Source organism: Lytechinus pictus, chromosome 1 (assembly GCF_037042905.1).
Source record: "Lytechinus pictus isolate F3 Inbred chromosome 1, Lp3.0, whole genome shotgun sequence".
NCBI lineage: Eukaryota > Metazoa > Echinodermata > Echinoidea > Temnopleuroida > Toxopneustidae > Lytechinus > Lytechinus pictus.
Window position 1 is genome coordinate 3,601,463 of NC_087245.1, and position 144,179 is coordinate 3,745,641.

A 144,179-nucleotide genomic window follows, 5' to 3' on the forward strand; every position below is an offset into this window, starting at 1 on the left:
TAGAGATGATATAAGTTACTACATAAATATTTCCCTTTTCAGCTAAGAGTGTAAGATGAGAATCCAAGGCAATTAATTGCAATTTATTTTCAAGTTTGCCTCCTTTATTGCATGTTGCTTATTTTGTTAAATAATGGTTTTGTGAAATTAAGCAACATTTTGAAATGCAATAATCTTTTTATCTTTTTTATTTTATCCTTGTCTAATTGGAATCATTTTTTTCTTCAGAATAATGCGTTGTTGAAGTGGACTTAACCTTCAAAGACCACCTCCCCCTCCCCTCTAAATACATGTAGGGGAGCTATATGAATACCTGAAAAAAAAATTTTTCAAGTTATAATAAATATTAAATTAACACAATGTGCATTTCAAGTAGTGTCTCTAAGTTCAAAAGAAACCATGAAAATTGCCCCCTTTCAGTCAAAATTCAAAATATTCAAAACTATTTTCAACCATTGATGTACAAACTTTAAACCAACATTTCCTTGCTACAGCTGTGACAATTGTTATTATTGCATATTAATGCTTGAGCTTGCCATACTTGAACTGTGTGACATTCCTGATTACAGACATGTCTACTATCTATCATACAGACAGATAATATGTGTAGGCCTAGACCTTGCAGGGATGTAGATAGTCACAGACTTCTTCCTTTCATGTGGCAAGTTTAAAGGAGTTCAGTAGGGGGTACAGACAACAGATGTTCCTTCCTCAGACCTGCTTTCTATGTCCACTTGGTATGGAGGTTATCTATTGATTGGCTCAAATCAGCCATGACATCTGGCCGCCAAGCAATCTCTTCAACCCTCCCTCATCAATTTATATGGTGTCTGGATTGCTTAGAGATCGGTCACTATGGACAACAGATACCAGCAGTGTTTGGAAGAGAAGGTGGGAAGAAGGGATGGGGAAAGAGTAGAGATGGATAGATTAAAGGATGCGTGAGAAATAGGACAGGTATTGATTTGACGGGATCTAGAATGTAAATGAACATTTGGTATGATATGCTTTAACCTGTTGATGATCGCATATCACTATAGACATCTAATACAGTACTTTAAAGAAATTTGCCAAGAAAATGCACACACAGATACACTAATGATAAATTATTCAGGTAGGATATTAGTGTGATGCAAAGACACTTCTGAAGAATATAATTTCAACTTTGCTCATTTCGAATAGGGCCTATGTGGATTACAAAGAATGTCAACTTTGATAAAAGACAAACTTTTTAAATTTATTATTGTGAAAATGTCTTAAGATCTAGAAAACATTTAATTGGACAATCAAAAACCTTTCTAAAATTTTAATTCTCAAATGAGCTTAATTTGGAAAAAAAGTAAGCTGAATATAATTAGATTGAATACCATTTTCAAAGTTTATCCTTCAAGTTGTTCAGATCTACATATTTCATTTCCCAGTCTTTCCTATTATTAATCAGTGAATTTTTTTTTCTATTATGTATTTCCTTTAAAACCGTCTTTGTTTCGGTCACAGCCATGTTATTGCCCGAGGGTCTACTTACCAAGAAAAAAAAACCGAGACTGGGGAGAAGGAGTCAAGGAAATGTAACTTGTAAACTTCGTCTTTTTCAATTTGTTTTGATTTTGTTAAGGAATAAAAATTGGACAATTTTCATTTCCTTCAGGTCAAATTCACTCCCAATAAAAGCCAGATGACATGAATTACTTTTGGTCTTTGGGATATGGGTGTATTTTAACTTTTGGGGAGAAGATGTAGGTCAGAGTTTTACTGGGATTATTGTACACAATAATTTGAACATACAGATGATAAAACTTTTGTAAAATCATGTTTAAAAAAAAAGAAGAAATATCTTTTGTACACCAAGTACAAGCTTTTCTAAAGTTTATCAAAATTTAAGATCTTTATGTGTAATTTTGGTCCTAAAGCAAATGGTCTTGAAAATTACATTTACAAATTAGGATTTTTGCATAACACACACTGTGCTACTTGGTTTTTCGATTCTTTTATACACATATTAAGTTTTGTTGAAATAAACAAAATGTAATAAACCCATAACTACCTTATCTTAAATTCTTGGAGGCTCATAATTTTTTGGAAATACTTTGTTTCTTCCTTCTATATATAACTCCCAAATTAATAAATCTTAGGCATAGTGTTACCTTATTGTGCTCATTGGTTTTCAGTCATTGAATGTATGAAGTACTTATATAGAAGTTTATTTTTCCTTACGCAGTGTAATACTGTGGGGAAAATCACATTTATTTGGGATAATGATGAGGAATCATTGATTAATGATTGATTGGAGAATGCCCGTTTTTTCAACCATGTGTATTTATTGAACCAAAACACATAGTAAATTTCATCAATAGTCAGGCTAGATCCTCCATTATGCTTTTCACATTGCATTTCCTTAACCCCATACTATCCTTAACCCCATACTATCCTTAACCCCGGACTATCCTTAACCCCATACTTTCTTTTTTTGGATTCACACTGTCTTTCTTAACCCCATACTATCTGCTTAGCCGGGGTTAACGCCTTAACCCCGGACTATCCCACAGCTCATGAATATTGATGACTTTACCATACAGAGCGTGAATAACATGCAATTTCGACTTCTGTGATTGGCTATTGCTTAGCCCCACTTTTCCTTGGCCCAGTTTCGTTTCACACTGCATCTCTTAACACCGCAATTGTGGTGCTAGTACCACAATAAGCCAGCTAACCCTGCTTTTTTGCAGGGCCAGATAGTACCGTACTATTTACCGTGCAAGCCCACTTTGCTAAAACGTAGTGTGAAAACGAAGTGGGCTAAGCTTAATCCCGGGAAATTGGTGGGGCTAAGGCCCCCCCCCTTAGCCCCACCAATTTGGAAAAAAAGTACAGTGTGAAAAGCATATAAGTCAACAGGGATTGTATGCAAGCTAGAACTTCTGTTTGGTTTCTGATCTCAATTGCTTCCAGTCATACATGAGAAATATTTTCTTTAGCCAACATTCTTCAATTTAGTGACTATTTGCTAAGATACCACCTTACAGAATAAGAACACTATCCCTCAGAGCAAAGTCCTTTCTTTATGATATAATGCATTGGAGATGTCTTGAAGAATTGAACAGCACTTGAAATAGAAGTACCAGTGATTGTGTCACCCTGTTTACAAAGCTCTTCAAATCAGGCCAATCCATTGACATAGATCAAACAGACAAGTCTTTATTGTCCAGTTATCATTTCCTCTCATCCGTTTTAACTTCACACACAATACATCGGATACAATGAATCTCCACTGAGATCAGAACTATGTATCTCAAAGACATTTATACCTCGGGCACATTTACTCTACGGCGGCTGTACGGTGAGTCGAAAACAGCCGTTTTTACATTTTTTGTACCAGCTATACATAGGTGGTTTGAATAAAAGTGATTAAAACGGCTGTTTTCGACTCGCCGTACGGCCGCCGTAGAGCAAATGTGACCAAGGTATTAGAAACATGCTATCTGACCCTTTAATCTTATTTTGATATCAGAACATCTAAGAAAAGATGTGATTATCAGGCTGTACAGATAAATTCATTAAGTTTTTGTTTATATCAAGTCAGTACATTGGAGCATACAGTGTATAGGGCTATCTATATGTTCTTGATCAAGCTAATTAGAAACTCAGTATTATCACATACCTTCTACTCTGAATAACATAATTTCTTGGCTCATCTGTCACCTTCAGAATAGGTCAGTGAACATGTATTAAGTTATATCAGTCATCATGAGGGGCCCATATTGAGCAAATCACACAAATGTCCAGCTAAGATTTAAAATCCTTTAATATGTTATATAACCATATAATTTTACTTGTTGCATAATCATTTTGAGTCATGACCCTCCTGCTGGTCAATGATATCTGTAGATGGATGGATGACTAATCACTATGATGTCCAATATGACCAATCAAAGCAGATGTAGATTTAAGATTGACTACAGGCTGAAGATGACTTGAATAATTTGAGTAAAATTGAACAAGAGAATACTGAACTTTAAATAAATCGGATAGAAATAACAAAGTGATTGGTTATAGAGTTTGCATTATTATTAGTGAAACCATGGAGCTTCCGCTAGTAGCTCCATAGTGAAACAGTTGCATACATGGTGACTATGCAATAATTGAAATGTCTCAATTAAAAAAAATAGCTTTTCATCCTGACTCTAGCACCATGATTATATGGAATCTCAGTTATAACATTGTGTTTATAAACATATCTCTCTCATAATAAAATAATTTAGAGCAGTGATCATTTTAAACCAGTAGTCAATTTTAGTTTTACATTCTTGGAAATTGAAATTTGATTGTTATTTCTCATTATATATGAAAGAAAAAGCGAGAAGTCAGCTTGCTTATGTTGTTGATGATGACATGCATTTAACAGTTTCACAAAAATATACTATATGATCAAGTATGCTATATTATTTTTTTTATCTGATTTTGATAAAATTTCAGTGTTTTTCTATTTCACTTTGCAGTATTTATTCAAATCATATTATTTTGGGGTTTGAGCATCTCTTTAATGGCATGCACTGATGTGCATATTCTACTCTCATCTCTTTGAAAGTTAAAGCAATTGTTTGATGATAATTTAGTAACTTGAAAGAATTTGAAGTATGTTACAAGTTGTTACATACCTCTGTGATTTTTGTCAAAATGTTTAACTTTTGCAAAAAAATGTGCATGTTAATTCATTCACTGTAAACAGTGTAATCAAAGATTGATACCTTTATCTTGCTTATGCTAATGTGAAATTACATAAATGTTGACTTTCCTTTTTTGTTTATATTGTACATGATTTCAAAACTAAATAATCATTTATTGTTTACTTCCCTCATATAATGAAGCTGTATTGTAAATTGGTACAGGGGGAGGGGGAATGGGGTGATTTTGCCCTTGAAATGCTGAAAAGAGCCCTGGGAATTAAAATAAGGGAGCTCTGAGAAATCCCCATTCATTGTCATTTTAAAGTTTATCCATTGATGCAGATTTAGGCAGTAGGCTGTGGAAAGTAGCCCTCAAAAATGAAAACTTTTTTTTTTGCCTGAGTAGTATATTGAGTATAGGAAAACCATTACAAGATATTAGAAGGAAAATTCAATACTCCTGAATTCATACGTCATATGAAGACATTTGAATATGTTAGAGCAGATATGAATAGAGCAATATATCTGTTTTCTTGTTGCTTTATTTTGTTATATATGACATTTCTTGTAATAACCATTATACTGACGAATTTCATTGGTGTAGTACCCCAAGTGAAGAATGGTCTATATTCTATATAACTAATTTCTTTGTGTGTACTTCCTTTCATCTGCCATGATTATAACTGCACTATACTAGTTGTAAAGTGTGTTTGTGTCAAACTATGATGGTCTAACATTAGCTTGTTTCATATTTTCTAATCTTTATTTCCCTTGATCCTCTCTACCTTTACTCTTTCTCCCTGCATAGTCTTGGATGAAGGCAAGTTGTTTGGGGAAGTCCCTGAAGCACCTGTTGGCTTCTCTGCCACACCCTACTCCACCCAAATATCCCTCCGTTGGGATCCTCCTGCTAATGGCTCCACCCCTATCTCCCATTATCTCCTCATGTACGGAGAGGGGAGAGCTTCTGAGACCATGATCATAAATTCGGACATAATGCAGTATACCTTGTCTGATCTCAGACCTGGAACAGACTACGTCCTCTCACTCAGGGCTGCCAACGAGTTTGGATCCAGCAACGTGTCGCTATACTTGGTGGTCTACACTAAAAATCCCAGTGACCCATCCAGTAAGTCCTTCTTGCACGGATACCACCTATCCCAGCATGCCTTGTTGTCTATGAAAACCAGATTGCATCGTCTTTTGTTTTCATCTAGCCTCATTTCAGCATGATCTTTGTTCCAGTATCTTCAGATTTAACTTCATTTTTCATCCAAGTTTTCATTCATTAACACCTTGTACATTTCTGTCCTAACAGGTTTTAATATTTCATCTCAGCTCTGGAGTTTTTGTGTCATACAGCATCCTTTTTTTTAATCTAAAACCATTTGTTTCTTAAATTTTGTCCACTGTTTGTTCAAATTGTAATGGTTTACAATCCATTTGTTTTAGAATTCTCAAGTGAATATGATTATCATAAATGCATGGTATTTATGAACGTTTATCTTCTGATGAAAGGTTGATTTCATATATTATTGTTTTGTAGTTTAACAAGTCAGACAACATAACCCTAACACACCATCAGCTCTGCTGTTACAGAGCCAAACTAATCTGTTTCATACAGCAAAGCCTTGTGACCCAACTAATTTAATGTTTCCCCTTTCTAACTAGTAACTAATGATAAAGCTCCAGAAATATTGCATGATTGTTTAGATTTTTCTTATTAATTCTGTTTCTCTGTTGTTGGTTTTTTTCATGTAGTTTGCATCATCCTAAAAAATTGTTATATGTCTTGTTATGCAAAATATTCATTCAAAAATTGCATTGTTACAGGTTTGCCATGTTCATTGAGGTAATTTAAGATAACTTGTATCTTTTGTCAGAGAGAAAGATAGGAATTGTATGGAAATTTGAAGAAACATCAGGGCATGTATTAGTTCATCCCTTACATTATAATTACTCTACTGCAGATTAAGCTGAGGTTATGAAATATTTATGCCTATTCACATATTTCCAAAGCAGCACTTGAAAATATCTCTCATACATAGGCCTACTATATACGTACATGTAGGGACTTTATATTCTTATTGAGTATTTTGTGTATTTTTCTCCACTCAGTTCATGTAGTATAATGAAAGGGTTTTGTTGTGAGAGTGGTCTATAAGAAATAGGAGGAACCACATCAAAGGTTCTATTGGCAAATCATGAGAACATGTATGGAGAACACTGAGAAACAAATTTTATTAAATAGGCTAGCTTTAATTTGTAAAGGATGTGTGCATTGTACATGTAGGTCTACAGTCTTTAATACTAAAATCAAATGATAATAAAGTCCTATAAAATCTATAAAGGCCAACAAAGAAACATGTTGCCACAAAGGCTCTAATTTATTAATCATTGTTGCATGCACATGGGGGGGGGGGGGGGGTGGTCATGTCCTCCCCCTCTGGCACTGTTTTACTGGAATATTAGTGATTTTTTGTGTGTGTGATCACATGAAGAAATAATTTGTGAGTAGATAATGATTGAAAGAGAAGTACATTTCATATTTAAGTTTAAAAGAAACACTTGAATTCTGAGTAAGGGAGATCTGACAAAAGGAATAAACCATTAAGGATCTAGATCAGGGGTCCGTTGCAGAAAGAGTTACGTTTAAACGCAAGTCAAAAAATCAATCGCAAGTCCCAAATGCGCGCTGCTGATTGGTTGAAAATCAAGTTGTGCATGATTTTTAGAGTTGCAATTGATTGCAACTCTTTCTGCAACGGGCCCCAGTTGGTATTGAGATTTTCATATCACTCAGTAACCAAAAGCAAGGAGGAAGTATTTGAAAGATAATGAAGGTGTATTATTTTTCTCGAAATTGTAAATTTAAATAATGTGTAGTGTAGGAGATGACATATTCAGCAAGATTTAGTGTAAGGTTTATTAGTGTTTTTTTCTTTTTTCATTGAACAGAAAAATGTAACAAATCTGGAAGGTAAGCCCCATCCCTCCAGCCATTTCCTCAGCTTGATAATAAATCAGATTATTTCTCCTTTAGTGCTTGTCCTTACCTCAGGTCATAGGTCATTTCTAGGGTCAGACTCAGTCACAATCATTTTTATCAGACCCTTGATGGTTATCATCTGTAGATCATAAGAGAGATTTATCAGTTGTTTAGACTTGGAAGTGATCTGTGCAGATTCTTGGTCTCTCATGTATGGCAAATATCTGCGTTTTGCTGCAAATGGAGATACTTCAAGATACTCTCTCTAGTTTGAATTAGTAAAGGGAGCTTACGGAAGATAAAGATGTTGTCACTGAATGGTCAGATGAGCCGTGACGGTGTTGGTAGAAATCTTCCTGAAATTTAGTTGAGTTTTACCACTTCCTTTTACAATAGGCGGTTTCAAACCGCCTCGATCACAAGAATCCCCGTTAAATTACGAGAACATTTTTAGGCTAAAAAATACCCATTAATTATTCCTGCATTCACACCGCCCCGAAACATACCCTTCGGGATAAATTCCTGAAGTTAGGAGCATGCGCAGTATGGTCTAATAAGCAGGCAAGGCGCGAGATTCAAAACCACTAGCCCAGCAGCCACCCACGGCGCCCGCGCCCAACGACACGCTGGGCTAAAAGTTCCCGTAAATTGCTTTCACATTGCCAAAATACCTGCGACCTTGGAAAAATCCCCGCGAAAGTCCTCGTAATTTCACCAAGTACCTACTATTTAGCGGGTATTTTCTTTCGGGGAAATTACGCGTAGTTTGCTTTCACATTACCAAAATACCTGGTATTTTCTGATCGGGGTAAATTTCCCGATCAGAGAATACCTGGAACTGACGAACTTCGAGGCGGTCTGAAACCATCTAATGATGGAAGTGGATATTAATACGACACTATGAGAAAATCTCACTGTCACATATAAGGAACTTTCAAAACACACTAACCATTTGTGTAATTCTGATTTCCAATTATATTTTTAATAGTAATCTTCAAAATTTGTACTTTCTAGAGGAAATTCAACAGTAGGTCCTGACAATAGAAGGTCAAGGGGTTCGCAAAACCAGCTTTCCTTGTATTTTTATAATTTCATTTAGATTGATGTGTGTTCTCTTTTATTCATTTATTGGGGGGGGGGTCAGTTTCCCAAATTGCCCTTGAAAGAAAAGAATTAATTGTACAGTAGGAGTTTTGTATTCTAGTCTGATTCCCTAGTTTTTTTTTCACTCTAACTCTGACAACTTCAGCTGTTTGGAGGCATTTTAGCCAAAAAGTTGGCCAGTTTGATATTACCATAGATTCATATATTACCATTACCAATTCATCTTACATCCTGGTACCACCGATAACATCGTTTGAAATAAACCGGATAAGAGTTCTTGATTCATGTCGAAACCAGCCCCAGGCAATGGAATACTCAAGATATATGAAAATATGTCGGATGGGATTTCAAGAGATTTCCTCCTGGTAAGGTAATCCCTAAACATTCTAAAGATGCATCTCCAAACTGACATTTCAAAAGGTGGTTTCAGACCGCCTCGAAGTTCGCCAGTTCCAGGTATTCTCTGATCGGGAAATTTACCCCGATCAGAAAATACCAGGTATTTTGGCGGTGTGAAAGCAAACTACGCGTAATATCCCCGAAAGAAAATACCGGATAAATAGTAGGTACTTGGCGAAATTACGAGAACTTTCGCGGGGATTTTTCCAAGGTCGTGGGTATTTTGGCGGTCTGAAAGCAAATTACGGGATCTTTTAGCCCAGCGTGTCGTTGGGTGCGGCGCCGTGCATGGGTTGCTGCTGGGCTAGTGATTTTGAATTTCGCGCCTTGCTGCTTATCAGACCATACTGCGCATGCTCGTAACTTCAGGAACTTATCCCGAAGGGTATGTTTCAGGGCGGTGTGAATGCAGGAATAATTAATGGGTATTTTTCAGCCTAAAAAAGTTCTCGTAATTTAACGGGGATTCTTGTGATCGAGGCGGTTTGAAACCACCTAAAGAGTAGTACTTTCAATATCTCTTGGTGCCATCATACACACTCAATCACAAGAATACTTGTAAATTAGGAGAACTTTATTCAGGACTAAAAATACCATATTCATATTTCTGGTAATTTGCTATTCCTGTGAAAGCTCTTGTAATTATGAAAGTACCTACTAACTTATAAGTATTTTCCTTATTGAAAATAACTTGCTTTCACACAGGCAAAGTACCAGGTTTATCAGGAGTCAGTATAATTCCTAGTCATAAAGAGTACATAACATTTTGATAAACAGGACATGTTTCAAGGGGTGTGTTTATGCTTTCATTGCATAGACAGAATCAGCGTTTTTAAACGTCGTTTCAGAATGCCAATCAAAACGTGGTGCTGGGAGTGCTGTTTATGCTTAAATTTTCAGAGGCGAAATCACTATCTCCAGCTGGATTCGCATTGTAATTTTCTTTGAACAGGAAAGTGAGATCGAATTCAGCGTGCCCTTTTTTGAAAGTTTATTTTTTCCACGTATTGTTTTGGTCGACTATTATTTAAACATAGAACAATTTCCAATATTTTAGTAATTGCATGGAGCTACTTGACATAGCCATAGAATTTCTACCATGGTGATGATAATAGTAAGACAAAATAAAGAATATTAAAGTATACATAAGGAAATAAGACATCTATTTGTTTATGCTACTGGGGCTTCTATCTTAGCGATGTCTCCTCATCGTAACTCATGTTCCGGGTTTATTGTGAATCCCTCAACATTCATCGTGATGACAAATTAGAACAGTATAGTTATAGTACTTAAATCACACATGCAAATGTACATTGGTCATTATTAGAACCAGGGAAATGAGAGGTAATTCCGGGGGGGGGGGGGGGTAAGTCCCTCTTAGAACAATGTGACTGTATTCGCCCGCGGATTTTCCACCTCACCGGAAGCATGTACCAAATTACGTAATTTAAACACGTTTACGATCGTGGTTCTGTTTATACTTCCCCAGAAACCCTGATTCTGTTCAAACAACATTTTGAAATGTACCTTTTTATGAGTTTACGATCGGCGTTCTGAAACGTCATTTAAATGAAAGTAAGCATGGACGCAACCGTGTTTTGGACTATTCACGTATGGAAACGCTGATTCTGGCCTGAAAAGTGGCAGCATAAACACGCCCAAAGTAATCACACCTCATCCTCATCCTGAAAATCATAAACAGAGTCAATGGTATTTATACACTTTGGATATGAGGAAAACTTGAATTACATGAGATTACAAAGATATGTGACAGGATAAATTCATTTTAAAAGAAATAGTGAAAAAAACACAATAACCCTGTTCTATTTACAGTCCTAAAACTAGTTGAGTGGAAACGAGTGTAGTGGAAACTCGTTTAACATGTAATGGGAACGCTCAAATGGGTCTTGGACACCGTTCTCATTACGCTTTCTAAAACTAATTTACTGGAATCCGATTCAGGAAACCAGTTTGGAAGATCGCTTTGCTAGCGTTCCCAATTGATCACACGAAAGTGGTTTTTAAAATCACTTCATGTAAAGTGGTCTTGTTGCTATGGAAACACTCTCAGTGGGGTGACATTTTTCGTGCAAAATTCGAAACCACAGCGTAGGCATTCTACACCTGTCGTGTGCAGTAGGGCGCTCAAAATGTGCGAAGATCGCTTCCCGAAGAACGGTTGTGTCCTCCCTTACGCTAAAACCAGTTTAACAAGGCAAAGCGATCTTGAAAACTACATTGCGAGGTGGTTTTCCAAACTGGTTTGGAAGATCGCTTCCAAGACCGCTTCGACCGTTCTCACTACGCGTCAAACTAGTTTCCACTAAACTAGTGACAGATAAAATGTCCTACAAGTCCTTTCATGAAATGCTCCCCTTATCAGAAAGGGGTGGGGTGGATTTAATAGATAGCAGTCAGCTAAACAGAAACAATTTCTTGTGAAATAAAAAAGTGTGTAGAATAAAAAGTTTGTTCCACTTTGTGAAGATATTAACACAGTTTGATGAGTCTTCAAACCACATAAATACCAATGCCCCTGCTATCAGTCTGATTATTTCCTATTCCCATTAGATATCAGGAATTGTTTACTGATTGGTGTAATTCAGGTAACAGGTGGATTTCTCATTATTACCTGGTAATATCATGACATTGTTGGTTAACCTTGTAAACTATTTGTTTCCTAATTCTAGAAATAGTTATCACAGCTTCAAAATGCTGCAGCTCAAATTGTAAAATTGTGAAACAAATTCTCACATATAACCCCAATTCTGAATTCGCTGCAATGGCTCCCTATCAAGAATTGGATAACTGTTATTGCATTCATGGATCTGCTCCCAAATACTATGGTGGCCCTGAAGGGACATCGCAAATAGACCAAATCGAGAATTATTCACGACGTCGCCAATTTGAATATTGACGACGAAATTCACGATGTCGTGAATTTCGTCGTCAATATTCAAATTGGCGACGTCGTGAATTTCGTCGTGAGTAATTCGCGATTTGGTCTATTTGCGATGTCCCTTCAGGGCCACCATTTAATACAATCTTTCTTTTATCAATTACATACCCACTTGGTCTCTTCAACATCTCGTTTGCTTGTGGTTACAAAAGTTTCAAAAACTTGGGGGAAAGATCCTTTGCTCATGCGTGCCCCATACTAAGGAACAGACTTTTTGAAGACATCAAAAATTGTATCTCTGTTAAGTCTTTCAAATTTTTTCTTAAAACCTTTCATTTTACTTCTTAATTTCTTTATGTGGCTTGAATACTCTACAGAGTGGATTTGGCGCTTTATAAGTCATATGTATTATTATTATTATCATTATTATGATAGATAAGCATTTAAAATGACAAATTTGTTTCACCGTTGTTACACCCATGTTTATAATTGTTAAATTGATCTGAAAGAAATATTCACAGAAAATGCTTATACATGTAAAATACAGGAATTGGCTGTATATTTTTAATCAACACAAATGAATGAATTTTAGCATAAAATTTGACCATGTCGTAGTAACACCATCAATTCAATGTAGCAACCAACAATTTTTGTCTGTACAGAATTTGATCATTTCAAATGTAAATAGTAATAATGAAAAAAATGTATTAATGTCAATTTTAGAGCTGTGTGTTGTCAGGGCCCTGTATACATCATGTCTTGAGATACTATGAGATATAATAGGCAGGCAGGGAGTCCTGTTATAGGCATTCAAAGAAAATATACCTGTCGGAAAAGCCTATTAGTGGAAAATTCATTTGACAAATTCCATGCAAATTTTAAGCTGCACTTCATAATCTTTAGAGACAAAATTCCCTACAAAGCTTGTATGCTAGATTAGTCATATATGCAAGTCAACTGTGAAATTGAGTAGGTTAAAACTGGTAGGATTGAAGATAAACTTCCATTATGAGTGACTTAAGGAGGAACCTACCTCAATGATTGGAAATATACAATGGACTGAAGAATTATTAGTGTCGGCCTCTACTGTAAGATTTAGAAGTCGCATAAATGAAAAGAAGACCGAAGGTCATCTGCTGAGAGTTACATGCTCTGCAATACCGCATTTAAAAATGTATAAATACACACAATCTTATTGTATGTTTCAGCTGCTTTGTGGGGTCATGGCTTTCATGTGAGGACATCAAGAAGCAAGCATTTGCTTCATGGCATTGGACATTTATACTTGTTCTTTTTCCTTGGTTCTTTCTTCCTTTATATCATTAGACTTTCAGTCAGTGTTGTATGATAAAGAAAAAAATATTGCCAAATAACATGTTAACATGAACTATTTCTGCTAAGGTCAAAATATTTTAAAGCATTGTCTGAGATGAAAAACCCTAATGTGTTGAGTCGTTTGCAATACACAGAGCATGATGATCAGTTTGTTAATGGGAGAAGATAATATCAGAGATTGTTGATTTCTCCAAGTGCTCCAGTCAGTAGTTGGTGAAAGTGTTAAGTGAGGAAAACTAGTTTTGAAGCAATGTGCATTCTAGGGACATTATATATTATTTTAGTTTCCTGTTTTTGAAGAAGTAGAAGTACTTCTTTGATGAATCATCACCATGAACCTTACCCATTAAAGATTTAATAGGACTAAGGAGTTCCTTGATGGGGACCAGACAACAATGTGGTAATATTCCTGACCAATAACAAACACTTCCATTGTCCTGTTTTCCTGCCATAGACTTCCAGGCCAGACATGTTTATTTTGATTCAATTTCTTATGTGGTTCACTACTCTCAATCCCTGTCAAAAAGCTTATCCAAGTTTACCAAAAGTTTGTTTTCACAATGTTCACACCTGAGGAAGTCTAATGCTTCCTTCAGATTTTGTGGGATGGGGTATAAAATAGGAAATATCAAATATTAAAAAAGCTTTGAAATGGTGTAGGCCTATTTATTTCACCTGTTTAAATTACAAGTAATCAGATAATGATAGTTGTAAATCATGAAGACTTGTAGGTTTCCCTTTTAAAACTTACAATTTCCCTTCAATTGTTTTAAAAAAATAGTTACATTATTTCTTACATACATATTTTTAAATGAAAATGAGCTTAAAAGTCAGAGTTGGAAGAAAATACACACATCGGCCAAAATTTTGCCAAATTTTTTCAAAATTTTCAAAAGGTACCGGGGCATTATTCAATCAGAATGTTTCTGAGTACTGCTTTGCAGCAAACTATTCTACTGTTTTTTTATGACCATTTAAAAAAAAGTCGAACCATACTGCATACAATTTTTTGTTCCATGATCATTCATCTAGGTGTAAAAACAACTCTTGGCCACCCTGTAATAAAGGTTACTAGGTCAGTGTTTATTATTGGACCAAACAGAGAAAGTGGGAAGGAAAAGATAGCTGTGAAATATTTGTTGATACTTCTGGAAGTTTTTTGTACCTACTTTTAGACCCAATCACCCATCTAGCAAGACAGCGCTGGTTCTCATAAAGCAGTAAATCTTGTTTCAATCTTCTACGTGATTCCCTTTCATTTATCAGTTTTCTGCAGCAGCTTTCATTTTAGCACCTTCTATCAAGATTCTCCCGAGTAAATTGATTATGGTGAAAGGTGTGATGTTATCAGTATGTACAAATACAGGAAGAAATGGTATTAAATGGTGTCTGCTTCACATCCCCATTCTTGATATATAGAAAAGACCCCAAAAGAAGACAGACTCTACATTCATTGATGTTTAAATTTCAACAGAAAAGAAAATGTTTCCATGTCTCTTTCTAGAACGTGTTCCAAACATGAAAACAAAAAAGCAGACAGAGAAAGAGAGATTAAACATAAATGCCAATTATGGTAACCATCTCAACATGAGTTTGAACAGAATCCATTAAAATGACCACCCAAGTGTCTTTATGTACATGAATGCAAAGTATGTGCCAAATTGTTCTGGTAGAAAATGTGTAGCATAATTGCCGAGACATGAGCAAAGTGAGCATCCAGCAAGATGTAGGATTGGGTAGGATCTATTTTCAAGTACTGATAATAGACTGTCCTTCATGTATTCATAAATATGTGTTGGTGATCTTTGGTGTAACTAGTTTTCAGATAAGAATTAATGATTTGATGATTGTCAGACATGGCAACATGTAATTGATTCAGGTGAGGGTTTTATACCTAATTTCTCGGTGAAAACTAAATGTCTATGGCTTTATGCAGAAGAGTATGTTGATAAACAAGTGTATTTTTATGAGCTGTAAAAAAATCATGGTTGAGCAAGCTGGGCCTATAATTTTAAACTTGTTCATTTAATAAAAGTCAGGTGAGATACATGTATGTGCAGATGGGGGCAGTATGTCTACATGTCTATACTACAATAAGGTCAAGTTGGCTCTGCCAAAGTTAACCATAATTTGTCAAAATAGGGCTAAGGGTGAGATTTATTTCTAGATGTTAGGCAAGTTGAAGCCAAGGATGACTAAAGGCAAAGGTAGATGTGTATCTGAAGTTAGAAGATCAGGGAATTCTGGATATCTGGCAACCCAGATGATTGGTTCTTGAACTTATTGTCATACAACTATTTTGAATCTAAATCATTTGGGGGAATGTTGGCATTTGAGTAGTTGTTCATTTCACCAGGGATGCTCCTATCACTGTCAAGAACATCAATAGAATACCTAGCTTGATGACTCCTTAGATAAACATGATGAAGATGCTGGGATACCCTAATGACCTTGCACACATAGCAAGCATAGCGCAGCACTCACTGTCAATGATAATAATGACCAGGCATAGATAGGCCCTTTGGTCTAATTGCACGTGTAATATTACAACGTTTTATAAAAAAAGATATAGGCCTGATAGTCTCCTTGCTGTAGTGGTTATGGACATCTGTGCTCTTCATGTTTAACCTAAGGCGATGCCAGGTCCAATGTCAATTGTTATGTCAAACTTGAAATGATGTAGTTTTTAATATTTTGCCACTCTTGTTAAAAAAAAATTATTCAGCCAGGGCTAATCTGGTGTATGTAGGCCTATAGGTCAAGTGTATAAACACCACATTATATTCCATGACTCATAATTTGAAAGGATATTCTTTCATCTAATAAATGGCTCAATATTGTAAACATCATAAAACAGGAGCCTATTGATCTTACCGTTTGACTGAAGTTCAGCCTTTTATTTTCAACTGGAAGAATGAATTTGATCTTCAAATTGATTTACAATATGATGGATATCTTGTTGCCTTCTGGTGACATGATTAAAGAATGAAATTATTAATAGTATTTTGAATTGGTAAACACTTGTCATATATGAACAATTGATTTGTTTGACTTGACAGAAGTATTCTCACACATTGCTAAGCTTATTCCATACTAGTCCATAATATGAAAGGTACTCTCCAAAATATTTAAACTAAATTTAATTTCTTCTTTTAAAGTGATAAGAGGTATGAAGTAGCCATAGGCTAAGAAATCACAATTATTGAATATAACAATAAATGGGATTTGATTTCAGTCACCTTCAAATTCACATTTATTGAGTAGTTACTTTCTTTCATAGCATTCTTCAGACTGGCACCTGTCATTTTGCAGTGCATGCATGAGAGAAAGAGAATTTGCATTCTTGAACACTCTATATGTTCTTCCATCAGTTGGGTTTTAGTTCCACAAGTTTGAAGACATCTTATATAATCTGCTTTTGGAATTTTAGCCTGCCTCTGACCTTGATTTTCCCATGTAAATATATGTATGGCTTTGAAATACTCTCACAAAGTGGTGAAAACGCTCTAATATCGTTGAAAAAAATAATTTGTAGTTACACATGCCCATATGTTCAAGATACAAATGATAGTTCGCATCTTGATGCAATTTTTTTTTTCTGAAGTAAATTCTCTGATGAATTAAAAAGTATATTTTCATGCCAAGAAGTATGAATGGTTCAATTTATTTGTGAAGATAGCGAGTGTCTCCATCATGGTATCGAAGTCTGAACTAATTGTGTTTCCACTATAATTGTAATAAAAATATTAAAAGGGAGAATAGTATGAAGCAGGATATTTTTGGACTCCACAATACCAATAATGGCAGATGCTTTTAAATTTGTGGTTTTTAAAGGTAGCATGGCACTGATTTATTTCACAAGTCATCAATTAGATTGAGTTCAATGTTTACCATAAACTGCACCCAGCAAGTTCAAAAGGCTCTATGAAACCACAAACTTCCATTTTTCCCCCATGCCTTTCTTATTTAAACTAAAGTATCAAAGAATAGACACCTTGTGAAATCTCTGCAGGCGATAAAGGGGTTGTGTACTCAAATAAACTCTACTGCAAACAAGCCCCATGTTGGTTTCAAAACCCAACATAACACCCTCCCTATCCCACCACCTCTGGGCTCTTTAAAGGTACCATAAAGCATGGTAAAAAAACATATTCAGGGAACAGATAAGCACTTATTCCTTGAGCTCTACAAATTGAAGGTAAACTCATTGTTAAACAGATAGGAGATTCTGAAGGATTTGTGTATATAAGCTCAATAGAAAATCTAAAAGAAACCAGAATTAAGCTACACAATTATGTAGTTTAAAAAAAGTATCATATGGGATAATCTATGGATTTGAAAAAGGGTGTCACCCCAATGACCCCCTTCTGTTTTGAGGACAATTCTTTTGTTGACAACTCTTTTGTTAAATCTAAAGAAATATTCCCCCAAGAGTAGGTGTAATTAGATATTGTCTATGCCACATGTAAGTCATCCCTAATTCCACACAATCGTGATATTACATTCAAGATTCTATTGGTCAATGTACGAATACAAAGAAAATTTGGTTTACAATGGCTATAACAATAAGTATACACAAAGATGAAAAGTACAATATATAACAATATTGAAATACATGGAACAACCACAATAAATCATTAATAACTCTCTGCAATTACTTTAATACCCCTAAAATTCATAATGCCTATGGATGATGATAAAAGGTCTGTATGCTGCTATAACACCCCCCCCCATCCTAGTATATGCGGAAAATATTCATCATTAAATTTCACACACAATAAATGTAGAAGAAATAGTAAACATAAATAACATTTGTACAAGACAATGGTGAAAGTAAGTTAGAGAGAAGGAGATGAAAACAAAGGAAGAGAAATAAAAGAAGATGAAGAAGAAGAAGATGATCAAAGAGTAGAGAAGAAATAGGAGAAGGAAGAAGAATAAGGAGAAAGAAGTAGGAAGAAAAAAAGGAGAATATGATGTCATCGTGTTACATTTGAGTTGAATAAAATATATGACATCATTGTGCTACGTTTGAGTTGAATAAAAAATATGACATCATTGTGCTACATTAGAGTTGTACATATGTATAGAATTTGTATTAAAGGAGTCCCGATAACATGAAGGAAGAGTGTGGGGTGGACACAGCTGTATTCCAGAACGGTTAAACCCGTAACAATCAGGGAGTGAGAACTACCTGCCATTAATATAGTCTGACTTTGGTAAGTAGGCGTTCTTTACAAAGTGCCTGGACTGGGAACAGTTCTATTCCTATCACCCTTTGTGCAACTCGTCGCGTGCGATCTACTCTGCGTTTTTGCTCATTTGACAAATTGCCAAAAGTACATATCAGGTGAGAAAAATCCAATAAATATGACAAATGACAATTTCACACTGATGTTTTCTTATTTTCCTCTCTGATTTGGGACTCTGTTCTTTCATTAATGTTGCCTTTAACCAATCTTTTCTAGTATCAAACCTTAACTGTAAATAATGGAGCAGATTCAACCACTAAAAAACATAGATGAGACCAGCTCTTTGGTGGCCCTCAATGCATTAATGACGATTTTCTGCTTTTGTTATGGATCGTAGTTTTTCCAGAGATAATAGATTTGTATATTGTTTTGTCTTCCTATGAAAAGAATTTGGACTTGAATCTATTCACTTGACTGCCAATACTTGTATTCAAGAAAAGGCTGGAGGGACAAGAATGCCCCTATTATGGGATCCTAGCAGGTGGTAGGAGGTCCTAAATCTGGGTGTGTGACTCATGAGGTGACCAGTCATACCAATCCCTCTAGAAAGTTAGATCATGGAGGCTTTCTACCTCAATAGCTCTATGGTTGAATCAAGGCTTGCCAGTATATATGCTAGAAGTAGAACGGTGGTTTTCTTTTAATTCTATCAAGATAATTATGAAATATGCACTTTAAAATTTTGTTAACGTAGATGGGGCTCTTTAATATTGATGAACGATAAGGAAATCAGAGAGCCGACATCAATTTTGATGTTTGCGGTGCAATTGTCCGAAAACTGAATCACGGAGCGGAAAGCATGTTGCGATTTGCTTATTGCATTTCTGCAAACAGAACCGCAGAGCTAAAACCATGTTCTGATTATGTTTTTGATATATAAAAACACAAATTTAGAATGAGAAACCAGAAAAAACCCAAAAGTATTTCTGATTTCAATTTTCTGTTTTTGATCTACAAAAACGAAATCACAACACGTTTTTCTCGTTGTTATTTAGTTTTTTGTTTTGAAACACCAAACCACAGGGCTGATTTCCGTTTTCGCTTCTTCATGATTGGAACAGAAAAAAAAATTATCCATTAGTACCTTGATTAATGTTGGCCTATTTTTTACATTTTATTACCAAGCATTGACTATTAAAATTATATTCATTCTGTGCACAGTGCAAATCATACCTCAAATATGTAGCAGAGCAAGATATTGGTCAGAATTCACAAAGGTGGTTTTTAAAACCATCAGTTGAACCCATGGTTTATGCAGGTTTCCTGTATAAATTACGCTTAGTTACGGCGTATATTAAAAAAAAAATTGCAGTTACCAAAATTTATATTTGTGTTTTTAATCAATATTCATGTCTGTGATTCTTGCTTATGACTTCGCATAAACACATCCTTGCATCTCAAACTAAAGTCCCTCCTCCCCCCAAAACACACCCTCTTTGTTGCTCTCCTTTTTCCTCTCTCTTTCTCTCAACCACTTTTCTGACTCCTGAGATTTTCTGCATATAGCTGTTGATATGTCATTTGAGCATGTATGAGTCATCCTAAAGTAAATGTTGATGGATGAAAAATGAAGGATTAATTCTCATTAAATTGGTCCCACCTGAGGCTGGCTGATACCTGCTGAATAATTAGGATACTTTAGGCTAGATTTAGGAGCCAAGTTTAATAGTAGAAGGGGTCAATTCTGACTCCCTCCACAGTATGTGGTCAGCCGGTGACAAAACCCTAGCCGATGACAGTGTTGAGGCAGGGGGTGATGACTGGGATTAAGCTTGAAGAAAGAGATGAAGAATTGATTCTGGTTGAGGAAGCAGAAGTTTCAGGGAGATGGTGAAAGAAACACAGTAGGTGGTTTCAAACCGCCTCGATCACAAGAATCCCCGTTAAATTACGAGAACATTTTTAGGCTAAAAAATACCCATTAAATATTCCTGCATTCACACCGCCCCGAAACATACCCTTCGGGATAAATTCCTGAAGTTAGGAGCATGCGCAGTATGGTCTCATAAGCAGGCAAGGCGCGAGATTCAAAACCACTAGCCCAGCAGCCACCCATGGCGCCCGCGCCCAACGACACGCTGTGCTAAAAGTTCCCGTAAATTGCTTTCACATTGCCAAAATACCTGCCACCTTGAAAAAATCCCCGCGAAAGTTCTCGTAATTTTGCCAAGTACCTACTATTTAGCGGGTATTTTCTTTCGGGGAAATTACGCGTAGTTTGCTTTCACATTACCAAAATACCTGGTATTTTCTGATCGGGGTAAGTTTCCCGATCAGAGAACACCTGGAACTGACGAACTTCGAGGCGGTCTGAAATCACCTAGTTTCAGATATGCCCTATGGAAAGATGCATTTTATGTATAAATAATCAGCAAATGAATATAAATATACAGATGAAGGATAGTAATATTGTAGATTTGTATAGAGTGCCCACAACAAAGACGCTTGTGGTGCTTGTTAAGCAACAGTTATCTTGTATATAAACAAGCCAAAATATTATCAAATCTAATAATTAACCGAATACCTCAAATTTACACTTTGCCAAAGTTACGCAAATGAAGAAACACACAAACAATTTTAAGTCTTCTATAGAGATAAAGAGAGACACAATGATGCAAGCGTGAGCAGGGAGATAGGAGGGATAGGAAAGTGAAGATGTTGAGAGACATTAGGAATATTCAGACCGCTGCGAAGTTTTGTAAGTTCCAGGTAATCCCTGATCAGAAATTTAAAATACCAGGTATTTTTGCCACTGTGAAAGCAAAATACTAGTAACATTCTTGAAAGAATGTACCCGCTACTTGATGAAATTATGAGAACATTCACAGGGATTTTCCAAGTTCGTGGGTATATTGGTGGTGTGAAAGCAAATTACAGGCATTTTCTCAACCCAGTGAGCAGTAGATGCTGTGGCCTCACCTGCTAATCAGATCATACTCTATGCATGCTTATAAGGGTCTGGTTCGGGCCAATGTTAATGCGTAAAATAATTATTAGGTGTTTCATGGCCTAAATAAGTTCTCGTAATTTAACAGGTACATGTATTCTGGTGATCGAGGCAGTCTGATTGTCTGAATACACCAACTAAAGTAGAAAGATAGAGATTCAAGTTGAGATTGAAAGGAAGACAAAGAAAAAGAAGAGAAATATTGCATGCCTGAAGCAATGAATTTGTAATGGTAGGTAATCCCTGATGATTAGGATCAAAGGAGGTACACACTCAAAAGGGAAAAAATATATCAATTGGTGATAAATTACCCATGAAATGAAACTTGATTTTGTTAATATTCACCAAGATAAGGCCAACATTGACTCATAAGAAAGGAATTCTGCATAACATGATTTTTTAGAACAGAATGATGTCATTATACAGTGATACCTGAAACTTAGTTTCATGTGTCAATATTATTTCCATCTTGTAATGCCCTTCAAAGTCAACTAGTCAAGGTCATAATTTATTGCTAAATTACTTTTAAAGGGAGATAATATGTCGGGTTCAATTTCCATTTTTTGTCTGCATTGCCATTTAACTAGGTCTACTGAAATATTTCAATTTTTATATCAATATATTATTTTAATTGGTATTTCTTTATATTAACCCAAACAAGAAATCCTGGTTATGGGAGAGTTGAGAAAGTTCATAGTTGAGTTACTTTAATTGATTTCAATTGACTTTGAATTGTATTTGATGGATAGAATAGCTTGAGCTATCTATTTTTTTTTTACTATTATTGTTGCCAGCTTACTGCTAGTGAAATTATGGTTTGGTGATTCTAAATCTTTAAGTATTCCATCAAGGGTAACATTAAGAAAAAAAATAATAAAACAAAGAGACAATTGATAAAACGATACATCAGAAGTAGCCGCGTTTGATTTAATACAGTTTATCAGCATAGCTCCATGTCTCCATGTATAGAGTTTAATTCGACACCAAGTCAGCAATTGCAATGGCTCATTTACGATGCTAAATAGGTGTTCAATATCGTAAAAGAAACGTGTCTCTGAAAGTTGCAATTGTTACATTATTCTTTGCAAATAATCCATCCACTAAAGTTTGAATGTTTCTGATAGAATAATGCCAAGCCCCCTGGTATCCATAGAAACCTGTATGCTCAAATATGCTCTTTATCACCAATGTAGGAATTAATAATGGGGAATTAAGGATGATAAATCAGTGACGGCATCTGCCTTTGATTAAGTGTCTATGAAGTTCACTATCCCTCAGGGCATGATTTCAATACCTTTTTATCATGTTAAAGATTTTGATGTTTGTTTGAAGAGAAGAGTAATATTGGTGTATAATCAATTTTGAGGTCTGGAATATTTTGTAATCATGAGACTGAAGGGACTGACATCGACTTGTAGTTCCAGAGGGATAAAGTAGTGTATTTCCTCAAATTCTACTAGAGGTGCAACATATTACTTATGTTTTTCGTTCTTATTCTGTCATGATAATCAACTGTCCCAAAGATTTGTTATGTATTTTAAAGTTCATACTCAATTTTTTTTCTGATACACACTATTGACACAGGCATATCTTATTTGTTTGTTTATGATTGCAATTATTTGCAATTTAAGACACAAGCCATTCAAATGTGACTTGAAATCCATTTCCTGGTATTTTGACAAATTGATTACAAAGTTAAAGAAGAAATATCACTTTTCAACTGTCAAAAGCTGGTTTTGTAAATCATATGTGACATAAGAATAAGATCATATCATGTTAAACATTTGCAAATAATATCCAACTATAATTTAATTATCATCCCCTCCCTGGAGGCCCCACATTTTTGCACTCACTCAACCCCCCCCCCCCTATTTTACACCTGAAAGCAGTCCTAGACTCAATAGATATATTTGCAACCCTTCCCAGGAATTATTGCATGAAATTAAATAAAATCAGGGAAGCGCAGGAATTCTATTGAATCTGTTTGACATTGGCTAAACATATATTTCCTGATAAATTAGATGCACTCACCTTTGTGATGCACCAAGGTAAGAAGGAAGTCCTAGAAAAACTGAGATTCCACAATCAAAACAAGGTTCATAGTACTTTATATCAACCTGCTAGTAATCGGTTTCATGATGTTATTATTTGTTGCTATGGAAACTTCTATTTTTTGGTCTTCTTTCCTTCTCTACCCATGTATCTGTAAATGACCTTCCTCAAAACCCTCATGTGAATCTAGAAATATTTCCTTTTTATATATTTCTAAAGAAAGTACATGGAACAATGAACTATTGAAGAGAAAATATGGATTTTATGAATATAACATTTGATAAGGATGACATCATCTTACTTTTTAAAGAAGTGATTATGCATTCTTTTATTTTTGAAATTGCAAACCTTTTACTGACTCTTCTTGGAGCTTTTATGACTGTCCCTTGAGGAAATGTAATTTTCGCATATTCCTTGAATTGCAAACTAGGCCATGGGCTAGATATTACACATTTTCATGTGTGATTCATTCATATTCCGATCATTTTCACCTCCTTATATTATTCTTTTTATCATATTACTCAATTCATAAGAAGGATGGATACCCTGTATGAAAATTGAATAATAACTTCAGGGTGTTGAAAATAAAATCATGATGTTGTGTGTTTTTGCATCTCTATTGAATTGTCCAGCAAGCCAGAAGGAATGTTTTTTTTTCTCACAAATTCTAGGTTAGAAAAATTTTCTGTTGCCTCAGATTTAATGTAAACCATATCAGAAGCCTTACTACCTCACATCCCTCCTTTAAACCTCCTCTTCCACATCTGTCCCTCTGATATTGTTTTATTTAAGTTGTCAAGACAGAGATTTAATTGATTCTCTGGGATCTTGTTATAATATTCTTGAAAGAAAATACAAATTTACTTTATTGAGTTCCTCAAGGTCTTTAATGGTATTTGTATAGAATAAAACACTACTCTGCCAAAAAAAATTGAAATGATTTTACTAAATGTTTGGTATCCATTTTAATTTTCTCTGTTTAAAAGTTCCTCAGTATGATAATAGTATGTGTGTGTGTGTGGCCTGGACATATTTTGCCTTCATATTGTATAACAGTGTTATTTTACTATGGGCAGTTTGGAGTAAAAACACATGATTTTCCCCAAAGATGTTTTGATTTTGAGGTTTATTTCTATTACCTGTCACTCGTCTTCAAGATTGAAAATACAGGAATTCCTGAAGTTGCGGTTCAGATTCATGCATTGTATACCTGCACATAGGTATTCTCTACAGGAATGTCATACTGCCATGACACCAAATTTAAATCTTTATTAATTCTTCTTAAATCCTGTTAATTATTTTAGTGTGAAGATACAACTTATATACCTTGTATAACAGATATACATATCACCTGTTGTCTTAACCTTCAGGTCACCTGCAAGTTGGGATAATTCGGCAATTCTTAATCAATTTGTTACCTCCTTAACCTAGCTGTTCCGATTGGGGATGCAAGGTGTTGTAGTTAAATAAATAACTTGGACAAGGTTTGATATGTTTTTTCAACCATAGATTATAGTTAGTCGTTCCACAAAACATGGTTATTGCAGGTTCTAATATTATCCTTTATACTGTAAATGAACTTCCCACCATCAGTTATATTATACGTTGGTGTTTTTTAAAACTATATACAGGATTAAGTACATGTAGATTTATCAACATGTAAAAAACCATATGAAGAAACCTGATTTATGCCTCTGAATATATGACTTGGGTTTTAGGAAGTAACAATTGACTTGGCAACTGAATGTGGCAAAATGCTCTTTGTCAAGGGTATGAAAGGTGTCACTATTCAAGGATACTGATACACTTAACATGTGAGAATCTGTCGAAAGTCGTCATATTTCCTCAATTTGTGGTGTCAAACGTCACATTCCATAGTCAGGCAGGTGTCTAGAAGAGGTGAGAAAAATGTGAAAAAGCAAGCATGAGACAGGTGTAATGAGCTAAAACTGGTAAAAGATAGGTCAGATTGAGACCAAATTTAAACCAGAAATAACTGATGTTGTAAACCAGAGTGTAGTTCAAGGTTGAGGGTTTGGTGTTAATTTCATTTTTGTCTGGAATCTTAGAGAAATGGGTTATTTTATTCAGAGTATTAGGAAGGAATCTAGAGAGTTGGGAAAGGTTAAAATAACTACATGGAGGGGCATAATACTTACCTCTGTAAATGTAGACAGTACAAGATTCTCACACAGATGTACATGTATCACTAGTTCAAGATTTCTTATTTTATGAATAGATGAAGGTCCATCTTTAACTTGCAATTGGGCAGTTTTGCAGACCCACCCCCCCCCCCTCCCCAAACCCTTGTTTAATAATTGCTTTGATCTGCCTCGCGATACTGCCATTGTTACAAAATCTTGACACTTAACACATATGGATTACAGGAAAGAGCATAATTGTACCTTGGGTCATTTCACAACCCATGATGATAAGTACAAATTATTAATTGACCACTTGTCCCACCTGGTGTGAATAAAGACTACTTACTCATATTTAATACACCTGCTGGACAAATGCTGAACAAAGGGATGTTGTTATTCAGAGGTTGAACTTTTCAAAGTCTTGCTATGTAGCTCCAAAGACGTGAAAGTTTACAGTTATTTCTCGAAGAGAACACCTGTCATCTTTCACAGATATAATTTGTTAATTTGTTAAATGTACGATTGTAGTATCGTTCTTTTACTTTCCTCTCCCATAGTAATATATACAAGAGATATTGAATTTTGAATGTGTAATGATTCTTATACAATACAGTTCAAATTGTCATTGTTTTTTTTTGTGAGGTTTACTTTTGGTTCAGAATTGTAAGTAAAAAACTGGTCCAGCAAAAATGGTAAAATATCCCAATTCTGATGACTTAAATGTTACCTGGAATTAGGGTTGCTGTGGAGTTTATTGAAAAATATGAGTACATTCTCATGCAAAACATATCACATCTCATCTATGCCCTTGAACTAGTGAAGTGGAAACCAGTTTAATGGAAACTAATATTGCATTTAAAGGAACGGTCAAAGCGGTCTTGGAAGTGATCTTAAATGGTCTTCTAAACCAGTTTAATGGAAACTAGTATTGCATGTAAAGGAACGGTCAAAGCGGTCTTGGAAGTGATCTTAAATGGTCTTCTAAACCAGTTTGGAAAACTACCTCACAATGTGATTTTCAAGACCACTTTCTGATTTCTATTTTCTGATTCGGGTGGATCAGAGAATGTTTGGTATTCTTGAACTTCAACGTGGTCTGAATATGCCCTACATGATATGCATGTTTAGGGCTATTTCATTCCCAGCTTCACTGCCTTCACATATCAGATATTATTCTCTTTCGTTCTAAGGAAGTTTTGATTAGAGTTTGTGTCAATAGTTACAGGGTATGTTGCTTGGTAAAACAGTTGTTTCATAGGAAATATTTGATTATATAGGAAAGGGGATGGATATTTCCGGCTGGAATTCAACTGTCTCTCAACAGGTACAATGAGCTGGCTCGCTTTCAGAGGCCCTTCAATATGTAAAAGGGCTCTGAATGTAACTTGAGCTTTTGGAAGGTGGAATGATACTGAATGATAAAAGACAAAGAAAAAAAGAAAAGAAATATATTCTATAATTATTCAAAAAATATATTCAAAAAACTGTTTTTTTTTTCATAATGTAGCCTATATATTGAGCATTTTCTTGGCTGTTAAGAAGCCACCATAAAGATTTATACAGTATAATAAGTAAAAAAAAAACAATTTAGGTCACATCCAATTTATTTTCTAACAGGAATTATTGAGATAAAGCGATTTGAACATGCAGCAGACTACACATTATAATATGAGCAATTGATTTGTACAAAATGTCTATGGCAGAAATTAGTCTCATGCACAAATCCAATTTAACGTTAATGACACTGACTTGTCATAAGAATTGGTATGCATATTCCTATCATTCTCTATCTCTCTCTCTCTCTCACTGTTTCATTGTCCCTCGATGATCAGGCGTCAATACATGCACATAATTCCTAACGATTGCAGTTCAAGTTTCAACTGTTTTCATCTTTTTATCAGTTTCAGACTTGAAGAAGTGGAAGCTTTTATGGGGAAGGTAATTCCGTTTTACTTCATGAAGTGGTTGTTAATTCCACCGCTTTAAAGCTTACAAGCCAAATAATACAGTATTTTGGTGGCTTCCATTGTGCTTTTCAGCAATCCTTTAAAAGGGAACCTTAATATCTGCTTAAGTTTAACTAAAGCCCACTATTTCTGATCCTATGAATAAGTCTAATCTGAATATAGCAAGCTAATCTCTGATATCACTTGAAAAGCGAGTCACCCATATCCTTAAACTTGACTGCATAGAATACCCTACCAATTCATAAGAATTGAGGACAATCCTTTATGCATATTTGAAGTACTTGTACTTGTTCATGGTTCACCATACAACAGCTCCAGTCCAACCAAGAATGAAAGTTTTACATAGCTCAATGTTAACGAAGCCCATTTTCATGAATCACCTCTCAGAAAGGTCTTCTTCTTTAGGCTGCTTTTATCAACTTCTTCATAGCTTTTAAATTATCAAAAGGTGGTTTCAGACCACCTCAAAGTTTGTCAGTTCCATCGATTTTCTGATTGATAAATTTTCCCTGATCTACCCCAATCAGAAAATTCTAGGTAAATTTGGCAGTGTGATAGCAAATTATGCGTAATATTCCTGAAAGAAAATACCTGCTAAATAGTAGGTACTTATCAAAATTACAAGAACTTTAGCAGGGATCTTTCCAAGGTCGCAGGTATTTTAGAAGTGTGAAAGCATATATTTGGAACTTTCTTAGCCCAGCTTGTAGTTAGGCAGGGGTGCCGTGGGTGGCTGCTGAGCTAGCGATTTTGAATCTCACGCCTTTTCTGCTCGTAACTTCGAAAACTTTCCCTGACGGGTATGTTTTGTGGTGGTGTGAACGCAGGAATATTTATCGGGTATTTTTTAGCCCAGAAAAGTTCTTGTTTAACAGGGATTCTTGTGATCTAGGCGGTTCGAAACCACCTAAAGACGGTTGCAAATCTTATGGAGATCCAAAGGCCACAGATGCAGCTTTGTGAAGCCTCTGAATAAATATTGTGTATATATATGGTGTATGCTGATGAGAAACTAGAAAACACCACTGTACAATTTCCGATCAGCTCTGTATGGGGTAATACCTCCATTGTTCTTACAAGTCAGTGCAATGTGCTGTATGATATGAATGAATGTATTGCAAACTTTAGCCAAAGTGCCGTTTCTCACAAAATGTGCAAAATTCATACATGAAATAATTATGCAATATTTTCAGTAAAGTTTGTCCTGAGAATAGATTACATTCAAGTTTATGTATTGCTAGTAGGCTTATGTGGGTACATATGAAAGGATTAGTTGAGAAATATTTGATATTTCATTTCTAGGACCCGTAGAATGGAGTTTGATTTGTTTGCACCAGAAAGGTAACTTCTATAGCAACTAATGTCTGTCTATATTCCCAATGGGCATGGGACTTGCAAAAGCCACATTCAAGGATTGGTCTAGTTGGTTAATAGTAATGTTTACAAACATTTCCTCTTCATATGGAATACCGTTCTAATATTATGCAAGGCTAACCCTTGTCATTGCTATTGTTTTTGTTTTTTTTTGGGGGGGGGGGCTGGAGGATAAGGAGTTAATTTCATTATATCATTAAGACTATTTATGTAGTTAGTAGAATTGTTAATTGAATCAGGATTTTTGAAACAAATATTTCCTCTTGTTGAAATTGTTACATTTTGTTAAACAAGGTTGATCCCTGTATTAAAAAAAAAAAGTTTTTCCTTATGGGGGGGGGGGAGATGGTTAAAAATTATACTAATTAAAGTTTTCATCATTAGTCAGTTATCACATTTTTATAGATCTCATAATTTCCCAGGCAGTGGTCTAGCATACATTTCCTCTTGATTATGGAATAATCTTTCAACTTTTGCAAAGATTCAGCCAATAACAGGGGTCAATACACTTTTGTAAGATGGAATGTTCGATAATCCTTCAATTCAATTTATATTATTGAACTTCTACCACTGCAATATGAACATGATTTTATTCAGTAGAAAAATCACATTTGTATATCTATATCAGAAATATTATCTTGTTTTTACTTTTAATGAGAACAGTTTATTCGATTTAATGAATGTATGAATTATAATTCAAAATAAGTTAATATAAACATAAGGAGAGTATTTGAACCTTAAAATAATTCTTTATCATGGGGAGATATGCATGTACATGTATTTGCCCTAGTTGTACATCTCCTCGTTAAATGATGATAATAATAGTAGCATATTTCTTTTGAGTCACTCATAAGCATACTATCAACATCACATCCAATTATCAATAATTGTCACAGCCAGCTGCTGAAAGACCTGGCTAGCACTCACTAACTTTTCTTATATAAGTCTGAGATTTAATTACACTGAGGAAATCCTATTAAAGACTCATTATTATAGGTCTAGACAAATCGTACCTGGGAATGATCACAACTAAAACTACTGTAGACATGGTAGAAGGTCGTTAAAATTAGAAAAGTTGCTTCATTTATCTATAGATGTATCTATGTCAATATGATGAAAGATTGTGTAATATGCCCAAGTTAGCCCCCCCCCCCCCCATAGCCTGTCATTAGTGCTCTCTTTCAGTAATGCTTTAATTCTTCTTTGAAATACGGCAATTCTTAGAAATTTAGTTACTGCATATCAGAAAGCTACAAACAAACATATATCCTGAAATTTCAGCCAATTTCATGTTTGAGAAATCACAGAATAGATCTTTCCAAAAACATATTTGTATTCTATACCATCCACCCCACATCAGTTTTAGGACTTGCACCTATACATGAGTTGTGACAGAAATTGGGTGAATTTACCCAAATTAATATATATTGCTTTGTGGTATGAATAAATCTCTTTGTTTTTTAGGAGGACCCATAAGAGCAAATTTCATGAATGTTTGTAGGTAAAACATATATGTAGAGATGCAGAGATAGGTTTCGACTCAGCATGTGCTACAGTACATGTATAATGTTTATAAAAATAAGAAACGTAATATAATATAATATAAATATCAAATAGAAATAATTGTAAGAATAAATCTATTCATTTTCTTGCTTCAGACAGATAATAATTTACAGATCTAATCACTATTTCACAAAAATGTTCATTCTTTAACAATTTCAGAAAACTTGTTTATTAATGTGATAAGTGTCACTGACAACTTTCTTCATAAAATAGTTCCATAAGTATCAAATTATGACAATGTCAGTGATGATTCTACATCTAACATAGATGTGCCAGGCATTGTTCTGACTCATTTTAATCTCTTATTTAAATCCTATGCTTAACAGACACTTTCTCATTATTCTTTAGAGATTTTTTAATGTTCACTATTAATCTCTCAATGTCTATAATATTATATGACCTCATCGATCCAATCGCAAGGCACTGGCATGCACCCACCTCATATTGCAAAACAACAACTTTGAAAACTGAAGAAGAATTTTCCAATTAGAATATAACTTTTAAAGTTAAATCAGGAATAATATCATGATAGGAATAGTTTCCATATGTCTGAAGTGAGTGGGTTTGAAGAGGTAGAAAGGGACTGTCTCAAACTAATATATTTATTAAAAAAAAGCATTTTGGCAGAGAAAACTTTTTTTTTAACCAGAGTTTTTAAACTGCTTTGAAGCAAATGACAGACTATTACACACCCACAATTATGATTGTACTTCATGACATGAAATATCAGATATTTATCTCTTTATGCTATTGACCATGGTTTGACTCTACTTGAAAATTATTGTAACTTTATATGATTCACACAAAAAAGTATGGTGAGAAGTACTTTTGAAGGAAGGTGATGGTCAATTTCTGTTATTGTTGGTCCAGATTTTTCCCCATGTCAGATTTTTATAGGATTTCTTTTCTTGGATTAAATGTATATCAAAGTATCACATTGCTTGTGAAGCTTTCCAGATCATATAGCCCAAATCTTTAATGTTTCCCAAGTATTTTGTAAGTAACATTTATTACAGTTAAACATGATGTATGTAGCCCTAAATCGTCATCGGAAGTACTGATCACTGATATATTTTATAAGAAGAGTGTTATAAGCATGGTTTATTGTGAGAGAATGTTCTTTGCTTTAGGGATGAAATAGAGTATGAATGGGTGCCTCAATATCTGAAGAGTTCATGGTAGGGGCACGCCAAACCATCGTAAAGGTGTCTGAACAATCCTGAATAGATTCACCATACCATGAATGATCAATTTAATGCAATATTAAACCCTTTCAAGAACTACACATTCATCAGCTATTTTCAAGAATTCCAACTTGAACGGGGTTCAATCCTACCCGCCAGTGCTTTTGATAAATCTTAAAATAGGTCGTGCTGGGAACAAATTAGTACAAATCTCACAGAATTATAGTAATGATGGTTTTGCGAGGTGCTATACTATACCAATTTGTTTATTTGTTGTTTGTTAAATGCGTGCAAGAATATTTGTTTTTGCGGTCATTGATGGGGTGTTGAAAAGTAGAAATGGCTTAATTTCACGGTTGATTTGATGTTAGGCTTAGAAATCGGAAGTCATCAGTTGTCAGCTTGCTTTAAAATGGAACCAACTTGATGTCCTAAGGGAGTGTGTTTTATTGCATTGATGATGGAATATTAATACTTCTCTGCTCTCATATCTGATTCATATCCGATTTTTCCCCATCAAATTTGTTGCTTGTGGCAGCTGGTGTTAGAGATGTATCTCTAACTCCAAAATAGACCTAAAGTTTATGCTTCCAGAAGTAAATCTTGCAGTAGAGCTTGTTTTCAGTAATATCACGTAAAAAAAAGTATTAATTTGGAGGGCTTGGAGCTAAAATGTAAAATGATTCACCTGAATTATCGCACTAAATGTTAAAAGACAGCTAGTCCTCGCCAATCCTGATATTTTCAAACTGTTGTGTAAACCCTTCAAAACAAATGAACATTGGTGCCTTCCAAGCTGCATGACTGGTGCTGTGACATCCATGTACACAAACTTAGACCCCGTTCTCATTACCGTCCTAAAATTAGTTTACTGGAAACCGCTTCAGGAAACCAGTTTGGAAGATAGCTTTGCCAGCGTTCCCACTTGTTCACTCAAAAGTGTTTTTTCAAAGCTATTTCATGTAAAGCGGTTTGGCGCTATGGGAACGCTCTCAGTGGGGGGGGGGACATGTATTGTGCAAAATTTGAAACTGCAGCAAAGACAGTGTGTAGAGTAGCATGCTCAAAATGTGCGAAGATTGCTTCCTGAAAACAGTTGTGTCCTCGCACTAAAACCAGCTTAACGAGGCAAAGTGATCTTGGAAACTACATCGCAAGGTGGATTTCTGAACCGGTTTTGAAGATTGCTTCCAAGACCTCTTTAAGCATTCTCATTACAGGTTTGAATAGTTTCCAGTAGACTAGTTTTAAGACTGTAATGAGAACAGGGTCTTAGTTTGAAATGCTTGAACCCCTATGTTGAATGACATCATCCCCTATACTTTACATGTTTACATTAAATCATATCATCAGAGATACCAACAGTGAAGTGATATTTTGGTTGTCTATTGTTTGTATCTCTATGAGGCATCCCATGATCCTCTGTTTCTAGTGGAGACCAGCGACCCGTCCCCATCAGCAAACCTTGGTGTGTATATTGTACCTGTCATGTCATGTAAATACTCTATAGTAATATCATGGCAAAATGTAAATAAGCATGGACCACACACATTCTTGTTTCATATTAACTCAAGAACCTTGTACTGAAAGGTGAGTGAATTTGATCTTCAAATAAAATCATCAAACAGATATCCAGAATGTGGCAGAAGATGTAGGTCTATGTCCGGCCACCTGACCTAGGAAGTTGTAGGGTCGAAACATTGAAGGTTGCAGACCAGGTTCTTCTATGTCCCATATAATTATGCAGGATGTTGGCAAGCATTGGCTTGTTACTCGATGATAGTACCTCAAAACATTAGTTTCATTGTAGCATGCTTTCATAGTATGTCTTTATCATAAGGGATGCAGTTTTTAAAAGAAGATTCCACTTAATATTTTTGTGTTTGGGGATACTATTGCAACTAGTGCAACAGTGAATTATAAAACTGGACCTCAGTGCAACCCTACAAGATTTGTTGTTTAAGAAATATTCCTGTATCTATATTATTTTAAATCAATCTGTAGACCTGTCAGCTGTTGACTTACCAGCATTTTGGTATTTTGCTCATTTTTCAATAACAAAGACTGTCAGAAGCATGCCAGACATAGAATAAAAGTGAACAACAAATAAATGTATGTAGGCCCCCCCTATCTTATATGCTTTTCACACTGTACTTTTTTTCCTTAACCCCGGGAAATTGGTGGGACTAAGGGGGGGCCGTAGCCCCACCAATTTACCGGGGTTAAGCTTAGCCCACTTCGTTTTCACACTAGGTTTTAGCAAAGTGGGCTAGCACGGTAAATAGTACGGTACTATCTGGCCCTGCAAAAAAGCAGGGTTAGCCGGCTTGTTGTGGTGCTAGCACCACAATTGCGGTGCTAAGAGATGCAGTGTGAAACGAAACTGGGCTAAGGAAAAGTGGGGCTAAGCAATAGCCAATCACAGAAGTCGAAATTGCACGTTAATCACGCTCTGTATGGTAAAATCATCAATATTAATGAGCTGTGGGATAGTCCGGGGTTAAGGCGTTAACCCCGGCTAAGCAGATAGTATGGGGTTAAAAGACAGTGTGAATCCAAAAAAAGATAGTATGGGGTTAAGGTAATGCAATGTGAAAAGCATATTAGAGAATAGGTTAAATTCTAGAAACATAAGCTTTATGAATAGGTAAATTTCTGAATGAACATTAATGTTCATATTTGTAAAAAAAAAAGTTGGAAAAGAATCATTACCGATATAACATGTGTATCTGCAGTTTAAATCTCATAATTATATTTGATGAAGAAAGTACACAGAACTTTTCACCTTCTAATCCTTCATGACACCACACAGGGTATGAATAGAATGTTTGTAAGGTGGCATGTTGTAATAGTATATTCCATAGATCTTCTTTGAATTCATTCACAAGCTCTTAAGAAGGATCATCTTGACTAAACTCAATTTGATGTTTTCAGTAAAAGTAACTTATTGTGAGATTAAAGCAAAGCAATTCTTGAAGTGGGTTAATCTTTATTTTACAAGCAGGGTGGTGTATTGGGTGTATCTGGAGGCAGTTTCCTAATCTCATCTGAAAAGGCAAAGGCAGTGGGAGTTTGATATAATTCAGTGGGCTGAGAATAATATGGGGGCAAAATTTACAAATGATGATTGATTCTGGGGAAGATTGTAGTTGTAAATCAGGACACTGGATAGGTTTCTTTAATCTTTGTCATTGTTACCAGGGATTTCATTCTGGATTGGGAGTGGCAATTGCAAATTGAGATTTCATTGAGAATAGTTTACAATACATTGATATGGAATTGTGGTGGGGGTGATGTTTACCTCTGTCAAAGAATTGAATCCATGGTAGTGTTGACGGATGTCATGGTAGATTCTATAATTTAGATGAATACAGATCGAGCTTCTTTCTCCCACACCAATAATGATTTTTCATTGATTCTTCTCACAAAACAAACTAAGAAATCCACTTTTGATATTGTGATTTCTGATATTTTTGTGAACATTGACCAGGCACACATTGACCGGGCATGTTGGCTCAATGGTAGAGTGCCCTCATGATTGGAAGGTCGTAGGTTCAAAACCTGGTCCAGCCACACTTCAGGATTATGAAAATGGACCATGCCTGCTCTCTAGGTACTCAGCATTGAGAGTGGAAGGATAATGATATCAACTTATGTTATTATGAAACTGCTCATTGGTAGATCGGTTTCATTATTCAAGTGGCTATTGTGGGTAATTATTGGGTTACAAATTTGGTTTTATTATCATTACATTTCATTTATATTACAAAATTTCTCATTTGTTCAAGGTATGTTGTAACTTTAACAACATAAATGTTTATCCAAGAAATTTTCCTTTCTTCCATGCTATAGTTCTTCGTGAAACTTTTCATAAAAAAGAATAATGAGCATATTTGAGCATCCTGAAATTTTGTCAATCTTCTTTTAGATTCATATAAAAAGTGTAATTTTTTCTATTTAAGTTGTGTTGATAAGGTCTGTATCATGGTCTTAGTGCTAGAAGGAGTTTCAAGTTAAGTCCTTCAAAGAGGGTTTCTGCCCTTCTGCCTTTGAAAGACAACAGATTGTTGGCAGGCAATCTTTAGCGTGATGACATTAATGATTAGACGGATGCTGTCATTATCAAGAATGAATCACAAGTGCATTTAGAAAGAAGATGAATGATGATTTTGAACAGAAGTTTCTTTCTTTAAATGTTGTTCATGTTGCACAATATAATGTATGTTGATAGCTTTCTGACTCTTATCCAAGCTTGAGCATGTCAGTTTTGTATTCTAATCCATAATTAGTTGAAAGTAAAAAAAATCTTTTACTTCCAGTTTCTTTCTATTTCTATGTATTTCTGTCTGGCCAGGTCTATATGTTCTTCTTTCCTTTTATGATTGCATAACATTGTTTTTAGATGGAGATGTTAGCTTATACCTCAGTTGCATTTACTCTATGGCGAGTCAAAAATGTCATGCACCTTTTCAAGTAAGGCTTTGCAAAAGGGACTGGTCCAGATATATGTACTTTCAGATGGTGACCCTTTGCTGTCATGTTCATTACAATGCAAAACTTAAATTTACAGAAGTAAACCATTACTGTATGTATCTGTAAATGCAATCAAGCTCACTTGTACATTTAAATTCAGAGAGGTGCAAACTAACTTGACTACATTTTGCCAGTCTGTCAGCCTGATTTGTCCTGTTTGTAGTTCCGCCTTTAAACACTCGGCAGCAGTAAGTTGGTGTAACTTTGTGACATTTGTGGATCAGGGGTTGGTTCGAAGGTTAATTCAATAACGATTGCTGCTTTCTTTCGTTTTAGACTACTCCATTTTCATCTTCCTACTCATATTATCGGGCGGTTCATTATAACTATAGTTATTGAGTGATGTCATGATTACGAGCATGTGAGAGCTGATTCCAGAAAAAAATCATCAAAATAGTTCTTTTTTTAAAGACGGAATCACCTGTAGGGAATTGTAGATTATAAATCAATATCTATATTCCTTTGCGACCTACTTCCCTTACACTGATTTTGGGATTGTTAATGCCTATGGTAAAAATGGTAGGAGATAATCAAGATGAATTTGTTTTAAACTGTCATAGAAGATAGTGTAACAAAACTTGTGAAATTGAATGTTATCTCTATCATTTCTTTCTTTGTATGTAGGCTATAAGTCACTTAAATTACCAAAATTTGTAAAGAAGTTATCCTCCTGAAATCTGGAAACACAAACCAACCTGAAATATTGTAAACAGGTTTTGTTGTCAATTATCAAAAGTATTTCTATTATTCTTGTATGATCAATCAAAAGTTGATACTTGTTAACAGAGTGAATAAACTGCAACAGGTTTATTACCCCCTCTTTTGAGACCAAGGAGGTCTTGACCACATACAGACCTACTTCTTTTTCAGTGGAGGGGGAATTCACTTATGGGAATTAATTATATTCTGTGAATTTACATGAACCTTACTTATTCTTATGACCTTGCTTTAATTTGACTTCTGATCTGAAGGGGGGGGGGGTGGGAGCTCAAATCATATTAAAATATTTCCCTATCTCATGAGTTATTGCTTGAGACAATACATAGATTTTATTTTCTAAGAGAGTTCATGTAATTAGGTCCCCCTCGTATGATGCTAAAAACATTTTCCCGCTTACAGGGTAAATATCCATGTAAAATAATGACAGCTACCTTTTTTGGATTGATATAGTAGCACACTGAACAGCTCATGATGAATACTAATAAAAATCTGCAGAGTATTCAAAATCAATGTAAATTTTAATGCCTTATTATTCAATTCAAACCAGAGTATACCTATTTTTTAAATTGAATTAACCCAATCAAAGATTTCTCGTGATTCTATTCAGTTGCCATACTGTTCTGACTACAGACACTTCCACTCCCTACTTGTCCACGTCCAAAGTTATGTTTTGTAGAGGGAAACATGTCAGACAGTCTGAAGATGATAGTAGTAAAAGGTCATCAGGGTGATCCATTGCCCAAATATGATATTTACCTCTCAGTATTTGTGCTTCTAGTGTTATCTCGATATAATTGCGATTCTACGAGCATTTACAACCTTACTGAGAGAAAGGTGAAGTGTTTATTTCAACATTTGTAGATCTCATGTGCAAATTTGCTCAATGAGTGAAAGAAGGAAAACCAGTGGATGAGAGCTAGGAAGGTATAAAACAAGAGGTACTTGTCCTTCGGTAGCAAATTGTTACGCCCGGTGTTAAGGTTGTCAAGTTGAAGATTTGGTCAGTGATAGGGTAGTCAAAAAATGTTAGAGATTGATATTGTTTTTCAGTAGAATGCATCAGTTTGGCAATCTCTAATGATCTCTTAGATGATATTTTATTTTTAGACTTTCTCGCTGGTTAAAAATGGCAAGTATTTACAAAAACCACTTTGTGAATTTGGCTGAAATTGTATATCTGTGTGATCATGAACTGTCATAAGATGAAGATATCATGTGTAGTTTCAGTAGGCCTGCAAGTTTTTTTTCATAAGCTTTGCTAATATTTCTACATGGAGTCATACTTCTGAGAAAGAATGTCATTTTTCATTGATATCTTGTAACATCTTCTTTCAATATCCTATACCCAGCTACCTTGAACCTATCTTCATAACTCCTGGCATGTATAACCCCGTTCCCTTTACAACTCTTTTCATTGATTCTTAAATAAATCGGCTTGTAGATTTCTATGAAAGATTAAAACTTCAGGCTCTTGTTTATTGGTTCAGAAAAATTAATTTATTGATTGAAAACTCTGAAGGGATTTCTTTATTTGATAAATGACCTATATAGTCCTATTACAACAATGTCTATTCTTTTTTTAGTGTTACAAAAGGCACAATTATTATCTGAAAAGAGAACAGTAGTGTATGGTGATATTGCTTTTAACTCAAGCTTCTTAATTTATCATCATATATGACCTTTTCTTCCTGACTTTAATCTATTTATTCTATTGCTGTATACATGTGGATCAATGATACAATAGCACAACAGACCATAGATCGCCTGTAGTTTGGTGCCAAGATGTATGTCTGTTGCTCCACCCCTGTGGGTGCAGATTAACCCCTCTTTTGAGCAAAATTTACTAAGGTCAGCAAATTATTTACCACAATTGGGTTGCAGATTAACCCATCTCCAATCTAAATTAGCTACACCAGGAAGTTATGTATCAGATTAACCCCCATTGATGAAACTTAATCCAGGATTTAAGTTCTTACTGCATTAAGGGGAAGATAATTCCATCAATATGACAATAATCCCATCAATATGATATTGGTACAGTTAACAATTCGTAGGAGTGCTGTATAGATATATATATAATGACCGAAGGATGTTATTCAATACAATAGAAAGGAAATATTTCTAAAAATTAGGTACAATAATCATATTTAATGAAAATTTAACGAATTGTAGGCCTAATTCTGTTTTATGCCTTTAGTGGTGTCTTAATATTTGTTATCTGTTGGAAAGTTTGCCCTTATTGAGCAATGAAGTGGAGAGTGACCACTTGACCAACCTGCTATTGGTATTGGATAACAACGGGCATTTCTAGCTACATCTGCATCCAATCAGATTAACATAGAAATAAGATTAGCTAAACTCAATGAGCTGTAAAGGAGGACTTATAAAGTGATTAAGATGGGTTTAAAATCTATCAGTTACAAGGGCAAAAATTTAGCCATCACAAAGAAGAAGAATTTTCAAAATTCTAGTTATCATCCCGGTAAGAATCTCCAAATGAGAAGGATCAAAATGGATAAATGTGAAAAGTCATATTAGGTTTAGGAATTTCGATTGCTAATCTCTGACTGTTGGAGGATAATGGATCTACAATGGACAAACCTCACTAAAATTGCCATCATAACATCTGTCTGAGCTTGTCAGATGGCCAAGTCCAAATTCGTAGAGCTCTGCAACTTAGTCCATGGACAAGCCAGGTCAAATTAATTATCCAAATTATGAATGAGACTGTCATATCAGAGGTATGGTTGATTCATTGAACCTTATATCACCCAGTATGAAAAGGTTACCAATGGGTCACTGAACCATTTATCACTTGCCCACAGTATGTTGATATCTTGCTAAGATAGCCACTGTGTAGTGTTGGGCCCAGTTGATTGCCGTACTGAAGTCCTGATAGTTGCATGTGAGTCTACACCCATCTGACATCCCATAGGAGGTATCCATCCTTTTTTTTCATCAAATGTATGTTTCCTTGGGTTTTACATGTAGATGTTGTACTCCATGATAGGCAGGCGGTCAAAAAAAATTTTTTTTCTTTTATTTGAAGAAATGTTTCGAGAAAGATGACTTTTGAAAATGTATTTCTGTTTTCTGGGTTTTTTTTAATGGTAACTGCCGTAGGAACTCGGCGGGACAGCGCTTTGTTGGTAAACGCCAAGCTTGTATATATACCAATTACCTAGGAAACATTTCATGTCTAGGTTAGTCATTCATAGTGGCTGACCTTATAGGCGATGGCAGAGTGTGGATTCGAACTCACAACCTTGCGAATATGAGTCCAGTGCTGGACCACTGGACCACACAAGAAAAATCAGGAATCGTTTGAAATAAGTATCCCATCCATACATGCTTAAGGTGTGACTGTGACATGCAGCATTATAAGGATAGCAGGAAAAGTGCAGGGAATTTGAAGGTGATATATTTTTGAAGTAGAAAAATAGCAGGCATTTTCTAAATTTGACAATTGTAATCACAAGTGATGGAAGAGCTTCTACCAGACTTTCAAGTCCAGTAATGACCCTTTGAGCTCAGGTTTCAAGCAAATGTCTGAACTTGGCCCTCATGGGGATTAAGAGGAAATCTTAGCTCCTTGATTCCATCAACAAACCAACACCACCTTCATTCCTGGTAGGCCTGCATCAAGACCACCTTTCACCACAGGCCATACATGCCATAGTATTTAGTGTCAACTCAGGTCATAGAGTCACTGACTGTTTGAGATAGATGAAGGCTTAGTGGTTAGAGTCCTTAGTAGTTAGAAAGCCCTGTTTGTACTCTCTTGTATAGGAGGCAATGTGTTTCAAAATACCCCAAACCCTTTAGCTGAGGCATGACTGGTTGTATTATACAGGCTTAAAGGTATTGTTTAACTTTGTGAGCAGCCGATTTAAAAAATTCTCAAACCAAGATGAAACATGTGTACAAGTGCATGTATTAGAACTAATAAACCCTGAAAACAAGCATTATTGAGAATGAAAAGCTAAAACTACAAGGCAAACCCCGATTTTGTAATTAGGCGTCTTATAGACGCCTAAATAGTACACATAAGCGTATAAGATGAAATTAAGATGGTGTTTTCGGTCACTTTATATTTCAATTTTTGAAGCACTAAATAATTATTTTCGAATGCAATTTTTTCTGGGCTTCATTTTTGTAACATATCACAGACACAGGTGACAAGTGTGACCTTCTAGCTCAGAATTCTTAAAAGTCAAATCAATGTTAACCAATCACTTTAATTCTCAGTTCCTTGATTTGTATCATTGTTATCAAGCATTAAAGGGATGTTGAACATATCAGAATGTATCAAAAATGTAATTTGCTTGCTTATGATAATACCAATATTCTAAATAATAAAGCTGTATGTACAACCTTGTCCCCCTGTATGTCAGAAGGTTTCACTCATCAAATTCATTCAGATACAGTTCAGGATAGAGTCATGAATGGATTTATAGATGGGATCTTTTACATTTTTATTACTGTTCGTCCATTTGGTAGCAGTGTCATTAGATTAATTTTCAGTCGTGAACAGGATATTTAAGAGGACCCTTGAGGATCTCCAAACTGTGGTGATGCTGGTCCATTGATACTGTCAACTTCTGGATGTGATATGTTTGTTGTGGCTGATTAAAATGTCAGAAAGCATAATGGATGGATTTTATAGATACATATTGGACATGACCTGTGACCCTGGGTGCTTGGGTCAGAAGTTCAGAGAATTTCCTAGTCAAAAGATGGGTTTTATTATTTTCTTAAAGAAGTGAGATTCAATCACTTTACATTCATACAGCTCATTTTTAGTTGTATCATTATAAAGTTGTTGACATCCAATCTCATGTATTATCCAATTCAAAATGTAAACCTATAAACTGTAAACTGAATGTTAGTGTTCATGCAGATGGGAAAGGATAATCTAAAAAAATATCATTTTGCAATGTGTATTATTTAGCCATATTTTTCTTCTATCTTTCAGATGTGTTAAGTCAAGATATACTTCAGGTCATTGGCCATCCCCTCCCAAATGGAGTGACTTTTACAGAAGGTTTGACTGGAGCTGCTTTCAAGTTTGAAGGAGATTCCAATGCAGGTCGACATGCTGAGATCATCCTACCAACAGACTTCTCTGCCAACTTTCCTGAGTTCTCTATCCTGATGCTGCTACGCCCCTACAGTGGTAGCAGGGGTACAGTCTTTGGGGTGACAGACCCCTATCATCAGACCATCATCCTCAGTGTAAACATCACAGGCATATCAATAGAAGACATGAGGATAAGCCTCATTCTTACAAACATAGACTATACAAGTGAATCAACAGAGGTAGCAGCTTTCCTTGTGCCTTCCTTCACCAACCATTGGACACAACTAGCATTAAGTGTCAGGGACAACCAGGTGACTTTATTCCTTGATTGTCAAGAACTTGGTACACAGACGTTTGATAAAGATCCTGGATGGCATATCAGGATACCACCGATGGCTCCCCTGTTCATTGGACATCTTGGGACAGTAGGAGAAGATGTGCAATATCGGGTATGTAATGTTATCTTAATGGAATCATATCTTATCTGAGTAGAAGCCCTTGATATTAAAGGAAGCATACCATCAATTCATGCATTGGTAATACACGTAAGTGTACATCATTTCGAGTATAAAGGCATACATCATTCATAGTAATTGTTTTCCTCATTATGCAAATTTGTTTTTGTTTTTTTATATCACAATTGCTATTTCAACATCCTCACAATATTTGAATTACTGTTAAACTTGCAATAATTGTAATGTTACCACTAGGCCTGGGACTTTCGAGTATTTTTGTCTTCGGGTACCCGTGGTAATTTTTGGGCGGGTACCTGAAAATCATGTCACATGAAATATGACTTGTGGAACATCCCTATAATTGGCTAGAAATACCAAGAAGATAATGCTTATCTAACCCTATTAATAATTAATTATTAATTGATAATACAAAGTGATTAAATTTGTTGTGAAAATATTTTTTCTAGTTTAAACGAGCTGAAAAACAGTCACATTTTTGCAAAGCTGAGAAAATTTTCTTTTTTTGTATTTGATAATTTGTTCCTTCATTGACACGGTAATGTCTCAAGCTCTGAACCGTGGACACATTAATATTCTTCGCCATTGCGAAGGATTGCTGCACAAAATTCGATGTTTCTCTCTTTTATGTACTGGTATTTGATAAAATATCTGGGATTTTTGTCATATTAAGGGATATTCATGTCACATTTTTGAATTATGCGATTGCCTAATTTGGATATCGCTAAGAGTAATGTCCATGTCCAGACGGAAGGGGTAATGTGTCTTACACTAGTGCTACGCAAGACAAATCAAATACATGTACGTTATACTGGTAAGCAATTTCAGGTATCGGTACTGATTTTTCTACCAGGGTACCTGAGGCTTCCAGGCAGTACCCGGGTACCCGGGTTTTAGTCCCAGGCCTAGCTACCACCTTTGAAATTGAATGTTGATCAAATTGTTATATTAGATGAATCACTGGTTTTAATTTATAGTTTTTATTGATATCTATTTGAATAAGAATTTATCCTAAGCATATTATGTAGCTATGAGCATTATTTTGTGAATGTTTTGTTATTTCAGGGTGACATCCAACAGATTTCTATCACCAACAGTGCCGACTCTGCAGAGGAGCATTGTCCAATTGATGCAGTAAGTATAAACATAGTTACTACTCTTTGAAACATTTTTCCACAGCACCAATATGCATGAAGGAAGAAAGAAAGAAAAAACACATTCTTGAAAGCAATTTTTCCATCCTGCATTTGACAAAGGATATGGCAGTTGTGTAGTAAGAATAATTCTGGAGATGAATGAAATAGAGGGACAACCTGTTTTGTTTTTTGATAATTTACTGTTCAACTTGACTTCAAGAAAAGAAATGGTAGGATGGGTGATTATCATTAGTAAAAACAGGGACGTGAGTCCTGGTAAAAACAAAAAGGAAGGTAATTAATTCCAGGATTTTGTGTGATTATGAGCTTATGTTGTAATCATATTAGAAAGAGATTCCCACAATTATTCCCCCTTTCTCACTTTAACAATTTATGTTATTCCTCTTTCTATCATCTTTCAATAATTTCATATTAGACTACGATGGCAGTTCCAATCATATTAAATTTCCAATGATATCTTCTCTTAAAACATTACACATGCAGAATTGTTTCCAAAAGTGTTAGGCAAAACATTCACACCCCTTCCCACTTTTGGTTCATACAATTTACCAATCATACTAATTGGGATACCCTTAGTTATGTAACTGGCTTCCTTTTGAAAATATTTTTTATATATTCATTCAGATCCCATACTTTCAAAACTGTAACACTATATTGATATTAAATTAAGAATAGGAAAGGTATTATGGCATTAATTCTTTTTTCAATCAAAAGATACCAAAGAAATTACTGAACAATTTTCAATAATGCATCTTTCAAAGGATAAACAACTATTAGGGGAATGTGGAAAGTATATTTTGCAAGAATGGTTTAATATTCATTATCAGCTTTGCATGAGTCATGCATACATGATTTATTATGAGTGGTGAAAATGTTTATCTCCTCTATATAATCATGCATGTGTATTATAAAAGTATTATGCAGTGAAAATGCATTGGTATTTAAGGTTAGCAAGATTCACATGGATTTGACTTGAATGCTAAAAACAATTGATAAATTGATTCTATACTGTAGTGCATAAATCACTTGAATGTGAAAAGAGAAAATGCTATTTTTCATATTAGTATTATTTATTTACATATTGCACCTGTTGATTGATATTGCAATATCACACTGCTAGTTTATTAATATGAAAAAAAAATAGTCTATCACTCTGCAGTTTAGACTTACAAGCTTTGAAAACATTTGGTAGAGAGCATAATCCAATATTTAAATCACACTAGATTAAAAACATTTTGATATTTGTGTAGTTTGTGGTAAAAATTTCTTTTGAATGCTTTCCATTTTGTTAATTTGCTTTTATTTTTATTTGCACACATTAACCATGATTTATTGCATTTATTTCTCTCATTAAAGCTTTATTTCAATATATATCTTTTCTTATGATTTACCCATGGTCATTTGAGCATTTTGTTACATTCCAATGCTTTGTTTAACTTCACTTGTCAAGATCTCGGGCAGCGGTTCTATGGCACTCAGACAAAGTGCCGGAGAGGATTGGGCCTTCGTAGTAAGTTTTTATTTATTCACTTATGCACCCCATTTTATTAAAAATTGGGTAATATGGTACATTTTTGTTGGATGTGTGGTAACATTGGTCATCATAAGTTAGTCCTGTCAAATTGTCAATTATGTTGGATTTTTGGAGTTTAGTAAGTTATCATGTATGTTTCATGTCCTTGGTTCATGTTCATGTTTTTTACCTGTTCTACTTTAAGGGCCAGTTATTCTCCATATCTCTGAGGGGATTATTTAAATTATTATTATTACACAATTTTAAATCGTTCTTGAGTAAAAAGTCAAGTCTGTTGTATTAGCCATGGGTATTGATAGCAGCAGTAACTGCATCATATGCAAATTAATAACCAGCAGCTCAGTATCACTAATTTCTAGCAATAAGGCAGGGTGATGTGGCTGAGGGGTCTAGGGCACCTGGCTGACACTTGAAAGTCTGGGTTTGATCCATGGCCACTGCACCTGTGCCCATGAACAATGCATTTAATTGTCAGTGCTCTTGTATCCTAAATTCAATTCAATGGAAAAGCATTCTTGTTAACTATATGTGCACTTAATTAAAATAAAAAACAATATGAATTCTGTGTATTCTCAGCATAGATTACAAAAGCAAATTTGGAAATGTGCAATTTTGATGCCATTAGAGGTTTAGTGTAGTATTAAGAGCTTCTGAAGAAATGTTTGTGTTGAAATAAGGCTGAGGATTTAGTGTTAAAATTTAGACATTTATTGTCATCAAAGATAAACATATCTCTCCTGCTGTTAAGATTTAGCATTTACTTCTGTGTATGTAATTATGCAAAGATATGTCAATTGAACACTTCTTTTGCATTGATATTGGATAAATTGTGAGTAAAATGGTAAAAAGAGAGATGTACACAGGTGACGACAAAGCGAAAATAGGACTGTTAGCAAAACTATTCTTCTTTAATAACTTTGTTAATGTTTCCCTTGGCCTGTCTCATATAAAAACCTTTGATATATTAACTTTATATTTCATCAATGTAACCTAAAATTATACACATAAAAAAGAATGTATTACTTGAAATGGAAATACTATAGATTCCTGTGGGTCAGTAAAAGTAAAGTGTTTATGATATTAATGTTATTTCCAGAAGCCTGTAGGTTTAGTAAGTTATTCAAACCCCCAATTTACTAACAAGTCAATCTAAACTAGCCAGCTAACTAACTAACAAGCTAATCATTTATTTAATAATTAACTAATCAATTGCTTAATGTCTGCAATAATCAAATCACGACTAACACTGTTATTTATATGTCATCTAATTGTTTTTGGTTTTTCTACACTTTTTTGCTTCTTTGAATGTATTATTTCATGTGAATCATGTTTTGAAAAATCGTATGGATTTATTTATGACTATTTTTTTAACGATAAATGTTTTAATGTACTGTTATCAATGGATAATATATGTATGTATGTAGAAACTATATGTATGTATCTATAATATTGACTCGTTTCTCATATCATTCAATATATATTTTCTTTGATAAAGCTCTTATCAGAACATCGTATTTCATTGCAGAGTTGGGATGTTCTAAAAGACTTATTAGGAATTTAATTATGCATCTGTATTGCAGAAATAACCAAAGAGGGCCAAAATGAAATTGTTTTTTCATTGATTGTAAAGTTCTTGCTATATTGGCTCTTTATAGATATTTAGCCATTTGCAATATAAATCCTGTTGATTAATTTATCAAATAAATTGGCATAGCTGTATTAAGATATGAGTCAAGCTATGATACCTTCATACATAATGTAATCTGAAATACATAAGTTCAGAGTAAGTGAATAATGCTTATTATTCCATCTTTCAGCAGTAAATGGATAAACTAAAGTCTGAGCTTTTTACAGATTGTTTCTAAAGGAATTATTAGTCTTTTCCTGAAGGTTTGTAGGTCATTCATTGGTCATCTTCTTTTTCTTTGACAACCCCCATCCTTGATAGTCAACAGTCACTGACTGTTCATCAGTTATATACTGTAACAGCCATTTTTGGCAACATTTCCCACCACTTCCCAGAAGCCTCCAGCCTTGGGTATCGTTAGAAATATCCTGATTAACTTATTTCAAATTAAGCGGATACTGAAGATCACCCTTCCTCTGTAGGGTAACATTTACTTGGCACCTGTTCAGTACCCTGGTCACTATGACAAGCTTGGTTCAAAATTGAATAATATTGAAGAAAATCACAAGTATAGGCAAGTCGACATTCCCTTACTGTATTCTCAATTATGATTATTTTCTACAAGGTATACCTTGTCTAAATATGGGAAACTAGATCATTGTTTGAAACACTTTAAAATGTGTTTGAAACGATGATAGATCTAGTTTCCTGTATTTTGAATATCTTGATGCTAATTTAAAATGAAAGAATCACGACAGGGGTGACTCCTCAATAATTGCTCATTAACACCTAATGAAACTTGGTCACATTTTGTCTTGTCTATCAGTTTAGTGTGATTGGGTTTATGATAGATGAAACAGTCCCATTTGCATGTTAGGAATAATCACATGTGACTAAGAGGGCTGAAATAAGGATGAAGGGGCTATTTATGAACAGGTTCATCTGTACTTTTTACCTATGTCACGCAAATGAGGACAATTGACTGTGACTTTCAGTGATACAGTTCTTGTTCCTATTTTCTTCTCAAAGCTGGGTGCCTTGAGAAGAAAAATGTTTGTACTCTGTAGTAGGTCTGAATCATGGCCATGATGACATGGATGTGCATGATAGGTCTTTTGGAACTTTAACGTTATGTAGAAATGTTGGAAAAAAATTTTCAAGTTTTGTTTTTGTGTCTATTCCCAAAGAGCTGGAAATTTATGTCATACTCGTATGAAGAAAGCATTGATATGTGAAGACATATTGTTTTTAGATTGTGCAATTGGAATATATAGTACAAGAGGAGAAGCTTTCCAGATTTGGGGAAACCAGGAAAATATAAGGCAAAAGAAATGGCAAAAAGCATTAGATGTAGGGTTATTCTCAGTATATAGAAGGAAAGCATGGAAAACTGCTTATTGTAATATTACATAAAAGGGCAAACTCTATTTGGAATAAAGTCTTTAATACAGGATTTGATCTTGGTTGATTGATAAATGCTATGTTATAAACTGCGTGGTCCATAGACCATTGACAAAGTGTAACAAAAACAGGCATTTTATACCTTGGTAAATATAATGATTTGTATAGAACCTCATTGGATAGGGGATTGTATGGTGCTATTAAAGGTATTTACTCTCAAGCATGGCACCAAAACGACACAAAAGAATGACATCAAAAGTTAGTTAATGTGTGTGCTATTTGGAAGATAAACTGTGATTTACGTCACATAAAAAGACACCTGAACGTAAATATTTCAGTCAATTTATGTGCCAAACTAAGAAAGGGTAACCTTTGTGATACTTCATAAAGTTTAGCTACGATAAAGGATTCAAATGCTCATTTGATTTTGAGGATCCCTTTGCATTTTTTTTATTAATTTGCCAGGAATTTATAAAGCATCTATATAGCTTGATTTGAAAGGATATACACATTTATTTGGGTACACAGTAAAAACGCTGTTTCAATTCTTTTTTATATACACACTGCTTTTTACTATATGAATCTTAAAGTAGTTGAAATTTTAAACAACAAATTCAATTTTTAATATTTAATTCTCAATGAATTAAACATGGTTGTAACTTGGCAACTACTGTAAGGTTCATATTGTAAACAGCATTGTATACAATTCTAAACAGTGTTTTTACTTTGTAATGATAATCAAGGAATGACCAAAGTGAAAGTACTCATTTGTGTTACTGGACAAACTTTGAGAAATCGTTTAAAGAAAACAAGAAAATATTGTCAGCAAATCATTAAGATATATCTAAACCACAATGAAATAGGTATCTGGATAACATAATTTCTGAAAAATCCTGAAACCTCTCCCCCCCCCCAAAAAAAAGAGGAATAAATGAATGCATTTGATATGTATACATTGTTTTCTCTTTAAACTAATTAATCTATTTACACCTTTTTAAAGTAACTATCAATGCTTATTCAAATCCAACAAGAGAATCAAACAGCTTTCACAAGAACCAGAAGTTAATATAGAGTGATAATAATTAGAAATAGTAACTCAGATATCTCACTATTTAAACATATAAATTTTGGGGAAAGGGCAGTGGTAGTATTTGGCATGTGAAAACAAATGTTGAAATGAGGCAGAAATAATGCAAAACCTTAATTTGGAAGAATAAAAGTTGCTTGTTACTGGCTCATAACTATGAGAACTTAATGGTTCAGGCTGTTATGAATTAATGAAATAAATAATGTGGTGTTGGGATTAGTTTTGTAATTTATTTCCTTGATTTAGGAGTTGTGAATTTACCTTTGAAGATGCTGGATTGGGAATCATCAGTACCTGTTATTTCATGGCAAGGTACACTATAAATTGCATGGATTTAAGATTTTTCTGCTGTGATTTACAGTGAATAGCTACCAGCAGAACTCTGGATTCAATCTGATTCCTAAAGATTTATTTTGAATCTCAAAGGATTTGAATAAAAATTTGCATTCATTACAGATTCATTACAAATTCAATCTGAATACTGTGTTTGGCTGGTTCTATATTCACTGCTGATCTGGCTTTAATCCATGAAATTTAGAGTATAGTGGGGCCTGTGGGGGCAGTGATTCACCACCTTGATCTTTACATCTCTACATAGGATAGTTCCTCTCAATAGGTGGTGCTGCACCAGCCCGTGTTTGCTATATCTCAAGATTTTAGCCCGATCGGCCCTCTTCGCGATTAATCTTGATATTCAAGAAACCCAATCTCAACCATCACAAGAAAAGCGATTCTTGCTCGAGCGAGGCATCGATGCATAATGGTCTGACTCATGAATGAATAATTCTGAGTGCGTCTGCACATATGCGAATTAGCGGGATGATTCATAAAATAACGCGCTATTTGGCAAATAATCCCAAGATGACTTGGGATTGCAATCTCGAGATTAATCCAGCGAACTAGCGCGATAATTGCATCTTCATTCCAAATAATCTTAAGATTGTTCAGATCGGGATAATTTGCCGGATCAGAAATAACGTGCTAATTTGGAAACTCGGGCTGGTGCAGACGGCCCTTATCTCTTTCTTCTAACTGATCAATTTCATGAATAAATCACATATACAACCACACCTGTGAATTGATTAGATCAAGGTATTCTTTCAAACTCCTTTATTAAATCAAGACACCTGGATTCAGTCTACCTGAACAGGTTGTTTTTCCAGACCATTGTCAAGGTCAGCAGTATGGTATAGTAGGCACCACCTTGTTGATAGATGGTAACTTTTCACAGGTAATACACCTCACCCATCAGTGTCAAACATTGAATAGAATCAAATACTCAGTGTCATGGCTTCTGCAGTTCTGTGTGATTCATCTTGCCGTTGTTCTTAGCTAAATTGCATTTGTTACACCAAGGTTGTTTTGGGGATTTGATTGAATTTGGAACAGGGACAGAAATAAATGGGATGCTCTTAGCACATGGATGTTAGATTGAACAGAAAGGTAGATTGAAATCAGAAAAATAAGACTTTGGTTTCAGAGAGAGCCTTTGTGATGATTTCGAAGACAAGTGGATGTAGGGCCCATTTGTATTTATAGAAGATAATGAGAGAAAATTGTTATTTATCTGTGATAGCATAGACAGCTCAACTTGTTATAAGGAACAAAAATCACAATTCAAACATTTGATGTACCATACAAATCCTGATTGATTTCATTGGGTGACAATTATTACATATTGTACTACTTCAATCTTCAGACAAATACAATTTCATTAGTTACTAAGTTTATAATTCAAGTGAAAGGATGGGGCTAAAGTGGTTATGATAGAAATATGAATCAACAACTTGCACTTATTTTGAAAATTTTTGCTTATCTGAGGAAAATTAGCTGTCAAAACTCTGAGAACTCATTCCAGGATGACTGAATGTTTCACATGGGAAAACCAGAAGCAGAAAAACTTCCGCTTTGGGGCTCTTAGGGCAATCATGAATGTACCAGTTCTCTATTTTGATCGTTTTACCATAAACAGTGTTTTTCGAAACAGTACTATAATACTCAGTTCTTCTAAAGTACTTGAGGTTCTGTGTGATCTGCTTTGTTTTCTTATAATTTCTTGTGGGACACTTGTGTGAGAAAATAGAGAAACTTGGAATTGACATTTAGGAAGACATTTAATGAAATTTGAAAGAAATTCCCCAAATCCATTTTTCATTTCATTTATTTCCATATTCAATTAAAAATAAACAATAATCATCAAATCACAAACAAGAATGTATACATATATATCACATACAGAAAAAAACACATAAAAAAGGAAAGAAAGTGAGATAAGGCTATTTTATATACATATAAAAAACTACATAACAAATTGAAATATGGTGGAAACACCAAAAGCCACGAGGGTTTATAGAGGGTAAATGGCCTATCGAGGGTATTTACATCTATTATTTGCTTTCGCAAATATTTTTCTCTTTGGAACACAAACAATTAGGCCTACATAGATTTCCATTAAGAAAAGAGCTTAGATGGCATTGAGCTATAATGAACGGGTTGCTTATTGCAATTGCAATTTCCAAATCGACAAATTTTCATAGGGATGTAGATTTAGTCCCATTTTGATTTCAATATTTTCTATATCCTTGCCGTTCAAATTCTACTGTAGCTATTGATGAGAAATTAATGATATTATAAACACGATAGATAATCATCTTTAAAAACCTGCATATAGTGCAAAAATTTCAAGTGAGAAAGCAGGGATTGTGCTTATTTTGATGAGAGTGCAATGGCCTGATAGAACACACTGCACAATAAACTAAGATGAGTTGTCGAGTCGAGGTCATCACTGGTCAAATGCAACACCAACAGACATGGGGGCTCCAGGGTGTCGGAAAATAAGGTTGCATTCAACTTCAAGAGACCTATTCCTAGAATCATGGTTTTGAAATATATAAAGCTAAAAATATAGGTTAGATTGGTAGTGAAAACAAACGAACAATAAAAGGCAGGTTAAAATATTATTTTACACAAATTTGCATTATTGAAATCACATGAACATGACAAGGAGAGTTGAATCATATTTTTAATAATGAACAAATTTTAGCAGAAGAGAAGGGAATTTAAAAAAATCATTTCTATTAATAGGATTATTGTTCACATATCTCAAGAGGGACAACCAATTATTGCTTTATTGATTTTTTAAACATCTCCATAACATTTCCTTTAAAAAAAAACTGTTTACATTGCATATTTATGTAGACTTTTAGTCAAACTTTTCCTTTGGTAATGCTCTTGCTGCTATTAAACATTTCTTCTGTCATGAGCCCCTCCCCCCTCCCTCCCCCTCTGGTTCACTGAGTTTCTAGGTGTTCTAAGATTTGATGACACTCGGAAAAAATCAGGGACACATTGAAAAAAAAAATTTAAATGACAGTAAAAAGTATGATGCATTAAATTAGTATTTAATGGTTTTAGCATGAGCAATGGTTTGTGTGGAGATTTACACTTTTTGTGATGATTTCGACATATTGTGTTGAAAGATACTTTGTAACGATTGGGCTACTCATGTCTTTATGCCGTTTAATAATGCATACATATGTATGGTCAATTTAGAAGTTCTTATCAGTGATAAGTTAAGTTATTGGTTATTGAGTATCATTTGCAACTCTTTTGTCTAATTATGTAAAAGAAATTTAAAAAAAAAACCTATACGAGCAATTCTAATTGAAAAACAATAAACTAGTACTAGGAACAGATTCTTTGAATTGATCTATCCTCATGGGATTAATGTACCCAATTCACTGGGTAGGCCTTTATCTAGGAAATGGTCTTCACGGCTGCTCATATGGTAGGTTTATTGAATACATAAAGCAGGTGTAGGTGGTCTTTTATTTTTTGTTTTCCCTGTTTGTGTATAAGCCAATATTCCCTAGCATAAAGATTAGACTTTGCCAATTGCCTTGATATACTCACTGCATTGGAATGCTATTGCTGCCATATTCTGGCACAACCTACATGTATGGGGTATACTCCATACAATTAGTTACCCTATTAAGTCATGATAGGAAACCATCTGGATTTATGATGGGGTAAAGCTTCTGCACCCTTCTTACCGGTATATGATGAATTGATGGGGTCGATTGAACTTGGCAGAACTCCATGGCCTGAACAACAAGATTCAAAGGAGTAAAACTGGTCCGGATCAGGGCCTATGATATACTGGGAAGTCTGAATATCACTGTAGGTACACCAAAGCAACTGTATATTAAACAAAAGAGATAATTCTAATTTATGGATGTTGTGAAGTGTTTAGATAAAAGGTCACAGTTACTACAAAATTAATGCATAGGGAACTACTTGAAAGTGTTTTAGTATAGGTCTTATTCATCTTTAGACACTGACCTCAAACAAAAAGCAATCATCTATGTTTGAAAAGTAGACAATTAGATGCCTTGCAAAACAATGACTGATGTATATTCTCTGAACAGTTATTGTTTCAACCTGTGTATGAAAGGAAAATGATTTCACTGTATAAAACCTATTTCCATCTCTGATTTGTCTTCATAGTTTTTGTTCACATTGTTGTGACCTATGGCATACTCGGTAATAAAAAAAGATGATTAATACCCCTTTCATATTGCGCTTTTCCCCGGCAAACTTCGCCAGCGAAGGGGAAAGTGTCCAGTATGAAAGGTACACAGGAGAACTTCACCGGCGAAGTTCGCCGGTGAACTTCTCCACCTCTAGAGGTGGAGAACTTCGCCGGTGAAACTTTTCCCCGGCGAAGTTCGCCGGTAAAACAGCCAGTATGAAAGCAAACCCGGAGAACTTCTCCTCTTTAATGACGTCAGAGGTCGTTTTTTCCCCTCCCGAAATCCCCTGAACTGAGATTCCGCGCGCTAGCTAGCTATTATTTCCGTGGATAAATGTAGAAGGCCACGCTTTATGAGCGATTCGATCATTCCATAGAGTTAAATACCCTCGAACATACTATTTTTTTTTTCACTAACGATATTATCATTAAAGCGTTACATACATGCTGAAAATGCGTTTGATATATCAAAATACTTTTGATTCTTTTTTGTTTTGCTTTTAATATTTCTAGAATATGTTGTAATTTTTTTACACCTTTTTGTAATCGGTAAGAAGCAATGTTTACAATATTCATTTCGTTCGTTCTAATTCTGCATGGACGTGCCGAGTGAGCTGATCAGCAGCAGCTGCTGAGAAGTATCTACCTGCCGTCATCTCCAAAACTTCACTGATTAAATTAAATAGGTATCTGCAATTATTAAGGGAATATTACGATTAAAATTCAAATAAAATAAAAAACGCGCACTTTCGTTTGCACGTACTTCCGCCCGAGCAAATCACCCGTCGACTTTCGCCAGGGAAGAGATGTCAGTGCGAAAGGGTACATTTTTTCTTCGCCGGGGAAGTGAGGAATGGGTGCCGGAGAAGTTCGCCAGGGAAAAATGAAGAGGCCAGTCTGAAAGTAGCCTCTTGTCGAGGCCCTGTCGGCTTCTTTAAAGGAGAATGAAACTCTTGGAGCAAGTAAGCTTTTGTGAAAGCAGAAAAATCAAAGAATAAGATCAACAAAAGTTTGAGTAAAATAGGACTAGCAATAGAAGATAAAAAAAAAAAAAAAAAAAAAAAGTATGTTATCTTCCATTCTAAAAGGAAAAAAATTGTAAGTAATATTGAATGTGTTAAAATTGATGGCATTGCTATTGAAAGGAAAGATTGTATTGATTTTTTAGGTGTCACTATCCAAGAAAACTTGGAATGGAAAAAACACATTGATCATGTTTGTAACAAAGTTCTAAAATGTATTGGAGTTTTGTACAGACTTAAGGATTTTTTGCCCCTCAGCATATTACTTAATATTTATTATTCTATATTATTTCCCCATCTTAACTATTGTAATATTATTTGGGGTAACACATTTAAATCAAATTTATCTAAATTATTTATTTTACAAAAGAAAGCTGTTCGTTTGTTAACAAATTCTCATTATATGAGTCCAAGTGCGCCTCTTTTCGTTAAACACAAAGTGTTACCTTTATTTGAGTTAATTCGTTTAAATACATGGATTTTTATGTTTAAATTTCACAAAGGCACCCTTCCAGATAATTTCTCACAAATGTTTCAAACAAATTCTCAAATTCATAATTACTCTACTAGACATCAAAACAACTTACGTATTCCTTTTTCTAAAATTAATTTTATTCGTAATTCCATCAGATATATCGGGGTGAAAGAATGGAATTCTCTCACTTCTGATATCAAAAACAGCACAACTCTCTCACGATTTAAGTTACTATCAAAGTCATTTTTGTTCAATTATTTAAAAAACTCAAATCCCACCCTGTAATAGTATTTTATCTTCTTCTTTTATCTTGTCTTATCTTCTATTCTATCTCCTGTGTTTTTGCATTGTGTGATGATGTGTTGAAGTGTGTGTGTGTGTTTATTTATAACCTTTTTACCATTTATGTTATTTGTATATTTGTAGGGCCCCGGCTATAAGCAGTCTTGCTTCTTAGGGGTCCTGACCATTAAGTAATTTGTAACCTGTTATATTTTGAATTAGTTTGTTTGTATCATGTTATTTTTGTAATATTTTGATGTCTTTTTAATGGTCAATAAAATTGAATTGAAATTGAAATTGAAATTGAGTTATGAGCATTTGAATGTCGAGATCACTAATGCTATGGAGATCCTCCCATTGGCAATGCGACCAAGATCTATGATGTCACAGATGAACAACTCTCCCCTTTTGGACACTGAAAATATACCCCAAAACATCTCTTTTTGCTCATTCTAATCATATGACAAACGATTCATCAATGATATAATGTTGTGAAACCTCTGTACTTGTCCTCTCATAAAGAGAACACCTCACCTTGTGATAGACTCTATAAAAGTGAGAATATAAGTGAAATAAGTACTAAAGTAATGAGGGAGTTGTACGTGTGTGACATCAGAGATCTTGGTCGCATTGCCAATTGGATGATCTACATGGCATTAGTGATCTCAATATTCAAATGCTCACAACTTTCTTATTATTCATTCAATCTTCCTCAAACTTTCAACAATATGTTTCTTTGATTTTTCTCTTTGATATGGATTCAGCTGGTTTCAAGGGTTTCATTCTCCTTTAAGCTTTCCGGGCGAACATTGCGAAGCAAGGGAGAGAGCGAAGCAGAGCGCCGCGAGACAGGGCCTGTTGACATCTGACCCGAATTTCACCGACTTTCTTTTGTTATTTTATTGTTTTTACCAATATACCGACCAAAAACTGGTCGGTGAAAATCATCCAATGAGAGCACGGGCTGCTATGACGTCATATTGAATATTCATGAGCTCATCTTGAATGGCGACCCGTGGATTCTTGGCGAAGAGTGACGACGAAATATCAAAGAGCATTGAATATGCCTCTAAAATGCTGAATATTGACCGATTTAAGGATTTGCAAGTCGATAAAATTAAATATGCACTGAAAGGACGAGATGTTTTTGTAAATCTACCCACAGGATATGGAAAAAATGTTATCTTTCATGCGATTCCACTGTGTGTCGATTATCGTTCTCCGCGGTGCAGTGAGGGAATGCTGGAGTAGAGTTGTTTCCCCTTGACTCGAGTCTGACCAGCGGCTGAACAGTATCTCCCGGGAAGTTTCGGGGCGGTGATGAGTCTTTTACGGCCAGTACTAGTAGTAGTAGTAGTAGTACCACTGCTTGTAGCATTTTGCTGGTTATATCCCCTTTAGTGTCCCGCAATTAATTGAATCCCCTGCAGAATAGTGGACTACTATAGTATTCCGAACCCCGGACGAAACAGCTTTGACATTTCATTGGTTTACTAGGTGACCGGTGATACCGGTGATACAACTCATGTATATTCATTAGGAAGACGTTCCTCATGAATATATAATTCAGATCAGATGTCAAGAGGCCCTGGCTCGCGCCAGGCCTAATTCGCTTCACGAATTAGGAAATCCCTCGCTTTGCTCGGGAAGCAGCCGCCAGGGCATCGACAAGAGGCTAGTCTGAAAGGGGTATTAGACACATTTTTATGTGCTGTGATTGAAGAAAAAACACTGTTGAAGACTGACCATTTTCTTTTTGTCTATAGATAGTTTCCTGTTGTTAATTATCCTAGTTATAACATGATGTTATCCTTTAATTGTAATGCAGGATGGTGTGTTATCTAAGCCGTATCATCCTCGATCTCTCGACCCATTTGATTAACGAGTGATCTTCATTAATCGACTTCCATGGTCAACCCATATCATACATGCCTTGTATATGTTTGGGCTTCATTGCTCTACACACTGAATGGGAAAACAAACAAACATTTAAGGGAATGGGTTCAATGATGGCAACTGCCATTGGACATTCTTTGGAAGTTGAATTGATTGTTTTTCTTGTTGAAATTGTTTGGAGATTTGAAAATATTATTTGAGTTCCCTTCAGTTGTATAGTGACTAGTTGTTTAACTCATGAAGTATTTATATGAAGTGTGGGAAAAGAGTAAAACATGCAAGATCTCTCTCAGAGGCCTACATGAAAAGAGTCCCCAAACTTTTTAATCCCACATGATGTTGATAAATTCACAACTGAATGTGCTTTTCATTAAAGCCAGATTAATTTTGGTTATTAGTGCTGGTTTGTAATATATTCATTTGGATTGTGTCTGAAACAAGATCCATTGTTGAATGAAAATTTGGTTCACTAGTACCTGAATTATTTCCCCATCTGACAATTTCATACCCCTTTCATAAACCCAATTATGCGGATAATATCCGCATAATTTGGTCATAAAATCGTAGCGGGACCAGAGTTATCCGCATTATTTCCAAGCTGCAATTATCCGCATAATAGGGGCATCGGGACCAGATTTTGACTTTATGAACACATTTCCAAAGTAATGCGGATAATTGCCATGGTGCGGTCACAAGGTCACCCTTTTCCAACACAACCCCATCGGAGGGGGTGTGTGCAGTTGCCATGACAATTATCCACCTTTTTCAGGTCGGGCGCTCGTAAAAAAATAGTGCGGATTATTTTCGGAGTTTGTGAATGTAATTTTTATTGAATTATCCGCACTACTCTTAGGCGGATAATTGGAGGATGGGTTTATGAAAGGGGTATCAGATTCCTCCAGTAGATTTTCAAGCAGTTATTGTTTATTTCCATGACCTTCTTCATTATAATAGATGATTTAATTATTTCATTTCCTATATCTTTCATTCCTTCATATCATCATCACATCATCCCAGCCTATGAACAGAGGAAATTAATATTGACAATGTATATCAGTTTGTGAGTTATTTCAGGAGCCATTGCTGGTTGACAATGAGTAATGATAATAAACAGTACTCTTCACAAAAATAAAGATTTGTTTGATGACTGATGTTTCCTAGTAACATCAATAAAATGAAAGTTTGGCAAAAATAGTTTGTGTTTTAGTAAGAAAATCAGTTGTAATATTTGCCATTTATATACCTCCATGCAGTATGAACCACATTGGGCATTTTTACAAGTGTATTCGTGACCAAAATCACTTTCAACTCTGAAGCAAATCAGTTTGTCCATAACCTGAACTCCCAATAGGTGGTTTCAGACCGCCTCAAATTTCGTCAGTTCCAGGTATTTTCTGATCGGGAAATTTACCCCGATCAAAAAATACCAGGTAATATTGGCAATGTGAAAGCAAACTACGCGTAATCTCCCCGAAAGAAAATACCCACTAAATAGTAGGTACTTGTCAAAATTACGAGAACTTTCGCGGGGATTTTTCCAAGGTCGCAGGTATTTTGGCAATGTGAAAGCAATTTACGGGAACTTGTAGCCCAGCGTGTAGTTGGGCGCGGGCGCCGTGGGTGGCTGCTGAGCTAGTGATTGTGAATCTCGTGCCTTGCCTGCTTATCAGACCATACTGAACATGCTCGTAACTTCAGGAGCTTATCTCGAAGGGTATGTTTCGGGGCGGTGTGAATGCAGGAATAATTAATGGGTATTTTTTAGCCTAAAAAAGTTCTCGTAATTTAACGGGGATTCTTATGATCGAGGCGGTTTGAAACCACCTAATAGAAATTATACATTCAGAATCATATTGTGTGAATTCTCTAAATGGAAGACAGAAGAAAAAGCCTAAAAATCTTATGAAACAAATGTAAAGTAGAATTGATAACTTTCAAGGTGCTATTTTTGAGAAAGACATTGCTTTTCCGGCGGCAGTGTTGTCAGCGTTGAAATCTTAACTATGGTTGAGTGTTTCAAATGTCATTATAAGGACCTATTTCATGAAACTTGGACAAAAGGTAATCAAGTATTATTGATCATTTTGACAATTTTGGGGGCATTTCCTGAAATATCATCATAATTTTGAAAGTGTATAGGTTTAGTTCATGAAACTTTGCTCAACTCTTTATTTCCCAAATTGTCACTGTCAATGTACAGTATGAAATGTCAACATCATGAATTTTTAGGTGGTCTATCTATGACAGATCACCTCTAAATTTCGTCAGAATTTTCTTTATTATTTATTTTTAGCACCCATGTTTGTCGCCAATTTTTCTCCAAATTGGCAGAATCAATTTGGCTGATTTTTCTGTCATATATAGAGTCTATCATAGAGACGGCATACTAAGCTTTTCAAGGTCATCTGATTACGATGACGTCATCTACGCGCCATTTTGTAAAATTCTCAATTTGATCATATCAACATAACGGATCATCAATAATCAACCATATTTACATTACATAAACTTTAGGTTAAAGGTCATCTGTCAATGTCATCAAAGGTCATGTAAAGGTCATGACGCGCGCGTAAAAGCCAAAAAAATTCTCCAAATGGCCTATAACATTTTTTGGGTACGTTTCAAGTCATTTTAAACATTTCAAAAATTTGCGCACGCGCACATATGCGCACGCCATAACGAAACGCAGAAACACATTTTTTAATATATCATTGCATTGATGATATAATTCTGAGCAATTTGATACCTTGATCAACCTTCTACGACCATTAATAACGAAATTAACACCCATTAAAGTTTGCAGCACGTGTGCGCGCGAGCTCTCACTACAGGCCATATATGGGCAAAAACATGTCTATTGAAAATTCACTGTAGCTCTTTAAAATAGTCCGTTGACCCCAATTTTTTTTTCATATATCGATAGAGTATGAGTTGTAGATTTGATTTCATGTCACCATTGTCCCTCAATTTGATCATGATGTCATCAAAATTGCGCCTAAACTGAAAATTTAATTTTTTTCAAAAATGACGTCATCAAATTTATGCAAATTTGATCATAACTCCGGAAATATTGATTGTTTTTCGCCCAGATTTCGATATTTTGTAGTTTAGAATGTACTCTTTCTCCTCAGTATCATGAATTTTCATTTTGAAAAACGCATCATGGCGTAAAACGGCGATGAAAAGAGGCATGTCATTTTTCCTCATTTTGCGTGTAATCTCTATGGGACATGACTTTTTCATTTCTCTATTTCGTGACCTATATCTCAATTTTTTCTTGTTAGTTATCCCTGAGCTTTTAGTATGTTGTAGCTGAGATTCTTAGCTTTCGGAAATGTTGCCTTCATTTCTCGATCAGATGCCGAGATCATGCCCGTTTTTCGCTTGCAAAATTGGATTTGTAATTCTCAAATTTCCTTACGTGTAATCTCTATGGGAACGTATGATTCCTAATTTCCTATGGGGAATATCGTGGCTCAATGGATAACGCACTTGACTAGCGTCCTCGGGGGCGCAGGTTCGAGTCCTGGGGTGAACAAGATGATTTTTTTCCCCTTTTTTTTCTTTTTACCACCTCGTACATGATCCTTTATGACAATTAAAAGGTATAAAAGTTAAAATTTAGCAAGATAAAACAGATTATACTTTTTTCATACTTCAATTGTCATATATTAATGAGACCTTTTTCACAGTGCTTTGTCATCTCCCCTCATCTCCTGTCTTTCACAACTATTCTATCCATAATGAACATTCCGTTGTCATCATGGTGATCATATTGATCTACATGAACATGGTGATAGTGATCATGATGCCGAGAATAAGGACAGACCACCTAATTCGTCCGCATGACGAATTAAATTCTAGTTAAGTTTATTTGCCTGCTCTAGGGCAATTCCCATTGGACATCACAACCAATAAGTTGAAATACATCAGGTTGGACAACTTCATAATAGCCTAGGAAGTGCTTGTACAAAATAAAATTTGGATCTCGGTCAAAATGCTTTTAGTCACAACCTGAATGTGTCACCCAAAGTAACTTTGAAAATCATATACTTGATATGCATTATTTAAGACACAGGCCTATATAGGAAAGTAGCAATTGCATTTCACTATTTCTTTGATCCCTTGTATGATTTCCCTGCACTCTATTTAGGCATGATATCATATGATATGCAATGTATCAAAGTATACTATTTTATTATTTTATGGTACATGGTAGATTTAATTCAAAATGTGTTCCTCTTCATTATTGATTGTGGGCAATAATCTATGCTAGGCAAACTACACCATTGGAAGATGTGAATTGGTACCCAGTGGCTTATCTTCAGATGGAGTAAAGTACTGTAACTTAGTTTAGTCAAGTAACTCCTTGGTTTAGCGTAAGGCTCAACCTTAAGTTGACCAACTAGTATGGTACATAACATACAAGACCTATGTATTCATAGAATCTAATTTTAAAGAAATAAGAATTTTAACATCTTGTATCCACCAGTTTTATAGCCATCCGTCATGAAGATATGCTTTATTTCCTTGAGTGGAAAGTCTGAAAATAATTTGACAGATGTCATAGTGATTCTATTTTCTAGGGGGATTGTAACCTTGGAGAGATTGCAAATATTTTGTAGGTCGAAATGCAACAGAACTAGGTATTTACTTAAAAAAATTAAAATGATTTTCGTTCAATTTCGAGTGATATTCCTTACTAAAGTTAATCATTTTGCTCTGATCTTGGAGTTCTAAAAATTGTTTCATTTTTTTGAATGCCACCAGTATTGCTTACATTTACTGCATATGAAGGTAATGGTGTGTTCATGGCCATGCTGACTTTTAATCTATTGTGTAATCACCAAATACAATAGAACTTTCAAGAAAAAATAAGATTATGACCTTAGCAGTGATTCTCTTGTGCTTAAAAAACAAATTTGATGAGATAAATCTCCTTTCATCTTGAAATGCAATGTAATTGGATTGAATAGCTGATAGATTTGACTTTTTATCTCACATTGACAATAAAATAATAAAGTGCCCGTCAGTATTTACAAAAATGCAATAGGATGAGTTCGTCATTATCTCATGACAATAGACTTGGATATTTTACATTTCAGATAAAGATGAGAGAACAATTGAAAAAAATATGTATCATTTCTATTTTCAGTGCTTTTGTAGATGGTGGGGAAAATATGTAATTTCTATCTTCCATGGTTTTGTGAAATGGTGATTGTCTAATTTCAATGATGAAATGAAAAAAAAACACACAAAGGAAGAGAAGCATTGCAGAAGGTAGGGTTAGTGTGTGATTCTGCGGAATGGAGGACTTGAAGGAGAGAAAGAATGATGGTAGAATGGAGAATGTAGAGGGGGAACATGAGGTTGGAGGGGACAAGAGAGAAATTGATGAGATGAAGGGAGAAAGACAGGAGAAGGGGGTGGATGGAGGGATTTCCAATTTGAAAGAAGGGGGACAGAACGATGGAGAAAGAACAGGTTGGAAGGAAAGAGAGAGTGATTGAAGGAAGAAAGTAGATTGGAAATGAAGGAGAGGGATTCGGGTATGAGTATGGGGATGTGAAAGAAGAAAATGTGGCTCAGAGGTTGTGGTATATAGGAACCAGTGTCTTTCCTAGAGGAAGAATAGGTTTAGTCTTCTTGCTATCAATGGGAAAGGAGATCATCCAGATGCTGATGGAATCTCAGTGGTGTGGTCAAGACCAGACATTGTTAGATAGGTATCATATTTATATAGCTATTAGTATCCGATAACAGTCAAAGTGACTGTACATGCAAGTCTACTTGAACCTTCAGACCTCATAGTCTCAACTGAAAGAGATTTATCTTTACAGTATAAAATGGCATTAAATTTATAAGGAACTCTCATCAAGATTTATTTTTGACCAGTTGTGCCATCTCTAGGTGGTGCTGCACCATCCCGAGTTTGCTCAATATCGAGATTTTAGCCCGATCCGCCCTCTTCGCGATTAATCTCGAGATTCAAGAGACCCCGTCTCCACCATCGCAAGAAGAGCGATTCCTGCTCGAGTGAGGCGTCGATGCATTTTGGTCTGACGCCGTGAATAAATAATCCCGAGTGCGCCTGCACCTGCGAAGTAGCGCGATAATTCGTAAAATAGCACGCTATTTTGTGAATAATCCCAAGTTGACTTGGGATTGCAATCTCGAGATTAATCCTACGAACTAGCGCGATAATTGCGTCTCCATTACAAATAATCTCGAGATTGTTCAGATCAGGATAATTTGCCGGATCAGAAATAGCGCGCTAATTTGAAAACTCGGGATGGTGCAGACGGCCCTTTGGATATTTTTTTTAACTGTACATGGAGAGACACCAATAAAATGATTGTCTCGATGGAATATGTAAATACAAAATGTGAATGACCCACCAAAACCTAATACTGCAGAACTGAGCAAATAATCGAAATATTGAACACATTGTCAAGGGAGTCGTGAGAATAGATGCAACTCTTTGTTTGATTTCTATTATTTTAAACAAAGTAGAATTTCATTCAAGTACAAAAGTAATAATTTCTTTAAAAGTTACAGAAATAGTTGATACCCATGACGAGCCATGAATCTTTTCTTTGTTCACCATCTTATCTGGTTATCATTCATTTAAAAGTGTTTTACTTTGATGCTCTATTTGTCACCTATAGAAACTGCAAACTAGTAAATCCTCCTCTATTTTCCATCCTTCTGAAAATAATCCTGACAATCTTTATCTCCTCATGCGAACTCCATGTGTTTGTCATAAGTGATCTCCATCAAAATATCCATGAATTTATTGTAAACTATCTGTCACAGTTATACTGTATATTTCAATCTGTACTTTCTATGTGAAGTCATTTTGTATCAGCACCCATTAATCTGGCACCATATTTCACTATTCAAGAATTTTTTTGTTCAAGCTTAAGTTCAGACTGACATCGCAATGTGTTTGTTGTACCAGAATTATATATTGGGGTTGTGGTATTCATTGACTAAATAAAACATAATTCTGATTTAGGAGTTGAGTATTATGTGATGATAAAAATATCTTTACTTCAATTCAATTCAAAATTTATTTCAATCAATCATAAAAATACAGGTATATACACATTTGACAAAAACATGGGATTAGGAGCCCCTGGAAGTTAAACAAAAAAATACTTGTAGGTGGGGCACCACCATATTACAATTAAATACAAATCAATATAAGACATACATGAAGAGTAAACAACAAATATTATTGAAATATGATGCAAAAAACAATGGGCTAATATAGAGGGAAAACAAACAAACAAATAATTATCATAAATCATAGTGGCCTACAATGTGCTATTGGCAAGATTTTCATACTGAGAAAATGTTCATCTTTCAGAAGCTTTTAAAACTTATTTAGAGTTTTACTTTGTTTAATATCATTATTCAAATAATTCCATAGCTTGATTCCTCTATACAACGTAGAGAATTTTGAGTAATTTTAGTTTTTGGAAGATACTGGTGAAGATCTGCTGAATGACGCGTAAAGTATGAATGTTACTTCATCCTCTTATATTTTGCTTCTGAACATCAGTTTCTGTATTTGAATATCCATTTACAGAAAATATCATGAGAATTTACCCATTTTCCATGTTGTCTAACAATAATTTCAATTTTGTACCTCCTTTGAAAAAACTATCCCATATCTCTGCATTTTTCAGACTATATTTTGTCCTTGTCATGAATGAAATGAGTCAACCAAAAATCTTGTGAAATACACCTAAATTCAATTTCTTATATAGTTCCCAATTGACATAAAATGCTTAATATCTGTGCCAATCAGATTTCTCTGTCTTTTAAGACCAGAATTGATGATAAATCTCATGAGAACTTTTGTCAGAACAATCATAACAAATATTGAGGATATCCCAGTGGTCAAAGTTAGGTGGTTCTCCATCGGCTTGAATTAGTTTGATTTAGAGAATCAAGCCCAATCAGCACCCTTTGGGCTTAACATTATTTCCTTTAGCCAAAATCGTAATCGTAAGATTTCTTGCTTGTATTTGGGATATGACATCTGGCTTCAAGTTTGAATAGCATGTAATGGAATGATGTCATTGGTCTGCCTTCATAATATTTCATCGAATAGCATGCTGTTTTGCAAAAATCCTGAGTTTGGTGAATGTTTTAAAAGTCTTTACAATAAATCATCTTTATATTGTTCTGATCATGATAATATAGACATTCAGGCTGATGGAGAAGGGCCAATGTTTCCAAGCATAGGTAATGGTTAACAAAACACTTCCTGCAGGGAATATTATCCACCCATGCTTGATTTTGGTAAATCATAAATGATAAAGATAGGACATTGCACTCATATTTCAGTTGCCGTTAACGTTTTTTATGTGCCATTTTCAGTAATCTATTGGACATATTTCATTTGACTGTGTCAATGAGATACCCTTGTTCTTTTCCCTTTCCATTATCTTGATATTCTGTTTTTTCTCTTTCTTTCTTGAACCTTTACTCTTCACCTCAGCTTCTCTCTCCTTCACTTCACATTTTAGATCCACTTTTATTATCTTTTGTGCTTTACCTATTCCTCAATGCCATAAATTACAGTTTTCATACTTTCTAGTTGGTGTTTCCTGAAGCTCTTCATAAGTTACAAACAAATTTGCGACCACTCTATGTAGTACTGGTGACCCTTTCGGGGAGTGAAATCAAGAAAGGGTCGCTAGTCATTTGTGAAGTTAGGGGTAATGATGGAAATATATCATTTTACTCATCTTGCTCCCCTGTCATCCATGCATTACCACATCTCATCCCCTTGTCAAAGTCTTCTTGCCTCTCACTCACCTGGATGCTACATATTGTTTACTTGCTTGATCTTGTAAACACCCTCCTTACACCTTCCTTTTGTGACACCCCACATACCTAGTCCCACCCTAATGAATTCCATGTTGCATACCTGTCTCTCTACAGCATCCTGTGATCAAGACTTGATGTCATTCATTCTCCACTGAGCCAACCCTAATCCTACCCCCTTCTGATATCCCTCTTCTCAATCTTTTCACAGCTCCCAGTCGATATCCCCATGACATTGAAAACATACAATCCTTCCAGGATATTGGCTTTGTTCAGACTTCCTAAAGTGATTGTATATCTGTGAACTTGTGGCAATGTGAACACTTAACCCGTTGGTTTTGTGGTAGACTGTGACATGGTTCTATGCAAGCTACTTTGTTTTATAAATTCGGAATATAAATCATTATCTTGGTCTGCCCACAGTCATATTGAATGTTTTGAATATTTCAGTTTGTCAGTGTACTTTGCATTTTTTCTTTCAAGGTCATAGTCAAATAGAAAACCAGTTGCATCATTCTGTAGTCTGAATGTTTATGCGACAAATAGCATCTGTGACTGTATAAGTGGGAGGTGCTGTCTAATTGCAGTTGCAGTTGGTGTCTGCTGTTTGCATTGCACAACCCATTTGATAAATATTTTTTAATATTATATTCCCTCATATATGATGCAAAAATTATGCATATACACTGGTCTGAACATACTCAGTGTCACGCATGGTACTACTACATTCTGCTTCCCTGGGAATGTGTCCGGTTCTGTTTCATGTCAATACAAAAGAGGTAGTATAAGGGGAACAGTCATCACAACACCAAAAGCATGGTACATTTTAGGAGAACCTTGTAAAAACTTTGCAAATCACTTTTTAAGATCTTCATTTGGTTTTTGAAAGATATTCAAATCAATTTTGAGATAAGTGTTATTTTAATTCCCCATGCATTAAACATATGCTGATAGATATAAGGGGGGGGGTATTTTGGGAATTCAGTTGCAGGTCTTTTAACACATTTCTCCAAATTTCATCTCTTTTTTATTATTGTAGATTTTTGCTTAGTCAAGTCTTTGTTGGTTTGATCGGTTTGGTTGTTTCTTTAAAGAAAATTTTCAGTATCTATCCATCCTGAATACTATTGGTGATGTCATCACCATGGCGGATGTTCTTTGTTTATCGTGGTCTTACTCTTCTCCTGTCTGTTATTGATGCCTTATGAAATAAATCAAATCCCAGTTGATATCTTAGACCCAAACATTCCATTCTCTAGTCTTTCTTTCCTTTATCCCTCCCCTTTGTCACTTCTGTTCTCTCACTGTCCCACCCCCCCCCCTCCTCTCCCATCCATCCCTCTCTCTCTCTCTGTTTTGTTTTCTATCTCTATCAGACCAAGTAGTTCAGATGCTCTCCTACATCGCCATATCACCATACTTCCTAAATCCCTTCTCATCTAGGTTTTCATTCACCAAAGCTATTTCCTCACCTGGAATAACTCTCCCTAAACCCTGCCTAGCTCAAAATACATTTAAGTTCCATCAGATCTTTCTGCTATATCCCATTCAAGCTTTTGTGGATTTTGTCAGAAAACATTTTTCTGTGAATATTTTCAAGATCTCACTCTACTAGTCAAAAGTTCAGAGCCCCAGATATATGACATTGGTTGTGATAAACTGCTACTGGTAGGATATCAATACGAAGTCTCTCTATGATATTGCAATCATCTATGTGGTGTAGAAGCAGAAATTTGAAGTTATCAATCCTGACATTTATAGATCATAATTATTTTTATATGCTAACCTCCCAAGTCTACAGACCTAGTTGTATTTTTGTAAAAGCTACAACTTTTGATTTTGCTCTGTGTTTTGAGGGGGGGGGGGGTGTAAGAAGGAAGGGGCATCTTGTATTTCAGCATTCATATTGGTAAGTTTCTATACACATGCAGTTTTATCAACCATTGTTGGTGAGGTACAGATTTGTCATAATGCAGATAATTATGTTGTTACTTTGTGAGCTTACAAGTTCCTTCTGTTCCTGCTCGCATCACACCTCAACATCTTGTTAAAATAGATGTGGAATTCCCTTTGTTACAGTCATTTCTTTTTGAAAGAAATTCTTGTTGTCAGGAACACATGTAAACCAATTAATCATGGTCTGAAAATTCATTTTGTATTTACTTCATATTTTTCCAACTTATGCCTGTTTTGTTTGCTTATTTGTCGTCATCTATTTTGTGTTATTCAATTTGTATCATCTTTTTTGTTAGAGGCCGGCTTGGCATTTTCATGTTTTCCTCCACCATTGTATCTATAAAATTTATGTGTATTTTAAAAGAAATATATACATGTAATTTATTGTTTGTATTTGTGTTACATTTAGGCCTATTCTTAATTCAGAAGTTTATTACATCTAATTACACGAGTTGTGTGAAATTTATCTCACTGTAATTATTCCCTCTCTCTCTCTCTCCCATTCTCTTTGTCTTACTATTAGTTTTCAGGAAGTGGGGATGATGACATACCAGGGATGCCAGTCACATACTCTACACAGTATGAATCTGAGACTCCATCAACTCCTTCAAATAATGCAGGGGTAAGCAGGCATTCATCATGTTGTCATGGTGATGATGTCAACCACAAGGGTTACAGAGAGAGGGTAGAGGATGAGGGCAGAGATGAAGATGACCACGTCCAGGGGTGTAAAAGAATATTCTTATTAGTGAATTATAAGGAGAATGTCATGAGGGACACCCTAGTGTATTTTAAGTGTGTAGGGTTTTTTTTTTTTGGGGGGGGGGGTAGGGGGTAATGTTTGTGATCATAGCTGAAATTTGATCAATTACATTTGAATGATAGTCCTAATTTGTGTCATTTACTCCATGCTCTCAGTGTATAGAGCTTATAGTTGCATATATTGAAATAACGTGGCTTATGGAGGATGAGTGGGAGGATAAAAAGAGAGGACTTATTGGGATTCCTTGATTTCAAAAGAACAGTATAGACAGGAGTAGAAGAAATTTAATAGAGGTTCATACATAACAGGGAAAGACATTTTCATCACGGCTGCTGGGGAAGAATATCTTTGCACTAATCAAGTTATAAACATGTTTTATCAGTAGCAATGTAGTTTAAGGAATAAGAGAGGAGGGAAGGACAGACAAAGGAAAGTGAGGGAGCAACCTATAATAAAATAGATAGTTGTAGGCCAAGGCCTATATGTTTGAGAAAGGAAATAGAAGGTCCTCTCATCCCTGCTTGATAACCTGATATAAGAAGATGCATTGCTGACTGATACAGACTCCCAATAGACTCCTCATCACTTGTTGAGTGGAGTTTAATGACCTAAACCTTATTCACATTGACTCAAAACCTGTCCTCATCAGTAGACCAGCATCTCATGAAATAGGTATAAGTTAGGCAACAGTTGAAAAACAAGTTCTGTATCATTTCCCGGGCATGTCTTGATTATTATTCCCTATCTCAGCAACCTAAGATCTGCGGTATGAATGGGTTTATACTTTCTAAAGGACTATATATATTTTCACCTGCACTTTAGATCAGCATCATTTTACAATGCACAATCATTTTAAGGAATTAATTCCTGCTGGGTACACATTTACTTCACCTGGGTTTAGTGAGGCAAATGTAGATTAATGTCATATCAAATGATTTGAATAGCAGTTTGAACTTCCTTGTTTGAACCATGGACCTACCATGTTTGAACATACCTTGTGGAGCAAAGTTCAGAGACCTATCCACTGGACCACAACAGCTCTAATTCAGGTTCTTTCTTTTAGTATGAATAGGTTCAGTAGTAGATCCCTTACTACTGGCTTCATGTTGCAAAGTTCTCTAGTATCAAGGTTACATAAAGCCATCTGACAGAGACATTGGCATGTAACATCTGAATTAGCCATTAGAGATCGTTTGCTCATTGACTGATAGATGGGATGGACAGTAATAGAAACCCAGTGGAGGTTATGTTACCACAGGCTCCTGTGGTTGGTAACAGCCTTGCTGTAAATTCAAAGCTGGCATATTAACCTCTATGTTTAAAGCCCTAGACGCCATTGACTTGGTATAGACAAAAATGGAACGAGATTGTTACAATGTAGACAATGAAGGTGTGTTGCAAACAGCACACATTGACAAAGGGTGTAAAAAATTTAAGTCATAAAAACTGAATGAAGACAAGTAGAAAAACAGTTTGAAAATTGCAGTCTGTAATAAAGTCCAAAATACTTCTCCTACATACTACACAAATCATTGATGAACGTCCAGAGTACCAACAAGTACTAATATTAATGATGTATAACATTCAAAGTAGTAGTAGTAGTAGTAGTATATATATCTGTATTAAAAGCATATATACAATAAAATATGGTGGATTGTCCACATTCAGCTTGACTGGCACGGTCATGCTGGTCTTCCGTGGGGTCCAAAAGCAGGATAAGTCACCACTTTTTTCCCTGTAACAAAGAGATGAAGAGATGCAATCAGTCTTATAATCAGTACAAACTCTTATAACTGATATCAATCGTCAAAATCTTAAATTAGATATCAAAGAAAATAAAAGAGTCTTTCTTTGTTTTTTGACAGCTACCAGCCAGTGTTCAACCTCCATTGGAGCAGGTTGCGACCATCCTACCAAAGGTTTCCCCTACCACACCCACTGTTCCGGCCACGCCCTCATCACAACCAGCCGTTGTTGTACCTCCTGGATCAGCAATGAAAGGACAGAAAGGAGAAGTGGGCTGGCCAGGAATCAACGGTATCCATGGAAACCCAGGCGTCCCAGGGCCACGTGGTTTTAATGGTTAGTGAAATTTGCAAACTCTAAGGTGGTGGTGCTGAGGTTAGACAAGAATAGTCAAAAGGATGTAATCAGTTTCAAAAAGATTTCCCGGCACAATTATCTGTAGTGTCCAGCAATGGTGGAACAATTAATAATTTATTCATAGTTGAACAGTTTCTTTTTGACAAGTAATGCTTATCATTTCTAAGAGTAGCAGAAGAAATTCTTAATTTATTTCTGCCTGAAAACCCTGGGTGGTATTCTGGAACACTATCATAACTTTTGTCATAAGTTTTGTAATTTCTCTCTGAGTTGTGACACTGCTATGATTGTCATAAATCGGTACTCTTTTCCCTGTCATATCTCTCTAAGTTCCCACCCATCTTTTTGAAGGCAAACCCATCAAGATCACTGTTAGATCCCAGTGGGAGCCCTTCTTAACAATAGGAAGGCCGGTGGCATGTGGGGCGTATCCTTAAAACTAGGTGCATGCATGGGGGGGGGGGTAACGGGGGTTCAACCACCCCCTCAGATTGTCAAATTTTCATCAGGTGAAAACTCTTTTTTTTCCTTGTCGAGTTTTTATTCAACCCTCCCTTTTAAAAAATCCTGCGTTCGCTACTGCTTTAAACAGTAGCTGGCATTGTGCAATAGCGCATATATTGATGCGCTTAATTAAAGAGAGAGAAGGCCATGAAGGATTTTTAGAAGAAAGATAGAAAAAAGGGAAAACAGAAAAAAGGAGTTAATATTTATGTTAGGGCCTAACTAATTGTAGCATGAAAAAGTATTTCTAGAAACAGTCATGGACGATGAGTGAAGCTTATACCACAATCTAATCTAAATAATATCATTGTATGCAAGACATTAAGTTGGGCAGGATATCAATGATATTTGGTACTAAAAGATATGACCAAATTTATGACTGCTAGACCCTGTCATAAATTTTGTCTTTTGCCTGTATATTGGGATTATGCACATTTAAGAGCCCCTTTTTGTGCATGCTAAAGAGAAGGGACAAAATATATGACAATTTTTATGACAAAAGTTATGACATCCACCAGAAAGATAACGTTCAGAATACTGCTCCTGATGTCTAACTTTTCAAAAGCACAAATGAGATTTTGTATGATAAGGAGCCAATACAATCATCCAGTGGCAGCCATTCTTTTGTTGGCAAAGCTTAATCTCTCAATTAAGGTTCTTTTAGTGGGAGCTCATTAATTATTTCACAATGTAATTCTTTTCACATACTTCATTACTCTGAATATTTCTCAGGATAAGGATTTTAAAAATATTTTTCTTGGAACACAAACATTAAAAAAAATTCCAGCTAAATGAGGCTTTTGTTTTGTGTTTAGCTGATAATCATCACTCAGTGATATATTGTATGTATAGTAAACTACATGTAGATAACAAAATTAACTGATTAATATTATTGATGAAAAAACTGTTTGATATGCAAATAATGGAGCTTAGGGGGAGTAGTGAGGCACCTTAACAAAAGTGTGTGCAGTGTTTTTGTTTCTAACCCTCCCATTTCAGCGTGCACAAAACAGTTTGGAATGGAAGAATGCCCTTGTGAAAGACATTGAGTAGGGTTCTATCTAAAAGGCTCTGCACAAACTTTTTGTAAGGTGCCTGAAATACAAATAGCTTATTTTATCAACTGTTAAATGCATAATTTAGATTTGCTGTAGAACAGTTATATTACAGCACCTTAAATAGCATAGAAGTGCATTTCATAGTATTTCACATGGTCTTTTACTTCTAAACTTGTGCTAGCTAGTTGATATAGAGTCTGCAAGTCTGCGTTATGTTAATTCAAGCTTGTGTTTGAATCTGAATCCTTTAAATCATTATTTAGTGCCTTCTTCAAATTAGCTGAAACTCAAGTTGATTTGAATGTCTTTAGTTGAGTTAAAAGCTTGAGATATAACAGGTGATGATAGATGCACTCAGATCTTGTATGTACCAGTTGATACTGAGTTTGCCATATCCAACCAATTTTCAAGCATGAATTTTGCATAAAATTTTACCATTATGGGTAGGGATCAAAAGAAAAATAACTTACGTGCACTTTTGATAGAACAATTTAGCAATCATACCCCCACCCTATGGTTAGGGAATTTTAGTAAAAAGACGTCCTATTAGCACAGCACATCCCTGTGTACCTTGGTATGTGATTCAGGTTCGAATGCAAGTTTGATGCTACAGTTCATACAAGAGTTCCTGTTTCAAAAATAATTTGTTTCCTCTAACCTATTGTAATGTAGCCTTATTTTTTGCAATGAAATTTGAATTCTACTTGTCTTTATTGACATATAACCTTTTTGTTGTTTCTAATTATCTGTAATGCAGATGTGTAACATGTGATTTCCATGGATCTATTATCGAAATATATGTATAAACTTATATGAACCAGACTTAATAACTTCATGAACAGCACAATCCTTTAAAAAAATGCACTATGAACCCGGGGGGGGGGGGGGGGGGGGGGCACTTCCATTGACAAGTGGATACCATGCGCGACCATGGGATCTCAAAAAGCACCCTAAACACATATTTTCCATATTCTGAAAATGCACCCCTTAACAAGTATTGGCGTGTGAAACCCTACCCTTAACAAGTATTGGAAACAAAACGATATTCTTGGCAAGTATTCCCTGAATTGACCCCCTAAACAAGTACAGCGATATTTTTATTGTTATGTCACGGACATCGGTCGTCGGTTTTACCCTTACCTACATCATTGGGTTCAGTACAGACAACCTCCCACATCTCGCGCAAATCGTACTCTAAACACGTAGTGTTGACTCTTGGGGCAAAAAGTACATCCTTTATAAAACATTTTAGTCTTAATTTTTTTCACCCTCGCAAAATTTGATCCTAAACATGTAGCTTTCCTAGTGAAAATAGATACCCTTTTTTCATTATCTTAGTGTTTTTGACACCCTTATTACGTTACGTATGTACATGTAACGTGCCCTATCTTGAAAAAGACATTGTTTTTACGTGGTTTTTTGGTCGCGCATGGTATCCACTCGGTATCCACTCGTCAATGTAAGTTGAGTTAAAAGCTTGAGATATAACAGGTGATGATAGATGCACTCAGATCTTGTATGTACCAGTTGATACTGAGTTTGCCATATCCAACCCATTTTCAAGCATGAATTTTGCATAAAATTTTACCATTATGGGTAGGGATCAAAAGAAAAATAACTTACGTGCACTTTTGATAGAACAATTTAGCAATCATACCCCCACCCTATGGTTAGGGAATTTTAGTAAAAAGACGTCCTATTAGCACAGCACATCCCTGTGTACCTTGGTATGTGATTCAGGTTCGAATGCAAGTTTGATGCTACAGTTCATACAAGAGTTCCTGTTTCAAAAATAATTTGTTTCCTCTAACCTATTGTAATGTAGCCTTATTTTTTGCAATGAAATTTGAATTCTACTTGTCTTTATTGACATATAACCTTTTTGTTGTTTCTAATTATCTGTAATGCAGATGTGTAACATGTGATTTCCATGGATCTATTATCGAAATATATGTATAAACTTATATGAACCAGACTTAATAACTTCATGAACAGCACAATCCTTTAAAAAAATGCACTATGAACCGGGGGGGGGGGGGCACTTCCATCGACAAGTGGATACCATGCGCGACCATGGGATCTCAAAAAGCACCCTAAACACATATTTTCCATATTCTGAAAATGCACCCCTTAACAAGTATTGGCGTGTGAAACCCTACCCTTAACAAGTATTGGAAACAAAACGATATTCTTGGCAAGTATTCCCTGAATTGACCCCCTAAACAAGTACAGCGATATTTTTATTGTTATGTCACGGACATCGGTCGTCGGTTTTACCCTTACCTACATCATTGGGTTCAGTACAGACAACCTCCCACATCTCGCGCAAATCGTACTCTAAACACGTAGTGTTGACTCTTGGGGCAAAAAGTACATCCTTTATAAAACATTTTAGTCTTAATTTTTTTCACCCTCGCAAAATTTGATCCTAAACATGTAGCTTTCCTAGTGAAAATAGATACCCTTTTTTCATTATCTTAGTGTTTTTGACACCCTTATTACGTTACGTATGTACATGTAACGTGCCCTATCTTGAAAAAGACATTGTTTTTACGTGTTTTTTTGGTCGCGCATGGTATCCACTCGTCAATGTAAGTGCCCCCCCCCCCCCCCCCCCCCCCCCGGACTATGAAGCTCTCATTAGCAAGACATTGATTGTGATATGGTTTGGATCCAAGAAAAAAATATAAATGTTTAAAGTAGATTTGCTTTAAAAGTAACTTTCTTGCTCTGATTTCTTAACCATTCAATGTTGTGTGTTGTGGTCTGTTCTGTGCCCTAACCATTTAATCTAACAAACCTTTAGGTAACCCAGGACCACAGGGGCCAGAGGGACCAATAGGGCCCAAGGGAGAGAAAGGTAAGTTATAAATACTTCTGAGGGGTGTATATAGTGCTCTGTTTAAACTAGGTATGTTTTTTTTTAACTTGATGGAACTTGGTAATATGACAATATTCATCTGAAACACAAAATATGATGTGAAAATTAGGATCTCACATGTAAGAGAATGTTACAGCAGGGAGATAAAATGAACACATCCTCTTCATCGCCCATGATATTGTTGTAAATAAGTTGGGTACCAGGCTGTGAGGCTGGAAAAATATGTTTACCATCAATATCAATGATTTATGACACATCGTACATCAATAAACTGCATTGGATTTTACTTGCTAAGTCATTGGAGAACTAGACCAATATCTAGCCCTTGTGAAGAAAGATTTGAAATTTTGAGGAAAAAATCATAAAAAGGATAATCTTGTTTGGTGCATATAATAAAGCTGATATAAATCTAGAAATAAAATGTGGATGGGAAATGTGTCATGCCTGCCATGTGGGATGTAATGAAGCCGGAATACCCAAGAGGTGATAATATAGGTCAGGATGTTATTTAGAGGGTTCTATCTCTGGATACTCATCATCTCATCGGTCCTTCTAATGGTGTTTTGATTCCATCAATTCATCCTATCTATTTCCATCTCCCCTAGCTATCATCTTCATCATCATCATGTAAGAAACCATCTAAAATGAAAAATGACTCCAGATGGGTTGTTCCACATCTGCATCCATTTAATATCCAATCACCCAAATCGCTCTCCTCCATCCTCTTTATGGGTGCTCAGTTTAGAGATAAAGAGATATATTATTGGCACTGTGTTACAAGAATTAAGTTTGAATTCATATTACGAGTAAATTATGAGTTGCAATGGTCAAAATTCCACTTTTTTCCAGTGTATCAATGAGAAAATATGATTAGACACCTAAACAGAAAGTCTTTGCTGCAATTCTGGTCAGTATCATTCACAGCAGCCTCCCTGTCTTTCTCTATGCTCAAATGGGAGGATTGAAAATAATAAAGATGATTTGGGGGATTCCTTCTGAAAAATCTAGCTCTTACTTTTGGTTCCTAGAATATGTAATTTCAACTAAACTTGTGACACCCACCCCCCCCCCATAAAGATGAAAACAAATTAAATGATTATCTTTTTAAATCTGGTGTTTGCAGATTATCCAGCCAACTGCAGCCATCAGAATATTTAAAATCCTTATCTTTATATAAGTTGGTTCCCGGATATTAAATACATTTCTCTTAACTTTACAATTGCTGTTTTTATGTCACTTTTAATTTGTCAATGTCATCTTGGATTTTTTTCTTTTACTCACAAATATGTTCCTAAACTTTCATTCCTGTATTAATAAATTTCTTTGTTCTAACATTTGTGCCTTCTGGTGAAGTTGTACTTACAAAATGCATGACATTATATTCATTATTCAGCAGCAATAATTAAACATATATCTAAAATGAAATATAATCCTTGTAACAAAACATAATCCTTCATATTACAGACATAAATTTCTATTGATATATATATCTTTAGTGAATGCTATTTAACTGGAGTCATAGTTATTGAATATGTAGTTATTCTAATGATCCATTTTTGTCTCGCCTGCATAGCAGAGCGAGACTATAGGCGCCGCTTTTGCGGCGACGGCGGCGGCGTCGTCAACATTGAAATCTAAACCAAGGATAAGTTTTTGAAATGTCATCATAACTTAGAAAGTATATGGACCTAGTTCATGAAACTTGGCCATAAGGGTAATCAAGTTTTACTGAACATCCTGCCTGAGTGTCAGGTCACATGACCAAGGTGAAAGGTCATTTAGGGTCTATGAACTTAGACCATGTTGGGGGAATTAATATCGAAATCTTAACCATAGTTTATGCAACATAGATATAAGGGTTAACAAGTATGTTTTGCACATGTCTTAGGTCACATGATTATGGTCAAAGGTCATGTTGGGTAGATGGACATAATATTTTTTTATCATATGAGTGTTTTCTTTTGTGAATACCGTAATTATTCAATAGCTGTTTCCAGAGTCAGCACAGCTGCTATATTGAATGGCATAGTGCAGGCAAGACTGCCAGAGGCGTTCCACTTGTTTCTCCCTTAATATGATTCATGATTCATTTTCCTAATTTCTCCTTACACTCTCTCCTCCTTTCCTTGAAACTGTCCTTCATTTGTTACATCATATCATTGGAAATTAATTTGATCATGGACCCTATGAGAATCCATGATATCAGTCACAAATCATTCCATTTCATTATCAATATTATAATATATATATCAACAGCTTTCTCATCAACACCATCACTATTCATGTTATCGCTATTATAATATAATGTTTAGTTTTCTTGCTGGATCCAACTAATTTGATAAATTTGTCTTTTTGCAGATAATAGCAATTCTACAATATAAGTTTACTTCTTGGGTATTTTGGGGAAAACACTCTGTGCAATTCTATGGATGAAATTGAAGCAATGTTAATAAATTACATACAGGTACTTTTGCCAGATTGGACATTCATGAAAGAAAATCTCCCGATTTGTATTAATACACTGATATTTTTCTCATACAGCAGAAGTCTGGATTAAATAATGATAATTGATTTGAATACAGTTTATGTCTTTTTCATTGTGAACTATGCTATATGTTAATTACTTAATGTTCATCCATTTCATTTCCGACATTTTAAGTCTGATTTCACCTAAGCGTAGTTGGGTTAAGGTCATTTACATTCTTGTCCTATATTTCTTACCAGGTGACTTTGGAGATGCTGGTCCTACGGGATCTGTTGGTGAGGAGGGGTTACCGGGCGTGGCTGGTCCTCCTGGTGACCCAGGCATCAAGGGAGAGAATGGTGTTCAAGGAATGGCAGGGCAGAAAGGAGAAAAGGTGAGCTTTTACTGAATGTGATGTAATCATAGATGAATATTTCTGAAGATATCATTAATATCATTTTATATGTTTCTAATCCACATATTCTTCATATCAATTGCATATTCTTGTTCTTTTTTCACCCAAGGGAGAGCCTGGAATAGGTGTCCCGGGTTCTCCTGGTGCTGTACCAACCCTCAGTCTTGAAGAAATGATGCTTCTTAAAGGTGAAAAGGTGGGTTCAAAACATTTAATTTCATATACTTCTTTGTGGTATTGTGACAGAAAAATATACCTCATTTACTTTCCTTATAAATTTGGTATTCAGGCATTTTACTGCCTGCAGAATAGGCTGCTGTGAAGCTGTTTTGCGGTACTTGCAATACTTGTCTGATTTGTTTTTCATTTAGTTTGTTAAAAAAGTTTCAGTGATATCATACTCCTTTTAAACACATGACTTCAGCAATATCCAACCTATTTTATAAACTTCATAATTATATAGTTCAGGCAATATGACTAAGTGACATTTATTAAAAGCAAATTAATGGTATAATTTGTAAAAGCACATTTCCCTTTTAATTTAGTCCATTTGCAGACAAACGTTATTTGAAATATTACTTATCTGTATCAAAGGCAACAAATTTTTTAGCCATTTACTCTTATTTCAACTTTCATTTTCCCCTCCTAATAGGGAGATGAAGGGTTAATGGGTCCATCAGGTGCACAGGTAAGCAAAATTTAATTGTTCATTTATTTATCACTGTACTTTTCATTTGTTGATTAATTTTCAATTTTTATTTTCAATTATATTCACTAATACATTTAATGATTTTTGTAATTTGGTTTTTGAGAAATTTTCTGAAATTCTTACTCCCCAACATGAATTGTTGTCTACACTCGAATGGCAAACAGTGGAGGAACGTATTACATATAAATTTTGTGTTCTTGCTTTCAAAATACAAAACGATTTAGCCCCAGCCTATTTGGGACCACTTATCTGCAAACGTAATGTAACTTATAAAACACAATATTTTGAACTATGTCCCCTTCAAATACCCTGCCCTAGGACAGATTATAAAAGAAAATCTTTTGATTATGTTGCTGCTGTCGTATTTAATTCTCTCCCTTGTGATATACAAAAATGCACGTCCCTCCATGCATTAAAAAACTACTGTAAATCATTAAATTTCTGACTGTCATACATGTAATTACACTGAATAACTTGATGTTAATGTAATGATTCCATGAGTAAAATTGTTGATTTCACTCTCTTTGTATATAATGTATTCTGTTTTTACTATATTATATGTTACATACATTGATTCGCTATGATATTGAATTATTTGTTAAACTGCAGGGCGCCTTTGGAAAGCAGTTTTGCATAACTGAACAGGCCTACCCTGCAGTATAAAATAAATAAAACCAATAAATAAATTTCATTTGCAGGGTGTTGGGGGATCACAAGGAATAAAAGGAGATACTGGTGAACCAGGGCCACAAGGGCAAAAAGGAAATAAGGTGAGCTTCATTATTACAAAACAATTTTGTATCATTATTATCATTGACATAGTCACTTAGAATATTCATCATTTGGTTCTGAAATACCAGATTACTCGCAGTAAAAGTGTGAAATGCTTTTTTCAAAAAGTTTTTGGTCGTCATAAGCTCCCCTTCCCGCATCTTGATATCCAAAATTCTTTTTTTTAATTCTATTTTAGTATAATGTAGTAGGGATTGACTTAGTTTTCTTTTTAAATTGTCAAATATTGTGAAATATCTTTTGTATTGTTCAATTGGAATCGTTTGTATAGTGAAGTAGAACCTGCAAAGGCTTGCTAGTCCTCAAGCTATGCTATGCTTATCTTGGAGCCTTGTCAAGTTCTGCCCTGAAGCTATATGCTTTTTCATGTACTTGCATAATTATTTCAGAATTAAATCATTCAAATCAAATGAAAATGAAATAAAGAGAAGGACAAAAGGGAGATTAACTCTACTTATAATTCTGTTATCTTTCTGAGCTTTCCTGTTTCTTTTTTATTTAGTGAATTCTAGCTATATGACCGTTAAAAGTCTTGTTTATTTGTATGTTGTTTGTAGGGTGAAGTAGGTGTAGGTTTGATTGGAATGCAAGGTAAACCTGGTAAAGAAGGACCAAAAGGAGAGCCTGGACCAAGAGGGCCACCGGGAACTTCATCTCTTGATGTAAGTAACAACTTCTACAATCTATCTTTATTGTACTTTATTTGAGATTCTTTGAAGTGTGAAGGAGATCCCCGGGATTAAGATGATGTGTTATTTGTTGTCCATAAGTGATATAAACCTTGAGCTTTATCTGTACTGTGTATTGATCTGCATATACCGTAGGGGAAGGCGGGGTAAGTTGTGACACTTTTTGCATTTTGCATGATAGAATTGATATGACTAATAATATTGTAGAAACAAGTACCTTGCCTTTAAATATGATTCTTGGGAAATCTTTTTCACCTATATACAACTTTCTACCCCCACACTGAAAGTCGTTGTGACCTTTGAAAAAAACGATGTAAAGTGGCACAACTTGCCCCATCTATGGGGTAAGTTGTGCCACCTTCGAGGGTAAGTTGAGCCATAAAAACTATGTACAAAATGTATGCGGGAAGAACCAGCATGTCAATTCTTTATTTAAAGTCTTTTCACTTGCTAATTCTCTAAAAATACCAACATTCTCTAAAAGTAAAAGAACTGTCATGTGAATTTGCTCTTTTCTGCCTGCATATCGATGGCTTTTTAAGGTTTGATTGTGTTTTTGTTTACATTACCATAAGAATTACCATGGCTCAACTTGCCCCATGTTTGCTGGCTCAACTTACCCCAGTCCGAACTAAATGCGATAATTTCGCATCCACACATTTCTTATATATCCATCATGTAAAAGACTGTGACAAGAATGAAGATCCATACCTGGACTGACAATGTTGTTCTTATGCTTTATTATATGTAAAGAAGTGTGTGTGTAAAAAACACTTATCTATTTCACACCCTTTTTTACTTTTTTGGCTGAAATTTGTATTTTTCCCTCTAAAAATATACTTTTTGTTTCAAAGTTGAAAACAATGTGGTGGGGTTAATGGTTATGTAATGGGTCATCAATACATGACACCACCATAATGTCTGACTCATTCATTATAGGCCTGGGGGCGGTGGCTCAACTTGCCCCTATGCTCAACTTACCCCGCCTTCCCCTATATATAGGCCTAATGTTTTTCAACTTGTCTTCTTGTCTTTCTTTACTTGGCAGATACATAAAGTTTTGTAGATACATGTAATCAATCTGCAATGATAGTGTGATATGAATAAAAGCCAATTGAGTCCATAATAAACCATATTTTATGACTACAAATACTCATTATGATAGAATTACTCGATAAATCATGTTTTTACCAAACTTTTCCAAATTTGTCAAAATTTTCCATATTTTTGTCATTCTCTTCACTATTTACAGAGTTTTATAGAGGGATCTGGACTGGAGATGATTGCTGTAAGTGTACACATTCCTCCTTGTATTCATGGCCTCCGTGTTGACTTCAATATATTTTGCATATTCATAGTATATTCAAATTAGTGTGCTTCAGTATTAAGATTGGTAGTAATATGCCATATTATATAGTGTGTGTGAATAAAATGCAAACCAGAATTTTATGATTTCTTATGAGGAAACTGTCAAATTCATAAAATTCATATTCATAAAATTTATATTTTTTGAAAGAATAATTTATGAGCTTAGCAAGAATACCTGGAAATAGGTTACTATGACCAAGCATCACTGAATATCATTTTTCTTCTAAAAAAAGGTGATGCAGAATAGCAGGTGTTTCACTTTACACATTGAAAAGGCAAATGTGAATGTGAAGCATTGGTGGATGTAATCATGAATTTCCTCTGTCATTATTACTTACATAAAAGAGTTATAATAACAAGTATGTAGTAACAGTTTAAAGCTACTTATATCATTTGATTTGATTGGCTGATAGTTAACTTCTTAGAAGAAGTCTTTATGAAACAGGATCCTGATGTGCTGTACCTCTGTAGGGGAGAGAGAAACTACAATCAGAGATATTTCAGGTACATTCTGTTTGCATGTCATATACTTACAGGGGCCACCTGGTTTGCCTGGTTCTCCTGGCCGTCCTGGTGCTATGGGACCCCGTGGACCCGAAGGTGCACCGGGTATAGTGGGAGTTCCTGGTATGGATGGTGCACCAGGAAAACCTGGACCTCCAGGTCTAGATGGAAGACCTGGACCTAAGGGAGAATCTGGTGGTCTCACTGAGGAGATCATGGATGAGATAGCTAACTTGACTGCTGAGTTTGAGATGGAGGGATTGCCAGGAATGGATGGCTTTAATGGTTCAAGAGGTCCTCCAGGTCTACCGGTAAGTGGCATTTATTAGAGTTATGGTGAGGGTGGTACTGTTGGAGGTATTTTTGTAGATGTTGGTGATAGCGATGATGATGATGATGATGACGAAGACGACGACGATGATGATGGTTATTGATGAAGATGATGATGATGATGATGATGATAAAGATGATGATGGTGATGGTAGTATTGGATTTTTATGATGATCATTGAAATCAAATCAATAAAGGTCAATTTATCTATACCAATTTTTAAAATGTATTTTAAAGGTATAGGATCTTGACATTTCCTTTATTCTTTTCTTGTTTTCTTAATTATTATTGAACTCCATTGTATTAATGGCTATGATTTGATTACATCCAGGGTGTTATGGGTCCTAAAGGAGATCCTGGAATGGATGGACAAAGAGGAATGAAAGGTGAAAGGGTAAGTTATTATCTTCTACAAATGGATCGTTTTGCCAAATAGATAACAGAAATCACTGGATAGGGTTCCTGCCAAACTGAAGATGTGTATAGATATGGTATCTACAATAGCACAATGGCAGGCTTATTTTAGCTTCTGGAGAGAATGTAGAGAAGATGATATTTCTGGTTTTCCAAAATATTTTCTTCATGAACTTAAATATTTGATAACATCTTATGGATGCCATCATAGACTGATTCCTACATTCCATTGGCTATAAACAATAACTTGTCATGGATTTATAAATATCTTTTTGAAATGCTGTCTTTTCTTGAAGTAATATTAAGAGAATTTGTTTTACTCCTTAGAAAATCATCAATATTTCTACAGGAAGTGGAATTCACCTTAGATGAAACTTCTAAATAATGACATATACTTTTTTGATATTTAGTAATTAATACAAATATGGTTTTCATTTTGTAGATGGGAATGATTTATGTGTAGCCTTCAGTCTTTCCAGATATTTTATTTAACTGTTTAATCTGTTTTTCTGATTTGACAGGGACCATCTGGTCCACTTGGAGTTGAAGGAGCAGAGGGATTGAAGGTAAATTATCTTTCACTTCTATTCATTAATAGAAACGTAGGAGAGATGGCAGAGGGATAATGAAATTAGAAACAAGAGAAAGGCAGTGGCTTGCTAACAATTTTGGCTGAAAGGTATTAAGTGTAGAAAGAAAAAAAAATCAAATGCAATAAATTACCCAAAGGCAGAGAGATAGCTAGAGAAAGAAAGAGGAAATGGAAATATAAGGTTGTTCATTTTATTTCTTTTTTTATTCTACATTGTGCATATTTGTTTTTTTTTTGTAAACTAAATAATTGAAACTGACTTTTGTTGGATTGCTCCCCTTGGGAATGGAGAAAGCGCAACATTTCATACAGGCAAACAAGGATCTCATGACCAGGGTAATAATGTATTGGTAAAATGCTTAGAGACAATGTTGGAATGTATGAAGTACTATGTAAAAGCTATTTATTATTATTTAGAGTTGTCTACCATTTCTTTCTCCAGGGTGAACCTGGTCAGAATGGTATACCAGGTGTACCGGGCATTGCTGGGATACCAGGAGAACCAGGACAGAATGGAGCCAGGGGTCCACCAGGACCAGCAGGACCCCCTGGACCTCCAGGAGCATCTCCCCTTCTACCTCCAGGCTTCCCATGGAGCAATACAGCTCTGGTGAGTAATTCAACTTGAAACTTAACCTATTGATTACTTTTTATGAAATCTATTTTGTATAAAAATCATTTATATTATTGTATGTGCCCATTTATATCAATATTTGCCACAAATGAGGTTCAAATATTTCTTTATCATCATAAAGATCTTGCAGGTTAATTACCTATAACTTATTTCTATTTTTGATCATTGATATTCAAGCTTGTGTAATACAATGTTTATTGTGATTTTTATCAGATTGATGGTTCAAGTAGCTATCATTACATTTTGTTTGTCACAATTGTTTCATGTCTTAGTGTAGTAGGTTTCATGGTACACCATGTATCTTTCTTGGGCAAGTTTTGGTCCTGAAAAGGACCACCCAAACTAGAAGTTTCAACAAGTGTGTTCTTGTCATCTTCAGGACATTGTTCTTGTAGTCTTTAGGGAAGTTTGGCTGGTCGTTTTCTGGACCAACAATTGCCCAAGAAAGATACATGGTGTACCGTGAAACCTACTCTACCATTCTTCTTCACCATGGAAACCTTCCTCTCCCCTCCTGTCACCTTCTCTGTAATCTCACATCTTATTTATAGAATCAAGACCAAGAAGGAAGTGCTGATGGAAGTGGAGCATGGAGTGGAACTCTACCACCTGTAAGTTAAATTGCTTTCATCCCCAAAGACTAAAAGAGTGCACCCCAAAAATCTCTTACTCAGTGGGTTGATTTTATATACCTGTGATATTTTCTACAGTGATTTTTAAATGTTATTCTTTACTCATGTGCATTTGTACCTTGTTAATTATAAGAAACTAAATTGTTTCTATCATCATTTGTTGATTGATAAGGTTCATCTTATCCAGTTTCCACTATGTATTCAGTGCAGGTCATCATACAGACAGAAAAACAAATGTGTCAAGATGTCATTGTTGCCTGTCGAAACCGAAAGAGAGCAGATTTATATCATGATAATTTCATTTGACACTATGTAGACTGTCAAGCCTTTTGACTCATTAATAACATCATGATAACCTTGATTGTTAGGACTTTCAAATAATATACACACTTTGATTTTCCAATGTTCTTGTTGCAGTACATGGTTGGAGATCCTGGTCCGCAAGGTCTCCCTGGACCAGAGGGAATGCAGGGAGAACCAGGACTAGTAGGAGAACCAGGAATCCCAGGAGAGCCAGGAACACCAGGGATGCCTGGTCCTATTGGAGAGAGGGGAGAGAGAGGGTTACAAGGACCAATGGGATTGCAGGTTAGTGCGTGAATTGTATCACTTTTAATAAGCATAGTTTTGATGTTGTTGATTATTTTTTACACAAGTGTGCATTTTCTTCTTACATTGGACATAATGTGCTTCATTAAATAAAACATTCTTTTATATTTGACTTATATTGCATAAAGCCTGTTTTTAATAACAGAAATGCTCTCAGCCACTCAAATAGCAATATTTATGAGGTTACAATAATATCCTTAATCTAAATAGATGTCTTTATCTGCAACTTTCTATTCCATGAGAGGATGGGTATTTAAGCTTTATGTTAACAAACATATGAATGCTTTGTCAAATCTGCATCTTTTCAACTAATCATGCACCAAGCTGGTGTTTATAATTTGAAAGTATGATTAGTTGAAACAAAGACTTGCAATATGCAAGAAGCTGCTTGATTTTCCATTTTTATATATTTTAGTGGCCACAGCAGAATAGAAAGGTTTTTGACTTGGAATATATGTAGCGTTGTCATGTAGATGGATCAATGATGAAAAAGACTTTTCCCTTAACAGCATACGATATAGTAGCTTATGAAACAATCTTGTGCTGGTTCTTGAAAATATTGCTTCAATGATGCATATGTATGTTAGCCTTGAACAAAATGTTGACAGTCAGGGATGCTAGTTTGCAGTACATATCAACATCATATTTTTTTATTCAATCCTTGTCTACAGGGAGATAATGGTACAGATGGATCACCAGGACTTAAGGTAAATAACAGTCATCTTTTAAAGTCACTTTTATATTTTAAATCCAACTGTGTGTCAGCTTAGAAGAACTGAATTGTATTTTTTAATTTTTAATTTTTATGATTTAATTTGTTTTATAGGGTGATACTGGAGTTGCTGGACCTCCTGGTCTGCCAGGAAGAGATGTAAGTATTGTTTCTTATTATCTTATCTTTTCATTCTTTATACTCCTCACTTTCATCCTTTATCTTACCTTTGTCTTAATTTTGCTTCTACCTTCCTGTAAACAATGTATTCTTCATTATACAATTTTCATTTTTTCTTCTATATGTGAAATAGGAACATTTGGTACTGTTTATTTTTCATATTAGAGTAGATGAGAATTATTGTTTTCTCCTTCAATGTCTGAAACCATAGAAAAACTTAATGTAGGGTCTGAAATTCGATACTGAATGCTTCAGATGATTCTTCTAAGAAGTAAGTCAATGATTGTGATTCTTTTGATATTTTGCATATGTTCATATTGATCTGCTATCGATAGCATTTATCTGAAATTCTGTTTATTTTCTCTGTTGTTCATTCAGGGTGTACCAGGACCACATGGTGTAGGTGTCCAAGGTCCACCAGGAGATAGTGGTCTTCCAGGACCAAGAGGAATCCAAGGATTGAAAGGAGATCCAGGGGAACAAGGACCACCTTGTGAAATACCTCCAGAAATACTTGCCTTGTCTGAGGTAAGCACACATTCTTCCTGTAAAAACAGTTTGCTATGTTATTTTGTATTTTCTATTTATCATAGAAGTATTTTGTCTTCACATTGATGCTCACAATCATAAGTGTTTTGTCATTATGGCAAGTTGATTGTCAGATAGAGGCACTTCTTTTATCCTGAATGGCATTATATCTTCAAAACTGTATCAATTCACAATTTGACAAACATACGCCAAAAATTAAATCAAAGGAATAATTAATTTGTTTGGCGATTAAGACAAGAAATAAGATATTAATTTTTTTGTTGGAAAAAATGAATTTTGTATTATTGTTGGAGAAAAATGAATATCTTATTTCTTACGCGAAACTTATTGTACATTATTTTTCAGAAGCACAATATTTAGCCCCGGCAAATAATTCAGCACATTGATGTTGTAAAATTCATGATAGATTTACCTCTGCCTAAGGTCAATAAGATCACCAGTAATAATTGTACAACATGTTTCTTCTTATAGCGCTATGCTGGAATGGGTTCAGGAGACATGGGTGGAGGCATGATCACCAGGGCGCCACAAGAATTATCTGGTATAAAAGGAGATAAGGTAATGATCCTCAATACTATGGCTTTTTCACAAAATGTACATGATTATTCAATATTTGATTCATATAATGCCTTCTTGTAGATGGAGTATACATAGGAAATATCAAATTGTGTTCCGAGGGGAAAAAACAGGTTTCTGGATCCCAAGACTACTTTTATATCAACTGAGCTATCATGTCTTATTTTCTTGTGACCTCTTTATTATTATCCATTTTGTCAACATTGTATGTCTATGTCAAACCTGCTCTGATGTTTATACCCACTTTTTCTGGGATAACATATGGGAGCCTTTTTCTTACATGATTGGATATTTTTTCTTGCAGGGTGATATAGGATTTGATGGTGTACCTGGTATGGATGGTCAGAAGGGAGTTAAAGGTTATCCTGGTCCTAGAGGACCGGTTGGTGTAGGAGGACCTAAAGGAGATAATGTGAGTCTCAAGTTTTCTTTCATTTAATCCATTGACTACTGAATTCTGTAAGTTCTACAGACATTGCACAGGGACTCAATTTTAGTAGTCAATGGGTTAATATCAAATGTAATTGATTCAGTTTTATTTATATTTACATTGCAGTCATACAGTGTCTTTACATGTTAAATTTTATGTAATGTTTTGTAAAAAGTTGTGTATTTAAATTGAGTCCTTACCCCCCAGTCATCTTATTCAAATGAGCTGAACTTTCCATTTAAAAGGAACTTTTATCATTCAATTTCACAAATATAGGGAACCAAAGGAGACAAAGGTGAGATAGGATCAGACGGTTACCCAGGACCAAGAGGAGTTAAAGGAGATAAGGTAAGCAGTATTATCATTATGTTGAAAGAAACTTTTAAAAAATGACTACAATGTCCCATATAGTAACAATGAGACAGTAAATGGAAAGCAAATGATATATAATCAGACAATTCACAATGAAAAATTATCTACAGGATATAGAATCCATCACATTGTTATATGCTGAGTAATAAAATCTAGCAATCTAAGAAAATTCAGCCTTCGCACATGGAAATGTTGTAGAAATATATGATGAAGTAATTTTCACGTGCTTCTGGTATTTTTTACTTGCAGGGTGATATGTTTGTCCCAACTGAAGAAGAGATGCTAATGTTGAAAGGTGATGGGGGAGAGAAAGGAAAAAGAGGAAAGAAAGGACTTAAAGGCCAGTTTGGTATCCCAGGAAGACCTGTAAGTAAAATATTTTTGACCTTCCTGAAATTATTTATTGTAATTTTATTCTAGATTTCATGAAAATATTAATTTTGTTCAATGATCATGACTTGAGCAGTACATGAAGTGAAGTAAGAATGGAGAAAAGTGGGGCCAAGCATAAAAAATGTTAATCATTTGATGAAATTACCCTTATGTTATATTATGATCTTATAAGATGGATATGAGTTTTATATGCTCAGCCATTCAAGTAAAACAACCATGTTCATTGTATTTATATGGTTATTCTTGGTAACACACATTGGTAGACTTTGCATTTTTTTCATTAGAAGAAAGTATACTCTTATTTTAAGTAATGTGTCTGAGTCATTCACAGAGAAAGAAAGTTAAAAAGAAAAAGCAGACAAGTATTCAACAAAGTTAAAGTATACTTCAGGACTTTTTTTTAATATTCAAGTGCCTTTCACTTATTCCTGCCATTTGATCAGGGTCGACCAGGTGAACCAGGCATACAGGGAGAAATAGGACCAGAGGGACCCCAAGGACTACAAGGTCCACAAGGTCCATCTGGAGATGTAAGTAATGATGATGATGATGATGATGATAATGATGATGATAATGATGATGATGATAATGATGACAAGAATGATGATGATTATAATGATGATGATGATTATGCCAGTGATGATGATGACAATGATAATGATGACAATAGTTTTTATGTCAGTGATTATTATGATGTTAAATATGATCATAATAATGAATGTTATACAGATAATGATGATCATAATCATGGAGATGGTGCTGGTATGTATAATAATGGTGATGATGGTGGTCATGGTAATGATGATGATGATGGTGCTGATGATTATGATGGTGAAGATAATCTTACGCTTTTATCCCTCTTTTGGCCCATCCATTCCCAAGATTTTTGTTTGTATTTCATTTTGTTCTAGGGTAACTGTGCATGTGATCCTACCAACTTCCCTCCTTCATTCTTTCCTCCTGGAGAGAAAGGATCTAAAGGAGATCCTGGTTCTCCTGGTCCTTTGGGACCTGATGGTGTGCCTGGAGCTCCAGGTGAGTTATTAACCCTTTGACTTCTGAATTCCCCTTACCCTCTTAGCTTCATGAAGTTATGTGTGAGTATATCAATCATTGATTTACATACTTTATGGAATTGCCCTTCTAGAAGAAAATTGGTAACATTTCTGAGTAAAAATAACCACTTTTAAAGTGAGAGAAATGCAAACTTCACACCCAGAGTGTATGATGTGCATTTCAGTTTTCAGAATTCATTGTTAAAAAATAAGTTGACCTACCACCAATTTCCTTTACTTTAGTTTTCTTGAATGTCTATGACCAGTTAATGATTCTTTTATTACAGTTGAAATAATCACCTTAGATCACAGTTGAAAGCTAATAGTGTATTATGTTCTTTTAATCTCCACAGGTTTACCAGGTGTTCAAGGATTAAGAGGATTACAAGGTTATAAAGGAGATCAAGGTGATGGTGGGCTGGAAGGAAGACCGGTAAGATTCAAATATTGTCTCGATTCCTGAAGTATTTTATGATTTAGAGCTAATATCTAATGCTTCACAAGCAGAATGAAAGTTTTCTATTTAAGTTGAAAATTGGCAAAAAGAAGCTGCTGAAAACTGCTTATCTAATAACAGAGCCAATGGAGTAAATTAGAAAGTCAAAAAGGGGCCTAAGCTTTCGATCCTAGCAGAATCTTTGCCTCCGACGAAGATTCTGCTAGGATCGAAAGCTTAGGCCCCTTTTTGACTTTCTAAGTTGAAAATTATTTGCTATATAAGTTTGCATTTTGTTAATTTTGTTTTCTGTTCAATATTTTGGTTTGCCCTCGCAACAACAGTTGTAAGTCACAAACTTTCCTCTTTTAAGAATAATTCTACAGAATTATTTTCAATAATATTATGGAGATATAGTTGTTGTTCACTGTATATGAAGCTTATTGAACAATTGTTGTTTGTTTGAATCCTTATCCTATTAATGTAGGGGGCTCCAGGGGTACCAGGAGTGCCTGGGGTAGCTGGAACTAAAGGAGAAAAGGTAAGATATATTTCCTTTTAAAACTCTCTTTAAGCCATGCTGTTTAATCCCTTTCCCCTACACCTCTCTCCTCTCTATGAATACGCATATGTTTACAGGGTGGACATTTCTTTCTTTCAGGTTGTTTGTTGTGTAGCCTTTTTTAATTATAGAGATCATAGGCAGAAACATGATAAAAAATAAACAATAATAGAAAATTTATTTTGTTTAATGCATGTAAGTATGAAATTCAGCAAACAAATATTTTACTAACATTAGCATATGTACTAGTATGTATTTACCAGAAAACTTATTCACCAATATAAAAAAGTATGAGCACATTCACAATGAATTGAAAAGGACAAGCTTCGTAAAATAGGAAGCCATTGGAACATCAATGCTTGATCTGTTATCAACAATATTAATGGTGTACCATTTGAATGAAGGAATTCCGAATTAGTCTCATTCACTATTCATCTGTGTTAACTACCATGCTGGAATAAAGATGTAATCAAATGAATCATTCAACTATTAATCATTCCTTCTTTATAGGGTGATCCAGGTGATTTCTATGTGAATGATGAGGTATTTATAGGACCACCAGGTGAACCTGGTCCACCAGGCAGAGATGTAAGTAAAAAGGTTTCATCATGAATATATGTGATTCTTGCTAAGGATTCAACAGTATTTATTCTCTTTCCTCTTTTTTCTTTCTTGCCCTAATCTCTCTGTGTGTCTTCATTTATTTTTATACTCGCTTTTCTGCTTTTGCTCTTCATTTGTCCTCTAGAAATTTCTCTTGTTCATTTTTGTTCTTATTTATTTTTTAGATTTCCCCTTCCCTAAAGATTTTAAGCGACACTTTAGTCTTTAAACTTATAATGTCGATGCATGTATCAAGTCTATGCACTTAAGTATTTAGTCAATTTCTTTCTCCTTTTTTAGAAAAATAATCATAAAAAAAAAATTAATCTAAATCAAAACAGTAACTTCTGCCAAAGCTGAGGTTATGAAAGTCCATGCAATTGTCACTCTGTCAAGCAGATGATGATGTTTCCAAGCAAATCGATTTAGGCAGATTTACTCAACATGCTTAATTGTCATGAATATAAATGGAGATAATTGATATAGCTGTTAAAACTCCATTAGTGCTCAATACAGATGGCACCCAGACATTTTGTACTTAACCCTATATAGGCCGGGGAGGGGACCTTGGAGGTGCCCCCTCAATGATTCGCGCAATATTTTCACTGTGCAAAATATTTTTTGCCGCGTCGCTTACTGACTTTTTACCTTCAATTCTTGCTCATCTTTTGAGATCAAAATTACACAGCATCTTGTAAGTGCTCAAAAGCGTGATTTTGTGTATAAAGTAAATGCATATATTTTTTCAACCAAAAATCATAAATGTATGATTATTTTTAATTTTGCTGGTCTAAATGGATTTATTTCATGCTGTTTATGATTTCAAAAGAGTCCCCTATAAAGTTCATTGGAAAAAAACAATAAAAAAATACATAAGAAATTGCAAAAACAATATAATACATAAGAAATTGATCTGATATCGCAATTTTTTTCACATACATTTGCTTAGAACAGCACAGAGTTTCTTCACCAAAATTAGAACATTTGGTGCTTTATTGAGGGAGTTAAGAGGAAAGAGTATGATTTTGCATACTAATTACACATAAATTAGCATAATCAATTAATTGCAATTTGCATGAAATTAATTACTATACAGTTTTGTAGATTATGTCCCAGACAACCTGCTTGCCAATTTTTGATGCAATATCGCTCAGTCAACGGCCGAGATCTTGAGGGGGGCCTGTGAGGCCCCAAGGGCCCTATAATCTCCCAAAATACCCCAGCCTAGATAGGGTTAAAGGTATTGGCTAGCTATTAGTATATGTAGTACAACTAAAAAAACCTGAAAACAACCATTATTGAGAATGAAAAGCTGTAAGTACATCGCAAACCAAGATTTTATAATTTGCGTCTTCGCGTCATTAATAGAACACATACAGAATATATTACATTTCTTATTTTGAAGCAACAAATAATGATTTTCGGACATTTTTTTTTTTGGGGGGGGGGCTTCATATCACAGGCACATGTAAAAAGTGGGACCTTGCAGCTCAGATTTTTTAAAAAGTCAAATAAATGTCAGTCTTTATTCATTGTGAGACTTGATTGTTCTTTGTCTCTCTCTCTGTCTATCAGGGTCAACCAGGAGAGAGTATCAAGGGTGACCCTGGTGAACCAGGCCATGGTTATGAAGGTCAACCTGGTAGAGATGGACGTGATGGTTCACAAGGTCCTCCTGGACCTGAAGGACCTCCAGGACCACCGGGTGAACCAGGTTACTATGTGGGTAACGGCAATGGTGTCAGGGTAGGTCCATCTCTTTCTTCCAACTTCTCATCATTTTATATTTTTATTGATCAAACGGTTTCATTCTGTAGCTATTTTTTATGCCTGAATTATATTGGTACATGATTATAAAATCTGTTATGAACATTGCCAACATTGGCTTTCTTGAGGTCTCAGAGAGAGTTCCTTAGTTGATACCCTATCTGTGCACATTGTGGAAAAATGTTTCTTACCACCTTCAGTGCAGTTTAAGAAAACAAAATAGCATAGAATGATATGAAACATACAATTACATGTAAGTATAAACAATATTTAATTCTTTTACAAAATTGATTTTCATAATATTGACGAATTGACGAATCAAGGCGTATTTGAATAGCTGTAAGCCTTGGTTATGGTGATATAGATCAAATCCAGATCGTAAGATTATGGCCCATTATATACTCTCTACAGGGACCAAAGGGTGAGCCGGGATCCCCAGGAGAGCCAGGTAGGATGGGTCTACCAGGTTCCCCAGGGTTTGATGGAAGACCAGGATCTAGGGGTCCACATGGACCTCAAGGATCTACTGGTTATGGAGAACCTGGACCTCCTGGTGAGCCAGGACCACCGGGTGTACCTGGAAGCAGTACTGGTGGTGATGGGCATGGTGGTGTGCAGGTATGTACATTGATAAGTAATCAAACAATTCTTTAATGCAGGGACTGTCAATAATTGAAATGAACTTTACAAATTCCAGCCTTTTCCCAGAATCTATATTCCACTCTTGACAAGAGATTGGAAAGAGGGAGGGGGGTGAATAAGTGATTGTGAGCACTTCAAATGCCGCATGAAGGTAACAGAGTATTCTTTGATTACGAGTGTCTTCCATTTTCTTTTCAGATGGCCAAGTTTAATAGTATCCAGGATATGTTGAATGGCATGAGAGCATTGGAGGTTGGGACTCTGGCCTTCATCATACGGGTCCAGGAACTCTATATCAGGGTTGAAACTGGCATGCAGCAAGTACTGGTAAGAGGGACTTAGCTAGACTAAGCCCTAGACCTCCTTTTATGATTATTGTGGAATTGGAGGAGAAAAAATTTAAATCGGAGTGTATTACTTACAGTGATGCATTACATCAAGAAGTTACTGTAAGATAGGATTAGTCCAATACTGGAGATACTTTGAGATCATGAAATATTCTCATGAATGAGCTTTGTGAATGTTGTATTTTAGAAAAGGTAATAGATGTATTAAGTATTTATATTTCTTTGGATTTTTTTCCCACTTGAACCTCATAGAGTTCTTGACAAATGTTACAAAAATCATTTTCTTTTCAATGTTGATATTTTATTCTTATTTAGGAATTTACAATGAACAATAGGTCATGTAGTATGTGGCATGATTGTCAATCTCTGTAAACAAGTGATGTAGATCATATCACATCTCTCAATGTAGATGGAATCATTTTTTCATAGTTTCTTTGAATTATATTTTCAGTTTGCATGCAGGATATTCTCTGTTTTTTATGTCAACTTTCATTTTTATATTCTATTACATGTCACTTCTGTGTTTGATTTTGTTATGTTATTTAAAGTTTGTCACTGTGTGGGCAGTTCTGGATCATAAAAGTCATCTAGTTCTCTTTCAAAATTCCTTATTTCTGATATCCAGCTTTTTCCCTTATGCTAACCATAAATCTGAATGATGTAATTTGTAGACAAGTTTTAGAACCATTCCTTCTTGCATAGTAAAATGGGCAAATCCAACATGAATGTATTAACTATGACTATTCAGTACAAAGAATTGATATTGAATTTAATCATTCTAATTCAGCAGGTTTTCTAACTTCTAACTTTTCTTTAAAAATGAATGATTGTCATTGATGAGATACCAAATCTTTTATTTCAAAAGCCATTTTTATCAAATGAATAAGCAAAATTAGATACATGTTCAAAATTGTCTGCTTGATTTTTCAAAAGGGGAGCAGTCACATTTTTTTTTTCATTTTGTAAGAGTTTACAAATAATGTTTTAAAGAAAAAATATTAGAAAATAACAAAAAATGTAATTGGCATTAATGCTTCAGTTTTAAAGAAAAATGGGAAAATGAGATGACTTTTCATGGGTTTGTGTTTTTAACATTGTGGTATCTTTACATTATGGTGGTATTTAAAAAAAACCATTGGGTTCTCAGGTATGAGATTGAATTATGATTTGTGTTATTGGACTTCATGTACAATTAAACATTTACAAATGGTATTCATATGGGCTTGGACCACATTTATGGATATCCAATGGGTAAAGTGATACTCATATTGGCAAGAGTGATAATGACCTGTGACCTTTGACCTGCAGCCATGAAAGTATTAATGTCTTCCTTCCTACAGCTGGGAGCTACCTTTACCTTACCACCAACCTCTGAACCACGCCCGCAACCACGCCCTCAACCATCCATTACATCGAGAACTACTACATTAACACCTACCACCACTGTAAGACTTACGGTTTATCATCACTCTTATCTGTCCGTCTTTCTCTTATTCTGTTCATCTGTCACCTTTTATACTATTCCTTATTTCTCTTTCTCTTATGCTGTTCCTCTTTCATCTTTTATACTATCCCTTATCTCTCTTTCTCTTATGCTGTACATCTGTCACCTCTTATACTTTCCTTTATGTCTCTTTCTCTTATGCTGTTCTTCTGTCACCTCTTATACTTTCCTTTATGTCTCTTCCTCTTATGCTGTTCTTCTGACACCTCTTATACTATCTATTATCTCTCTTTCTCTTATTCTGTTCATCTTTCACCTTTTAAACTATCCCTTATCTCTCTTTCTCTTATGCTGTTCATCTTTCATCTCTTATAATATCCCTTATGTCTCTTTCTCTTATGCTGTTCATCTCTTATACTATCCCTTATCTCTCTTTCTCTTATGCTGTACATCTGTCACCTATTATACTTTCCTTTATGTCTCTTTCTCTTCTGCTGTTCTTCTGTCACCTCTTATACTATCCCTTATCTCTCTTTCTCTTATTCTGTTCATATTTCACCTTTCAAACTATCCCTTATCCCTTTTTCTTATGCTGTTCATCTTTCACCTCTTATACTATCCCTTATATCTCTTTCTTTTTTGCTGTTCATCTGTCGCCTCTTATACTATCCCTTATGTCTCTTTCTCTTATGCTGTTCATCTGTCACCTCTTATACTATCCCTTATCTCTCTTTCTCTTATGCTGTTCATCTTTCATCTCTTATACTATCCCTTATCTCTCTTTCTCTTATGCTGTTCATCTGTCACCTCTTATGCTATCCCTTATCTATCTTTTTCTTATGCTGTTCATCTTTCATCTCTTATACTATCCCTTATCTCTCTTTCTCTTATGCTGTTCATCTCTTATACTATCCCTTATGTCTCTTTCTCTTATGCTGTTCATCTGTCACCTGCCATGTTTTCCCTTATCTCTCTTTCTCTTATGCTGTTCATCTGTCACCTCTTATGCTATCCCTTATCTATCTTTTTCTTATGCTGTTCATCTTTCATCTCTTATACTATCCCTTATCTCTCTTTCTCTTATGCTGTTCATCTCTTATACTATCTCTTATGTCTCTTTCTCTTATGCTGTTCATCTGTCACCTCTTACACTATCCCTTATGTCTCTTTCTCTTATGCTGTTCATCTGTCACCTGCCATGTTTTCCCTTATATCTTTTCTTCACCTATACTATCTATCATCACTTTTATAATATCTTATCATCACTTTTATAATATCTTATTTCCTTATCATTTGCTCACTTATGATCACTCTTCTGATATCCCTTATATCTTCATATTTTCTTCACTTATGCTATCTATCATCACTCTTACAATATTTCCTATCTCCTTATCTTTTGTTCAATGATGCTCTTTGTATATTTCCTTTTCTCTATATTGATTCATCATGTATTGAAAAACTTATAAAAAAAATTTAAAGCTCTCTCCTTTCTCTGTCACTTTCTCTTGGTTTATTGATATTTTTACCTTCCAGATCTGTTCTTTCAATGTTATACTCAATCTGTTTTTTTAATCATATCTCTGCACTTCCCCACATCACATATTATAAAATATCTTGCTTGCCTAAGGGTTGTCTTTGATGTATTATTTCTTTCCATAGTGTTTTTATTTTACACCATGTAATGCAGTATCATGTATCTGTTTGAATCTTTTATTTCATAAAGGCCTTTTTTATTAGAAGCAAATCTTCATACTCCCCCTGATTATTCTGAATGCAATAATTTATATCTTGATTTTGACCTTTCTAAATTTGTGCAGTTCTTTTACTTTTACCCACATGTATTATAAACTCACAGAGCCTTGAAAATTTATCCCTTTTATATTGCATAACAGCACCCTTATCTCCAAAATTTCAGTTTTTGTCTCACCTGCATAGCAGAGTGAGACTATAGGCGCCGCTTTTCCGACGGCGGCGGCGGCGGCGGCGGCGGCGGCGGCGACGGCGGCGGCGGCGGCGGCGTCAACACCAAATCTTAACCTGAGGTTAAGTTTTTGAAATGACAGCATAACTTAGAAAGTATATGAACCTAGTTCATGAAACTTGGCCATAAGGTTAATCAAGTATTACTGAACATCCTGCCTGAGTTTCATGTCACATGACCAAGGTCAAAGGTCATTTAGGGTCAATGAACTTAGACCATGTTGGGGGAATCAACATCAAAATCTTAACCTAAGGTTAAGTTTTTGAAATGTCATCATAACTTAGAAAATATATGGACCTAGTTCATGAAACTTATACATAAGGTTAATCAAGTATCACTGAACATCCTGCATGAGTTTCACTTCACATGACCAAGGTCAAAGGTCATTTAGGGTCAATGAACTTTGGCCGAATTGGGGGTATCTGTTGAATTACCATCATAACTTTGAAAGTTTATGGATCTTATTCATGAAACTTGGACATAATAGTAATCAAGTATTACTGAACATCCTGTGCAAGTTTCAGGTCACATGATCAAGGTCAAAGGTCATTTAGGGTCAATGAACTTTGGCCAAATTGGGGTATTTGTTGAATTACAGCCATAACTTTGAAAGTGTGTTGGTCTAGTTCATAAAACTTGGACATAAGAGTAATCAAGTATCACTGAACATCCTGTGCACATTTTAGGTCACATGACCAAGGTCAAAGGTCAATGAACTTTGGCCATAATGGGGGTATCTGTTGAATTACCATCATAACTTTGAAAGTTGATGGATCTGACTCTTGAAACTTGGACATAAGACTAATCAAGTATCACTGAACATCCTGTGCGAGTTTCAGATCACATGATCAAGGTCAAAGGTCATGTAAGGTCAATGAACTTTGGCCATAATGGGGGTATTTGTTGAATTGCCATCATATCTCTATAAGTGTATTGGTCTAGTTCATAAAACGTGGAAATAAGAGTAACCAAGTATCACTGAACATCTTGTGCGAGTTATAGTAGTTTTCAAAATCAGCACTGCTGCTATATTGAATCGCGTGATGCAGGTGAGACGGCCAGAGGCATTCCACTTGTTCTAACAAAATACTCCTGTAAATTTACCAATGCAAATTAAGTAGACAACATAACATAGAACTTACTGTAAATATTTTATCAACTCTGCATCCATTTTCTTCTCATGCGATATTTTGTAGATCCATTTGGTGTTTTACTTCATACAGATAATTGCTTTTCAAAGTGAATCCTTTCTTTTGCCATTGTTAGAAGATTTATGCTTCAATAGAAAAAAAAACTTATTTTTATTTTCAAGACAGGTCTGATTTTACTTTGATTTATTTCATTGTTAATATATATTAGTCTTACATAAATGCCTTCAAACATGTTTCCATTATGTATAGATGTACCATGGGATTAAGTTAAACACTGCATGGCTGTGAGATGTATTTATAGATGGTATATTTGCATGTGGGTTGTCAGTTCTTGAATTGGTTGATAGACACCGTCTGTATCATTTACATCTCATGTAGCCAAATAATTATATAATTGTGTATTTGATTGAAATTAAAAAGATTTCAGCTACTGCTACATGAAAAATAATTTCAGATCGATCCATGATTTCTTTCTTTAGTGCCAATTTGGTGCTTAGATGTTATTAATACTTCTTTCTCCTCCAGCTTGCCCCTTTTGTGGAACCAACAGAGCCCCCTCAACTACCAGGACCAGGACTTACAGATAGACCTGAGATCGAGCTACCTGGACCAGAAATACCTGTAGCAGATCAACCTATGGTAAGACAAAGTAGAACCAACATTTTGCTTTTTCAGTAAAAATACAGTTTTCCCATTTAATTCTATGACAATTATTTTTCCCCCAGTTATCATGTTAAAGCAAACTTACTGTAAAAGCAAATTACCATAATTATAATTTTTTTTGAGAAGTGCTACAAGAATATGAAAAATAAATGAATTTATTTTAAATAAAATCACATTGATCCGATACTCTTTGACTTCTAGGAAAAGTTTTTACAAATCTTTAACAAATTGCATCATGCATAAAACTATGATGTCTGAAAAAATATCTGCAGAAATCTAAGCTGCTTGGGAACCCCCAAGTCTCTGTTGATTTTATGGAAAGCTCAATAGTCAATATTTTCTAATGAATTTAGAACTGATCTATCCCATAATCCTAAAAGTGATTACCCTTACTATTTTCAGCTTTACATGTATGCTCTGAATACACCTCACATGGGTTATATGATTGGAGGCATTAGTGGTGCGGACTTTAAGTGTTGGCAACAAGCGAGGGCAGCAGGACTAAAAGGAACCTATCGAGCATTCCTTTCATCCCCTCTACAAGATATCAAAACCATAGTTAGGAAACAGGATCAAGGCCTACCCATCGCTAATGCCAAGGTAATGAAACATTTAAAGCTATTTATGTCATCTTTTTTTTTCAATTTGATTTATTTTGAAGTTTGAAGAAAAGGATTCATGAGAGAAACACTTTTATAGGCTGAATATGTGAACAATGAATAATATACTCCAAAATTTGTAATACTTATTGGGAAAGACAACTTATACAGATGTAACTGTTATCTTATTTTACAATAGTTAAAAATAATATGAATTCTGACACTGGAATTATAGTCCATTTATCGTTTCAAATCAATTTACAGCTCAATCAAATACTTTATACTGAATTTGTACATATCAATATCTGATTCACTGTTAATGCACCACAAACAAGGTTTCAATTTATTTTTATTTTGATTTTTTAATACCTTAATATTAGGATATTAACTTCAAGTTATTCTAATCCTTGTTCATTGATGTGAAATGGTATGGTAAAATAGTTTTTTTTAATCTGTAAAATGGCCTCTATTCATAAATGCAGCCAGATGAAAAATTAATGCTTAAAAGTACAAAAAAACTTGAATATTTGAATATCTCTGTTATTTTCAACCTTACAGCAAGAAGTTTTGTTTGATTCATGGAATGAACTCTTTAAAGATGAGGAAGGAGCTCCATTCCAAGATAGCTTCCACATATATTCATTTGATGGTAAAGATGTCATGACAGATGATACATGGTAAGTTATTTCAAAATTAACAGAGATGATACAACAGTCTTGTGAATATTCATATAGATGGACAGATTATAATCTGCTGAATATTAATGTGAATGAACAGATAACCAGTCATTGATGTAAATTAAGTATTTACAACCTTATGAATATTGATATCAGTGTAGAGTTATAGAAAGAGCTAGTGTATTGTTCTCATGAATATTCATATTTCTCATTTGTTATCATTATATGATTGTCTCTTGTCCATTAATTCTTTGGAATGGGAGACACTTGCACTGGTACTGTATTTGTATATTCTTTTGTAAACAAAACAAAAGTTCTATGATAGTCGACAGAAAAAAATATATATACTCATTGAATTATCTCCTTTTATTTCCTTTTTTTCCCCTTTTTTTAAATTCAGGCCTGACAAGTACATCTGGCATGGATCCTATGCCAACGGGGAAAGAATGTCTGAGAGCTTCTGTGAAGCATGGAGGGCAGAAAATCATTTTGCTCATGGCCAAGCTAGTCTGTTATCTGATCATAAACTATTAGGACAAACTGAGTTCCAATGTAATAATGCCTTTGCTGTTCTATGTGTGCAGACTGCTCAGCTGAATGCAAGGAAGTAATATACCATTTTCTTTCCAGCAAAAAAGTTCTTTAAAATGTATCTATTCATTGAATCTCTTTGAATAAAGATGCTTAGAGATGTTATTGTATTTCCTGTAAGTGAATTGGTGATCGATGATGTATTCAAGGATGTGTAATGAAGATATCAGCAGTTAATAGAGATGTCCTTTATTGTCCAATTTAATCAGTTTCCTTGCCCCATTTGAGCAAATTCTTCACAGTCAATCTTCTTCAGCTAGACAGTCTATGGAGTGTAAATATATGAAGAACAAAGTCTTTTACTCAAAGTAATTTTAATAACACGCTTTGAAATCTCTTGATATTTCTTTGATATTCCTATGATAAAACTTTATGAATACAGCCAATTTTTTCTTTAACAGGATGGGTTGATGACTTTTTTACGATGTGGATGTAAACAGGAAGAATTTAGTGTGAAATAATGTATATTTCTTGGAGTTAAGCTCAAACTTGATGTACCGTACTGGGCAAGTACTTGCTAGAGTATAAAGTGTAAATAATTATTTATGTCGCGACAAAAAAATATTTTATGACAATGAGGAAGATTTGTTATGAATAGGACAAGTGGTTATATCTTAGGAAAATCATCCAGAAATTGATGATTTTAAGAATCCTTCCAATTGGGCCTTAGATTGTCTTCCATGTAGGTTTGTATTTAATATGAAGGTGGATGCCGCTAATAGTATACAGTGCCAGTTTTTAAGTTGAAAATTGAAATCTAATACACTTCCTGGTTTAGTATTCTAAAAGTCATATCAATATTATGAGATGACAATACTTTAGTTCATTAGAAAACATTTCAATGTGGAAAAGTAGAAAAGGATTTTTTTTTTCTCAGTGTGTGTTTTGCAAGGTTCATATACTAAAGGCAGCACAACCAAAAACATTTTGATAAGTATGACATTATCTTGATTTTTTATACAGTCCTTTTACTGAGGTTTATTATCTATCACTTTCATCCTGTCCGAGTTTAGATTATGCAATTATTATTCTTTAAAAAAAAAATTCTTCATTATTTTTTTATTGTATATGGTTATCAATAAGTTAAGAAAACTCACAAGAAAAATGAATTCAGACGGAAGTACAAAAATGGAACTATTATTCACCCGACAGGTTGGGGCAAATAACTTATTTTTCTCCCTTATTTGCTCATACAGGTAGGCTCAAAAGTTAGTGAACCCCACTACAAAATGCACTCCATACTGAGTTTTGAATGTAGGCAACAACACTACAATGTTTGGGGAGCCAAGAGAAACAAACTTTATTGAACACTTTAAATATGTTCATTTTCTGGAGGGTTTCACTAACTTCTGAGCATGTATTCTATACTTCAGACCAAAATCCCTTGTCATGGATTTTTTTAAGTTGGTTGATTTTGTCCTCACTTTTTTTTAACTCATCAAAGAGATGTGTGATGAAGAATTGTTCTATTGTAAAGCAGTATCACACTGGTCATAGTATACTCAGGGGGGGACAGAAATGGAGAAGATTTGAACTCATCTATGAAATTGTCTTTCCTAGTAACGTTTATGTAAAATGTTTCCTATTTCAAACTGTTTATATTTATCTCTATGATGATCAATTGAAGAAATCAATAGTATCTGTGGTATTTTTGTACAGACTAGTTAGGCATTATTTTTCTTATACATGTACTATTCTTATAATCAGTGAAAATGAGATATGGTTCTAAATTATGATGTATTTACTAAAAATTTGCAAAGTTTTAATAACTTTTTACTAGTTACTTGAAAGATCATGTCAAAGCAATTAGTATTAATTTTTGAAAGCAGGTTTCATTAATTTGAGCTTTTTATATGTACTAATTTGCTTTCTTGTAGGATTCAAGATGAACTTGCTTTTTAGGAAAATCTGTGGATCTTATTTTACCTCAGTATGTGAAATTTACACATACCGTGCCAAATCTAACTAATTTTGGTGCTAATTTCATATTGCAAAGATAAAAAATGCATAGCTTGTCAAGAAATATATAGTAATGAGAAAGTGAATACTACTTGCTTTTAAAGATTGTCTCTGTAAATAATTTGACTATTTTACACCAATTCCCCTTTTTAATTGTAGTTTTGCTACTATGTAGATATCTGGATATGAAATGTTGCTGTAGGTATTAAACACAATTTTGAAAGTCAAAAGCTAATCTGGTGCTATATTTATATTGAAATTACAAATATTTGTGCTCAAACATTTATTTCTAGCTTTTGTTTCATTTTACCCCTTTTTATCAACTTGCATATTCATTTATAAAAGTACATGTAGTTTTCGTACATGTATGAGTAGTGTAAACTCGCCTGCTTCCTGCCTTGTACTAGTTGGTAGGCAAGTAGTCAAGCAATTCATGGAAATACAATCTTTCAAACTCAAATGTGTAAGGCAATTATGATTATTTGCAAGTTGGGGGGGAACATAAACAAAAGAAATATCATTGTTTTGCCTCCTGTAAAAGGACTGAAATTACCCTTACTCTTTTCAAGCCACAGTTCGATGTTGTTTTACCATTGTCTTTATCGACTCCTGTATATTTATCTCAGGCACAAAAGAAATATGCTGCATTTAACACTCACTACTCAGTTGCAATCTTGGTGATTTTGCAAAGCTGATGGAAAATCCTACTTTATTCCTTGACATTTTTATATTGTTTTTAGGCTATTTCAATACTGCATTCATAGATATAAGCCAATAAAATGTATTATTTTGGCACCAAAGCTTTGCCTTTAGAAATGAGTCTGTAACAATTTTGCTTTTGCTGCATTAAGCAATAAGGCTATCATTGGGAAATCTTAGGAACTATTTGAGATTGACAGACTTTTCATGAATTATTTTATGCAAAGACATGGCAGGCTTTGTTCTCCCCCCCCCCCTTTTGTTTAGAACATTTCTTTTCACCTCATCTCGCGAATAAAATTGTTGGATGCTAGGCTTTTAGTTTATTGTTTTGTTAAAAGTATTTTGTACAAATCATGCTTGCCAGGTGCCTAGGCTTACTCTACAATTTTGTTTTTTTATACAACTCATTAGTGCCGTTTATGTTTGAATGTAAATGAGTTTTTTTATTTGTTATGTTCGTATCTTATTTATGAAACATTTAGGAATTTTGTAGATATTTGTTTTATCAATAATGTCAAGATTTAATTTGCAGATGATCTTTTGACCATTTATCCCTACGGAGTCAGTATGATTTTCAGATTACATTTAAATCAAGTAGAAGTCCCAAACGATTATTATTTGTTTGGCGTCACCTGTGTCTGGGAGGCGAAAAGCAAACTATCACCATGACCCGTAGGTCTCTCCTCCCGATATAACTGATTGGTGGAGTGCAGGTGGACCACTACACCTGGGTTTCCCCCTACTCATATACGAATAGTGAAGTGGGTTCTTAACGTGCAAAGGTGGTGACTCTACTCTACACGGGGCCTCCATATAATTGAGCATCTTATCCCATGATCCAGTATATCATTTCTAAAAACAAATTTAAGCAAGGAACCATAGCCACATTCTATATACCAATCTGTCTTGTTCAAATGTCCACAAAGTGTGATGTAATGAATGGGAAATCTATGTTAAATTTGAATGTTTGAAAATAATCATGTATATCATTGTATGGGTCTATGATTAAGTTAATAAAACTTGTTGAATTATGATTGGTCTCCAAAGCTAATCTTACGTCATTTTTTACGGTCCCAATGAAGTCACATTTCTGGATTCTGGTTACAAATGTTTGTAATCAAAACCTATGCAATAAAACATACGTTTACAAAGAAAATTTCTTGCACTATCATTTGTGAGTTGCTAACTGTATGTTCTGTTTGAGAAATGAAGAACTTCAGCTGATTTTGTAGATGTTTGATAATCAGTCCCTTCAACATAACACCACCATCACTATAATCATGACTACCACAACAACCATTATCCATACCAACAGCAACATAATCATATGGAAGCATAAAAGACCCACCCAAATGTTCAGATAATCATCTTATGTCTAGATCCCTTACAAAAAATGACCAGGTAATGAGATCTCGGATCTCATCCTTTTAGAGAGATGATCAGATGACAAGATCTTGGATCTCGTCATGTCTACTACCTGTGTGAGAGATGAGATGACAAGATCTTGGATCTCGTCGTGTCTACAACCTGTGTGAGAGATGAGATGACAAGATCTTGGATCTCGTCGTGTCTACAGCCTGTGTGAGAGATGAGATGACAAGATCTTGGATCTCGTCATGTCTACGACCCGTGTGAGAGATGAGATGACAAGATCTTGGATCTCGTCATGTCTACGACCCGTGTGAGAGATGAGATGACAAGATCTTGGATCTCGTCATGTCTACGACCCGTGTGAGAGATGAGATGACAGGATCTTGGATCTCGTCATGTCTACGACCCGTGTGAGAGATGAGATGACAGGATCTTGGATCTCGTCATGTCTACGACCCGTGTGAGAGATGAGATGACAGGATCTTGGATCTCGTCATGTCTACGACCCGTGTGAGAGATGAGATGACAGGACCTTGGATCTCGTCATGTCTACGACCCGTGTGAGAGATGAGATGACAAGATCTTGGATCTCGTCATGTCTACAACCCGTGTGAGAGATGAGATGACAAGATCTTGGATCTCGTCATGTCTACAACCCGTGTGAGAGATGAGATGACAGGACCTCGGATCTCGTCATGTCTACAACCCGTGTGAGAGATGAGATGACAAGATCTTGGATCTCGTCATGTCTACAACCCGTGTGAGAGATGAGATGACAAGATCTTGGATCTAAGATAAGGTCATCTGATCATCTCTTCTAAAAGATAAAGACATGACTTGATACAAGGTCTTGTAATCTGATCATCTCTCAAATGGGATGCAAATGTGATAAGATCCGAGATCTTGTAATCTCATCTTTTCCAAGGATTGTAAACATGACGAGATGATTATCTGAACATCTGGGTGGCACTTTTTATGCTTCCACATATAATAATCATCACAATCACCATATTATCAACAACCATCCTAATCATCAGTACCATCATAGTCAACATCAAAATAATTATCACCAAAATATTTGTCATCGTCATCATATTTCAATTTCACCTTGGAAATCAGAAAGAAAATTGCAGATGTAACTCAATGAATTATAAATAAGGAATAAAGCAGCATTTTAACAGAGATGTGTGTGTAGAATGTTGATTCAGTTTAATATCAACTTTATTTCTGTCTGCTTGCCAAATACAATTGTCATGGTAATATCAGATTACTTTTTTAATCACTTTGATTCTTGTTATTTATCTCTTCGTACATGAATGTTGAGCACTTTCGTGAACATTTCAAACATTGTCACTTAATTTATGACTCGCAGTTAGAAGTTTTCACAAAACTTGAACTTTTTTAAATGACATTTCAAATTTAACTTCTACAAATGCAAAAATTTATATCAGCAATGGAATAATAAAGCAATATTGGCTGGCCTCGGGGCAATATGACATATATCGCCCAAACTAGATTTATATCGCCCGAGTCGTAGACGAGGTTGATATCAATTTAGTGAGGGCGATATATGTCCTTTCGCCCCCAGGCCATTCAATATTGCTATTATTAACCAAATCAGACATCTAGAGCAAACAAGTGGAATGCCTCTGGCGGTCTCACCTGCATCACAGGATCTAATATAGCAGCAGTGCTGACTTTGAAAACTACTATCAAATAATTATTCACAAAAAAACACCATTCCTATAATGATACAATACTACGTTCATCGACATTTGATCTTGATCATGTGACCTAAAACTTGTCAGTGAAACTTGATTACTCCTATATCCACATTTTAAACACTACAGTATATCTATAAACTTTGAAAGTTATGATGGTAATTCAACAAATACCCCCAACTTGGCCAAAGTTAATTGACCTTACATGACCTTTGACCTTGATCATTTGACCTGAAACTCGCACAGGATGTTCAGTGATACTTGATTACTCTTATGTCCAAGTTTCATGAATCAGATCCATTAACTTTCAAAGTTATGATGGTAATTCAACAGATAACCCCATTATAGCCAAAGTTCATTGACCTTTGATCTTGGTCATGTGACCTGAAATGCGCACAGGATGTTCAGTGATACTTGATTACTCTTATGTTCAAGTTTTATGAACTAGACCAATAAACTTTAAAAGTTATGATAGTAATTCAACAAATGCCCCCAACTTTGCCAAAGTTCATTGACCTTAGTCATGTGACCTGAAACTTGCACAGGATGTTCAGTGATACTTGATTATTCTTATGTCCAAGTTTCATGAATCAGATCCATAAACTTAGTTATGATAGTAATTCAACAGATACCCCAAATTTGGCCAAAATTCATTGACCCTAAATGACCTTTGACCTTGGTCATGTGAAGTGAAACTCAAGCAGGATATTCAGTAATACTTGATTAACCTTATGTCCAAGTTTCATGAACTAGGTCCATATACTTTCTAAGTTATGCTGTCATTTCAAAAACTTAACCTTAGATTAAGATTTGGTGTTGATGCCGCCGCCACCGCTGTCGGAAAAGCGGCGCCTATAGTCTCACTCTGCTATGCAGGTGAGACAAAAACGTTAAAATTTAGATATTTTAAAGTTTAAGAATGAGACTAATAAGCAGACTGGGCTTCTGAACTTTACCTTTGTGACGTAATTGAAATGACGCGTCCTTGGCCTAGGGACGCAGTATCCAGCATTGTCTCAACTTGATTGTGACGTATAGCACTGCGTGGTTCAAAGACGCGTACAAAAGCGCGTAGAATACCCAGATGTTAGCTCTGCCTTTTTTCCCGCTACATTTCCACGCATTTACTCATTGACTTTCCTGAGCGGGCAATGAATTGGGCCCGTGGATAAACAATTGGAAATTTATTTACCGGCCATTTGATCCCAGTCTTAAGCAGGCAACAATGTATCAAAGTTGCCCTGCTCAGATGTCTGATACGGTTAATAATATAACTTATCTCCAGTAATTCACACGATCACTATATATCAATGAGCAGGAGATTATTCAAGACTTCTAGTCACATTAAATTTTGGTGGGGCATTTCAAAGCTTGTTATTACCAGGGCCCTGAGAACTCGGCCATGGGTCACCCTATTGCCTCAAAATTTCGCATGAGGATCAAGAATTATGTAATTGAGAAAGTTGTATATCTAAAATAACGAAAAGTTCTTCTTTTTTTTACCGATTAATTTTTGCAAATTTTTGCGAGAAATCATAGATATTATTTCTCACTAAATTTTATAACTCCCTCAATTCCTGAAAGAAAAAGATAGGTTGTGGTAATTATTTCTTATGTATTTCTTTGTTTTCCATCAAGCATTTTTTTCAGATGCATATGTGTGGGTGTGAGAGTGTGTGTGGTAATTATTTACACTATTTGAAACAATGATACTACAAAAGTAATTACATAAATTGGAAAAGTAGATTTCCTCCATTGGTTTATACAGTGTCATATAGAGAAATAGCAAAATTTCAGTGACAGTGTTTGGTAAACGTAATCTGACACCCGCATGGTAGGCCCAATCTCCATAAATTTGGTATCAAAATGTGCGGGGAAAAAAAGTCATAAATTTTGTTTTGAAATATTGAGGCATTAGGAAGTACCAATAAAGATTCCACAGCCCCCCCCCCCCCCCCCCCGGAGTATTAGGGTTTAGTACTTTGAAAATATTGTGAAGGCTGATATCAAATTCAAAACTTTATTACCATATTTCTATGTAATACAACTTCATTATGGACATAGGGGGAAAAAATAGAATAAAAATTGTAAAGAAATCTTGCAAAATAGAATTCCTACATATGAAAGAAATGTTCATGAAAATGCCCAATATATACATTTTCACATTTTTAAAAATAAAAGCAAGAAGATTCTAATGACAAAACAAGATAGAAAATAGTAAAGTAGTAAATTTCTTGCTTCTAGCTGTATAATTCATGTTTGAATGTAACAGAAAAAGTTCAAAATCTATTAAAGACTTGTAGCTTTACATTCAACAACATTGTCCAATGTAATATTTCACTTTCTTCATACTTGAAAATAAAGGCTTTTTCGGAGGCTTGGAATTCTTCAACCAAAGGAATTCTTGAGAACAATCCTTTGTCAAACAAAGCATTTAGAATCACACGTTTTCAAGAAAAGCAATAAAATTAATCTTCACATCATAATACAAAAAAAAAATAGTTATGTAGTAAGTAACAAATGCATGATCATTAGTCTTTACAACATCAATTCTTTAGTAATTCTCTTCTGTTGTCTTGCGCAAAAGACTGGACCATTTTTATTTTCTCATTTTGAGTTTGTTGAGCAGACAAAGAAACAAGTAACAAGTTTTTACAAGACACAATAGTACTCTTCAGTAATTTTGTAAACGGGAACAAGTAGGACTTTGTATTTTGCATAGTTTTTTTCTTTTCTCTCCACTTCTTTTTTTTCTGTTTTCAATTTTACAAACCAGCTGTAATGCACGTCTTCCTTTGGAATATTCATAAATTTTCACAAAAAGCATTGCCAATTTGAATAATTAAATAAATAATGACAATTCTGAGGGAGACGCCAAGTACCATAATTCATTTAACTTCTGCTGCCTCAAGAGGAGTACCAGAATGGCCCAGTCTTTCTCTTTTTTGTACTTCAAAAAGTCAGTATATATAATTACAATATTTTTCAAATGCATTAGAATCTGCTCACCCCTGTAAAGCAAAATGGAATCACCCACTTTCTGAGTACATTTTCAGAGAAGAAAGACCCACTAAGAAACGAATATTATACTACCTACATTTTACAAATTACTAGTCATATACAGGATTCCTCTGAAAGAAAAATCCATTGTAAGGTATTCATTGTAAGATTATTCAACCAACTTATCAGAATAATTCAATAAAATCTCAAATAGATTTCAGGTTTACCAACTATAAAATAAATAACTTAGGGCCGCAAATATGAACTCCATAGAAATGTTGCCCCCCAAAAAAGATACATGTACTATGTTTGACAACTTAAGTGTCTAGAACTCTAGACTTATTATAGTAGGCTCTAAGTCATGAAATGTTATTTTGTTGATTTCATGGGTATATGCATAATATCCTGCAACATGCTCCTAATAGCTTTAATATCACAAATATAAAAAAAAACCTGAAGATGGGCAGCAAACTATGAACTAATATGAATTATCATCAATATTTGCAGTTATGACATGGATTGTTATATAATTATCTTAGACACTCTAATGAATTGCCCTATCAAACATAATAATATACAGTCTGACCTTGAAAACTGTAGATTGGTGTCTGAACTTGAGAATGGTTAATAATAAGGAAAAAATATTTTTGTTGAAGTCAGGGGTGTGAGTGGTCACAAATAAGATATGAAAAAAGCTGAAGAGTGTTCAAAAAGTCTGAAATAGAAAGAGCTCCCGTACATTCTGCACAGAGGAAAGCAAAAAATAAGCAAAAAAAAATCTGAAATCAGCTAAAAATCCGAACTCTCACACCCCTATGAAATGGTTCCTTTTATCTCATGCCTACCCAAATTCTTAAATAAACCCCACACATACAAAAAAATAAAAGGAGTGATGAATTAAACAGAGAATAGTTTGCAATAAAGCACTGTGCAACAAATTATGTATGGGGAAAAGTTTACAACAGATTGGTAAAACTGTATTGGACATGGTCTTGTATCTTTTTTTTCCACTGGAGGGCATTTTCACATCCATCCACATTCACACTCATTCATGCTTTACACATCAGAAATTTTATCAACTCTCATTACTTTGTTTTATTTATGTACTTTGGATAAATTCATAGGATTTTGGTTTCTTTTCATAACCTTCTTCCATAAAAGTTATTTTTAAAGAAAATTGATGGCCAAATTTTTTGTTTGTTTGAAAGAAGGTCAAATCTCATAATGACTGTGATCAGTCAATCCTACTTTATAATATCTGTCAAATAAAGCATCCCACATGAACAGGGGTGGACATTTTGTTTTTGAAACTGTATAAAAGTACCCATCAAACAATGTTTTCCATCATATGGAAATGACATAGTAAAGAAAATTCATCAAAAATAATGGCAAATATTTTTGGCAGGTTAGAAAAGGAGGGTGAAATTACATCACACTAGAAAAAATATGAACAAATAAGTTTTAAGTCTCCACATGAGACAACATCCAATTGTACATTACACGGTCTGACTATAACTAGATATTACAGTAAATGGCTTGAGAAAGTTCCAATCACAAGTTGGATAAGTTTCATTATATAAGAATACTCAAACTTAATCAACTTTAAAAAAGGGAGGTACAAAATTACTTGAAATCATAGTTTATCCTTAATAGACTACTCAGCCATCATAATAAGGAAATTATTTTTCTTCTATAAATATAAGGAAGCTCTCCGTATCCAAAAATTTTAGCTTAACTATTCATACAGTACTATGATTTTTCATAAATCATATTGCAGATGGATCATGTAATATGTGGTGGGTGATTATACAAAACAGAGGATATTCAGATGTGTGTTGATATCACATCAGTTGTTCTTTAGTAAGAGACATGAACAATCATACAGTAGCATTCTTGTAGTTAATTTTTTTTTCAATACAGGCTTTGGAAATCAACCAAGTACAAATTAATAAACATATCAATTCATTGATTGAATTGGTTTCAATGAGCATGATGAACTTCACAAATAAATTATAAATAAATCAGTTTAAACCTTTATAGGGAAATCAAATTTCACCATATTTGTTTACAACTCTAATTCCTTTTGGCTGATATATTGCAAGTCGAAAATGCCAAATTCATATTCCAACAAAAAATTTAACATTGTTATATCACTGGAAGGCATGGAATTTGTACTATACAATAAAAAAGAGAAAATGTAACAAAGTCATATCTTTGAAATAAAAAAGGGTAACTTAAAAGGACTAGTAATATTAAGTATCAGGTTAGGAATCAATTATTCTGAATAAGTTTCAAAAAAAAAAAATCACCTTGAAATACACTAACAAAAAAATATCCTGAGAATTAATCTGCAAGAAGAGTACTGGTTTCCTTTTCCCTTGTTTGTTTATTTGTGATTTGTATTTGATATAGATGCATCATTGTATTACAATGAATGCTATCACACACACATACACACATTGTGTCTTGCAATGGTGAAAGACACATTCTCCAACATGCACTCAACCTCATTCTCACACTCTTTCTCTCCCTCTCTTCAAATGCTTCACATCAAACAGACTCTCATCTCCTTTCATCCCTCTAACATTCCAATAAGAAGCTTGGGATATTGTTTTTACTTGAATTAAAGTGGAATCAGATGCAAGAATGAAGACATAGTTCGGTGATTGGTCGATCCATCATGGTTCCGTTCGTCATGGAGTGCATGGCTGCCATGGAAACAGCTTATTGGGGCTTGCTGAAAAGCTGTTATCAAAGACAAAAACCATGCACATAACTATCTCATGAAAGGAGACAAAATAATAATGCACGTAATGAAAGAACCGTAATCATTCCCAGAAATACTTTGTCATTGGCATAGGAGTAACAAACCAGACAGAACATTTTTTTTATCTACCTGCAAAAAAATTCTTTTTACTGAGAGTTGATATGACAATTGAAGTGGTCATGCACATTCATTAACATTTATAATTGAGATGATCAAGTGCTTCATCTGAACACTAAACATACTGATGCATCAGTTCTGTGCAAGCCTTGATACCGACAGTAACATGGCCATTAACGCCCGTCTATTGCTTTGGTAAAGGATAAAAAAATGTGGTGAATTACAATCGAATACCATCTCACATACAAATCTTGCAGAAGTGGAAAGGCCATTAGATATTCTCCCAACCGCCATGTCTGATTATAGTGTCATGGATTTGATAAGTTGAGGTTAATTGGCTGCTTTCAGAAATAACATAAAAACCTAACAAATAATTGGAATCCAAATTATCCAATTGACAATAAATTGCTCCCTTTCTGGGTCTCGTAACACAAAGATAGCGATTAATCATACACTTCATATTAACGATTGATTGTACATTGAAGTCAATGCAATCAATCGTAGAGAAAAGTTCAACGATCATTGCTAAGCTTTGTGTTGCAAGCCCTAGACCATACCTAATGTATTAGTGTAATTAGAATCATACCTTCTTTTCACTGAGATTTGTTATCTAGTGAGGGTCTTAGCTTCCTGATTTCTTTGGTTGCCCACGTAGCTAGTGTCTTGGTCTTCATGACCTTTGACCTACGACCCTCCGTTAACAGTTCTTGGATGGATTTCCGCTCAAAGAAGACAAGCATTTCAGCCCCAAAGGCAGCACATAGATCCCTGATAGAAAAAATTACAAGGGTGGATCATAAAACTTGTATTGACCTGAATGGTTATAGCTCCTCCCTAACCTTGTGTTAATAGCCTATATCAACTAATAATTGGCTTAACACTAAAAAGACTTGGGCTATTTTGACGCCTTAAGCCCGGCGCACACTATACGATCTGATATGACCCATTTTGTTAACAAATCATGTTTTGCATTATATGTGAAAGTTCCAAGAAGTACTATCATTTCATTTGGCATAATGCTAGGATTACTAAAATCAGAATTCTGATTTGTGAAAAGCCTTGTGGTCAATTGAAAAATCGAATTGGCTTCAAATCGCAGACAATGATGACGTCATTCCAATTTTGAATTGAATTTGCCTTTTTTCCTACCAGGAGGCAGCAAGGAGACTAGAATTTCAATTCCAGTATTCATAAAACTAATCCTAACTTTGATCATTAAGATTCTCATATTAAGTAGCAATACAATTTCTTTGGGCTAGCCCTATTATGACAGGGAAAGAAAGGCCAATTATAACTGTCCTTAGACTTTTAAGGGTCAATGAACTACAAACACATAACAATGAATATGTCAAAACGACACTTAACCCTAAAATGGCCGGGGGGGGGGGGGTTGAATCAACCCCCCCCCCTCAACATTTTCTGCGATCATTCCGCCGCGCGAATTCTTTTTACCGCCCCACTCGCAGAGTTTATACTTTTAAGTCTCTCGCATCTTTTGAGACCAAATTTACGACGCCCGGGTACGCAGTTCCGCAACATTTTGTAAGTGCATGTCAGACCAAAAATTGTTCCAAAACGTGATTTTGTGTACAAAGTCAATGCAAATTGAGTTTTCTCATCTTATTCATAAAGATATGATTATTTTTACTTTAAACAGCTGAAAGCAATTGATTTTAGCATAATTATGCTTCAAAAAGGTTGTGCAATAAATCTGGTGAAAAAAACAAAAGTTTGAAAAACACGGAAATACATAAGAAATTCATAAAACAATAAAATACATAAGAAATTGATTTCCAAACCGAAGTTTTTTTCAATTGCCATTGTTTAGAATGCTACAAAGAATATTTTTAACAAAAATTAGCATTCTAGGAGCTTTATTTAGTGAATTAGAGCAAAAAGTATGATTTATGCATAAATTAGCATAATTAATTCATATAAAATAAAATCTCATTATTTTGGAAAATTTTACCATACAGCCTTGTAGATTACATCGCATACTACCAGCGTGCAAATTTTAGCGGCGCTTGCGCCGCCACAATCGCACGATCGGCGGCCGAGATCTCAGGGGGGGGGTTGAATCAACCCCCTCGGCCACAGAACAGCCAAAAAAGCCCGGCCTAGTTAGGGTTAGATACAAAACATCCAAGAATAAAGAATTTTTACATAACAATGAGAATTACTTGTAGTAAAAATACGACTTCAGCTCCATTTTGGACTATCTGTGATAAAGTGTGTTATAACATAATCAGTCAGTAGACAATGGGTTCATACACAAATAATTCTACATCAATTATTACACATTACCACCTACATCTTACTTCCAATTTAACTTACAATGATTGTTCAAGACCTGATTGAATGAACATGCACGGAGGACACTTTGTCATTAATGTGCAAATATATCCTTAACACCACATTTTCGTGGCAAGGCGCAAAACAAAAAACGCTCTGAGCAGCATGCATAAGTGCAAAGCTTAAAGGCGTTTCTGCATTGATGCGAAAGTGTTTTGCTAGGGGCTTTTTTTGCACCGAAACGACAACTTGATGCCTTGAAAGATTAGACTTACCCAATGAGACCAGCACAGGCAGCTACATTGCTGTCAGTGTGGTCTTCATCAGCACCTAAGTGCTCTATGAAGCTCACCATGTGACTAACATTACGGAATAATTCCTTGACTTCATCTGAAAAGGAAGGAGAGAGAATATTACAAGATAACTTTGACTTGATGAGTTGTTCAATGGGTCCACCAACATTTGTTGGGTAATTTTGTCATATAAAGAGGAAAAGAACACACATTTCACAAATCTGGGGCCTGTTTCATAGAGTTACAACTATGATAATTACCATGGTAACAGCAGCCAATCACAATCAAGGTTTCAATGGTAGTTACAATAATGGCAAAGTTACCAAGTCTTTAGAAACAGGTCTGGAAATTGCTTGGGGCAACTAGTGTAGACTAAACTATTCCACAGATTGTAAGGCAATGAGAATATGATTGATGAATGGATGAAAATATCTATTAAAGAAAATGATATTCATATTAAATTGGATGGCTCAAAATGGAATACCAGAAATATTGAATATAATATTGATGACTTGACACTGCTGAATACGGTCTCATACTCGTTGGATTTCAGTCCTTTTAGGAATACGCTCTCGTATTGAACAGGCAATTGATGCAGAACAAGATTACATATTTTTAATGCATTGCTAAACACTCTATAAAGATAATAATAGACAATATCTTAGGTTTTAAGAACCTTATCTGAATTAAAGTGAATTAAACTATCATAGGAAACTCATTTAACAATTAAAATCTGTATTTTTTTTTTAAATTGATCTTGTTATATAATTTATTAAATAAAACAAACCAATGATCATGGCTGGGACCAGTAGAGCATTTCACGAAAAGATTTGTCAAACATTTTATCCAACAAGTTTTGTTTTATCAGACAGTTACCATAGTAACAGTGCCTCTCAACCAATCAGATTCAAAGAAAGTTTTGAGATCTGACAACTTGTAGGACAAAAATGTTGATGAAACGCCGTTAAATGAAAATAGCACCGACAATTAATCATTATCTGATACAACAGACAGTTTACATCCACTAGCACTGCTACAAGATTGTGTCTTCCACCACCATGGCTAAACCCACTTGGTTTACTATCAATTGGTCTAATGCAAGTTTTGTCAAACCTGGGTCCCATAACACAAAGGTTAGAAATTCATAATAATCGATATATGGCCTATCGAGACTATCGCTGCATGCACGTTTTGGTCAATAGAATTGTTCTTTCAAATTAGCAATTAATCGCTAACCTTTGTAATGGAGCCCTGGTCTATTCAATCTATTGCCAAGATGGTTTAATTTCTATTTCATCTGCCAAAGATGCTATACTTGGTGGAATTCTATACTTGCTCATAAAGTCATACAGACCAGGTGGTGTTACACAAAGTAGATATAAGATGAAATCAGTAAGACCTAACAGTAAATTAGATGAAATGGTAAATGGGTTAAATGACGATTTAACAAAGTAATTACTAGACAAACTATGATTAGACCAAATGGGTCGAGATGAGACCAAATGGATAGTGGTCAAAGTGGGAGCAGACCAAGGGTAATATAGACTACCTACCGCTAGTTGTGGACTTATCATCTCGCTTCAATCCTTGCACGATTCCAGTGTATGCTTCTAGACATCCTTCTCTCAGGTCATTCTGATAATCAATCATGTCAAAGTCCGTCTGTTTGGAGGAAAATTGACACATTTAATTGCAAACATCAACAAAATAATTGAAGTTCCAATTATGAGTTCCATTACATAAACAATGCACCTCAAAATCAGATTGATGATTTAGGAGAAGAGTAAAATGACATCTAATAACTGAGCTAATTATATCATTAGCCCACTCTTTCTTTCGAATTTTATCAAAATATGGACAATTTCATAATATAATCAACCTTTTTGTACATACGTCCCATCCCTATTTTTACCTGTACTCATACAGAGCTTCCTACTAATAAATAGCTTTCAAGTGTTGCAATAACAAATGTAAATCTTAGGCTCCTGGAATTTTAAACTCACCTTTTCTATTTCAGCAGAAGATGCCTGTTGAAGGGTGACGAGTACCACTGGAAGATAATGTAGGAAATCATTTCCTATGGCTAGGGCTATATCACCAAAGACAGATAGGATCTGAGGCTTTACAGTTCTATGTACAAAGTCATTCTGTATACAGGGGAATAAGATAAAAGGGCTTATGTTTTATCACCATTTAATGAAAACAACTGTTAATGATAATTTTTATAAGCTCTAAAAAGAACTTTCAGTTTGTACATTTGAGACAACTTCTATCCCAATATCACCAATACACATTTGTAAGCAAAATATCATCATTTCACGTATTGTGAGCCATGGAATAGGGAAAAACAAAAATCAACTTTTTCAGAAATAATAACAATAATAAATATTTGAAAACATTTAAATAGCTCTTAACACAAAGTTTTTAATCACTTGCATAGTATTACCCAGATTTTAGCATGGCTACCCTGACTGGGCGCTTGGGCATAAAGAACTAATACATTTGGGCACCTACCTGAATGTTCTCAAGAAGTAATGTCATAATCTGAGTACAGTATGGATGAACCTCTTTGTTGAGTGCTCTACAGATATCGCCTACTAATCCCACAGCAGCCAAACACACCTGGTATTCTTCATAGTTCTTCAAACCAATGTATAGGAATGGTGAAAAGAGCTCCATGTACTTCAGAAAGTCCATACCAATGACTGCAAAATGGCAACAAAATTATTGGTATTACTTCACAAAGTCCAGACATATCGATCGCAGCCTGAAAACCGTTTATTTCAAATTTACCCTTCTTAAAAAATAATTTGTTTCATTTATACTTTCTGGGTATTACATAACATGGCCCAGCCATCTTACTTTCCATTTACTTTCTTTTCTCATTCTCCTTTTCTTTTTCTTTTATCCCTATTATCCCCCTCCTTGAATCAATTGAACACAAATGTCACAGTCCCATTTCCCAATAACACATAGCATAACAGTTTTCTGAAACAAGTACCTGATAACAATGTCTACCTGCTTATAGAGTCTTACCCTCAACAAGAGTACCAACAGCAAGTAAAGCATCCTCTTGAACTCCTCCTGTGCCCCTTGTATTATCAAACATCTGGAGCAGAGCATTCATCACATTGTCAGAAATATTGATTGCATCTTCTGGCTTCATTTTCCGAAGAACACTCTATAAGCGGATCAGAAAAAAGAAACAATACTTTTAGGAAACGACTACCAGTTATGTCAAGACCAGTAGGTCAAAGTTACAAGATGGCATGATGACAGAGTACCACTGACTATATTCAGTTAAGATCTGAAGAAATGACCAACACACACAAAAAACAGTCTTGAGAAACTTCTAATAAATTTATGAATTAATCAATCTTGAATTCTACAAATAATTTGACAGATGCTCTTTTAAGGAAACCCTGCAAGTCTCATTTCATACAATATCTAACATGACCCATTTGTCTTTTATCTTTGATAAATGACAAACATCACAATGTGCCTGAGGCAACTCAATCTACTTCCCTTTTTTCACTCAAATCTCCAATTGAAGGCAGAATGCTTTACAAAAACACTTTTAATTTCAGTCACTCAATGACTAAGTAGAAGGTTGTTGCTAACCTGTAGTGTAGCACAAAGTAGACTCTGAAGATCATTGTACTGTGTTCTATCTGAAGCAGTTACAACATGCGACTGTAAACAAAGATCAAGATTCATCATGTTAATCAATGTGCATTCAATGTAGATACACCAACATTTCAAACAGTATTGCAGTGCAATGAAGCTCTATGCCCCCCCCCCCCCAAAAAAAAAAAAAAGAGGAGAAACCAGCAATATTTGGACCCCCAAAATACAAAAGAACAATGTTGCAAAACATTAACTAGCATTTCTGAATACTTATCGTGTACAACAAAATGTAGTTTTGAAAGTTCTGAATTTGGAATACAAGCAGGAATATTAAAATGTATAAATGGTTTGACTATAATATCTATTTCAAAAGAGATTATTCACCTATTTGATTTCATAGTTATTCTACCTAATGATAATGTTTCCATACACTTATTATAAAAAAATTAATAAAATACTGCAAATCCTGAACATAGATATTAGTTGCAATGTCGGTTGATCCTTAGGAAGCATTTGTATCATCGAATATAACCTTGACTGCTCTAGTCACAGAGATTTCATTGTTGGATCCAGAGAGGAAGTAAACTATTCTATTCATCTCTTGCTAATGAATCAAAATACTGGATACCGCTAAGGTTGGTAATTCCATTAAGTTCAGGTTTTAATTCCAATATTTTCCAACACAAAGAAAATCTTAAAAGTAAACCAAAAATAAAAGAAAATAAAAAAGAATGACTGTTTGACCCACCTCCATCTGTAGAATGAGATGTATCCTACGCAGGATGAGGTTTGTGGTATCCAAGACAAAGCGATAACAATCTGTAGCTGAATTCTTCACCATCTCCATCAAGGCTTCGTAAGCTGCGCTCCTCAAATTGGCTTGATGGGCGTCAACCCTGCAAGACAAAATCGAAACCCCTTGGTTTGGTGCAATTCTCAGACGATATAGCAATATAAAAAACAAACTTGACTAAAACCTATTCGGTCTAATACAGTTCAGCATATGAAATACATGAGGCCAATTTTGCCCTGACAACCCAAATCGTCCCTAAAATTTCCCCACAATGCACGCTGTGGGGCAACCATTTTTTTCTAGTTATCCCAAGATCGGTTATAAACAATATTCAAGATTATTTACAACATCAATACTCTAATTATGGAAAAATAATTATATTTGCTTTTACTGCATAGTTGCTTGTTACCTCTAAAAAGTATCACTTAAAATGATATAAGCAACCCCCCCCCCAATTCTGCAATTGCTTGAATGTGGGGGAAAATATAGCCCCTAAAAAATAAGAATGATTTCCTACCCTGATCTAATAGCAATCTGGTTCACTGCTATTAGTTGCAATCATCACCAAAGGCCTGTAACACAAAGCTGTAATGATTGATCGCACAGTTGATTTGTATGTTTGATTGCATATAATAATCAATGTAATAAAGCATATGAATCAGCCCTACTATCAATCGCATAGCTTTATGTAACAGGCCCTGATCTTACACCCATCCAAGCTCCATCTTACAATCGATCTGATCAATAAAAACTATGGAAAGGCAGCACAAGCAATGTCTTGAATGAATAGATCCGTTCAAAATTGCTGTCCAACTATAATTTATACTCATAGGCTCGTATTCTGAAGTCAGGTTTAACTTAGACCATGGTCTAACTCTGTGCTAAAATTATGGGAAGCCAAAAATGTCAAAATTTTTATTAATTGTATGTTTATGTTTATTGTGCTCTTTCCTGAATCATCGAAGGTAAAGACAATCTATTTATACTTCCTAGACAATTATGAATGATTTGAGAGCCAAATGAGCTGAAATATGATATCTCTACTGTTAGTGATTTATGTAACAATTGGCTATCCATTCTTACACAACTTTAAACCTGAGTTTAAAGACCCTGACCGGTGTAAAAACAATCATATATCAAAATAAAGGTAATGATTCATACAATACGAATATACCAAAAATATTACATATATCTCCTTCCAATAGTTAAAAATGTTAAATAAAAATCAAAGACACTGCTCCTCCAAAGTACGCTTCGATTGAGCACCCCCACGTTGCCTGGAAATGATGACGTCACGTTGTGTCAGGAGGGTTGTGATTCCATAGGTTTGTGTACAAAAGCATTGGGTATTTTCTTCCGTTTCCATGTTATGAATCCATTTTTTTTTCGTTTTCAGATGAAAATGGCACTCAAAATTATTCACTGTTCAAATTGTTGTAAACCTATAACTATTCACTACCTTTTTTGTGATTTCTTTGTTTGGCTCTTATTGGGCCTAAATTGCTATGTCAGGAAAAGTTGTTATACATAATCTAAATGCAGATAGAATTGAAATCTGCGCCAAATAAGCAGGAAATAAAATATGGCAAAAACTAGTTCAAAACTGCAGATTTCATAAATTCAAGCTTGTGGGTAAAAATATATGTGATATCCCTCTGTGATAGAAGTGAAGAGAATGAAATGCGTTATCTAGAAAGCAAAAAAATCACCCAGTTTTTCTGTGTACAAACCTATGGAATCACGACGCTTCTTACACAACGTGACGTCACGGTCTCGAGGCAGGTGAAAAGCACAATAAAGCCTATTTTTTAAGCGGGGTTCGAAACCCGATAATTGGAATATTCTTAAGCAAAATACTCAGCTGGGAAGCGGTGAAAATGCATAAAGCATACCTTGGTGTATTTAGTAGCTTATAAGCTTTCGATTGGTATATAATTTATCAATTTCATTTTCGGGTCCGGTCTGGATCTTTAAGTTAAACCCGACTTCAAACTACAGGCCATAGGAACATTGTGTAAATTTTCTGAAAAAATAATGATGGCATTGATGGCTTTCCATAGTTGAGATAGATTGAATCAATCGTAACTACTTATAAGACAGGGCCCTGGGATTCTCTAATGAACAAATTGTCTTTTTACCACATTATATAAACATCAAAGTCATTATGACCTTGTGGATATGAACTCTCTAGATGTAATTTGAGAAGATAAGACTGATAATATAGAAGTGGCCTTAATAAACTTGAAACACATAGTGATATTAAAAAGCCCCATATTCATAAAGACTTCCGACTACAGTAACTTTGCCATTATGGTATCTACCATGGAAACCTTGAATGTGATTGGCTGCTAAACCCTGTTACCATGGTAGTTACCATAAGTCCTTTATGAAACAGGCTCCTGATTTGACATTCATATAGAGGACTAAGATCAGACTATGAATCCCACTAACCTATCTGCTGTTTCTAGTAGTTTTGCAACAATGATCTGAAATGCTTTTGATAAGCAGTAAGTCTCAGGCTCTTTGTCACTCTCTGCTGAAGCCGATTCATATGCGTTTTCTGCTAGACTTGAAAATGCCTGAAATGAAAAAACACATAACTTGTCAATCCGGGACAAAGGCAGATTGTGGCTGATGCAGTTGTCAAGGTAATCACCCCCTCCCCCACCCCATCCATTATCAATAAAATAATGTTGCTTTTACCTAATGATATCAGCAATACTTAAAAAAAAAAACATGTAATCCAACAAATGTGTTCCATTTCACCATTTCAAGATAGACATAAGTCAATTGAATACAAATTTCAATTTCTTTACACTGTTCATTATCACTCAATTGACCACTCCTTTCCTGTGTTACCTATCAATTCAAATACAGTCCGACCTCTCTTATCCGGCCTCCCCTTATCCGGATCTCTCTATTATCCGGACGCACACTTGCCGAGATTTTTTTTTTCCAATTCAATCTAGTACGTTGAGAAATGTGATTTCATTCTAAACTCAATCCTACGCAAAGTCACTTTGATTACATATATTTTCCAATATAGTCTACCTACAACCACATTATTTTTCATGAAAATATCTCACCCAAATAACCAAAAGAACTTAGCTGGATAATTTTTCAGTAAATCAGGGTGCAGCGGAAGCATTTCATCACATTCTCTTTTTCTTTCCCACGGGAAAAAAACAACACACATCTCGCTAGCTAGCGCTAGGCCTCAATATGGACAGCGCCATCTATCATGTTTGAGCCTACAGTCAGTATAACAATGGCTGACATTGCGAAGCTGCGATACCCGCCGCGATGATCCAATTGTAAAAACTTAGTTTCATCAAGACATTCTCTTTCTGTCGAGGTATGCTCGATGTATACCTCAATCATTTTAGCAGGTAAATTATCCAAGAGTTTTGACCATCGATCGATTTCATTTCCGTAAAAATACCGCCTATAATTTGCACTGACACTGCAGTGAATACTGTCTGTATGCCCACTACAATAGATTACGTGTAGCTACCGCCGTTGGGGAGGCAGCTGCGTGTTGATATTGGGTCTCCCAGATCCGGATAAATCCCTTATCCGGATTGGTGCTGGTCCCAACGTATCCGGATAAGAGAGGTCGGACTGTATAAAGATTGGATTGATTCTTACCCAGCAGACGTTGGCAGCTACTCTAGGTTCATTTCCTAAGCATTCAATGAGAGCTCCTAGTAAACTATCAAAGTGCGGCTGGCCCAGGACGGCCTGGGGTAAGAGTTCACAGATACGACCTAGTGTCCAAGCAACCGTATCCCTGACAACGACACAGGGATCAGACAGAAGTTCAATAAGGGTAGGGAAGGCTTCCATTACCAAGGGGTTGAGTATCGATTCACTAGGACCTTCAAGGATGGAACCTAAAATCATGAAAGTGAATAAGACATCTTATACTTCTGTCATTAGCGATATTGTGTGTCATAAATTAAGCCACAACAACCTCTATTCATCCTCAAACTGCCTAACATCATCATGGAATAAAAACCTGATATATTCATGCTGATGAATGACTTGCAATAAAATACAAAAAAAATATCTACATTCAATAGAAATATGTTCTCTGGATCTTTATCCTTGCCCTAGATAAGAAAATGAATAATAGCATATTACAAAGCCCTATACAGAACTTTTGCTTGCATCCTCATTTTAAAGGAATAAATTTTTGCTATCCGGTGGGTCACCAAGACTCTTCATGTTTTTTTACAGGGTGTGACTATGTCCTAGTGAATGGTAATACTGAGCCCTGTATTATGATAAGTCAAAAGGTGAAATGTCATATTCAGTTAGCATTGAAAAGTGAAAAAATAAAGAACACAACAGAAGTGCATATCTGCTATAGGAATACTTAATAATAATTAATACTTAAATTTACAGAACATACCAAATGCCATGACAGCAGCATCTCTGAATTGCCAATTTTCTGATCTGATATTAGTTTGGATGAAGGGAACGGCATGGGCGACGATATCATCTTCACAACAGTTAGCTAGAAGCATCAAACAGACTCCTGCTGCTTTACATGGATTCCATTCATCTTCATCATCATTTTCATCTAACTGTGATTGAGAAGAAAACAATACTTGCATTCATACAATGGCTTAATGATGATGCGTCATCCCTTACAGTAACGTATGCTAGCTGAAAGGTTTCAGTCATGATAGGGTTAAAATAAGGTTAAATAATGTACAGGACAGCCAAATTAAAACTATTTGACATATGTGGAGATAACACAAAGAGCAGGAAAGTTTTTATGAGGTAATTTGGTAGTGATTCTACTGATGTTTAAAAGCTCCAGAGATGCTTCTATCTGATTGGCTGAGAGCAATGACCCTTTCAACCAGGGTAGGAAATCATTGTTGAATTGTAGAGGCTATATTATTTTAATCAACTTGGGTTTGAGATGATTTTTTTTAAAACTATTTCTTAAATTTCAAGGGTTACGTTTCTGTGCAATGACCAATTTTGTGGTAGATTCATATATCATCATTCTGCAGCATGTAGAAATTCTGGTAGGATTTTGATTTCCTTAATATATAACATATATAACATAGTTTGTTGCAGCCTGGCAGATCTTTGGGGGATTTTATCAAAGATAGTGACCCAAACGCAATCAATTTGCGAGAATTTAGGGGCTATTCTGGTTGTGATGAGAGCAAAATTGCTGGTCACCCTCCTGTATTTCAACTTACCTGTGTTGTTAGGGTATTGACAAGGATATCCACCAAGTATTCCAATGCTCCTTTAGCATAGAATTTACTTGTGTGTTCAGGTGCCCTGTTCATCTCCTCTGCCTGTAGGATGATAAATTAACACACATATCAAACTTAAAACAACCAGTTTTGAATGTGGTAAACCAATATCACAGCATGCAGGTATTTTTCAAAGTTGTTCTCATTTATCGTGTGAATTAGTTGCAAATATTCAAGAGGGTTTTGCTTTCACATGTTGCACATATTTTACAAACAAATGAGGTTCTAATTCATTAAAGGGATGATCCAGGCTGAAAATATTTATATCATAATACATAGAGTAGAATTCACAGACCAAAAATTTCATCAAAATCGGATAACAAATAATAAAGTTATTGAAGTTTAAAGTTTAGCAATATTTTGTGAAAACAGTCGTCATGAATATTCATTAGGTAGGCTGATGATGTCACATCTCCACTTTCCGTTATCTTATGTTATTACATATAATCATAATTTTTTCATTATTTCATACTTGTGTGAATAATATGTCTCCCTTATAATGAAATAAGCTGCAGCAATGAATATCTAATGCACTAAATCAGTTGTCAATCCAATTTTTCTAGTTCATCAAGAAAACATCTATTTCATTGGATATAAAGACCTAAGATCTATGTCATTTCTGTATGCATGCGTAGAAAACTTTGAAGTTGATTTATTATATGTTTCTTTATTTATGAAAATAACAAAATTGGGACTGATGGACGGATGGACCACAAACAATGCTTCAAGTAGGCAAATACAGTGTGCAGAGGCATTAACAAAATTAACAGTTGAAAAATCCACAAATTTTGAAGTATCCATTCAAATGAAGAATTTTAGTTCATATTTTCCTTCAAACATTTTTCAACAATAAATAAAATTGATTCAATCAAAATAGGATATGATTTGTTTACACTCTCTTTACCAGTATTTGGACGTTTATAGCTCTGCTCACAATCTGTGGTCATTTGTGACAAATGGGGCAATCAAACCATGAGAGAACCAACATGAAAATAAAACCAATCAAATAAAGCAAAACAAAAATCTTTAAAAAAGGAATAAAATACCTCTGAAGCCTCTATTGCCAAGTCCATCTCCTCATCACAAACGTTTGACCAGAATTCTATTCCTTGCAGCCGAACTTCATCTATTTCGCTCTTCATGGCATCTATCGTGATCTACAAAACACAATGCGATCTTTAACAATCTATATGGAATGAATATACAACTTAATTAAAATGATTTTTTTTTAATCACACCCCCCACACACACATGCACCTTATATATTAATTGGATTGATATTTCAAAGGTGTTAATGGACGTTTTGCTTTTAAATCTGTTCTTCAAGGGGTCATTTTATAATGCAATTTGGTATTAACAAAAGACAAATCATGCTTGACAGATCTTGGACCCATTTCATAAAGATTTTTAGCAATGACAGGTTTTCAATTAATGGCAGTAACTATTACACAGCCATTCATATTTGCAGAATCATTCACAATGTCTTTTATTGACCATACACATGATGAAACAAGGCTAATATGACAAATAATAAAAGAGTTGTTGGAATACTCACAGCAAAGAGGGCGCTTCTCATGTAGTCTTCCATGTGGACGTAATAAAGCGACATGATCTTAACCAGACACTGGAGGGCAGCAACCTTCACCTGTGTATCTGTACTTTGTGTAGCCTGACATACAACCTCCATGATGACATGCCTCTCTGACTGTGCACACGTAAACAAAGGAATTTTACAGAGTGATTTCGAGTCTTGTTCAAATGTAATCACTCTGCTTCAAATAAACAGGCATAGGACAGAACTTGAACGAGTCTTTAGAAAATTGAAAGTCAATCAAAAGCATCAAAGGTTTTATTTTGATCAAGGCAGAAACAGGAAGGCTACATATCTGAATGTTAACATGCCTTGTATTAATGACTGTAGTAATATAGATAAGTAAGACATGAGTAGGGTTTCCACCATTCCTCATATAAGCTATTGATTTTAGAGTAGAGATAAAACCCTGCATAGACCTCATTAAGTAGACTCAGGCCTGGTCCCGCTGGTCGACGGACACAATACATACTCATAACGGATACAGTGGATAAGCAAAATTTCGGGGTGGCTCCATCCGTTTTCATCCGACAAAATGGACAAACAATGAAATCACAGTGGACGGATGCTCGATGGAGCGTATGAACCACGTATGCAAAGAGTACACAACGGATACAAAACGTTTTCCAACGGATGGCAAGATTCTTTTCCGTTTTACATCCTCTCTGCATCCATTAGTGCAGTGGGACCAAGCCTTTATAAAATAAATAGTTCTCAAATAAAGTCAAGCAATATTCCATGAGCTATAAAATGCAGTTTGAGGTCATTGCTCCTATACAACATAACCCATGATTTATGAAACATCAAACATCTATATGAGAATAGTTACACAAGCAAACACACATTTGAAGACTTTTCTACATTCTTAACTCCCAAATCAAGACAAAATACAATTTACATGTAACATAATCATCCTTACACTTTTTTCAAAGTTGGCTTTTGTAATTTCCAATGAATTCAGCAATGCGTTGGTAGCAGCCAATTTAACATACATACTGTAAAAAGACAAAAACAGAAGAATAGAGTCAGGAATCGTAATGGATAGAATCTTAAATATAAATGCCAGTTGTGGTAACAACCTAAAAACAGAATAAAAAAAATGCCAACCCAGGTATTAGTGTACATGATTATACTTTTTTTCAAAAACATAGGCCAAATTATTCTTGTAGAAAATGTGTAATTCAAGATAAAGTAGGAAAAAAAAGCATGGCATTTCAGCAAGGTATAAAGTCTTTTGCCAAGCAATAATAATACAATGTCCCATGTGCTTATCGTGTGCTCTTTACTCTTAAAATAAACTGGAATTGTTTAACTTGATAGAATTTGATCAGAGTGGATTCCTTTTCAAGCAATTTCCCTTTATGAAAAAAACATCATTCTAATCTCCTAAGTTATCTTTTGACTCTAATCTCACTTAACCATACTTTTCCCCCACTTAACTCAAGTGTTTTGAACACCTAGTAAACTATCATCATTATTTATCATAATTAATATCATTAATATCACTATCATCATTATTACAATCATTAGTATTAACATTATTCTTATCGCTACTAATATCATTAAACAAATACATGCTGCTATACGGCATAACTTATCAATGAAGAAATAATACTTGAAAATTATCAGTAGCCTGGGAAGTCAAATGAGATACAAATTTTGACAAGATGAAAAAAGATAAATGTACTCACTTCATCTCTTCTTGCCGCATTCCCTGGACGATCGCTGTTAGAATCTCATTTGAGCTTCCTCCTACATATTTTAGCTCCTATAAAAACAAATGAAAAAGAACATATTAACAGTAATAATAATAATAAACAGTTCTTGTATAGCGCATATCACGATTATGAATAATGTCTCTATGCGCTTCCAAAGGACTTGGATATTATTACCCCAGCTGTAGCTTGGCAGCCGTAATTACTAAGATTACAGCGCACACGCATTTCAAGGAATAAATTCCTGCCAGGTACCCATTCACCTCACCTGGGTTGAGTGCAGCACAATGTGGATAAATTTCTTGCCGAAGGAAATTACGCCATGGCTGGGATTCGAACCCACAACCCTCTGTTTCAAAGTCCGGAGACTAATCCACTGGGCCACAACGCTCCACAGTATACCATAAAACCCCCATTCCACAGAAAGCAAGACCTCTGAAAGACTGCTGTAAGACCATAAATCTTGCTTGATCTTTCAAGGGTCTTTCAACGAACTTTCAAAGATCTCTGAGGTCTTTCACGATTCCTGATGGATCTTTCAGTGGTCTTCGTGGTCTCCATGATCTCTAAAACTTTTTGAAACGGTTCAAAACAGTCTTTTAGCCGTCTTAGGCCCCCATTCCACAGAATGGAGACCGTTGAAAGACCACTGAAAGACTTAAAATTGATGAGGTCTTACAGCGGTCTTCAAGATCACTGAAATTTTTCATCTCTGTGGAATGGTTCAGAAAGACCCCTCAAAGAACTCTGAAAGACTGATGGATAGTTCTTGTCTTACTGGTCTTAGAGTAGTCCTATAGAGATCTTTCAATGGTCTTTCAGATATCTTTTATACAACAAGTGATCTTTCAGAATTCTTTCCATGGACTTTGCCTGGTCTTTCAATGATCTTTGAATGATCTTTCAATGATCTCTCATGAGTCTTACAGTGATCTCCGCAAAAATCTTGACAGACCGCCGAAAGATCATTGAAAGACTAGTAAGACCTTTGAAAGTTCATCGAAAGACCACTGAAAGACTGCTGAAAGACCACTGAAAGACCATTTTCCTCTAAGACTGTTCTAAGACTGTTTTGAGCCGTTTCAAAAAGTTTTGGAGCCCATGAAGACCACGAAGACCGCTGAAAGATTGGTCAGGACTCGTGTAAGACCTCAAAGACCATTGTAGGTTCATTGAGAGACCTCTGTAAGATCGACCAAAATTCATGGTCTTTGAAAGGTCTTTCAGCGGTCTTGCTCTCTGTGGAATGGCCCCTTTACTGGAAAATGGTCTTTCAGCGGTCTTTCTATGAACTTTCAAGGTTCTTATTAGTCTTTGCTTGATCTTTCGACAGTCTCTCAAGATTTTTTGGGAGATCACTGTAAGACTTATGAGAGATCATTGAAAAGTCATTGACAGATCATTGAAAGACCAGGCAGTCCATGGAAAGAATTCTGAAAGATCACTTGTTGCATAAAAGATCTCTGAAAGACCATTGAAGTCTAAGACTAGTAAGAAAAGAAATATCCATCAGTCTTTCAGAATTCTTTGAGGGTCTTTCTGAGCCATTCCACAGAGATGACAAATTTCAGTTATCTTGGAGAATGCTGTAAGACCTTGCCAATTTTTGGTCTTTCAAAGGTCCTTCAAAGGTCTCCCCTCTGTGGAATGGATATGTGACGTGCTAAACTCTATACAAAAGAAATAACACTTGAATTAAACCTTTTATAATCTGCTGACAGTACAATGTCCTGATATCTCAATTCCAAAAATTCATTCATTCCAATTTAACCATAATACTACCGATTTTTGTGGTGCAATTTTTTTTTACTCGCTGACTTTTTACTTTTAAGAGATCTTAAGGGGGCCTGTAATGCCCCCCATACTGACAAGAATAAAAATACCCTGGGAGTATTAGCGTGAAGGTATTTACAGCATAAAAATTCAAAGCCAAATACTTATGTCAAATCAAATGGATATCTCTCTGAATAACATATTTTACTTGTAAATCTTACAAGAATTGAGAAAAGTAGCAGCTTCTTCTTTCTTTTGTTGCACCTTGAGAACTCTACAGATTGTATTTGGCCCATTATATATTGTATCTATCAAAATTAGTAAATAAAAAATAATTTCATTTTTTTCCTCATTTTTTTAAATTTATGACAATGGAACAGATGTTCATCAATTTAAAAAAGCGTATTACACTACGCAACATATTCTTAATCACTCAAAACTGAAACAGGTTTGTTTTCTGATTGGCTTTCACTCACGATATCTTGGCAGATGTATCCGATAGCCTCTAAGGAACTCTGTTTGAGGTGGTCAGTGCCTTGAGCAGTGTTGAGGACATTGCTGACCAACTGAGGTAAAAGCTCTGGCCATAACTTACCAGGAAGCTCGGTACACGCTATTCCTGCTATACATTGTGCAGCTGAGCTGGGACCCTGGTACTCTGTACCCAATGTCATTAAAACCTAGTTTAAAAAGAAAAAAAAAGTGCCTGAGGATAGAGCAAGTGCCACAACAAATTTCATCCTATTCTTCACACCTTTGCATCATTAATACTTACATTACATTCATAAGTGCAAGGAAAGGATAATAGAATCCTGGTTTTTTTCTCCTCTCTCTCCTTAATAAACAGCTACAGTGGATATTCTAACACAAGCTTCCATCAAATAAACTACAGTAAAAATGAAAATAAATAAATTACAAATGATTATAACTGTAAAGAGATGAGTGCAATATTATCATAGGCATGTTGGCACAACAAACTTTACTGATTACCAAAGCCAACCAAAATCTTTTAAAAAAATTCAACTTGACATTCTTGTTTGCTAGAATGAGAACAGGTTCAAATTAACCTATTTCCTTAATGGTACATGTAGCTTGATCAAAAGACAGTTATCAGAATATAATTTAGCCTGACACTTGAGTCTATTACAAAAACTATGAAAAAAAAACATGTAATCAATTTACTTGTCTCTTGATATTGTTCCTGACTTCTGCTGAGAGCGCTAACCATCTTTGTTGGAGCTGAAGCCGTATATTGGGATCTTTGGATACAAGTGCATTCTTCAGCTGTAAACCCGCTGCAATGCGAGCGACATGAGCCTTATCGGCATTTGCAAGGATCTCAGAAAGTTGAGTGAGGAAAAGCGGCTGTACAAGCAAAATAAAACATTATTACTGACACAAAAATTGTAGCCACTGAATTATTTAAATATGTGAGTTTTGTGTATCATTACATGTAAATGCCTTACAGATCAGAAAAATTAAATTTAAGTGCATGTACAGAATATTATACAAAGCCTAATTACATGCAGCTTGTATTTGTACACAAGCAGAGGGTAGGATACACCAGCTACTATCATACCAATGTGCATGTATCCAGCATGGCCAGTTCAAGTTAAAACAGATACAATTCATTGCCCTGGCTGGCTACATAATCTAGGCCTTAAATTTTGTGAATTTTAGGGCAAGGTCAGTTTGGTTTAACATAACTCATATTTTAATAATAAACTATTGTTTTGATAAAAAGCCAGCATGAAATGGGACAAAGATTAAATACCTTTCTGATACAGAATAAATGAATTTTATAGAAAGGGATTATTCAGGGAAATTGATAATTTGATAAAGCGGTCAAAAATCCATCAAACAAAAGTAATATAACAATAACTACAAATTTGAATAAAAGTTAAATACATGTACATGTACATGTATGTAATTCACTATTGAACCTCTTCCTAAACCGTCAGAGAGAAAAAAAGGGCAAACTAAAATATTCTCCTCCATACAGTACTACTTTCCCTCATACATACATGTACCTAATTATCATAGTTTTACAAAAGTCTAGGTTTTTGTAATTAAAAAAAAAAAAATGACCAAGTTGTTACTTACCAAATTTTCCCTGGCTTTCTGTTCTAGAAACCTCTGTGCTGCTTCTAGCTCCGCTGTGTCTGGATAAGAAAATATAATCACAAGTGTTTATACATTTCATAATTTAAAGATTTGATCATGTCATAAATGGTGGGAAAAAAACATCTAAAAGTGAATGAAAAGTATATTTTGATTATTAGGTAGGTAAGTATATAGTGATATACTGCAATATCTAATAGTGCTCGACTGTGTAGGAGCTGAGTATAAATAATTTATTGGTTGGATTGCTTAACTAAGCTAGTCGTACAGACTGTTTCACCCTAAGGCTCATCAGCGACTCTGATGAGCCTTAGGGTGAAACAGTCTGTACGACTAGCTTACATGTAGTTAAGCAATCCAACCAATAAATTATTTATATTTTGATTATTATACACCTAATAACTGTTGTACAGTGTGCTGTAGGATTTTCATCCAAGTGATAAAACAAATCAAATAACCATTTTCCACATTAATGCATGTATTGGACAAACAAAAATGTTCTGTCAAAATATTTGTTTCATAATTTTTCTGTTAGGGCATCAAATGTTTGACCAATGCTTTGCAGAAATCTGCTCAATTTTGCAGAGTCACATCCACACATGAGTGCATACGTGTATGGGACATCACACAAATGTTCATTAAAGGTCAAGTCCACCCCAGAAAAATGTTGATTTGAATAAATAGAGAAAAATTAAACTAGCAAAACGCTGAAAATTTTATCAAAATCGGATGTAAAATAAGAAAGTTACGACATTTTAAATTTTTGCTTATTTTTCAAAAAACAGTGATATGCACAACTAAAGTGAGGCAGTCGATGATGTCCCTAACTCACTATTTCTTTTGTTTTTTATTGTTTGAATTATACAATATTTCATTTTTTATAGATTTGACGATAAGGACCAACTTGACTGAATCATATAGTATTAAACAATGCTCATTCCACATGTTCAGGGAGGAATTAATTGTTGTTTCACTTGGCAATGAGGAGAAAAATAGAATATTTCATATCATAAAATACAAAAGAAATAGTGAGTGGATGACGTCATCAGTCTCATCATTTTCATACCCACCAGGATGTGCATATAACTGTTTTGTGGAATTAAGCATAACTTTAAGCATAACTTTAAAACTTTCTTATTTTACATTCGATTTTTATGAAATTTTCAGAGTTATACTTGTGGATTTTTCTCTTTTTATTCAAATCAACTATTTTTTGGGGTGGACTTGTCCTTTAAGAATATTTTAGTTATTTTCCCACTACAATTTGATTGTTAGAGCATTTGAAGTCAGAGCAATACTTTGCAGTGGACAATTTTAAAATATTTACTAGGCAAGCCTCCACATTAACTTTTTTTGGGGTGGCCCATTCGGGCCACCAATACTTTCGTAAGTTGTTTTTTTTGGTGGCCCAACATTAAAATTTGGTGGCCCGAAAAAGTATTTTAAAAATATTGAAATTATAAAAAGCCTTAAACTGTACCGTCAAGAACACTAAAGCTTGTTTATGTTTTCTTCGATCTACACACAGACACAAATAGTCTGATCTAGATCTATACATTTACACTTGTTAGCAAACCACATTTCTGGCCATGAGCTCGCTATCACCAGTGTTAAACATTACTTTATTTTTCTGCCATTGAAAAAAAAAGAAAAATTACCAGGCCATTTTCAAATCAAGTGGAACGCCTCTGGCAGTCTCGCCTGCATTACGCAATTCGATATAGCAGCAGTGCTTCCTTTGAAAAACAGCTAATATTAATAATAATTATTCACAGAAGAAAACACTAATAAGATAATAAAATATTATGTCCATTGACCCAAAATGACCTTTGACCATGATCATGTGGCCTAAGACATGTGCAAAACAATCATTCATACTTGATTACCCTTATGTCGATGTTTCATGTGCAAGTACCATTAACTTCCTAAGTTATGATGCCAATTCAACACATACATGTACTCCCAACATGGCCAGAGTTCATTGACCTTTAAATGACCTTTGATCGTGGCCATGTTCCTAAAACAAACACAGGGTATTCAGGGATACAATGCTGCTCTTATGTCCAAGTTTCATGAACTAAATCCATAGACTTTTAAAGTTATGATGATAATTCCACAAATACCCCCAACATTACCAGTTTGTTGACCCTAAATGACCTTTGACCTTGGTCGTGTGACCTGTAACTAGCACAGGATGTTCAAGGATACTTGATTGCTCTTATGTTCAAGTTTCATGAACTAGATCCATAAAATTTCAGTTAAGATAATTCCTCAAATACCCCCAATATGGCCAAAGTTCGTTTACCGTAAGTGACCTTTGACCTCGGTCATGTGACCTGAAACTCGCGCATGATATTCAAGGATACATGGTTTCTCTTATGTCCAAAATTCAAAACTTCAAAAACTTAACCTTGGTTAAGATTTCAATGTTGACGACGCCGCCTTTGCCACCGCCACCGTCGGAAAAGCGGCGCCTATAGTCTCACTCTGCTATGCAGGCGAGACAAAAATTAGAAATTACCAGGGCCATTTAGGTTGCCTTTCCTACTCTGAATGTACCCTGGCATTTCCTGTGGATAGCGATATGGAGTTTCATGACAAAGGAATAAAAAAATTAAATAAATTATGCACATATCAAACCTAGATTTAAAAAAAAATCTTCACTTGTCATATCTTATTTTTCTCATCAATTTTTTTTTTCGTAGTTAGCAGTGTATCCTTCCTCCTTTTGCCTCTTTTCTCCTTCAACTTTTTGCGGATTTTTGCATATTTTCGTTCGAGTTTACTTATTCTAATCCTATTTAATTGTAGTTCCTTATCCATCCGAACAACCGTCGCCTTTCTTTCTTCTAGTGATGCACCTTTCCTCAATTCTTTTCTTTTAACATTTCTCAACTTTACGATCGTCTCTACTAATCTTTTCCTACATGAATCTAACTTCATCTCCATCTTTCCGTACTTCTTTTCCATCACTTTCATTTCTCTTACCTCTTTTGGGGGCTGACCATATTTGGTCGCAGGCAAGAATTACATGTATTTACATTTTGATCACTTACTTTACGCTCACCCTACAATATTTACAACTCTTCCCTTTTGCCTTACATGTACTACTACTGACCTACTCCGTTCCCTAACAAACACTTCTCTCATAAATTCATGAAGCTTATCTTCTTTGTACCTGCTAACGCGGATCGTCAAACATTTTGTATTTTTTTGTAGATATGTTGAGCACTTACATTATCATCAATATAAACAAGTAGCTCAGTTAACAGTGTAAATTGCTTCGTACACATTTCCTGGCTCTTTGCCCAATTATATAATACATTTGCTATTCCATTCGTCAGACACTCCCAACCAAGCTTCTACCAATCACTCTCACAACACATTGCCAATTGCACATCTCCAACAGTTACACCAATCTCACTACAATATGGACCCAGTTCAACCACTGCACTAACTTTGTACTCCTTTATGCTCTCGCATCCTCTTCCATTACTACACATTTTCTTAACCTTTCTTTTCATGTTACCAATATATGAATTATGACACCATTTACAGGTCATTTATTAAAACTCTCTCTTAATAGGTGTAAACTTTCATCGGTCGATATATCAAAGTCTGGCCGGCTAGAAAATTCACACCAGCCTCCCATTGTATTCACGGTTGCCTGAAGCTCTCCCGTCTACGTCTCCTCCGACTTCAACAAAAGTACCATGAAACACTGCGTTGCATCTTGATGAAATATTTTTTATGTACCGACTTACTTCTTCCACTGACATTGTTGTTTGGTTGATTATGATTGCTGCCGTGAGACTTTGATATATCGACCAAAGATAATTCCAAAATTGATGTAAAACAGGGGATGATAAATAGATCAAAATACACCCGCACACACGGTTGAATGATTACACCATGATCGATGAGTCACTAAGTTTACATATATGCAAATTATCCACCTGAATGTGTGTAAGCAATACACTCACGTTCATTCACAAAGTACATGTAAAATTACATTGAAACTCTATAGCATTACGCACAGCGACACCTGCGATGAACTTTGAATCCTCGTGCAGGTTGGGTACGTGACCACAAAATGCTTCAAAGTTGACTTTTGCTCCAAAATCTCTGACCATTTGTGCGACCCACACGAACTTGCATGTTAGCACTCGCGCTGACAAACCAGTGTTCAAACAGGTGAGGGGTCCTGACAAAAACATAATAAAACACCACGATCTCTTGATATTTCAACATTGATTAGCTTGAGAATATATATATTTGATGATGATGTTGTCATGGTTGTTGGCTTAGTTTGATATAGATCTACGGTATATTGAATATTTTTATTTGTGATGGCAAAATCATGAGACATGTCGTATTTTTATGTGCTGCTTGCTGGAAGGTCTGTGCGGCATGTAACAAAAGGCAGCCAAGGCAATTAGGCAAAGGCGGAATGCAAATTGCATTTGACGTCCGCACGGTCTCCCTATTACTTTATTAATTAATAACAACAATACTATAGGAAACAAGCTGGCGGCGTAAACATTGGGCAAGTCCCTTCCGTCTTTTCATAATATTTTTCTCCTTTTTTTTATGAATTCGTTTAAAAATAAAATCGATAGCGTAAAAATGTCGGAAATGAAGTTGTATCCTAAACTGTAAGTTACATGATTTAGGGCTAGATCCCGAATGTCCCGCTTCAACTTGTGAGTTGAAGCAGTTGAGGCAAGTTGAAGTTGAAGCGGGACATTTTAGCACTTTTTAATCTAGCACCGCTCATGATTTTGCCGCCCTCTATACGCGTCATGTAACTAGGTTGCATTAACAAAGGATCAAAGATGGCGATGTCAACAAGTGTAAGTAAACTCTCTTCTACTTTTATTTCATGTCATTTATTCGTCAGTTTGTAACCATAACTATCCATTTTTTGCCTAACGTTGCCAACCAATATTTTTACCCATGTACAGAAGTGTTAACCTCAGATTCTAAACATAACTAGCAGTTTGGCACATTTTTATAGTTGCCTTTTCCCTCGGTGTGTGGGAGCCTAGTTACTAAGTTAGTAATAATGAAACTACTATGGTCTAGCAACGCCAGGCGTTCGGGGAGTAACCATACGTAGAGTACCGTATACCGACCAGAACTCGAACACCTGGCTCAACTGCCAGCGGCTGCGTCAGTGCGCCTTTCATTGCCAGCGCAAACGCGTATCGGGGAATGACAATACGCAACGGGGCTACTGCCGGGTAGGCCACGATCGTGCCTTTGCAAACATGCGCGATAAGCATCGAAAACGATAATTAAACTTGGCAAAAACTAGTCTTTTTACTTCACAATTTGAGTAGCGGTTGATCTTATTCACGATTTTCTACGGGGTGCCCGTAATCAGTATTTTTACTGAAATTTCACCTTTTTAAATAAAATTGGAAGAAGTTGACCAAAAAATATACAATATTCCGAAAGTGCTTCTTACGTCGGCTCGGTGTTCGTCAGGGCATCTCGTAATTACGGATAATTTTCGTTTCAGAAGGGGAAAAAGATGACACCAACATGACAATTTTTTCATGCCAGAACTCGAACACCCCGATTTATTGATATTTGCACTTCAACACGTAATTAATTAATGGTAGACTAGTCTTTATCAAGCATTACTTATGATCTCTTTTCTTTTGATATCAATTTGTTTTCTTTTATTTTTTGACCAAATGCTTTTTTCATGTGTGTTAATTTGCCCATTATAATACACATATTTTATTATTTATTTACTCTTTTTTTTTTTTGGGGGGGGGTGGCAAATACTAAGGATTTAAAATGACCTTACATTTTGGGTGACCCCCCCCTTTTTTTTTTGCTTGTAAAATTTTTCTGTTAAAATAACATTACATTTTGGGTGATAACACTTTTTTTTTTTGCTTGCCATTTTTTTTTAAATGACGTTACATTATACTTTTGGTGATGACCTTTTTTTTTGGGGGGGGTTGTTAATTTTTTTTGGGGGGGGGTTAAAAAGACCTTACATTTTGGGTGATAACCTTTTTTTTTCTTTGCTTGTCATTTTTTTTAATGACCTTACATTATATTTTGGGTGATTTTTTTTTTTTTTGGGGGGGGAGGTTGTTAATTTTTTAGGGGGTTAAAAAGACCTAACATTTTGGGTGATAACCTTTTTTTGGGGGGGGGTCAGGTCCCCCTACCTTTGGGGACAGATTTACGCCCATGTCAAATCTTTCTGTTAAAAGTACCTTACATTTTGAGTGATTTTTTTTTTTTTTTTTTTTGCTTGCCATTTTTTTTAAAATGACCTTACATTATACTTTTGGTGATAACCTTTTTTTTTTGGGGGGGGGGGGGTTGTTAAATTTTTTGTTGGGGGGGGGGGTTAAAAAGACCTTACATTTTGGGTGATAACCTTTTTTTTCTTTGCTTGTCATTTTTTTTAATGACCTTACATTATATTTTGGGTTATTTTTTTTTGGGGGGGGGGTTGTTAATTTTTGGGGGTTAAAAAGACCTTACATTTTGGGTGATAACCTTTTTTTGGGGGGGGGGGTCAGGTCCCCCTACCTTTGGGGACAGATTTACGCCCGTGGGAGGGTTTCCTTTTTATTATAATTTTTCAACCGTTTCCTTTTATTTATTTTTGTATAGATCGGGTGATTTTTTATCCTTCATATACAGACCTTTTTGGTCAGAATACCCCTATTTTTCATTTTTAATATTTCTTTATTGGGCGATTCTCCCTAATATTGAATTATTTTGATCCAATATCTAATTTTGGTCATATATCGAGAACCACCCCACGGATCCTTGAGACCTTGACTATGATTGATATTATAATTTCATCTACATGTTGCTATTGTTGTCATCATTATCATTGTGACATTACTTTTGTCATTACTATATATTAAAATTATAATCATTATCTCGAACATTCTTACCTTTTTCTGTAATGGTATGGCCAGGACCGAATCCATTTTTTTTCTTTCTCTACATTCTAGGCTGGGTATTTTGCTCACTGTGGGCATGCAGGCTATGTATGAACAGTATATCCAGGTTTGTATGCAACGGCAGCACCAAGATTTTGACTAGGAGGCAAGTGGGGGGGGGGGGGGGGTGGTTTCAAAAATATATTTGGGGCCAAGTTTGGCAAAAGCACATTACAATTTACAAAACACGTTTTTCCAGGTTTATTTATTTTAAATTATCAGGGGACAACTGGGGAATGCTCCATAATGCCACCTTGCAACCACTTTTAATTTGTATGCCATGGACAATGCCCTATTTTGATGGAATGAAGATTTTAATATTAACTATTTCTAAAAATTACAGGACTAATAACTCAACTAATACATGTTCTCTTAAGCTCCTTTTCTTAGTTCCCTTTCTTCCTCATTTTATCCCTTTATTCTATCAGGGGGTAATTGTTATTTTCACAGCCACGACTCATTGAACCCCCCCCCCCCCCCCCCCCCGTTGTATACTTTCCTGCACTTTTATAACATGATATTCTCTCTTTCTCTCCTATACTATAGAGGTGGATTTATTGTCATATTTACAAGAAGATCTGTAGGCCTACCAAGTCCATAAAGATGTCTTCTGTGGATAGGCTATACCTAGCCATCAATGTTCTCTGCGGTTATACATATACTTTGAAATGTAGAAAAAGATGCTTTTACTGTTAATATGGAAAGTTTATTTGTTTTTAATGAACAGTTTCACAGTGATCATATGATTAATAATGCTTTCACTGTTTCACAACTGAGACTGATTGAAAGATGAACGCAAAAGATTTTGAATTGAAAAAGACTACATCATTCATACTCATTGTGCTTTTTATTGCATAGTATATAAGCGATACAATTATGATTTTGATTTTGCTAATCCATAAATGATTGGTCTCAAAATAAATATGTTTCATTTATGATTACAGCATTTCATCATTGTAGAAATATTTATTCTGCTTAATTAATAAGTATAAGATACAGAATGGATCAAGAATAAAAATAAGGGCTGCAGTGATCAAGGAAAAAAATGTCTACTGAAATGATGCATGACAGGCAATAATTTTCCTGGTATCGCATCGCAATTTGCTCCACACTTTTTAAAGACTGCTACGCATAAATTCTTTCGTAAAGCATATTTTTACATATAGGACTGTACATTACTTAGTTGAGAGCTAAATTATGACCAAAATGCTATTCGAATATGTAAGCAAAATTATTCCCTGCATGATATAACAATTACTTTTATTTGGTTGTCTCATCTTTCTTTCTTTAAAAAAATGATTGACAGTCTATGATCACTAAAAACAATTTTTAAATCTCATTTTGGGACATGATAAATGTCTCTGTGTTATTATATTATAATTAATGCATTAATGCTCATAAGTAATTTATTGAAGTTGATGAAACCATTAAAAGTGCTTTATGAATATATTTTATGATTTTTTTTAATTTATAATTCATTTATTCATTTTTATTTTTATTTATTTATTTATTTAAGTTGATAAAACAAATAAAAATTACTTATGATCTTTTTCAATTTTGTGTATTTATTTATTCATTTTTTATTTACTATTAGTATTACATGTATTTTTTATTTAGTTATTATTGTATTTACTGTATAGTTTCTGTTATGTTTTTGGAGATAAAGGAATCGATAATAAGGCAAGAGTGATCGATATATATATCATCAGTAAGTTATATTTTATTATGCAATCGGCATTGAGCGCCCATGCAGAGTGTGCTAAGGTAAGTGGTAAACTTCTATTTCGCACTTCTTTAGATGAACCAAGAAACCTAGCTGCAATAAAACACAGAAATCAAGTACCGGTAAGTGATATATGGAAATCAATAAATCAATAATGTTAAATCTCAATATGAATATTAAAAAAAAAACCTGAAATACTCCTACTTGCCTCAATAAAAGTAGCGAGACAACAGACATGCATTGTGGTTATATCCTCCAAAATATATTCCCTACATGAATTACTCCATGAAATAAGTTCATATACTGGCAGAGAGAAATTATACCAATGTGATAATAAGTAATAATAACACAAATGATATAGGCCCATATGAAAGAAGATGCCAATGATGGTGATGATATTGATAACATTGATAATAGTAAATATTATTTTAATAATGACAATAATGAAAATGATAATAGATATAAAAATATAATAAATCAATAACAATATTAATAATTTTATAAGTCATAGAAGAATAGTAATTGAGAGGAATACATAAAAAAGCTATTGCAAATAAATGAATCCATTCTCATTTTTCTAAATAAACAAATTAGAAAATCTATATGCACAAAACTCAAAATAAAAGTAAGTGATATGACTGAAATTATTCTAAAATTGAAATATAAATTAAATGTAGCAGAAACTCATTCAAACAATGAAATTTATGATTTAATGTATAAATAGTTGAAGAAATTAAAAAATAACTACATGGAAATAGATAAAGAGGTGAATTAAGTCAATAAACAATGAATTAACAACAAACCAATCATTTAATTATCACAGAGCGAGGGGGGTATGATCGCGCGATCATCAACAGGCAAATTGTATTGCGCCATCTGGTGTTCGAATTCTGGCATGTGGTGTACGAATTCTGGCAGGCTCGAAGCCTTCGGCGATCGCCGCGCCACCCGAAACTTTCCCCAGAAAATCCAAATCGAACGGCACCTACGGAAAGCTTAGAATTTCGGCTACATCGCAAGCCCAAGAATGTAAGCCAGAAACACCGTAAATACATTTTATGCGACCTTTATTGAAAAGGTGTACGAGTTCTGGCGGTTATACGGTATATGACTTTTACTCCCCAGACGCCTCCAGGCTAAGTAAGCACACGTTAGTAAATGCTTTTTACTCTCTAGAACTAGAAGCCTCCTGGCTAGGGCTAGGCTGAGGCTTCCAGATCCAGTTCCACGCTATTCACATCACATTGACATTGCACAGCTGCCCAGGGCCAGGCTGCACTGCACTGCACTCTGCACATTTTTGTGCACAATGACATGCGTAACGTTACATTTAGATCTAGGCCTACGTTAAAATGAATGATGAACAAGTCGAGAGTAAATACCCACCGGGAGATATCGTTTGCTCCAAATATGCCTCTAAATCCATGCCAGATATACTTTAAAAAGTTGTGTTAATATCACAACTTAAAATTAAATCGGCAAATTGCTAGTAAAAGTGCTTCCAATCTTTAGCCTCCTTTCGCCTTACACACATGGGGCGCCAGTACTTGAGCGTGGGATTATGGGAAGGAAATGGTGAGCTAAAGTGTCTTTGCATAGCTCGGGGAATTTTGGCTCGCAAGATTGCATGCAATTCGGGATCAAACTGTGCACAAAATATACACACAAGTGTGTACATTCACGAGCAAACGAGTTGGCCACGATGAATCAGACTACTGGTGATGATAATAATGTTTTACATATTTTCTGATATTCTTTTTAAACAGTACATAGTTGATTCGTTCCCAACATGACTATTTATCAAGATGAAAAAAGTGAAATGAAATTAAAAGAATTAAGCCAGAGGTAGGTACAGAAAAGACGATTGCGAGGTCGAGGGGGGGGGGGGGGGGGGGGGGCCCGGGAGTGAAAAGAAGCGTACGAATGGAAAGGGACAGGGGGCGGGAGAAATGAAGAGTAGGCCCTACAGGGCTCTCTTGAAAATTAAAACACCTATGAAGACAAGGTCCTTTGGAACCCGGGATTCAATTTTTTCTTCTTTTTATCACTCCTTTCTTTTGAGGGAATTAAAATATTTCAATTAAAAAACGTTCTTTTTAATTATCATTGTTATCATTGTGAAATGCATATTTATTTAAGATTTTCCCATTGTCTGTTCAAAAATATGAAAATAACTGATTTTCACGAAAAATCCAAGATGGCCGACAAAATTGGGGTCCTCTGGTTCTGACCCGGCAGCAACACATTTCCTTAACCATTGATTTCATGCCAACATGGGGACCATCAGTCCAATTTTTACTCCAACTAACCCCTGCATGTCTTCAGATTCACAAACAAGATTCAATTAAATGGGAATCCAGCCTAGCTTGGTCGTAAAATGTTGGGTTCAAAAGGAGAAAAATAGATTAAAAAGAATGGTGAAAGTTTGAAAGAAATCAGGCAAGCAATAAGAAAGTTATGGCTGTATTAAAATTGAGATCCCTAAGACTATATGCATGGGCGGAAATCCCAGGGGGGACAGAAGGGTCGCGTCCCCCTTTACCCAAAATAGTAGGGAGGACACAATATCAATTGTCCCCCTACTATTTTTGGCCTTTTATGATGGAAAGAAATACATCAATAAAAATCGAAATAATACATGTATTTTGGAGGAGAAAATATTGAAAAAAA

At 35.0% G+C, this 144,179-nt stretch overlaps 2 protein-coding genes across 4 annotated transcripts; one reads left to right on the top strand and one right to left on the bottom strand.

The window, feature by feature from the left end:
• Positions 1-5,476: 5,476 nt before the first annotated feature.
• On the top strand, positions 5,477-105,496 carry LOC129254262 (collagen alpha-1(I) chain-like). 3 transcript variants are annotated; one of them, XM_064106887.1, is made up of 39 exons: positions 5,477-5,793; positions 42,102-42,655; positions 43,745-43,813; positions 45,287-45,346; positions 69,012-69,110; positions 71,117-71,333; positions 75,723-75,776; positions 78,522-78,655; positions 78,786-78,872; positions 79,329-79,364; positions 80,084-80,155; positions 80,735-80,839; positions 82,119-82,154; positions 82,771-83,049; positions 83,400-83,462; positions 84,004-84,048; positions 84,517-84,684; positions 85,260-85,319; positions 85,758-85,928; positions 86,621-86,656; positions 86,776-86,820; positions 87,220-87,369; positions 87,862-87,948; positions 88,271-88,378; positions 88,673-88,744; positions 89,018-89,134; positions 89,605-89,691; positions 90,073-90,196; positions 90,570-90,649; positions 91,140-91,193; positions 91,725-91,802; positions 93,393-93,563; positions 93,996-94,202; positions 94,425-94,553; positions 95,914-96,018; positions 99,675-99,788; positions 100,215-100,412; positions 100,970-101,088; positions 101,489-105,496. In XM_064106887.1, exons 1-39 carry the CDS (start codon positions 5,610-5,612, stop codon positions 101,697-101,699), a joined length of 4,785 nt encoding a protein of 1,594 aa, XP_063962957.1. In that variant the 5' UTR covers positions 5,477-5,609; the 3' UTR covers positions 101,700-105,496. The 3 variants fall into 3 exon arrangements, with proteins under 3 accessions (XP_063962957.1, XP_063963007.1, XP_063963072.1); XM_064106937.1 differs by lacking the exon at positions 45,287-45,346; XM_064107002.1 differs by lacking the exons at positions 45,287-45,346; positions 95,914-96,018.
• Positions 105,497-109,982: 4,486 nt separating this feature from the next.
• Positions 109,983-132,843, bottom strand: LOC129255892 (importin subunit beta-1-like). Its single transcript, XM_054894213.2, has 20 exons — positions 132,786-132,843; positions 131,865-132,047; positions 131,159-131,362; positions 128,886-128,962; positions 128,114-128,189; positions 127,159-127,308; positions 126,650-126,760; positions 125,544-125,645; positions 124,736-124,910; positions 123,970-124,214; positions 122,773-122,900; positions 120,277-120,424; positions 119,523-119,594; positions 118,938-119,082; positions 118,416-118,606; positions 117,905-118,048; positions 117,455-117,563; positions 115,884-115,998; positions 113,903-114,084; positions 109,983-113,177 (listed from the first exon to the last, which is right to left on the bottom strand). The coding sequence occupies exons 3-19, from the start codon at positions 131,354-131,356 to the stop codon at positions 113,910-113,912; spliced, it is 2,361 nt and encodes a 786-aa protein (XP_054750188.2). The 5' UTR covers positions 131,357-131,362; positions 131,865-132,047; positions 132,786-132,843; the 3' UTR covers positions 109,983-113,177; positions 113,903-113,909.
• Between the last annotated feature and the right edge of the window lie 11,336 nt (positions 132,844-144,179).

Coding starts and splice junctions, on each gene's coding strand:
- LOC129254262 (XM_064106887.1), top strand. CDS start 5,610: ATGTACGGAGAGGGGAGAGCTTCTGAGACCATGATCATAAATTCGGAC. Junction 5,794..42,101: donor AAATCCCAGTGACCCATCCA/GTAAGTCCTTCT, acceptor TCTATCTTTCAG/ATGTGTTAAGTCAAGATATA. Junction 43,814..45,286: donor AGCATTGTCCAATTGATGCA/GTAAGTATAAAC, acceptor TCACTTGTCAAG/ATCTCGGGCAGCGGTTCTAT.
- LOC129255892 (XM_054894213.2), bottom strand. CDS start 131,356: ATGACATTGGGTACAGAGTACCAGGGTCCCAGCTCAGCTGCACAATGT. Junction 128,190..128,885: donor ATGCGGCAAGAAGAGATGAA/GTGAGTACATTT, acceptor GTCTTTTTACAG/TATGTATGTTAAATTGGCTG. Junction 118,607..118,937: donor TGTTGGTACTCTTGTTGAGG/GTAAGACTCTAT, acceptor GCCATTTTGCAG/TCATTGGTATGGACTTTCTG.